Source organism: Limanda limanda, chromosome 6 (assembly GCF_963576545.1).
Source record: "Limanda limanda chromosome 6, fLimLim1.1, whole genome shotgun sequence".
Taxonomy (NCBI): domain Eukaryota; kingdom Metazoa; phylum Chordata; class Actinopteri; order Pleuronectiformes; family Pleuronectidae; genus Limanda; species Limanda limanda.
In genome coordinates this window covers 2,139,871-2,260,000 of record NC_083641.1, presented here as the reverse complement: position 1 = coordinate 2,260,000, position 120,130 = coordinate 2,139,871, and the positions used below count along the sequence as shown (strand labels likewise).

Below are 120,130 nucleotides of genomic sequence, written 5' to 3'. Positions count from 1 at the left end.
ACGAGCTCCATTTTGGTTGAAAACAGGTGAACTCTGCATTTGTATAGTGCTTTAACCTGATTGGTGTGTCTAAAATTAAGCAATCATGTGTTTGCACACCCGATGGCTGTGTTTAACCAATTGGCTCATAGGGGTGATCATTTGACAGTCAGTGCTTAGGAATTGCAAGGAAGTGACATCTTCATATACTTCTGTGTCTAATGTATACAAGTGTGTTTAGTGTTTTGCAAATCACTGTGTGTATTGTTTTGCAAAAAGTGTGAAGCTGAAATTGTGCTTATAGTTGTGCGGATCTGGGCTCATGTTATGCTCCTTGAGTGTAAGGTTTTGATAATTGTCTAATACTTTTGATTTTAGTGTTTAAGCAATCGAAAAAAACTGTAATAGAATAGCTGATTTGTGTAGGAGGTGTAACTAGTAGTTACATGGGTGTTGTTTCATTATGTTTCCATTTGGTAGCCTGTATGTGTCAGGATCTGGCACTTTAGTGCATGTTTAATTGTAAAGGTGTTTTCTGTTTAGTAAGATCTGTTGTGTGTGTGTTCTAGTTGTTTTCATGTTTGCACACCCTGTTTCTGTTTCCTGTTTTATTTTGTAGTCTGTGTTCCTTGTGTGTTGTTTCCGTCTTCACTTCCTGTCTGTGATTGTCAGCTCTGCCCTCATGTGTTTCACCTGTGTTCAATTGCCCCTGCCTTCCCTGTGTATTTAAGCCTCTGTCTTCCCTTTGTCCTCTGTCGGATTGTCTGTTTTTCCTGCGGTGTTGTCTGTCCTGTGTTCCTGCGGTGTTTGTTCGTCTTCCCTCCTGCCTTCCATGGTGCTTTCATGATCTCCTGATCTCCTGTATCCCCGCGTAAGCCTCGTGTTTTGTTTGTTAACTGTTTAGTGTTAATGTTTTGTTTGTTTTGTTAAATACTTATTTAATTAAATTACCTTTTACTTTATAATTTCTGCATTTGGGTCCATCTCTCCATCCCAACCGTGACAGTACAATCCGACCATAATATGGACCCAGCAGAGATTAGTTTTTGGAGTGAAAGAGTTTATTATTTTGATTGTTTGGTGTCTGAGCTGGAGGGGGAAGGTTCAGACACTGCTGAGACCCTGGAGGCGATCTTGGTGTTGGAGGCCTGGCTGAAAGATCGTCCCTTGGTCAGCCATTACGTCCCCTACCTCCTGGAGGTTCAGGAGCGGTTGAGGACACTGCGCAGCCCTCCAGCCCCATCCACTAACCCCTTCGAGGGAACCCGTCTGGCCCGTGGTGGACCCCGCAGCCTGTGGAGGAGCTCTGCGGTTGGTGGTCCCCGCAGTTTCAAGAAGGGTTCTGCTGTGGTTGGTGGACGTTGGAGAGCGGGCATCCATAGCAGAAGCCTCACTCTCCAGCAGCAGGCTCACAGGCGCCAGCCACCTCCAGCCTCAACTGGGTCCCAGCCGTCTCCAGCCTCAACTGGGTCCCAGCCACCTCCAGCCTCAACTGGGTCCCAGCCACCTCCAGCCTCAACTGGGTCCCAGCCACCTCCAGCCTCAACTGGGTCCCAGCCACCTCCAGCCTCAACTGGGTTCCAGCCACCTCCAGCCTCAACTGGGCCCCAGCCGTCTCCAGCCTCAACTGGGCCCCAGCCGCCTCCAGCCTCAACTGGGCCCCAGCCGCCTCCAGCCTCAACTGGGCCCCAGCCGCCTCCAGCCTCAACTGGGCCCCAGCCGCCTCCAGCCTCAACTGGGCCCCAGCCGCCTCCAGCCTCAACTGGGCCCCAGCCGCCTCCAGCCTCAACTGGGCCCCAGCCGCCTCCAGCCTCAACTGGGCCCCAGCCGCCTCCAGCCTCAACTGGGCCCCAGCCATCTTCAGCCTCAACTGGGAGCCAGCCACCTCCAGTCCCTGCTCCTGTCCCGCGCCGGAGGATCCCGGCAGACGCCACTCTGCTTCTGGCGTCGGAGGTCCTAGCGGTGCCTGCTCCTGTCCTCGCTCCTGTCCCAGTCCCGCGCCGGAGGGTCCCGGCAGACGCCACTCTGTTTCCGGTGTCTGAGGTCCTCGCGGTGCCTGCTCCTGTCCTCGCTCCTGTCCCAGTCCCGCGCCGGAGGGTCCCGGCAGACGCCACTCTGTTTCCGGCGTCGGAGGTCCTCGCGGTGCCTGCTCCTGTCCTCGCTCCTGTCCCAGTTCCACGCCGGAGGGTCCCGGCAGACGTCACCCTGGTTCTGGCGTCGGAGGTCCTCGCGGTGCCTGCTCCTGTCCTTGCTCCAGCCCCCGTCCCACGCCGGAGGGTCCCGGCAGACGCCACTCTTGTTCCGGCGTCTGAGGTCCTCGCCGTGCCTGCTCCAGTCCCTGCTCCAGTCCCCGTCCCACGCCGGAGGGTCCCGGCAGACGCCACTCTGGTTCCGGCGTCTGAGGTCCTCGCCGTGCCTGCTCCAGTTCCTGCTCCAGTCCCCGTCCCACGCCGGAGGGTCCCGGCGGACGCCACTCTGGTTCCGGCGTCTGAGGTCCTCGCCGTGCCTGCTCCGGTCCCCGTCTCACGCGGGAGGATCCCGGCAGACGCCACTCTGGTTCCGGCGTCTGAGGTCCTCACAGCGCCGGTGCTAGCCCCTCTTCAGCGCCGGAGGTTCCCCAGAGACGTCACAGCGGTTCCGGCGTCAGAGGTCCGAGCTGCTGCAACTCCGGTTCTATCACCAAGTCCGGGGCTGAGGGCTGCCCCCCGGTGCTCAGTCCATGAGGGGCCTCAGAACTCGGTTCCTGTGCGGCCACGGCGCCGCCCCCCCGAGCCACAGAACTTTGCCCTTGAGCGGCCACGGCGCCGCCCTCCCGAGCCACAGAACTCTGTCTTTGAGCGGCCACGGCGCCGCCCCCCCGAGCCACAGAACTTTGCCCTTGAGCGGCCACGGCACCGCCCCCCCTAGCCACAGAACTTTGCCCTTGAGCGGCCACGGTGCCGCCCTCCTGAGCCCCTGAACTCTGCCCAGGACTCTGTTCGTGTCCCGGATTCCCTCCTCCGGTTCCCCCCTCCTCCCACCCGTCTTGGCTCTTTTTTTTTTTTTTTTTGGCCGTCTGGTATCCGGCCCTTGAGGGGGGGGTACTGTCAGGATCTGGCACTTTAGTGCATGTTTAATTGTAAAGGTGTTTTCTGTTTAGTAAGTCTCTGTTGTGTGTGTGTGTTCTAGTTGTTTTCATGTTTGCACACCCTGTTTCTGTTTCCTGTTTTATTTTGTAGTCTGTGTTCCTTGTGTGTTGTTTCCGTCTTCACTTCCTGTCTGTGATTGTCAGCTCTGCCCTCATGTGTTTCACCTGTGTTCAATTGCCCCTGCCTTCCCTGTGTATTTAAGCCTCTGTCTTCCCTTTGTCCTCTGTCGGATTGTCTGTTTTTCCTGCGGTGTTGTCTGTCCTGTGTTCCTGCGGTGTTTGTTCGTCTTCCCTCCTGCCTTCCATGGTGCTTTCATGATCTCCTGATCTCCTGTATCCCCGCGTAAGCCTCGTGTTTTGTTTGTTAACTGTTTAGTGTTAATGTTTTGTTTGTTTTGTTAAATACTTATTTAATTAAATTACCTTTTACTTTATAATTTCTGCATTTGGGTCCATCTCTCCATCCTAACCGTGACAGTATGTTTTATTATTTATCATATATGAGACATGTTTCCTGTTGAATATATTTTTTTTTAGCATGAGGCCTTAGAGAGGAGAAATCATCCGCTGATAAACTCAGAGACAAGAACAAACTGCATATAAAATAACATGTCCTATCACAATCCAGACTAAGCCTACAGGGAATTCAATCATATGAGAAGAACTCTTAGGATACAGGATATTGTGTGTGTGTGTGGCTGAAATGAGTGAACTAATGAATGCATCCTTCCCTCCGTTGGCTGCCGGGTTGGTGGGTGTCCTGATGTGTGTGTTCACAGAGCAGAGCTCCACGTGGTCAGTGTTCAGGGTAAAAGCAGAGCAGCCAGCTGAGCTCAGTGCGCGACACCATGTCTCTGTACCGCAACTCCGCCTGGTTCCTGAAGGGAATGACCGAGTTCACCAGGTAAGAAGACTTTATCTGAGACTCATCATCACCGCAGAGTCTGTGGACTTTCAACTGGGTCTGTGTGTGTGTGAAAAATAGTTATTGTTACTTCAGTATCCTCTAAGAAACTCTATATGCAGAAGAATGTAAAGTTTGAATGGTCTACGTAATGGTTTAACTTGACTGAAAATAACATTAACCTAATGTCAAACCAAGTCATTTTCTGCCTTTGTGTCTTGTGGCTTTCATAAAAAAAATGTCATTGTGTTTCCGATTCTAACGAGAGAGAACGAATATCAGAACAAACACAGAATTATATAATGTGGCACTTGTATCTTTAAAATGTTTAAAAAGTTTAACAAGACATCTGAAATTTGGACTTGATTTTTAACTTGAACATAGAATAGAAAAATTTAGTTCTTTACTTGTTGGTTTGTTTCATTCTATAGGTACATTTTTACCTCCATTTTATGTTTGAGTCAAATGTCCATACACTAAGATTCTACACTGAGTTATTTGAAGTGAAAAAATGTCATAGAATCAAACTCATTGTCTGTGATAGAGAGAACCAGGGAAACCAGGGAAAAGCTCTTCTGCTCTCAGGCATTTACATTTCAAGACAACAAACAAAAGTTCAACTGGAAGAAATATGTGAAAGGATTAACTGAGCAGAAGCAAGAAATAATAAATAAGGTGGCCAACAGAAAATAAATGAATTTTATAAATTGTAAACAGTTTATTTTCTAGTCAGTCACAGCTCTTTACTGTACAGGTAAGAGTCACCCGTTCACACACACTTTCATTCATTCTCTAACTGTTGGTACAGTTGTCAGTGGCAGTTTAGGGTTCAGTATTGTGCTCAAAGACTTTGGAATGCAGACTGGAGATGCCGGGGATCAAACCACCAACCATTTCATTAGTGGACGACCCGCTGTACCTCCAGAGCAGCAGCCGATATCTGAACGTTGAACGGCCACTGCCAATATCATTGATTTATGAAACATGAAAGAAGATGGTTGTTCAAACACAACGAGGCTCTAGAAGCTCTGTCGGTGAAATCTGATGTGTTGCAGCCCTGAAGCATCTTCCCTCATCAGTTAACACAAGCCAAATTGTCTGAAGAGGTGCTTTTGTGATTGTTTCCCTTCTCCCCTTTGTTCTGTGTTATCTTTTCTCACAGAGAGCCGCCCGGCAACCCGCTCTGACCCTGCACTAATAGTTCTCTGCATGACACCAGTGAACAGAGCGGGCATTTAACCTCAGTATTACCCATCTCCCTGTCCCCTGTACCCCTCCCCTCTGCTGCCCTCAACAATGGCATCAAGGACAATGGGGTGAATTGAGGTCCTTGGTGCCACGTATCACACACACACAAACACACACACACACTCAGATGCTGTTGTAAGTCGTCTCATCCCAACATCCCAAACCCTTCTCATCAGAAATGATGCCACCCTCTCTCCTTCGTTGTATCTGTACAGTGAAATACAGTCAGCAGGCTGACCTCAAACACTAACCTGCACACACACAGACACACACACACAAGCACGCACGCACATACACACGCACACAAACGCAAACGCAAACGCAAACACACACACACACACACACACACCTCAGAGGATTTACATTTATTTTCTGTGTACTTTCTCTCACCTTAACCATAACTGATATTTGTCAAACATAAACCCTTGACCTGACGTCATCCTCTCCTTAGAGCGTCTTTACCTTATAATGTAATGATTTACATTATGGGGAGTCTGAATAGTGTGACTCTCCACACAGATTTAGGTTATACTTGTACCTCACACACAGGGATGCAGAGGTATTGATGGATGTGAGTGGTACAGAAGTGCAGATAATCAGGCAGCTGATAAAGTGAAGGGTAATGCTGTCTTGCAGGAGCGCCTTCTTGTCCACCTCCAAGCAGTTTGTGGAAAAGGACCTGGAGGTGGCCATGGCTGGACGCTCCTTCATGATAACAGGAGCCAACAGTGGCATTGGGAAAGCCACCGCCATGGCCATCGCCAAGAGAGGTACCACGCTTACTCAAACACTCATATATGAACACATTTTCTAAATGGAAAAGAAAGAGAAAATGATATTAATATAAAAAATAAAACAATTATACTACACATGGTACAGCATGTGATGGTATGAAACAGGTCTACAGTACATACTTGTGGCTCTATTACAAATTGCACAAGACTATCAACTATTTTTTTTATTATTCTATATTTCGCTCGCTAATAACCTAAGGAAATTACTCAAAATAATTTATTCATCTATTTATTAATTAATTTAGTTTGTTTATATATTTATATCCATTCATATACCGAATAAGGTTGTTGGGCCTGTTGTGATAATATATGTACCGGTCTGATTTGGTAGGCTCATTTATTGTGAGAAAAAACAAATAAATCCAAGCATTCTTTATATTCTGGTAGTGTAGCTCATACGGTGATCATATCAAATTGGATTCATCACAGGCAAGTGAAGACGTGCTTGGCAGATATGACCTCAGCTGGTACAACACATTATGTGAGAATGATATTTATTCTGTCTCTGTCGCAGGCGGAACCATCCACATGGTCTGCAGGAACAAGGACAAGGCAGAGGAGGCTAGGGCTGACATTGTGAAGGAGACGGGAAATAAAGTACAGTATGAGTCACTTCTCAACAGATTTGTTTTTTGAACAACCTTCAGATCGACTCTGTGTCCCCAGACGAGACATTATTCATAGTTGAAAATGTCTGCTGTCTTTACAGGAGGTCTATGTCCACATCCTGGACCTGTCTGAGACCAAGAAAGTCTGGGAGTTTGCTGAGGCATTTAAGAGGAAGTACAAGACCCTAAATGTACTGGTGAGTGGCATCAGTTATATATTTTCATATATGACAATATTAATGCGTAACCAGATTATTATTTGCATGCGTCCATTTGTATGAGAAAGAAGAACTACTTATTTATGTTGTAGATCAATAATGCAGGTGCAATCATGGGTCAGAGGGATGTGAATGCTGAGGGGCTTGAGAAGAGCTTCGCCACCAACGTCCTTGGTAAGTGGAAGGTCAGTGTATGAGGTGTGAGGAAGTTTGGGATAGATGTGAAAAGTGTTCTTTCTCTCCTCCTCATTTGTCCGTTAGGTGTTTACATCCTCACCAAGAGTCTCATTCCTCTGCTGGAGAAGAGTGCAGAACCCAGAGTGGTGAGTCTGACCTTCACACAGTTTGTCCCCAGGCCCGACAGACCAAGGTAGACTCAAAAATAAATGAGTGCTATGATCGCTCCGATAGCTTTTACCCAATGGTTGTAGTGAAAACAAGAGATGGCCTGGATGAGTGTTCTCTTTTATAATGATCACTGTGGTTGTCACTCGCACACAAAAAGATTATTAGAAGGTCATAACGCAAAGTAATGACCAATGTCAATGAGTTATTTAATACAATTATAAAATACTTGATTATTACTGCTGCATAATATGGAAGCAATAATCTCTATGATAAAAATGAATCATATATTATTAGCTGATCAGAGGTTTTGCATTGAATCTGCAAAGAAATTAGCAGTTTCAAGTGTCAGATTAATGAAGTGGAGGAAAGACCAAAGTGTTTCACTGTGAATTGAAATTAAAGTCGTACTTATTCTATAGCTATGTATTTTATATTTTCTGTTATTTTTTATGATTTTAAACTTTACAAATTTTGTTATACAATCATCCTTTTTTATTTCTTTCATCTCCTTTAATATTTGTATCTTTTATACTACTCTTTTTAATCTTTTATTTTGCTTGAAAAATGATTCAATTAATTCAAATGGACAGAGGTGAAAACGTAATCCTTGCCAAGTTCATGAAAGTAATTAAGTACCTCAAAGTTTTTACTGGCTGTAATATCTGTGAATGAACTATGCAACACTGTAATGTAAGTGAGGATTAAACGACAGGATGTTCAAAAATAATATGGAATGAGATTTGACAACAGGACCTGTTTCCTTCACGTTCAGATCAGCGTGTCCTCAGGGGGAATGCTGGTGCAGAAGCTCCGGACAGGAAACCTGCAGTCTGACATGGGCCGCTACGATGGCACCATGGTCTACGCCCAGCACAAAGTAAGAAGTGAGCCTGAACCCACAGATCAGTGAGTTAATGCACTGCAGAGACGCTCAGTCCTCAGGAAACAGACAGTTTAATTTCATGTAGAGAGAAAAACATAGACGCAGGGTAGATGTTTGCAGTAGTTATTGCAGCTGAGCCCTTTATTGTTCTTAGAGATCATCCATGAATCAGATGAGTTTTTGGTTTCCCCTTGTTATAAATGACTGTAAAACTCAGAAGTAATAATGGTGTGATTTTTATCAAATTCAATTATGCATGAAAACGCTGGAAGAAGCTTAAGGTTTAAATTGACAAATGCACACATGTTGCATTTAGATCATAAATCTGACAAATAGAAGTTTCAGTGCAAAACATCACACAGAGCTTCTTCTTCAAAAGTTAATGTCAGATAAATCCTGTTTTATGTGATGTCACTGTTTGGTTTCAACTAACAGTGGCATGTCAAAGGGATGTGTGTGCCTTCCCTACTTACAGTGTGTGTGTGTGTGTGTGTGTTTGTGTGTGTGTGTGTGTGTGTGTGTTCCAGAGGCAGCAGGTGGTGCTGACAGAGCAGCTGGCAAAGACTCACACAAGCATCCACTTCTCCGTCATGCATCCTGGCTGGGTGGACACCCCAGGTACCGTCCACTCACACATACTTTGAATTAACTGCCACCACCCTTTGGACATATTTGACAGAACAAAATTGACTCTGTCTCTCTGCCCCAGCGGTGGCCAATGCCATGCCAGACTTCCATCGCTCCATGAAGGAGAGTCTGCGAACCCCTGAGCAGGGGGCTGACACCGTGGTGTGGCTGGCTGTCTCTGAGGCCACAGCCACAAACCCTAGTGGGCGCTTCTATCAGGGTATGATGCAAAATGTGAACAAACTTAAACATGCTTTGTGTGTGTGTGTAAGTTTGTTTAATATGGACTTGTTAAAAGAAAGGCTTCACAAAACAGAGAGAGGTCAAATTTAAATCATCCAAGACTTCAAAAAACCTTAAGAATGGGGAGAAAGGTCAGTATTGAGGACTGCTGGCTGAATTATGTGTTTGTCAGCTGTGGGTTGGATGGGGGGGCATGGTGTGTATGTGTGTGTGTGTGTGTGTGTGTGTGTGTGTGTGTGTGTGTGTGTGTGTGTGTGTGTGTGTGTGTGTGTGTGTGTGTGTGTGTGTGTGTGTGTGTGTGTGTGTGTGTGTGTGTGTGTGTGTGTGTGTGTGTGTGTGTGTGTGTGTGTGTGTGTGTGTGTGTGTGTGTGTGTGTGTGTGTGTGTTTGGCCTGTGTCCATTGCAGCTGGAGTGGACTGCTCTTGGTGCCAGATACTGACACACACACACACACACACACACAGACCCCAGTGGACTTGAGGCTGGAGCACAGCAGACAAAAAACACTTCAAGAGAGACATAAACATACTGTATTCATCCTTTAATGTGATTAACTATGAGGCAGTTATGTCTGATGTCCTTGTTTAAAAAAATCGCAGCAAGTTGATCAACCTCCCTGCTTCTATTTATGCGGCAACTATGAAAATGTAAATGTTTGCATCCCCCTGCAAGTTGAAAACCCATGATCCAGTAATGCACATATTCAGATCTAGACATCAAGGCATCAGAGTAATATACACTGAACGTTTTCTATTGAAATACTTCTAGAAATTCTGATGATGTATATGTACAAGATCGGCAGTTCAATTAATTACTTGCTTTAGAAAAGAACAGAATTAAAACATCTTAATTTATTATATCCAAATGTTTTCCAAATGTTCTATTTTCTGTCATTGGCATAAATGATTATTAGTAAAAAGTTTCTTATCTGCTTGTTGGCTGTGACATTAGACATCTCTTAATTAACGGTTTATGCAAATTAACCATTTGTCATTGGTTTATTTTCTGCAGCCAATCCAGGTCGTATTAATCTGATTGATAGTTTCAATAGAAACTATTATTATATACTGTTTACAATTAGGAGAATCTTCACCTCAAAGTTCTGGTGACGTGTCTTTCCCTGGAAATTCAAAAAATGCTTTTAGAACAAGTTGCTGGGAGGCAGAGCTAAGATATACCCACCTTTGAATAGAGGGTGTTTTCAAATTGAATCTCATGCAGAGATGACTTTAATTTTTTTTCATAAATAATTCTTCTCTGGCTTTTAATCATACACCAAGTGGTCTTAAAACAGGTGTTACGTTGTATTTTGTGTGGCATTAAAAAGCCTAGAATTTAAATTGGTGAACCCTTCAGAAACCCTGCTGTGTGTGTTGGGTCTCAGCTTCAAGAGAGATGATTGGCTGAGTTTGTTGCCATTGGTGATGAGGATTGAAAATGAATCCTGTGCTTGCACCTGATTTGATGTCACATGACCTTTATTGCCTTTTAAACACACACCACATCAATGTTGACCCTCTGATACAACACGTCTGCTCCGTGACACCATGTACAAGTTAGTGTCCCTTAACATTAGAAGCATACTAGCGATTAAAACATGTATTTGAGCCAACAAACAGACTTTGATGTTAACATGTGCGTGTTGTTTGTGTTCAGACCGAAAGATGGTGCCCACCCACCTGCCGCTGGCCTGGTCCCACAGCTCCCCCCAGGAGGAGCTGAAGTTAATGTCTCTGCTGGAGGACTTAGCCAAGACATTCCAGCCTCACTGAGACACCGGGACACTGGTCATTACGTCCAGGATCAGTATTAACGCCATCAGTTAACAAAGAAGATCTGCTTCTGTTGTCCAAAAAGCATTTGGAATGTTTGAAACAGATTTGGTCTGTTAAAGAAAGGGACAAATGGAAACCAGACAGACTAAACTCACCTGTAACCAAGCGTTTAACAGGCTTTTTAACTATTTATATGAAAAGTTTGTTTTCTTACTATGAGCTCAACCTTATAAGGATGAAAACCTTTAAACTTTTATGAGTGGTTGATATTGAGGCTGCTTTCAGTGTGTTTTATGAGGTTACACAAACAACCATCCAGTCTGTTGCTGTGGCTTTATGAACGTGGCTCATCTGAAGTCACTCCATTATAAACACTGAAAGATACCTGTCATGTGCTCAGTCTGATGTTAGTGTCTGCATAATTAACATGCATCATGTACACTGAACAGCTATGTAAGTAACTCATGTATTTGCTATAGTGCAGCGTCTGTACTGTGCAGGTTGAGCTCAGGCTGGAGATGAAGTGTTCTCTCTGTGAGCAGTGTGCCTCACACCACACAGCAGCATCACTTCACATGTGCAATTAAACCGATGTATTTATCTGCCCAGCACCTTTAAAAAGGCCTTTTACTCACTGGTGTGAGGTTGTCTTGTAAATGTATGCTTCAATAAAAAAAATCATTACTAATTTTCCTGTGTCATTGTGCCGCTAAAAGAAACACAATCACATAAACATATCAGAATATGTTTAATAACCCTGTAGATCCCTGATCATGTTTTGCATGAATTAGTTTTTACTCCCACTGGGAGCCGGGATGAGATCAGTTTACCAGTACTATCGACCGACTAACAGCCACTTCAGCTAATTAAAGTTGCCACATCAAATTGCAGATGAGTCTTTAGAACATAAGATTTAAACCATCATCTCTTGATAGTTTTATATTAACAATGGCTCAAATAAGTATGTGTAATATTATTTATGTCACCACTGATGATTATCCCACAGAGAGCTATCACACGTTATGATTTAAAGCAACTTTCTCATTTTAACTCGTGACTTTTTGACAATTTTTTCTTAGAAAAGAATTATGATGAATCCACTGTATTCCATGTGTGGAAACCGCAAACAGGCCAAATTTGTGACTAGCCAGTGAAGAGCTATTACAGTTTTTCACGATTGCTTAAGCACGATTTTGAAAACAGGGCCCGGTGTTTCAAAACTCTACACACAATTAGCACAACCACACACACAATCAGCAGAACACCTCAGATCCTTTGCAAAATGAAACACTCTTGCAAAAACGATGCACTTATTTGTCAAAACCATATTTTGATACCATATGAAACACACACGTTTCATATGACTTAATTCTGTTTGAACCAGTTAAACACTGCTGTTGCTAACCTAAAACACTTTTAGCAATTACAGTTCTCAGTGATTAGAGTCCTGTAAGTGAAGTACACAGAAAAAGTGCAAATAGACAATAAATTCACAAAACTCTACACAACACCAATGCTGCAGACTCTTGAAAATATAATTTATTTCTCTCCATATTCCCAAATCAGTCAACATTGAGAATCAAAACAAAACATGTCCCAGTTTTCATGCTACTACAGGAGTGTGCATAACACTGTAAGCTCAGCAAATATCAGACAAGAAAATTCAGTACCCCTTATTGAAACCAGTACAGGTTTCAATGAGGGCCTGGGGTCAGATATCGTTAACCCTCCACCCCCATGCAGAGAAAAACTCTTTGATTGGGTTTAGAAAGGGAGAGTATGGTGGAAGGTATAGTACTGTAAACTGTGGATGGTGTTGAAACCAGTTCTGGACCAGAGCAGAGCGGTGGAATGACACATTGTCCCATATGACAATGTATTGCATCTGGTGCCTGTGGTTTACTGCTGTGACGATGTTGTACAGTCGGTCCAAAAATGTGAGAATGTGAGGTGTGTTGTAAGGGCCCCTACTGGCGTGACGGAGGAGGAGCCCATTCTGTGTAATGGCAGCGCAAAGGGTGATGTTACCCCCACGGTGCCCTGGGACATTGATTATAGCCCCGTGGCCAATGATATTTCTGCCTCTCCTACTTGCTTATGTCAGGTTGAACCCTGCCTCATCCATGGATATGAATTCATGCAGAATTTCCTCAGCATCCATCTGTAAAACTCTCCGAAACACAGTGAAAGACAAGATTGTGTAGTTCAGCATAGGTCTGGTATACAGTACATTTACATTATAAAGGTTACGTGTGCAGTATGCAACATCACAGTGCTAAAGTGAACAATACATCCTTCCATAAACTCATGCTGCAGCCTTCTCCTCCTCCGTGGATTCCCCCTCTCACCCTCACTCTTCTTTTTTGAGCACAAGCTCCATTTTGGTTGAAGACAGGTGAACTCAGCTGCCGCTTTTGTAAAGTGCTTAAACCTGATTGGTGTGTCTTCAATTAAGCAGTCATGTGTTTGTGCACCTGGTGGTTGTGTTTAACCAATTGGCTCATAGGGGTGTCATTTGACAGTCTGTGCTTAGGAATTGCAAGGAAGTGACATCTTCATATCCTTCTGTGTCTAATGCATACAAGTGTGTTTAGTGTTTTGCAAATCACTGTGTGTATTGTTTTGCAAAAAGTGTGAAGCTGACATTGTGCTTATAGTGGTGCAGATCTGGGCTCATGTTATGCTCCTTGAGTGTAAGGTTTTGATAATTGTGTAGTACTTTTGATTTTAGTGTTTAAGCAATTGAAAAAAACTGTAAACTAGATCACCACAATCACAGCTCCAAATGAATGCTAGTTTTTCCTGTTTGCTAGCACATCACAACAAAAACTTAAGGGTAGCTTGAGGTGAATGTTGTGTTTACAAGAAGCTGAAAAAATCAATTCCTATACCTTCAATTATATTTGGCAGCCATTAAGTGAACTGCAGTCACCACCCTGATGCTTGTTCAGGTGCGAGCGAGCGAGCATCCTCAGAATGCTCTAATTTGACCAATAAGACAGGTCTGTGACACTAATAGTTTTTGTTGTACATTGTTTATTGTTCTTATGAAGATTATGTTTTTATCTGGCGGTTTCCTGACAATGAACCACACTCCACTTCTAAACTAAAGTTAGTTAGTGTTACAGAACGGTTTGCTCACGTAGCAGAAAAGAGGTGCTGAGGCAAGGCACTCGGGATCGAGCACATACGTCACATCCTTGGACTTTATCTTGGGCAATTTGCTGTCAAGATGATGATGATCAATCAGTCAATCTCAGGCCATATGAAGAGGTTAAATACAGCAGATCTGACACTGCAGTTCATTGAGTTTTCTTTTGCTTCATTAAGGAGCGTCCAACATTTCTGGTTTGTAACTACAAGGAAATAAAGACTATTGGACTGGTAAAAAGAAAAGTAAAACAACCACTTAGAGTGATAATAGATAAATACTTTACTACAAATATAAATATACACTACATTAACAAAGAACTGGAATGTGACATCAGAAATTGCAACATATTAATGCTCATTTTTCCTCGCTAACAATAAGGCAAGCATCAGTCTGTCATTAGAAGATATTAGCCGCTATTTACAAGGACGCTACATCGAACGAAAAGGTTCTGTTTGATTCAAAGACAAAAGACAACCGAGTTGTGCAATTCAGTGCTGTGGTGAGAGTGTTATGAGAAATCCTTGATAACATATTTGTGTGTGTGGTGGTGGTGGGGGGGAGGTCAGAACAGGTAGAGATGAACTGCCCAGTACCCATATGCCTTTATGGTGGAAGGAAATTCAATTTTACACCAAAGAAACTTTATTAATATTAATATTTTTCAAATTACAGATGAAAAATAGTTCTCATGAGGCATTCGAGGATTGAAACCATGAGTGCTTTGTTTGGTATCTACCTACATAGGTTTTCCAAGAGGGTAATGCTGTGCTATATATATATATCTTTTTTATTACCTCTAAATAAAATTGAAAAAACAAAAGGTGGAATTGTCACAAGTCAAACACCAAATCAAACCTCGAATTGTAATCCCACTGATACACCCCTGGATGGCTGTGACAGGAAGTCTTCATTGCACTGAGTTCTGGTTAATCTCCATCCATTATCCACTATGTTAGAACAAAGAAGTTTCTCGTGTCAGCCCCTTGGTAAAAACTGAGCTAATGTGGAAACACAGCAAGAGATCCTCCACAGGATTCAAACAAACGTGATCTCGACAGCAGATACTTCATATCCTGCCTCTGTCTGCTGCACCAACTCCAACATTTCTGTGCTGTTCTGTGTTGTGAACTCGTCTAGGTGGAGAATCTCCTGCTGCATTGTTCATGTGTCAAAGGAAAACTACGGAGAAAGTCTCGACCCAATAGTGCAAATAAATGTCCTCTGGAGCTCATGTATAGCAACATATTCAAATGTTCTCTCCCTGGCTCACGAGATAATAAGGTGGAGGCTGGATCGGTGCGGACGATTATATCAACTTCCTGCTGCAGCATCTTTTGGTTAATCAGGAGATTTCCGTCGTCTATCGAGAAAGATGTCAGTCTCTTATCACTTGCCTGATGCATCTCACAATCACACAACAGTGACGACTAACATGAAGAGCCCCCCCGCCCAGTGACAACCTACTGATGTAAAACCTCCTGAGAGAGATTTAAGGCCAGCTAGTGAAAGAAACAATAGAGGAAGAAAGAGACAGAAAAAGCTGATCACTTTGATCAGTGAGTCATTTCAAGCAACTATCTACTGTACACAATGTAGAACTATATACAAGTGATTAGGGTTTTTTGTACATGTTAAACGGAGTAAAATGCAGTTAGTGGGCCATTTCATTAAGGAAGAGAAGGTAGTGTATTTTTACAGGAAGGGCTGGCCTGCGATTTTACAGTGCAAGGGTAATAAAAAATGACCTTTGTCAAAAGATATATTGAATGTAAACACTAATATCAATTGTCTCTCCCATTAGAGAAACGATTACAATACAAGCACTCACACACACATACACACCATTGTGCTTAGGGTTCTGTTTCAGATCAGCACAAAAAGTAAAAAGTCAGTCACACACTGACAGTGAAATTAAAGATTTCTTGATGAGAAGCAAAAGGAATGTGGAGGGCTACAGTACACACCTACACACACCACACTCTCACATACACATACATGCACACACACACACACTGGAACATTCACCCAAAGAAGGCCAGGATGTAGCTGAAGATCCCAGGTGCGATGGGGAGATGTGGTTTACAGAGGGGTTTAAATGGAACTGGAAGAGTGGCCGCAGTCAAGGGGAAGCATGTGGTGGGCTGGGTCAATCAGCGTGAAGAGAAGCCTGTTGCTAAGCTACAGCCAACCACCTGCGTCATATCCCAGATCTGTGGAGACAAATAGGCCAATAATTGTGACGGAGGAGGCCTGGTACAAAGCTGTGCATTCATTGAGCTGAATCTTACTGATTTTTGAAAGATTATTTACAATGGAGTAAAACATACAACAAATGTGATTAACAAATGAAAACATGTACAGTATGTGCCAAACAACAGTTACATTTTTTTACATTGATGGTCAGTTAAATGTCAGATAATAGAAAAAGTGTTTGTTATAATTTCCCAAAAACTGAGTTAAGACTTCAAAGAGGTTATTCTGTAAAAAAAAAACTAAAAACCCTGAAATAAAAAACGAGGCAAAATCCTGAGTTTTAAAAATCTGGAACAAAGGATCATTAATGATTATTAACAGATATATATATTCTTCTTTTGAATTATGGACTGCCTGCAGCAGAAGCAGCAGCAGCGTGAAAGCAATGATATTGATTTGATTTGTTTTGTTTAGAGTGTCAACTAAAGGCTTTAGTGTTTGACACATGCACCATTTATCTGGTATCAAAGAGCTGTTGTTGACCTTAACAATGCGGTCGCTTCCACAAGTGACCATCAGGCCTCTGGATGGGTCCATGTCCATGCGAGCGATGTTGTGCTTCCCTTCGTGGAACGAGGCCAATGCTGTTCGACTGCACCATACAAACACAAACAAACACAGACAGACACACACACAGACACCATTAAATCCGAGTTGCCCTCAGTGCTCTGGAAACAGGAGTGCAGTGTGACTAAATTGCATTTTACAGGTTTTTAGAGAAGCCCTGTACTCACTCTTCCTCTTTGATGGTGTCAAAGCAGGCGTCACACACCCGCACAGGGAATTCAAAGCCCATGATTGGAAACGTGGAGCGTTTGCTGCTGCATTTTCCACACACAGCTTTGCCGCACTTCCTGCAGTGGTGCTGTAGACGGGAAACACACCCGCACGTCAGAATGACTCCTGACTGAGGAAATGACCGCTGCTCAGGACACTGATCACACTCTCCTACCTGTCTGAGCCCCATCGTCTTTGTGTCCCACATCTGCTTGATGTTCCAGAAGAAAGGCTGCTCACACTTCTGACACGAGTCGCTGTCCAACCACTGAGGCGCCTGCAGAGACACAGACACTTTTAGGTTACAATGAAATATGTAAAGGACTAAATTAACTCTCTAAGACAGTGGTTCTTAACCTCATTGTAGGTACTGAACCCTGCAAGCTTCTGCAGTGCATTCACCGAACCCTTCGTAATTGGAAAAATAAAATAGGATTTCTTCAAAATATAGGTATATATTTTGTTGTATGATCAGTTGCACACAAAATCACTGTGTTCAAAGAACAAAACTTGAATTTCACACAAAAACATAACTCAATGAATATTTAATGCAAATCAATGTGACTTTTGCTGTTGCCTTCCAGATACAAGTTCAGAAATGTGCGGCTTCACCTTGGCAAGTGCCACTCTCATATAATTTTCGCGACAAAGTCTGTTCCTTTTCTTAATCTGGGTGACAATGTTTGTACTCTCGCAAAAACAGGGCTAATTCCACACGCATGGCAAAAACACAATTCAGAACCTTTCCCCGGGATAACCACCGAACGTTAGAATGGTACAGAAGTACCTTGAACTCAGAGCCCATTTCCTTACACAGCTCTTTGACGATGCAGTGCTTCACAGCACTATTTCGCACGTAGTTCACAGATTCACCTACAATTTTTAATACTTCTGCCAGTTTTTGAGGAAAGGTTTTTGTTGCCAACGCATGCCTGTGCCGAACACAGTGCGTAACAATGATGTGTGGTGCATCGGATTTCACCAGCGCTCCAAAACCAGAGTGTCGTCCCAGCATGGCTGGAAATCAGATCTGCAACTACTTGAGCCAAGATGTCATCGCTCATGTCGTCTATTCTGCTGCTAATAGTGTCATTTGAAAGAGGAATTTGGGATAACTTATCTTCATCAGCTTTTCCCAGCATGATATTCGCCATCTTCAAAGCAACTGGTTTTACGAGTGTTTCACCAATGGTGTGTGATTTGCCCTGCTTTGCGATCAGGTACGCAACTTCGTACGATGCTGTGAGGATCGGTTTGTCGATGGGTACATACCGAGCACAGGCAGAGTAGCCTTTTCATTGAATCTGGCTCTCTTCACGTTGAATTCAGCGAGCGTTGTGTTCTTGTATTTCCAATCTCCATGCAGCTTTAGGAAGTGTTCCTTTAGTTTTGCCTGTGCCTGACTAGAATTGCTCAACTTGGCATTGCAAATCATGCATTGATGACCCATCACGTTCCTTTATACAAGTGAATCCATATTGTACGTATTCGTCCACTTTTTTGCTCGACATAGTTAGTATGAAGGGATTGAAAGATTAAAATAAAATCACAAATGACGTACAATTACGACAGCCACAAGTCGACCACTGAGCGCACCAAGTTCCCTGCAGCACAAATATCAAAGCTAAGCAGTGTGTCGTGATCAGCTGCAGCCAATGATGGCAAAGCGGACGTCACAAATAATGCAAGTGGGCTGAATTTATTTTGTGTAACACATTTTTACTAAGCAACTAAATATTTGTAATCTAACACGGCGAAGAAAAATTGTGTGTTGCGAAATTCTCGGCAGCCAATTTTGAAGGCTGACAAAAACGGCCTGACATTGCTAGTGTGAACCAGGCTATACTGTGTGTGTCTTGAGCCCTGCCAAACCCCTGAGAGTGACTCACCGAACCCCTGGGGTTCGATCGAACCCAGGTTAAGAACCACTGCTCTAAGAGCTTCAAAATTCATATTCACCAGGATTGAGAACACCAAAAAATGAGGAAAGAAAACTTCTAATACTTTGACCATTCTACTGAGTGGTCAGGGAGCGCATCAGGGAACTTGTCAATTAGCAATAGGGACACTTATATCATCACTAAATAACCACTAAAATTATGGTATTGTATTTATTACTTTACTTTATTACTATTATTTGTAGGGATGGGGGAAAAAATCGATTCAGTTACATTTGCGATTCTTGTGAATGACCATTTTAAATCGCCATGCTGCCTCCCAAATCGATTTTTTAAAAATAAAAAAAAACAAACATATTTATTGGTTTATACGGGGGGGTGATATATGTGGGGAGCAACATCACCCCAGAGCATGTTGACCAGCTCTTGTTTTTTCACAAGAATCTAAACATACCCAAGCACTAGCTTTGCATCGGCTACATGCAAATAACAATAGCCTACTTTTTGTTTATTTCAAAGTTTATATTTTAAGTAAACTTGTATTCATTCTATTTAATTTACCTTTTATTTATTGTTTAAAAAGTAGCCTAGGTGGCTTACATTTCTTAATCTGTCAGTTTGTGTGCAGTTGACAGGGGCTATACAATAATAGGGCACATTTTTATTTATTTTCTCTATTGGCTGCCCGGCAGTCATTAAGTTAATGTTAATATTTGAAATAAAACTTGTAAAGCTCTAAGTGAATTTGACTGTGTTGTATTTGAAGGTATGATTCAACATTTTTCCATGGTCCAGTACTTAAAAAAAAAAAAATAACCAAAAGAAATCCCAGGAAATCGTAATATCGAATCGCAATACTTACAGAATCGCAATACCCACAGAATCGCAATACATATCGTATCGCCACCTAAGTATCGTGATAGTATCGTATCGGGAGGTGCCTGCCGATTCCCGTCCCTAATTATTTGTCAACATTCAACCATAAATAATACAATTTGATGAAAGGGTATTGAAGTGTTTATCGCAAAGTAAATCCTGTATCTGATTGTATTGATACAACCTGTGATTGGTTATCACAGGTCACAACAGAATGCTAACCTCTTCTCTCTGTGTGTCCATGTTCCACACCGCCATGCCTCCGTCAGCCGAGCACGACATCAGCTGCCTCGTCAACTGGAGGTAGCGCAGGGCCTGGACTCGTTCGCTGGGAGCACCAATGAAAGGAGAGAAAGAATGAAGAGCGAGATAAGTGGAAATATTCACAACCAAAACAAACACCTGGTTCAAACCCACATTTATCAATATCTTCATTGAGAAAATAGTCACAGATAATCCTCACAGACCTTGGCAGTTCCTGAGCTCTTCCAACTCAATGTTTTAGTTTTACAGGTACATTTTTGTATATGGTTCAATCACAAAGTTATTTCCAGAATAAAAACACACTGCACACTACCTGCCCTTCTCCACTCACTGAGTAACTAGCTGATAAATTAATAAGCGCAATTTAATGTTCAGCATTTGCAATAAGGTTTCAATGTATATCAATATATTGCTTATACATTGTGTAAGCACAGTGAGGAGGTAAAGCATATCATTGATCTACCTCAGATTTATAAAATATTTTGTTGTTTTTCAAGTGTTTTTCATTGCATTTTAATGACTTAACTAGAATAAAAACAAGAAATGAGTGAGAGGGGACAGTAAAAGAAAAGAGATAAAGGACAAGTCAAAAGCAGATTTAGTTTCCGTCCGAACTACAGGAGCGTGACAGCCCTCATTTTGATGGGGGTCTTTGAGATACAAGCTTCCGAAAATCCTGCTAAGGTGCAAACAGGATACAGACGCTTACTCTGACACGCGTCGGTGCACATGGGCTTCATTGATAACTCCAGTAACAGGGGGAGCTGAAATAGGAGTTGGTGAAATATGCTTTTAGACAGGGAAGAGGAGATTAAAACAAAGTCAGCACCTGGGGACAGCTGTTACTGACACCAGCAAGGCCTGCTTCTGACAAGAGAGTGTGGGTGGGGATGAGTGTCAGGGGGAGATAGAGAAGACACTGCTGTGAGGACAAATTAAGAAACTAGACATTTGGATGTGGGAGCCAATTTTCCTAATCAAATCCTTAAGCCTCCTAATCCCAGACAGAAACAAGAGGAGGGAAAAGCGTTATCAACCCGCTCTGCATGTACGAAACACTGAACAACCTACTGGTGGCCCTGCAACAACAGCGTCCGTCCTTTGCGGCCCCCAATGTCCCACATGATGATGCTGTGGTCCGAGGCCCCTGAGAACAGCAGCCTCTGGACAGGGTCCCACCAAAGAGCTCCTACACTTCCTGGAGGGGTCAAAAGACAAGAAGACCAATTTGTTACATGTGCGATGTTGAGCTGCAGGAGTTTGTTGAAAGGCAGTGTCATGTTCTGACCTACTGGCTCCACCCTGTGCCTGCTGGAGGAACTACAGTCAGCTTCAACTGTACACAAACCATAGTTGGAGCTGGAGGACCACCCTCCTCAGAGGGTGCAATATGACCCGTTCAAGTACTGTTTACTGTGTTAATGGCACTCCTTATGGCCACAACACTATTACATTACAGTATATTATTAGTCAAGCAGACATATAAACACTTGGTCTGCAAAGAACAAGACACATTCAGTGCAAATTATCATAGTTACTGAGGGTTCAGAACATATTGTGACCCGCTTTGCAATTAACCTTAATTGAATAACATTAAAATGTTAAAAGTACTTTGTGGAAGCCCTCGGCGGGGTGATTTGTTAAACTGTTTTCATTCTTGGTGGAGTTATTATAAATTTCTTCTATCGTCTCCAGGGTTAGGGTTAGGGTAACTCTGTGTGGGTGTGCAGAGAAGTAATAAACATAGCTGGTGATTCATTATATAGGCTGTCATTAGTTAAAAATGGCTGTTGTCGGTTCCTGTGCTCGCTGCATGCTGATGTCACCACATGTCAAAGATAGTTTGTGACAGAAGTATCGCCTCTTTGTTCCTACTCTGTACTATCCCTAGTTTAACTGACAGAGTGAGACATCACATCACAACACTGTCAGGGGCGCCTTCTCCCCACTGAACTCTGACTCGTCATATCAGTAAAGTACACTCAGAAACTTTATACATTTGAACCATGACCCATGTTTAGATAAAGAAGCTTATAAAAGTCTAGATGTGTTATTTTAAAGTGTCATATACACAGGCTATCTAGAGATACAGTCCATGGTTCACCCGTGTTTAAAAGTAGTATACCCGTTACCTGTGTATATTGATAAACTTGAAGAGGCAATTTGTGCCTCTTATAGACAGAAAGTATTCACTTAAGTACAATTTGATGTATTTGTTCTTTACTTACATATGTCTGCTTGTATAACTTTACACATCGACTACGCCTCACGCTAATATCGTCTTTACTCTCACTATATTTATCTGGAAGCTGTGGATACTTTTGATAAAACGTTTGAAGAGCAGATCACATGACAAGCTCAGTGTAAATATTATTTCGCCATGTATTTTGTGAAGCACTTTGTAACTCTGTAGATAAGTGCTAGACAAATAAAGTTATTATTATAATTAAATATTACCTCACTGGGAGTAAAGGAGACCAAAAAGAAGGATGTTGTCGTTGTGTTCCTGGCCCTTAGCCTTGATTCAGCGGTTGTCTTCAGCTGATCAACCAGACAACACAGACCATCTGTCTATTCTTCTATACCTCAAGCTAAACACTCACAGGCCTCTGACTGTGGCCAAAGACCACACACTGCTCTGCCTTGTAAACCACAAACATGAAAACATTCTTCGTAAAATTTCAGCATCTGCGTGACAGAAAACATCAGTTCTAGAAGTCAGATCTGTCATATGATGAACAACAGCCTGCAGCAGATGGTGGAGGAATCATTACACTGTAGCTGCATGAACCGCAGGGAAAAGCTAACAGTACAAGCTCCACTTATAGCAACATTATCAACTGTTTTAGTTATGTCAAGTTATTAATTTCCACATTTATTTGTTTCCATCAGCTGACATAAAAGATAAGAAATACTTTAAATTGCACATGTATACACAGGAGATAGTTTATCTCCTGTATATTTATGTTTAGTCCCATATTATATTATAACAACCCTGATGTGAAGTCTGTCTTGTCCATTAGGTTTGCCAAATTTGATCAATAATAAATTCTATTTAACATTTGGATGGGAGACCAGCTTGCACCCAGCCCCCACCCTCATTTATATGTATTATCAGTCTAATTATAATTCATTACCATCAGCACCAGGGTACATTTACACATCAAAGAGAGAGGTAGGGCATTTTGCAGAGGACAGTTTACCGTCCAAAAACTGTCAAACATATAACAGGCATTTTGATGAGATGAGTCCTCCCTCCAAACAAATTCTTGTGTGATGAATGCCCAAAGAAGAACATAGGGAAGTGTTTGTTTCACACAGAGCAGTATCCCTGGCAACTCATTTTGGTTGTGGGATTCCGTTTCTTGACACAGCCAGTTCACTGAGCCACTTGAATACAAATCTCACATGCTTTGATGACGCTATGATATGGAAACATGCATAATTTCACCAAGTTTTATATTAAAATCAAATGTTTATCAATAAAAATAATGATATCGCACTGACAGTGAATCAAATGTGTAACAGTAACATTGAAGAAGGACGGTGTTTGTTTACGAAAGACTTTTTGTTAATCAAATATAGGTTTAAATTAAAATAAGTACATTGAATATTCATATAAAAACAACCATTATGAACAAAGTAATGTGCATGCAAAACAATACATCAATATTTTAACAAATCAAATGTCAGATTTGTGGCAACAGTGGATGCTAGCAGTTGCAGGCTATGGCCAGACCACTAGCAGCTCTCCTGCAGCTACAGTATAGCAATTCTCCATGGTAATTAAAGATTGAAATGTTACCACTAACTGTTGGGAATTTTACCTTCTTTCGTTTATAATGAAGTCCTATGGAGGAATCTGGGTGATCTATTATTTATTGCAGCCACACCTGCATATACAACATATAAGGCTGCTGGTGTGTAGAGGTGTGTGAGACAAACCGTGCTGACTACTCACCTTTGCTATGTGCAAACAACTGCTCTGTGCTAATAAATGTGATACCTAATGTGAAGGTGTGTTTGCCGAGTGTCTTTACCTTCATGACCCTTCAGCGTGGTGATTATAGTATACGTCTGCTTCTCCAGTTTCAAAAGCGTGATCTGTCCTGAGTAATCGCCGACAAAGGTGTGCTGGGTCTCGTGATCGTATCTGGGCGAACAGTCAGGGCTTCAACTGGCTCCACGCGTTACAAAAACACTTAACAGAGCAATACTGGTGCACACAAGGATTGAATGAAGGATACTGTAGGCAGGAGGCCCAGGCAGTGAAGTAGTGTCTGCCCAGCATGCTCCCACTCTGGGTGCACATCCAGCTCACACTCTTGTCATGACCAGTGCTCACCACCCACTCACTCTGCAGGGAGAACACCATATCCGACACACGGCTCTGGTGGGCTGCAAAACACACACAAACGTACACATAAACACAGAGAAAGAGAGAGCGTGTTTAACAGACACGAGTCACGCTGCTTTAAACATCAAACACAATCACATCTATTGTGATGGTCTTTATATTCAAGGCGTCATGGATGAGCACCATTTCAGACTTATTTGGGACTTCTCCGTGTGCGGATCCCATCAGATGCACTGCTTAGCCACACAGTAATCCACACTAAGACAGACAAATCCCTTCAAACTATTTGTACTCCCCTCAGTCCTAATGGTCCATTCTAAGGTTTTAAACTGTATGAAGGACAACATTTAAACCAGAAGAACCACCCTACACTTGGCCTCTGTGAACCAGTCATATTGTAGCAAATATCAGGCCTTAAACTCCTGAGTTATGACTAAAGGCATCACTATGAAGTTGACCTTTTGGATACAATAATACCATCACTTATCCAATTAGACATCTGACTGAAATTGATAAGCATTTGCAGCACCATTATAACCCAGACAGCCCCAACTAAACTACTGTACACCTCTAATTGTGCCATATTATGTAAAAATTCAGTCATAAAAAAACATTGTATGCTGGTTGTGATTATTTAATTAATTTTAGGAAATATTTTCTTGAAAACATTAGATTTTTCCTACTTCAAAGATACTTATATGAGATAAGTTCAAATGAACTGAGGGATAAAGTCACAGCTCATAACAATGCAAACAGGACAGGCTTAATAACTGTATAACACTCACTGATCAGTGCTATACTGGCTTAATCAAGTTCTCATAATAACACAAAGCATCACTGATAGGGAATTAAGTGCCCAAAATATTTATAAGATGAAACATTAGAATTGACTATAGTCAAGTATTATCCTACAAAAAGCTATTCTGCTCATTTTCTATGTTGTACCCTAAACTACTTCAAATTCTTTGCATTTTCCTGCCTCGTGACCAAACCACAGCCATGAATCCAGCCTGGGAAGCTGAAACTTTGATCCTCTCTCTCTCTCTTCTCCTCTGCTGCTTCTGCTTCTTTTAAGTTTTTTCGTCTAGTATCTACTGAAGAACAGACTTGAGTAATTATTATTACCAAAATCCTTATTTTGTGCAGTGTGTGCAAAAGACACTTTTCAAACACTGTTTGCTGCTGTATACTAATGCAACACAGATTTTGTTCAGTAATTGAAGTGAACTACAGAGAGAAAAGTTCTTCCAAATTAAATTCCAAAGTAATTTACTCATATAAATTTATAACGTCACAGTTTTTGATTCTTGGAAAATTGCCTTTGTCAGCTACTCTGAGGAAATGACATAGACACATGTGAATGTGATCTGATTGTGAGTCATGTTTTTTGCAGTTTGGTCTCTGCTGCTTGATTCTCTATTACTGTTAGTGGTGGGAAACCAGATGGAACATTCCAGTGGAGACACAGCAACAGGCTGACTATTTCCCCCCCAATGCTTAATTTCCAACTGAGAGGTTCCATGGCTGCAGTTCTGGTCCTAACCAATAGGGATGTAACGCTACATGTATCCTAAGTTTGAACCGAAGATTTCCAGTATGGGCCTTTCAGTTCGGTACGCACGTGTACCGAACTGATGCAGCGAGGACACGTGCTGAACGTATGTGTGCATCTCAATTTCCAAGGGACAACGAAGGTCCTGATGTGCAGTCGGCTCGTGGTCATAGCGACCGCAGACAAACAGGAGTTTGAAGACCCTCCCTCATGAGAAATCATTGTACTGACTGTATATGGGTGCTTGCTTGAGCTGTTGCTTCTTAATTGTCGACCAAAGTATCAAGGGTCACAACATTTGTGGAAGTGAGGCCCTGTTCACACCTGGTACTAACATCCATCCTGAGTGATCTGATCACAAGTGGACAGCTCTAAGTGAATATGTACACAACTTGTTGATGATTGTGGCCAGTGCTACAATATCAGTAGTGTCAGAATTATTTCAACATTTTTTTTCTAGTGTGTAAAATCTTTCTTCATAGTAGATCTACACACAGCATTGATTCATTCAGCCCCTCCTGACTTTGCTTGTTATTTTTCTCTCTCGCTTATGCACACACACAAAAAACATCGACAGACATCTGTAAACTGAAACATTTTGTCTTCACTATCACTGCCTGTGGATAATCATTACTGTAATTCTTTGTTGGGGTTTTCTGTTGTTACATTTACTTGATAGTTGCAAGGAATTTGTCCTGATCACAAATTCTCACCTGGATACGTTTTGACATGGCTCATCTTGTTGAAATCTTCAGAGATAAGAAACTCCTGGAGGGCAAAGCAAACACACACACACACAGTGTCAACTCTAAGAACCATTTGGCCCCCCACAGGCATTTGGAGGAGCCCAAACATTGACAGTGTGGCCCATTTTAAACCGGATATGCAGCTGTCTTTCTAACTCATTTGTTTGAACTACTAAAAGCTTGCAGTGAGAAATGAGGCCATTTGCTGGAGTTAGTGTTACTCACCACAACAGCTCCATTGTCCTGGCCTATGAAGATGCGTCTGCTGTCATGGTGGTATGACATGCAAGAGCATGGAGCTGAGAGAGGAAGACACAAAGATTCTCCATGAGCAGCGACTTCACTCTGAACATGCTGTGATGCAGAGACGCATTGTTTTGTATGACTGGAAATATTTTTGTTCAACACACAGACAAACATCCTTTTCTGGCAGAGACAGTGTGGTCTTACTTACAGGAGACTGTGTGGTAGATACTTGGCCAGTATTGACCGCTGTCTCTCTTCAGCCATACCCGAATCGTTCTGAGGGAACAAGTCAAAACATCCCATTGAAATCTGCTACCGTTTGTCTCACCAAGTCAGATTCTCACATGAGGAGTTTCACAGAAAAAGGAGAAATAACACTTTTTAAATGGAAATATCCATTGAAAAAAGCCTTCACCCAGGACTAGGAATGAATCCTCATCTGGGAAACCAGCCCTAATTCTCTTCACACACAAAGCTTGGTTCTGTTCATAGGGAGGTACTGAGTGGGGGAGGATTACACATTTAGTAGTTTCAGTCAGTTCAGCTGGTGAACATTACTGTTGAAACACATTAAAGAATTAAAAATTCAGCCCTTCAGTACATCTGATCTTTACCAGCGTCTACTACTTTGTTTATACACCATAACAAACTTTTGACTGGTGTTTGACCATCATTAACATCTAACGAGCTTAAAGAGATATTACAAGTTGGTACAAGTTTTAGCAGCCCTGACCGTAAACAGAAACAGGACAGCTTTGCAAAGATCATATGTACAGTCAATGATTTAAGTGCATTTAAAACAGTTTCAAACTTTTTGAGGAAACAACCCTTTTTTAAGGTTTTACTTCCACTCCTGTAAGAGGTCTGCAGAGTCACAGCACAGGCGTTATGCAAAGCAGCGACTGTTTTAAATCAAGGAAGCTGAATGTGAGAGTGCTGCATCTTGACCGACAGACAACTTCCCATTTCAATATCAAGTGGTTTAGATGTGCGTGTGCTGGAAACTGCAGCACATTTCTTCACAGCATCTAATTTCCTTTAACGCTGTATGAGGATGTTGCTTCTTCACACTTGAAACCGAGCATGACAGCCACCATGACACCCTATGACTGGACTGATGTGACTGATACTGCGGCCTCAGTGATGTCTGGTCAGGTTCAAGCTGCCTTAAGGGTCCTGCTGGGAACACGGGGCTGATTTTAATCCACCAATAGAAATCTATTTACTACTGTGACCACGTTATCTAGGTGTACTGTTCAGAGAGACCATATACATACAATAACTTGATTGTTGTGTCCTCCTTAAACAACAACAAAAATTAAAGCAGATTACAAGGAGCACTTGAAGGCAGCACCTGGTTAGTTTGGGTTATGTTTACAACATTAGCAGGAGCTAACCAGCTAGTACGCGTTGGGTTAATAAAACCTGATCTGACACGTTTAAACACGGATACGTGACGCAAACACTGAGCCCTAAATGCAAACATTACAGAATGATAACTACATGTTTATGTCCGGTTTAGTATTGTAAAGGGTTGGTAGTTTGTTCCCGGATATTCTATGGAGAGAACTCCCTCTTGATGGATGTCTACCTCCCTCACCCCCCTGTGCTAAGCCCGGTTTCATATATTACAACAAGAACAAAAAGAGGAAGATGAAAAGGTTTCTTATCTTTAATTTTGTCCCTTTTTTGTAACCCAGTGCACCAGGGATTACAAGCGTAATGACCAGCAAATACACGGATCCCTGCTAGCTACAGGCTACCGCTAGCCTCCTCGGCGAGCTCACCTGTCCTCGCTGACCGTGATCACTCCATCCTCCTTCGGGATCAGAACGGCTGCGTTGACGGCGTCCGAGTGGCCCTCGATCTTGTTGAGGAGAACCGGTCTGGCGGTCTGGGGCCTCGAGTGAATCTCCGCAGCCATGACTTTACCCGTGGCAGCAGTCAGTGTTTTCCTCCGGCTGGTTTCTCTCCTCAGTCAGAGCCAGCGAAGGAGGATCAGCTGACACACACTGTCAGGATTACCGTAACCCCCGCAGCTAACGCGCAACGACTGGATCACACGGGGACACGAGAGGACTGTGCTTCACCAGATACCGTAATACGCGCCCAGCAAGTAGGTCAGACGCCCCCGGGGCCAGAAGGTTTCACAAACAGCATGCATCGAAAACAAGATATCACAAGTTCGTCCATTACATCAGCATATCCGGCCCAGGAATCCTTCTATATGTTCAGGATGAATTATACATTTTGATCACCTCCTGGTACCGAGGGTTAAAGCGCACCAGTGATTCACATGGGTCCCCACGACTGACTGCATTCACAGACAACCTCTGTGTTTGAAGTCTGCAGAAAAATCTACTCTCTCTTTAAATATCAAACCAGAGGGATACAATTAACTATACAGTGCCACACCTTAACAACACATTCAATTTGTTTGGTATGCCTCTGCATGTACAGATCTAGATCGCTAAACCCAACTTTTGTTTCCAGTGTATAGTGAAAATTAACATACTTTTCGAGCTCTTCCAAACTCTTATTTGAAATATCAAAATTTTAAATTGAAGTCAGCAGTTCTAGTAAGTATTAAAAAAAACAACTTTTGTCCAATTCCAAATTTATTAAGAATTTCCAGTAGAGCATTTTTAGATTAAGGCGGTACATTTTTTGATTTTATGGTACAATAAAAATAAAACAAGGTTGGCTTTTGCCAATATCAGAAATTTGATCAACACTTGAAAAAAATTGACTTTTGATGCAATTCTAGAACATTTAGAGTAAACATTTCAAAGTCAGAGTGAAATTAAATTAAGTTTTGCTCATACATCATGTCACTGGGACATTCTAAAAAAAATTTACAAAACTTATTATGTCCATTTCAAAATCTATAACTTTACATTTTCTTTCCATTACTGAAATTCAAATTTAAGATATGGAATTTTACAGTAGGAGGAGTAGGTTGAATTAAGACTCTAAATTAAGAATGTATGGTACATTTTGGAAAAACAAGATTGTATTTTTGTAAATTTCTAAATGTAAATTAAAAATCTACATTGGAAACCATAAAATTCTAGGACAAAAATAAATTTGATCTCTAAATTGCAATTGCAAAAGCTGCAATTCTAGAACAATCCAAAAGTTAACATTTTACTTGAAGTCACTTGGACAACCCTAACCTAGTAAATTAAACTCTGAATTTGGAACTCACAAAAGTTTTAATTCAGATTTTTGATCTTTAATCCATGATCTCTCTAAAAATTTGACACCAGTTTTTATTAGTCTGTGCGAATGTGACAGAAGCATCCCGAACACAGCCCACCTCTCATGTAGCCACACATGAGCCTCAACAATAGAAGTGGTTTACAAAATATACAGATGTGTTTAAATAGTTTCTAAATAAAGAAGAACCACCATATATTTGGATTGTAATTGTCAAAGAAATTATATAATTGAAAACAGTACACAAGTCACATGAATACAAACATTCCCTCTGAGGAATAATATTACTGCACACAAGTGAAGAAAAACCATTGGTGTTTTAAATATCTGTATTTATTTTCTCAAATATGAAGCAGGTATGATAACAGAAGACTTCCTCAGTGAAGGAAAGAATCATATTAAAGTAGCCGAATGTGAAGTGTTCAAGGTAACCAAAAGTGTAACTTATAGTGACCTCGAGTGACTTCAGATGGAAAGCTTCTAAACTGAAAGTGATGAAATGAAAAAAAAGGTAGTTGAGAAAATACACAAGGGACATTCAAAGTCTATTAAAAATGTAATAGTCAAAATAAAAAGTATAAAAAATTAAAACTTTTAGAAAACTTAGTCGGCAAACATGGTATAAAGCATGTTATGCATTATGGAAAATTGGAACATAAAGCAACATTTATAACAAATAACATATGTCCACACTGTACATAAAGTCTACAGCAAAAAGTGTGTGTGTGTGTGTGTGTGTGTGTGTGTGTGTGTGTGTGTGTGTGTGTGTGTGTGTGTGTGTGTGTGTGTGTATGCTTGGCAGTGTAGAAGTATTTTTCTTGTGCTTGCTATGACACTACCAGGGGCTGTCCAGTGATGGCTAGGCTCGAGGCTGGTTGATCTGGCCCATAAAGAGAATGGTACCTGCGGGTAGAGACATGGAGAATTCAACATAGTAAAGCACAAAAACCTTTTAAATCCACAGTGAAGCGTAAACTATATTCAAACACAGCTATCCATGAACAAAACAAATGACATTCAAGTAAAAGTCTTTGGGGCGACCAAAAGTCTCAGCTCAAGAAACCTGCCTCCCAATGTTAGCAGAGGAGTTGCTGATTTGATGCTGATCTGAACAGAATATCTGGCCAAATGACCCTGTGCGTGAGGGGTTTACAGACAAAATCCAATTTCCTCCCACGAAGATTAGAAATAATGGAGACTTGTGCAGTATAAAAAGGGACATCAATTGATCAACAGAATCCGTTTGAGCAGACCAGTGCGCATCACCAACCATTTGTTGTGTACTTTTGTTTAAAACTGAAATTTAGGTGCCTAAATAATAGAAAATCCTCCAGTGAGCAGCAGCTATTGTTCTGGTTTCCTTTGGGTACATAGTTTTACTGAGCCAAGATAGTGTATATTACTCCTATAGCTGCACAAACGTGCATGTGAGTAAACACAAATGTAAACAGTAGATTGTACCTGTTGGGTTGTGTCTGATGAGGAAGAGGAAAGGTCTGTCCACCATCACCCAGGGTGGAGAGGACCGAGCCAGCAAAATGGCCGCTAAACAGAAAAAGAAAAACACATGTCAGAGACTAAGACAGCTCAAAGGCGTGTTCACACATGAAACACCGGACCATGATAAATGTCTTTATTACATTGTTTGCATTTGATCCTGTTAGTTTCTGTTTCACATTGAAATTTAGTGAGTGAGCTAAAGAATTTTGTATCACAGAGACGTCCTTTATCGCCTACATGGTCTGGACAGCTGTGCCCCCCCCCCATCCCCCAACGTATTTTTATTATTTTCAGGACAAAAAGGCTCACAGTGTTAAATATAAAATCAGTTCTCAAGCTATTTGATTCCAGTATCTAGTAATCTGATTGCACCCCCAGAAGTAGTGGAAATGATTCCCATGATCCGTTCTACACCTATGGCAAATGGGAGAGATGGTGGGAGATGCAGTATTTTGTGGAGGGTAATAGGGGCTATGTGGAGCTTACGTAATATTTTATATTGAATCTATGCAAGCGTATTGCAAGTGAAGGTTGGTTGTACCAGATGGACAGCCCCTGCCAATCATGGTGTGAGTAATGTGAATAGAAAAGGGATATTACATAATTTAAGTCCTTCTGCTCATGGATCCATTTTCCTGCCACACTGTAGGTGGGTGTGTCCAGGCTATACAAGTTAAAAAGTATATTATTATTAGCTGCTGAAAGGACATGGGAGCCACACAAATCTGGGGGTATGCTATTTTTCAAAATTAGAGAGATTTTGGCAAGATTAAGCATTAATATGCAAGATTACCCTGCAGTGCAGAGTAATATTTTCCTGGTCTCCTCTGAGGTATGATCATCTTACAAATATAGTCTCTAGTAAAAGCCTTTATAATGCTATTTATTTCCGTGGATTTGTGACATCTGACCCCATTGGTGTCTTGGAGTGCAGATATTGAGTCAGAGGCACTTTTCACATCTGTTATTTTGGGTTTTGCTAAACTGAAAAGTCTGACGGCCCAGACCAAACAAGTTTAGCTATGGTTATGAATGTACTAAATACTGGTAGTAAAACTGTTTTCTAGAACATTCCCATGAAATGACACATGACACCCTTAGCAAACACTCACCAGTGGCAGCGGCTGCTTTGGTTCCGTCTTCATTCACCACAATTTTCGCTTTCTGAAGTGCTTTGGATACGTGCAAACGCTCAGTGCCTGTGAAAACACTTGCTGTTAATTATAGTTCTAGACAATAGAATGTGTTTATGGATATGCAGTAAGACCACTGCCTTTAATTGATAATCTGATTTTAATCATCCAGGGCTGTCAATATTCAAAACATGGAATCATTTTTAGAGAATTAATATACCAACAATCAATCAAGTATTTGTACACAATTAGCCCACAATTAACACTCTTCTCAGGGCTACGTGGGCCTGCACAGACAGACCTGTGCTTTACTGACATCTTCTGCCACTGTGGTGCCTTTGTTGAGGTAAAACAATACTTCACTGTTATAATGAATACACCACAAGATGGCACTACAGCACTTCATTCAGTTTTGAAATTATTCCTACTCATCAGTAAGCAACCATTCATGCCTCTTACTGGCACTTAGCAGTAAACAGACAACAACCATATGTAATAGTTTAAGGCCTTGCTCTTCTTCAAAATGTTGCTGTGGAAGCATTACAGTACGTTTGGATAGGACTATAACTTCCACTCACTTATGTGACTGAAGTCAGCTCTGTCCTGACTGAACATGTCTCTTATTCCCAGTGCTGCAAGTGGAGCTTCCAAATCTACCTCCGCATCAGCAGTAAACCTGCAGACATAAAAACAAACATGCACACACAACGTTTTTAATGTCTGTCGCATTCAGGCAAGTACTTTTTGAGACCAACTTCTGTGTGTGCGTGTCTTACTTGGGGATGGCCAGGTGGACCTTCCTCATGTGCATCAGTTTGCTCCAGCCCTGCACTGTGGCTGTGCTGATGTGTGGGATGATGCGGGACAGAGCTGTGTCCTCATCAGAGGGCAGGGCAATCATCATGCTGATGGTGTTGCCATGGTAGGGGAGCTCGATGATCTTATACTTCAGCCCGTGTGGGGTGGTGGCCAAGCCTTAGCAGAAGAGAGAAGGTAGGTATGTAGATAGGTTAATGAGGAAAATGAGAATTACTTATAAAATTACCATCTATTTACACACACACACACACACACACAGATATATATATATATATATATATATTTATATAAATACACATACATACATACACACACACACATAAAATAATCCTTGATTGATTCTAATGAGGGAATTTGGGTATTACCTAACCCTTATATATATACACAGTCTATGGGCATTACAGCAGCTCAAGTACAGAATAAACACAGGTAAATAGAATGAAAATAAGGCACAACAAATCGGTCAGTCCAACCACTAGTGATGTGCTTGAGTTTGTGGTGCAAACCATCTCAAAGTGGCATTGTGATGATGATCATCAAAGATCAATAAACATACATTTGTTTCTGTATTTGTTGAACCTTTGACTGACATGATCCAAGGTTTATTTTTGATCAATCTGATTAAAAATGTTTACTCTTTAGAAACCTCCTGCCTTGACTTACAAGTAATTTAAAAAAACATGCATTAAGAAGTGTCCTCTCTTCTCCGTTTGGGATAACATAACCCATTTCTCAGTTTGATTGTGATGCAGGACAAATAAAATAAAACCTGGTTGTGTTTCTGTTGTTGATTATGTTTTCTGTTGTCCCTCGGACCACAGCTGTTGTCACTGCTCAGTGCTTTTATTTAGTCTAAACTTAATAGGAGCGGAAAATGCACCATTTCCTGAGGACAAACAGATTCTTCCTCAGAAAAGACCTGGCAGGATGCAAATGCTCGTTAAATCAAATGCAAAACACTGTCTGGAACAACACTGCCTTCTATCAGCTGGTTTGTGGGAGTAGACAAGCAGACAAGGCAGTTAGCTCCAAAATAAAAATAAGATATGTGCAGTTAAACAGCTGTATAAAAAAAAGACATGAAGTCACAGCAGTAACTCTCACACCACAAGAATCAATTGCACTGTGTTTGCAGACGCTCATGACTAGACGTTGTATGGTCATTCAAATAAATCACAGCACATTGAAGCAGAAAACATGTTAATCCCATTATATTCATAAAACACAAGTTTATTAAAACCACACATACGGCCTGTTAAACCAAAGTTGAGGCCAAACTTAATGTTTTCTTCTCTTAATTAAGTAACTACAACATTTTGGGGACAAAAATCAAAGCAACAGTTCACAGACTTTCCACACAACAGTCAACAAACACTTCAGGTTACATCAGAGAAATCTGTGCCTCACAGCTGAGCATGACCTCAGTCTAACTCCAGCCCTGTACTCACAGCACTCACCATGCTAACACACCTCTAAATATAGACATCTGACTGGAATACCGTTTCATTTTACACAGGGATAACTACTATGCTACGGATGTGTCATGTCGAGACCTGTATGTCCTAACAACCTAACACAACTATTCTAATTGGAAATATCTTAGACTCCAATATCAAAACAAACCAACTAAAATCAACCGTTTTTAATCGTAAACATCTACAGTGTCTCAAACTTCGGTCAAGACAGCTCAGACAAACAGGAATTACCCACAGTAACTTTGTGTTGAGTTTCAGGTATCCTGTGGAGTTTTTGACCAACACCAAGCAGGCAATAAGGATGCAGAACAGTTAGCTGCTTCGACTGCCTCTCATTACTTGACAACCTTCCATGGTCAGTTTATTTTAAATCATCTTAAAATGTTAAATCTAGGGTTGGTATTCTTGGAAAAATGGATCACAACCGATACATCCCACCCCCTCCCATCTCCCGTCTCCCCAGCTGAAGACTTCAGTCCTGTGCAGTGACAGCACACACACAGGGTGCATGCAGGCACCAAGATCAGTTGGTAAAAGACATGTAGGCCAGCTAATCATTTAATTTGGTCCGAATGGAGGAGTTTTACACCAAATTTGATCCTAAATTTCACACACTTATACCTTATCATAACACCAAGTTCCATGAATTAGGGAAATCAGTGAAATTGTGAAAAAAAATTTACTGGATCCACACCAAAATCTTCTGACACATCCTTCCAATAAGTTGCATGTAAATCTGTTTCGTAGTATTAGTTTACTAAGAATCAAGCAAACACAAATGGGTGAAAACAACCACAGACAAAGCACCATCAGTGGAAACCTCTCACACATCACCACTTACCTATGTTGAAGACAGACAGCTGCGACATCATTGGGACTGAAAGCACGTTCCCATCGCCCGCCTTGAAGGGCTTCATCTTAGTGTTCATCGGCTGGAAGCGGGACTTCCATAAGCCTTTAAAGTAGATTGAGTTGACAACGACCACACGGGTCAGTGCCGAGTCCAGCATGTCTGGTTTGATCAGGCTGGAGATGTGACCTGAGTGAAGATGAAACACGGAGGCAACATTCCATCAACACAGGCTTGAATTAGTCTAACATCTCTTTAATTTTCTATTCAGTAAAGATCAGAAAATAATAATGCAGAATCAATCATGACACACCTGAACACATTAATACAAAGTGATGGGTTAATACTGCTTTTTGTGAAAAAGAGAGTTCAGTTGTAGTTTGAATGCCAGTTTGTCTTTGCATGTGACGCACCCTATCTCCTTATCGGTCAATAAGACTTACAAAGCCTGGCCGCAGGAACTGTTAAATCTGTGGCCACTCCAACAAATCTGAAATGATTTGACACATACATTTGTGATAATGTCTCCCTAGGTTTTCGTTATGTTCTCACCGAACGCATGTATCGATGGATAACATGCATAACTGATGGGAAACTGACGTTTTTTCTGACAAATCTGCCGCTTTTCAGAATACAAGCCCATATACAGTATGGCACTCATATATGCAATTTTAGGGGCTTTTTGAGAATATTTTGTCGTGTGCATGCAGCTGCTATCAATCCATGTCTCCTACCTTTGGTCTTATTGTTGACCCAGCCATTGATTTCATTGGCTGCCCCCTCGCGGTTGCTGAAGTTCAAGCTCCTGCTCTCACTTTGGAAGTTGCCCTTGTTGGTGGCTACAAAGGAATCCTCCATGGGGAAACCCTCCTGGCTAAAGATGCCATTTGCGATCAGCACAGCATCCTGGTTGGACTTTGCTGTCAGGGTCTTGTGCAGTTTCCTCAACATCTTATAAGGACCTGTGCAGATTTAATAAATTATTTCTCAATCATATATTAATGTAAAGAGATAATAAACCGCCTTTTATTGCAGAAGGATTACTAGGGTTCATCAGCAGTATCTTTATGTTAATCTCTACAGTCAGGAATAGTCCTTACCATTTTTTTTGTAGCGCAGACCACTAATGATCTGCTTGCGGGTCTCTCCGTGGGCTCCAGTCAGCAGCATGCCTAGGATGGAGGCCACTCCATGGGGTGAAAACACTACATTCTCCTGGGGCTTTGAGCGCACCACTTGCTGAAACACCTGTATGCCAAGATCTGAGCCCCGTTCCCCATACGAGGGAGTCGGGGGCAGTGCGGCCTCAAGGCCGAGCAGCAGCACCAGCACACACAGGCAAAACAGGGGGAGGTGCTTCATTTTGACTGATACAGAACCTGGGATTAAACAGACAGAGTGGGCAAAAATCATTTTCAGACAGGAAGTATTTGGTCTGGACTTGCTCCTGTGGTTACCTAGCCCACATGGGGAGCGACAGGAGACAGAGGTCACATAAAGTAGGCGGCATTGTTTAAAAAGCACTTCCAGAACAGCTGCAGACTGTCCCTTCATGTGACTCACCAAGGTTCAGCACAATAATCACAGGCACCTTAGCTCGTCCTTAACGACACAACACAACCTGTTCACCAGAACCGAAGGGTCTGACTAACTCTTACTCATTCTGTCTAAGGATTACATTCTCACCGGAACCAGGCCACTGGAACTTTCCACTTCTTACACATTCATTTCAGACTAAAATAAATCTTCTGGACCGTTTAAGGCAAAATTATTCAGACTGCCTGCCCCCCCACACACTCACTGAAGCAGGATGAATGCAGTTACAGGAGCATTGTGTGTGTGTGTGTGTGTGTGTGTGTGGCAGGTATTACTCGTGTTGGGGGACTCTAAGCCTGTTGACACAGTGGTATTATTGTTCCCAAATAGCAAATCATTACATTTTAACGTGAAGACATATTTTATGGTCAGGGTTACAGTTAGGTTAAGGATAAGGCGAAAAGTAACAAAGGTTAATAAGTAAGTAGGTGTCCAGGAAATCAATGCAACTTAAAGTAATGTCCTCTGAAATCATGGAAACATAAAGAGTCCACTGTGTCAAGACGTGGCGTCACGACTGTGTGCGTGTGCGTGCGTGTGTGTGGGTGTGAATACAAATACACACATTTAATCATATATTAGGTTGTGTAAGGGGCTCCTGCTCAGTCATGTTTGTCTGACTACTGCATGTCTCTGTGAGCGGTCACATAATGCAGCACGCAGGTGAGAGGCGCAGTTTGTCACATTCAACCGCAGAACGTCTACTTCTCCTCTGCTGCAGGTTTACGTTGAATATCTATAGTTGATTTAAAGAGTCAAACAGGAACTACCTGACAGAAAAGAAGCACATTGTCCATATAATCACAGGAATTTGACTTTTGCGCTACAGTGCACACTAATGTGCAGCTAGCTGTTGCTAGGCTACATTACACGTTAGAACCTGGAACATCTTTAGTTGCGGGGACAGTTGATTAAAAAAACAGCGACGGTCCTACCGAGCTGCACGTGACGTTAGTTCCACTTATCCCGCAGGTGAGATGAGAGCTGATCCGTCCGATGTCCACTTCCGTCCCGCACGCACACTCAGGTCTGTCCGCGGTGTAGATGGGAATAAAAAGCGACTCTTTATTCCGGTGAATGGGACTCGAACACTGGTTCCCCCGCTTGTTCTCAGAGGACTTTATTACGCCCAACTCCGCCTTCAAAGCCGGAGCATCTCCGTCACTGTCAGAGGAGGAGAGCTTCCGGTGTACTCTCAAAATAAAAGCTTCATGGACTGAAATACAGCTCCCAACTTTTAAAATGTAACAATTTCACATGATGCTTTATTATTATTAGGTTAATTTTGCATATTTAGAGCTTTATATATTTTTAGAGCTAAAAATATATAAAATAATATATAATCTATAAAGACTATATATATATATGTATTTAGTTTTTTTTAAACTATTTTATTAACTATACTGATTTTGTGTGTGCTTTTAAAGGACACTTAAATAGCTTCTGTTTAATCTTCATTTGGGCACACAGCCATGGAAAAGGAGTGGAGAAATAGAGTGCTGCATAAAGTTGTTCACTCTTACAGCACCGGTGTATTTATTTTTTGTATCATGATGTTAATACTAATTCTCGGTTTCCTTCTCTCAGTGGCTCTGGCTCCATCTAAATCAGAGGGGGACGGGGGTTCTCTGGCTCTGCAGGTCGATGATATTGGCTCATCTTTGTGCCGTTGGGTCTTATTCTCTGTAAAAGTGTTTGTATTGCTCACCCCTGACAGGAAGCCATTCTTAAAGGACCACCTGTTGCTTTTCTATCTGCTGTAGTGGCAACACACAAACACACACCTGAGGAAGAGGCTGGGTTACGTCCCTGTTGCTGCCAAAGAGGGGATTAACCGCTGGAGGGATTGAATTACAAGGGATTTGATGAGAATCTGAGGGCAAATTATGGCTAAATCCACCCTAAATGTCAACAAAGACAGGATTGTGGGCTGTCATAATAACAAATACTCCACATGTGTATTCTATGGGCTGAACCTCATAGGTGAGAGCTCAGTGTCAGCTCCAGTGCTGGCTCTAGGACCTTTCTAAATCAGGGGCTTTAAGGGAGCCACAATTTACAAAGATGGGCCAATCACATGTCCAACATCTATGCACAATTCCCCCTGCAGTAAGGTGCACGTTTAGGTCCTTCCTTGTTTCCTCTTAGCTAATCATCATCATTGAATTTACTTGTGCAGTGTCCGATCTAAAGATGTATTTTTGGAATGTTTTGTGCTCTTGTAGTTCAGGAGCTACTTCAGAATTATTCCTTGTCATTAGTGAGTCCTCCTCAAACGGTTCTACAACATACTGTCAGTTTTGTTATTGTGTGCAGCGCCTCCCCCCACCTCCCCTCTGGATCCGCCCCTGGTCAGGGCACATCTTTGTAGATGTGTAGTCTGTGGCAGGACGGGGATCTTGCATGTCCAGCTGGGATGCAGAGAAGGCTCTGTTGTGAAAATAAACAGGATCATTGTGTGCGTGTGTGTGTCTTAAGGGCTTAAGAAGGTAGTGAATGAACTCACAGCTGCATCCTCTAATCATGCCAGGCCGCATATTTTTCTATTGCAGGTTCTGCTTTTAAAACTATTTCACCTACAGCAAGATAAAAGATGGGAAAATTTTGATCTGATACGCAGTCCAAATTACACAATCTCCAGAAGTTCCCATTGTGCCAAAGATGCCATCTCTGGATTTTGCAGGAGATAACGTCATGCACAGGCTGAGCAGCCAAGAAAGTGTTGGTCACACTTTTATCATCAAACAAGACTTAACTTGTGGTGAAAAGACCAGATTTATATCCCATTATTCTAAACCTGTGAACTAAAGCCACTGCTGGACAAATTATGCGTTGAAATGTTTTGTATTGTTGATGTTTGAGCTTTACTTTCAGTGTGTTATCGAGGTGTAAGGGTCATCTCTACATTTATTCAGGAAAATATAATGTTCTTTATGATCTTTGCTTAAAAGCTGCAGATCTTTCCAAAAGCTTCTTAGGAAGATGCAATATGATGAGAAGTGACAACATTACACTAATCCTTGCTGCCTTTCACTTTATACCTGTGAGTTTTAGTAGATTTTTCTGCTTGTTTTAAAGCCTTGAATGGTCAGACTCCTGCCTATGTTTGAGATCTGTGAACCCCCTATGAGTCTGTTCACTGCCTGAGATCCTACAGCACAATATACCAACTGTTCCTAAATCCTGACTTGTCACTAAAGGTGGTCTTGTGCTTTTGCTATTCGGGCCCTTCCACTGTGGACCTCCCTGCCTGCAGATCTCAGGCAGGAAAATTTGATTGTTTGGTGTATTCTTTACTATTGGTATGGTTAAAACTATTTAAAGTATTTTATTTTGCTGCCATTTATTTTTCGGGGATTATCTTCTTGCATCATCTGCATCTTACTTTTATTATAACTTTGTTTTGAAAGGGGCTATATAAATAAAGTTATAATTATTGTGAACAGGCTTTTAAATGTATCGCCATAGATACAGCCCTGCTAATGCAATCTCACAAAGTGAATGTACTACAGATACACTAAACATTGTGTAATGCTTGTTTGCTAGCCTTTCAAGTGTTTGACTGTTCACATGTAGGGGAGCATGATGTTTGGTTAATGTTCATGCATGTAAGAGCTAATGTAATGTTATTCATTCACTTCCAGCTCTTACTGTGTTCACAGTAGATGGTTTGAAAGAAATGTTGTTCATTATTAGGATGACGGCAGAACATAAATCAATCTACTTTTGAAACATCAGTCAGCTCCACCATTGACTGGCTGGGGTTTGCTACAATTATGTAAATAAACTAAATAACAGAAAACATGCTAATCTGGAGTACAAGGCCAGGATTAAGTTGGTGTATACAAATGTTTAATCTCCATGAAGTCCCTGCCCTGGAAACCAGTGGTTGTAATCTATGCATTACCTCCGTCTTTACCATATCAACTCAGAATGAAACTGAAAACCCAGAGTCATAAAAAAAATGTTTAATCATCTGCTCATTCATTTAAAAATACCTGAACTTTGTACCTGCTGATACTTCTGTAAAGTGCCTTCTTAAGCAATCCTGCAGTCATTAATACTGCACCAAAATACGCAGTGTCATTCCAACGTCAATAACCTGGTAAAAAGAATCATTAGTTTGCTCGTTTGGTCACTGCTTCAGCCACTGCTGGAGGAGTAAGGAGACATGGTCACGGGCCAGATCCAGCTGAGGGAGATCCTCGCTACTGGCAGGGTACATGTTGGCACAGTGGGCTGTTCCTGGATCACAGAGAAAATCATGCATCATAGATATATGACAGGAAAAAGCAGTAAAACTAATAATACTTAAAAGTTATGAGATCAATTATCCACCTAATAAAATTGTGTTGAACAAGTGAGCCATTGTTCTACTTTGAAAGTGTAGCTTGGCAATATTCAATGTGAAACAACCACAATATACATAAAATCTTCAATTAACCTGCAACATATTTCAGACCTGGATAGAGAGAAATTCAGAAAGATGAATGATGTTCAATGGAGACATGTATTTGACATGTTTACTATATAACACTTTATTCGAAGTCTCCCATTTATTTGTTATGTACCATAAAACAATAAGTCCCATTTTATGCATATGAACATGTGAAAAACTGCAAGTGATGACACATAATGTTGATGTTTTCAAATGGTCCAAAATATCACTTTACTGTTAACTATGGAGCATTCAATGAAGTGTACTTTATAAAGGGAGTAGTGAATGTATTAAGGAAGGATAGTATGACACACACTCATGTCATGCACTGTACTCTTAAAGTTATAGCATTAAACACACTGTGTCACACACAATTCTTAACTTAGTGGATTACTTTCTCTCACCTTTGATAAAAACAGCAGGGAGGTTGGCTGTGATGTCCTTTGTGATTCCCAGGGCATGCCATGGGTCAATGGACCCGTTGGGGAAAACGATTCTGCTAGAGCGAATGTCATAGCCGCCATAATACTCGTTGGTCTGGGCCACGGCCTCCGCCAGCTGCTCAGCACTTACATTGTAGTAGGCCGCACACTGTTTCACATGATACCTGGAGCAGTAAACACAGAAGATGCGACATGTCATGTAATTGGAAGCAAAGACTTAAAATGGCTGGTGTTAGATAGGAAAAATCATTCTACTCAGATAGATGTTTAGTGTACTCACGCAAGAGGGAAGCCAGTGAACGGTTGATTGGGCGAATCAGTGCTCTGGTAGAATCCAAATTCAGTGCAGGTCTGGTAGACCCACTGTCTCCCTGACAACACACACACACGTTCATACAAGTTCAGAGGACATTACATTGTTGACCATAACCATAGTTACAAATGGCCTCAGCCAAACAGCCTAACCTGAACCTGACCTAAACTAAAACTAATATGTAATGATTTACATTACTGGGATTGACCTTTGTCCTCATAAGACACCCTTAAGTGACCAATACCCTAAGTGAGTAAGTCACCCTAAGTGAGTAATATTTCGACAGCACACATACGCACATACGCACATACACACGTTTGACTCTCTCACTCATTGACATTCAGCCAATGTTGACATCACAACCAAATTCTTAATTCTAAGTGTTAACCCTGAAAAGAAAAAGCAGCTTCGACCTTTGAGGACCTCAAGTCCCGGTGTGATTTGAGGCTTAGGTCCCCACAGGGCTTTAAAAACAATAACAACCACACACACACACAGTAGTCAAATAAAAATGTATTTTTTCTTCCTAAAAGGTTTTCACCTCAGGTTTCAGCCACAATTATTAGAGGAAGAACCTTAACCAAAAGCCAAAAAATAAGGGTGAGTAGTGAGTTTAGTCTAAGCAGACATGCCCCGATGTTTTTTTGATCCCAGTGATCCCATTCCAGTCCGCCCACTCATGCAACCAAAGCTGGAAAAGGGAACCACAACCCGGCACAAGGCTGCAACAGTTAAAAACCCGTTTTAGTTTAAACATGCAAAGTTTTAACTCAATACCCAAGACCTCAATGAGATAGTAAAAAGTATTGTATCCAGTATTAGTCCATCTATTACTCACTTTCCAGTCTAAAATTTTGCGCAAAACACTGATGGAAACAAGCTTTGGTCTCGAAAGTCTGAATTTTAACTTCCCGCAAGAGAAGAAAACATTATTTTCAGGTGTTCAAGTCATTTCAGGAGTTTTGTTCTGGTCTAAAGTGATGTTAATGTATGGGTTTGTTCTCTTACTCAGCACATAACCTGTCATGTGGCAGTTTTATTTTGGTCTCCTGGGGCTGTGATGTCTGGTGCCTCTACAGCAGATGATTGCTCATGTATTTTTCGTGGCTTGAGAGTGGAACATTTTAATTATAACATTTAACTTCTGTCACAGGAATCAAAATAAAAAAAACATGCTCAATGAAAACAATTTGAACCAAAAAATGTATAATTTCGACAAAACTAGCTTTTATCCTGCAGTCATGGAGTTATGAGGGTTTCAAATAGAACCAACTAAAACTGTAATATACACCAACTTCCACAACATGCTCTCACCCACCTCCCCCTGCAGCCGGCCCCTCCCAGGATGTGTTGGTCATGTCTCTCAGGTTGGTCGTGTAGCTGGCATCCAGGCACTTCATTGAGAAGGTGTCCATCATGAGGCTGGCCACAGCAGCATAGCGGGCGTATGGATCCCCCAATGAGCTGTCAGCCATCACACCACACAGCACCTTGATGGTGATGTTCGTGCCTGTCACCCCCTGTACATTCAAAGAATGGCGGAAGAAAATTAGACAAAATAAAAAAATCACAGCAAATAAATGATCTATACAGCACATCAGACTGAATCAGCTTTAGATGATCTTCCAGTCTCTTTATGTAACATATGTTTATGACTCCATGGTTTTCTCTATGAGAAATAGAGCAGCAAATAATATTCCATATATACATATAAATGGGGAAGTGAAATTATATGAATTGGCCTGATTTATGCTGACAAGATGTGAAAATGTATGTCCCAATTGATTATAGGAGGTCACAGCTCTGCAGTGGTGGAAACTAAAAATGTACATTTACTCAACCACTACTTCAACTGCAAGGACTGGACATTTGAATGGATCATTGGTGAGCAACTGTCTGACCATATGGAGTTCTTACAGTCCCACTCAGTAACTTATTACATCTCCTAAAATTATATTTGTTCCTCAAAATATATATTCAAAATTTTAGCCATGAGAAAATTCCCCTTGTGGCCTTAAAATGTCTTTAATGCAACTCTTCAACTGCCTTCTTCATTTTACCACTGTAGCTGTGTCTCAAATCAGCAGCCGCATCCTCTAACGGCTGCATAGACCACATCAGTCAGACCGAAATGGCACGGTCTGGTCTTCCTATTGCATCACCAGCTTGTCCCGCTCTAACAGCCGTCAGCTACCAACAAAACTTTTCCAGCTGTATAGCCCCAACCACAAGTTGACAGGATTGGTTTCTTAGGTTTGGGAAGTCAAAACCTCTAGCTGTTTTGTCAGACTGTCATTTGTTTACTGCAATGTAAAGGTGGAAATACTTTCTTGTTTCACTTATGTTCTCACTTTAAAAGGCACAAGGGGGACGTGTAAACATGTTTAAAAACTTGATACTGGAGGGGAACAGTTAGAGCTCAAGGAATTGTTGCAAAGCCGTGGGAAATCTAATCCACCTCCTCCACCCCATGTTGCTTCTGAGTAAGTACCTTCACCATGGTGGATATGTTAAAGATTTTTATTTTATTTATCATTTTTAACATTTCCCAACATTTTCATTGATTTCTCACAGAATAATTCAAGGATCTTGATGAAAAAAAAAATCTGAATGTAGTTTCATAAGAGCTCTGGTGGGCCTTGGAGGTGGTATGTGCTTTACTGAGTGTCATTCTAGTCTCCAGCCCTGTGGTTCTACCTTTCCAAATTATTTGCAACACCATACTAATACTGGGTGGGGCCTCCCTTTGCTCTCAAAGTGGCCGAATTCTGACTCTTCAACCTGGCCCTGCTTCACAGCTGTGGAACAATTTTTATAAAGTGGCTTTTAATTTCTCAATTTTGTTTGATGTATTGCTTTATTTAACCCTTTGTCTTGCATTGACATGTTTAAATATGTAATTTCACTGCCATGTTTTTTCTGTTTTAATGTCTGTGAAGCATTTTGTATACATTCACGTTTGTGAAAAGTGCTATACAATTAAAGTTTATTATTTATTATTACATGAATAAGCAGGCATACAGGTGTACCTAATTAAGTGTTCGGTGAGTGTACATTTTACTGCGCTGATTGCAGGAGGAGTAAACATTGGCCGTGGTTACAGATCCTACGTGCGAATGTATATGACCTCTAATCTGCATCTCTCTGCCTCTTCTGTGTAAAAGGAACTGTTAGTGCTTGTTTGTCAGGATGTAGCGTTACATAATGTGCTCCTGTATTTCATAAAGCTCCCCATTGATAACCTCTCAGCTGTGAAGCCACTGCTCTGACTCTTTTGATTGAGTTACACCTAGTTCCTCACCATTAACCAAATTCCTCAGTGGTATATATAAAACCTGGAAGTTTGCTCTGTACCTTCTATCACAGGGGCAGCAGTTGGCTGCGTAAGTGTGCTATGGCTGTGGAATCTGTGGCCCAGCGCTCCTCTCAGTTCTTTTATAAGCGTTTCTTTCGCTTGGGGCAACAGGAAACCAGAAAGATCAAAGAGTCTTTTGTTACTTTTTCCCCATCAGCTTATTGGTAACCTGACTCGCGTCTCCTCAAGGCAGCAGGGGCACAGAGAGGGGATGGAATGAAAAAGAAGGGGAGGAGGGGGGGACAGGGGTAACTAGTGAAAAAAGAGGGCACCATTAAAGAAAAATATGTATGGTAGATACAAAGAAAGGAAGAAGAGAGTAGTTTTGCGTGTACTGCATCTCACCACGATGGGATAAAACTCTAACATTTTCCTCAAATTTTAGAATATAGGGCTAGGCAATATAATTTATGTCTACATATTTCAATTACTGGTTTTTAACAATATGGATAGTAATACTCGATTTTAAAGATCAAGGTCACTTATATGTTTCCTAAAAGAAAAATTAGCTTATATTCAAGTGTTGCACATATAAAAATACAATGAACCTACATTTGAGCAACTGTATGAGCCATCCAACATTTATCCAACTGCCTACCTCCTCACTGTGTTGAACAACAATGTATCGATACATAGGGTCTGCGTTATATTGCTATATATATATAAAAATTAAACTTCAATACTTACTGATATTATTTTATTGCCCAGTCCTATAACAAAGAAATTAATGAATCAGCTTCCTCCCATGTATGTTTTCCAAGGCAAGTAGCTTTGCCACCTGACAACAGAGAGTTTGAATTGCCAAAGCCACAGACCTGATGTTATCAAAGTAGAAAAGTTTATGTGGTTATGCAATTCTATTCCCCTAGGCCAGACAGTCCCCCTACATTTAAATTGACAACATCCAGATTTGTATTTGAACTACACACACTCTTAAATATCAGTCCCCTAAACATTACTGATTCTTTTCATCAAGATCCTTGAATTATTCTCTGAGAAATCAACAACAGTGTTGAAAAACACCCTATTTCACAATGTTAAAGAAAGTGAAAGAATATTCCTGGATCTGGTCCCTGATTCATTCTGCTCCAAAATTGAATGGGTTCTTTCCTGACTCATACCACATCCTTCCACCAAGATTTGTGGTAACCTGTCCTGGAGTTATAGTGTAATCCTGGTAACTAACAGACAAACAAACCATCCCAGAGAAAACCAACTCCTTGGCGGAGCTTATCAGTAATGAAACCAATTATGCTAAATTGATTATCATACAACATCTTCACATTTCACACTTTAATTTCGAATCACAAATTTTGTCATGACCCTGGACTTCAACAGAGAAACTACTCAGAAACTAAAACACAAGAGGAGTCTGACATATCAAATATCAGCAGCGTTGATCAATCTGGATCTAAGTCACAACACGCAGGTACTTCCCACCTTCCAGCAATATCATCTCACACATGGTCACACACCAGCTATAATGCATGTAGGTTAAGGAGCTCCACTTCTAAGCAACCAGGCAGCCCTGGGACCAACCATGGAGACCCCCTTACAGGGCAGCAACTCTGGGCCTCTTACTGTTGAACAATGCAGGGTTTATTACATTTCAGTATACTGCTTGGACTGACCCTCCTACACCTCATAGCTGCCTTCCACTCAACCAAGACAGGATACTAGGTCAAGCCCCCGATCTACAAAGCCTCTCCACAAACTCCCTTTATTCTGTTTGGAGTCAATGCGCAACCAATCATGTCGTATCAAAATACATGGTTCCTGTGTCAGATGTCGGTCACATATATGTGGTTATTCACCTGGATTTGTTCCATGCCGTCTAATCTCACACAGGCTTGGGTGTTAATTTAAAGGTACATTTATGAGCACATTCAGACCTTATACATGTATCATGTACTGTGACCCATTCATCAAAGACCTGTGCAGAGCCATGATGATGATCCTATGATCCATCAACGTCAACCAGTACACTGGCACAGGAAATATGCAGAAGATAAAATTGTCCTTCAAGCAAATAAAATTGTATGTAATGGATTTTCATTAGTATGCAGGGTTCCCACGCTTGCCTTGAAAAAAAATTCCATGCTACATCCTGATTCCAGGTACCATATTAAGTGATGATCTGTAGGCCCCTGAAGCTTTCCGCGCCCCCCTCCCCTCACACACACAACCCCCTTGGACACCTGACTACTAACGCCGGGTTTACACGGGACGCTGAAGGACGCGTAAGCGCAGCGCCAAGCCTCAAATAACAGCTGGCTCCCATCCACTCCCATGTTAATCCTTAGTGCCGGCCCCACCGGACGCTGAAGCGCCGCGCTGCGCCAAGGCTGCCTCGCGGCGTGCAGCGATCGTTTCGGCGTTGCGTCTATTTTTAGCTTGACTCGAGCGTATCGCCTCAGGAAACACAGTGAAAAATGATTTTAAACGATATTGATGACATATTTTATATGAAATAAATGATCAAATATGCATCCCATAGTTTTTATTCCCCTTCTGTTGTCCTGGAGTTTTAATTTTACCAATTTTACCAAGAAGAAGTTCTTGAAGATGGATGACATTAAATTAATAATTGAAGTGGAGAAGTAGTACAGTGAGCTGTATGATCCTCGGCACATGTTGTATAAAGACAACATTAAAAAGGACAAATGCTGGGACGCTGTTGCAGTTAATGACAAATATCAGCTGTATGTGTGATCACGGAGAGGAATCGCAGGATGATCGCCGCGGAGTGAAGAGTGTCCGGTGTGACTAGCCAAGCGCCGGCGTGCTAGGGATTAGCGCTTACGCGTCGCTTCAGCGTCCGGTGTAAACCTGGCGTTAGGCTACTTGATTTTAAAGATGTGCCAGTCAAGTCTACATTGTAAATGCTTAGAGATTATGTCTTATTGATAATATCAATGCATGAAATAATGCAACAAGCTGTAGATTAACAACAATTGAACACTGGGATTGATATATGTTTTCTCTTCCACTCCTCTCCTATTTCATTTTTGTATCACTTTTTTAAGAAAAAAAACGAAAAATCACAAAATAGCTAAAAGTAGATATAAGAATGAATGTTACAAAATTTATCAAGACTAGACTGGTCATGTCAACTAGTATAGAAGTAAAGTCACAGCCTAATGTGAAAATGTATTTCACACTAGCTAGTTAGTTAGCAAGCTGAATGTTGGCTAGCAAGATTGCACTGCATGTGCTTGCTAACCATCATTAATGAATCCAAATTCAAAACAAACTCCCCTTAATGTGGTGAATAACACGGTTTTAGAAAAAGTCAATGAGTGAAATACATATGAGGATCAAACATAGTTCTAGTATTTTAAAAGCAAGGTAAAAATTACCTCAACAATTCTAGTGTAAGCTGCTAGCTAGCAAGTTGCAGCTAGCTAGTTAGCAAGATTGCACTGCTTACTAACTAAGGTTGATAAACCCAGGTTTACCACACAGTTAAAACACAGCTAATTACATTTGAGGATAAACTTGCTTAAGAAGTTTCACTGTAGATGTCAAGGCTCCCGTGTTGGCAGGGAAATGCATGTATTTGACCCTTCTATTGAGATCGCGAGTAACGTTTCTCGGCTATTATTCCCGAAGTCTAACAATCCGAAACTATACTTTTAAAGTCCATATCACCAGGTTGCCTGCATCAAATTCCAACATCCAATATACCAGATAGGATGCTAAGAGCATGCTCTACAACATGGGATCATCCATTTCTATCTACAGTAAAGCTGTTCACATGTAAAGGGTTTCTATAAACTCATCTTAATTATGTGCTCAATAGTTTCATTTATTTTACACATCATCCAATAAAATTTTCCAGGACAACTGTTTCAATTTCCATGTAAGTGTTCACTTTTGCTCAGTTTCCATGACTTTTCCAAACCTGGAAAATGAAAAGATAAATTCCATGTTTTCCATGGTTTCCAGGTACCGTGGGAACCCTGGTATGACTTGCATTTAGAAGGTTTTTCCAGTTTTTCCCATAAATCTATTCTGTTGTAATGAAATAAAACCAAAAGATGTAAAGAGTTTTGGCACCAATGTCCCCTACTGTTAGCCTTAATCCAAAATGATTACTCCCTGCCTCCAAAAATCCAGGTTTTACGACGTTTTACTGATGATGTTTGGCGAGTGTGTCGCTCCCACCTCAAACCCCCTGTTGTCTGCATTGTACTGGACCACATCCATGAAGTTGCCAGCCAGTGTTTCCAGGAAGTAGGCAGAGTCCATCTCTGTCTGGATCTGCAGTCTGGAACACAAGCTGGGAGAGGGTGAGAAGAGAAGGAGAGGAAGGGAGGAGGAAGACAAGAGAAGAGGCAAAGATTAAAATAGGAGCCAAGTTACACTAGAGCATGTTATACATCATATTCATATGTAATTTTCCTCTGACATCGTCAGAATAATATTGTAGTGATGTGATCTAGGTTTATAAACACATATGAACATAAAAATTGTTTCAAGCACTTCAGCATTGGATTATTCTTTAGCATTAAGCATTAAAGGCTAGAGTCCAATGGATTTAACTTCCAGGTTTAAATAATTGTGTCCCAAAGGGCAAATGATATTTTGGAATTAAAATCTCTTTCCTATCATATCACATAAGAAATCATTAGCAAGGAAGTGGTTGAATACTAATGTTAGCTCATTAGCCTCCATTAGACAACAGCTATCAAATATGTTTTTTAACCAATTGAAACATGGCCCCACCAGATTTTAACTCTCAATTGTCTTTTCAGTTGCTGATCAGTTATGAATTAGTGAACTGAAAACAGTTTGTCATATTATCTGTGTTTATAAGATGTATAAACCTGGATCACAACAGTAAATTACAATTCTGTTCATAAAAACATTTAGGCTTTGCACCCTCAGCGTGATGTCAGAGGTAAATGTTGAATATGGTCTATGGCTATTGTAGAGTGCAACTTGGAATATTTTCACTTTTCCTGATCTCTCAGGCCTGTTATTTGGAATTGAAGGGACCACTATGGACGAGAGGTGAGGCAATCTGTGATCCAAAGGAAATCTGCTGAAGCGGTTAACACCATGAAAGTTCCAGTTGAACTTAACTTAACACATGCATGAGTGGAAAGGTCTTTGCAACAAAATGCTGATGATGTCACATTTAGAGACAACTCAATTGTGTTTAAGTGTCAGAGCAATATTTCCCTCATGACGAAATTGTGAACGTGGAATGCATTTCCTGAGGTATTGTGGCTTGGAAGATGGACAAGCCTCTAAACCACTTCTGTGACCTTTGTGTGTTCTTGCCTGCATTAGCACTGCATGTCATGGCTTTTTTATCTGCAAAAATTAAAAATAACAATATGTCCTGTCAGTGTGGTAAGCCCGGTGCAGACGCACTGACACAGGTTTGGTGTGTCTGTCTCTGTGACAGAAGTAGTTCCATGAGACTAACCACTCCATTCTAAAAAGAAATGCAAGCCTGCTTACTCATCATGTGGACTGACCTTCAAGTCACTATAACAACCTAAAATATCAAATAACACTGGGCAGCAAAGAGTGAATTAAAGATTAAAAATAGAATAATGTAACAACAGCAGGAGAAAATGTAAAAATAACCAAACAAGGCCAGCAGTCTTTTTTAAATGGCTGGTTCACTCAAATAAGTTGCTATAGCTATAACAGGTATAAGACATAGTCTGTCATTAACTGATTTAAATCTGTATGAAGTTCAGCTGTTGTTTGAACCAATCACAAACAATAGATCCATGAATCAGTATAATCTACCTGTTCTCAGAATAAATCTCTGTCTGCTCACATTAGATGATGTTGTGTGTTTCAGCCCTGACTGTTTGTTTGTTGGTTGGTTGGTTTGTATGTTTGTTTGTTTATAAGCAAACTTAAGCAAAAATACTGGACGGATTATCGCGATACTTGGTGGAAGAATGAGGTACGGGTCAGGAAAGAGCCAAAACAATTTCCGTATTATAGGAAATATAGCACATTGTGACATTGAGCGTTTTTTGACATTTTCCTGACTTCCAAGGGAAAAATTCATAGATCTTGACGAAAGTCTTGTTTCAAATGCAGCCCTTTTAGCCATCTAAGAACGAAAAGATTTCAGATGAACATTTTTCAATTTTGTGAGATACACTTATTCATTTTTTATTTGAGGATCAGTACTGCTCTCATGTCTCTGCTGTAAAATTAGCTTAACATAAAGGCTTGTTAAACCCCTGTACTGACTCTGTACAAACACCAAAGTGTAGAAACCTTCAAATGTGGTTTCTAATTAACCTATCCAGCATTTGTTAGGTTCAGTGTGGCAGTAGATAACAGGACAGAGAAGTAATGGTCACTGAGTGTAACTGTAATGTACTTGAAGTCTTTAGTGATGTTGTCGTGGGTCTTGGGATCCTTCAGCAGTTCTGCAAGGGTATCCGAAGCCTTTTTCACCAGTCTGGGGCACTCTGTGTTTTCTGAGGCCAGCGAACGCCACACGACCTCCAAGTATTCTGGGAAGACATAAAGACAGAGGGAGAAAAGGACACTTAAACCTGGGCTGCTAGTAAAAGACCACAGTAAAACACAAAACCTTAGTTGAATAATGATGACTATTTTGAGTTGCTGAAAAAGCAACACTTTCATCTTCAACACAATATCTGAACCGAGGTCTATTCAAGTGCTGGAAACAGTATTTGGAAATAGTTTCTGTGAGGCTGGAAGTGAACTGATGAGTGGATTTCACAGTTATGAAACTGTTAAATCAGGCTCTCAGAGGACACATTCAAAATTACAACATACAAGAATATTTATGACTGGAACAGAAGCCACTCTCCTCCTGGTAGCATTGCTATATGACTGCAGTGTTGTGTTGGGAAACAATTACTTCGGAACAAATGGGGAAAGGATAACTGACGTCAGAACACTAGTTACAAAACTCTCTGTGTGTTTTATCTCAGCTTTCTTCATGAAGTCTAAAAGAATGTGTGTGATAGCGTCTTGAAGGTACCACGAGTGTGTGGGTGGAATGGCACAGCTCCATGTACAAAGCTGCTCTGACCCCTGATTCTTGCCTTTAGCCTTTCGGCGGAAAAACAATGAGCTCAGCCAAACACAAGACAGACACAGATAGAGAATACAATTTTCTCATCTATGATCTGTCTTGGGCTCAAGCTAACTGTTGTATAGTTCAGTGGTTTGGTGCTTTATGTAAAGCTGAATTTACAAGTGAAACATAATGTTTAACTATTTCAAGAAATATTTAGTGTGCCATTTTTGGTTTATTTCCAGCTTTAAGATCTTTCTTAAATCAACTTTTTGGTCAGGAATTTGGCACAAAATGCTGATTACAGAAACAAAAGAATAACACAAATCAATAGAGATTGTGTGTGTACATCTGTTGGCGTTTTTATGTTTTGCAATGCCTTTTCACACCTGGGAAATTGACAGTAGCAAGAACGGGTGCACTTGTGGCCACAGAGGCGTGGACGAGGTGTGGGTACTTCAGCCTGAACCAAGCAGCGAGGGAACCTGGGTATGACCCGCCAAATGCCACCAACTTCCTGTTGGTCAGGCCTCGGTCCTCAGCTATCTTGGTGTGGAAGTGAGCCAGGTCAGCTAGAGCCTGACGGCTGCTGAGGAAACGCAGGTTGTCTGTACTGAGGTCACTGGATGGAGAGAGAAGGAGCAGTTTGATCAATCATCCTGTCTAGAGAGGATTTCATTAAAGCCATGACCAGGACTGTCTTTATCTGAAAGCAGCTCTGCCATCTAGTGGTACAAAAGCTTTCCCAGCAGCTGCTACTCTACTCCAGATGCACATTAATCTGATCCCCTGATGCATTTTTGGCCTTTTGTTGCTCCAAGGGCCTTTTTTCAGATTTAACTTTTTATGGAGGAACTATTTTAAAGTTCCACCATAAAGGGTTATTATAAATAACTATAACTCATAAGATAACATAAATGCAACCAAATATAACAGAGGTCAAAATATAGAAAATGTCATATATATTGGCAACCATAAGGGCTGATACTGACAACTAACTAAAATCAGTCAGGCTCCACAAACAATTTACAATTATATAACAAAAGTTAACTATATCAATACAATCCTTATGCATTGGGTAAGTACAGTGAGGAGTTATAACATATAATTGATTTAACTCAGATTTGTAAAATGTTTAGCTGTCTCTCAATTGTTTTTCCTTTTCTGCTCAAAAAGAAGGGTTTCAAACCACAACCTTTACTCAGGAGCAACAATCACTCTATAAACTTAACATCAATATCGACTAATATGAACATATTTATCCAGGTATAATTTTTGGCCATATCATTCAGCCCTATATACTATAGTTAAAGTCTAAAACAGCCCAAATACACACATTATGGCCGCTTTCCCAAAAGCAGCAAAGGAGTCAAAGCTCTAGAGACTGAATCAACTGCTCTAAACATAGATCAAGAACACGAGTGGAGGTGACACATACACTGTCGGGTGACTCTTTCCATAGAAGCGATGCTCCAGCATCAAGCAGAGCGCTCCCACTTTCTCAGCGTAGGTGAGCCAGGTTCCGTGCTGCATCCATGCTGGACTGGCCGGGCCCTCTCCACCAATCATCAGAAACACTGGGCCACCTGGCTTGTAGAAGTTTTCATTGACAAAGTACCTCTGGGGAAAAGAGGGAGAGAGATAGTTACTCAGATGGTGAGATGAAGTTTCGTGATAATCATGTGACAAATGTGGCTCCAGGTGATTTAAAATGAGATGAGATGAGACTTGATTTATCCCCACTATGGTGAAATTAGAAAAATAAATAAATATAAATACCAAAGGGAATAAGTAAAGATTACAATATAAACAAAAAGAACTATGTAAAATAGAAATATGTAAACAAAATAAAAACTGAAACTGTGAGATTGCATTTCAATAAAATGATCAATGCACAGTTAAATGAGTTTAAAACTACTTCAGTGAGATATATAGAAGGTACATGATGTGGTCTAATAGCAGTAGACAGTCAAGCAGTGCAGAGTGTGTTGAAGCGTGTTCGTTTATCCTTTAAGAGAAGACGAGCCGAACTCAGTTTGCTCAATCAAGTATTTATTTAGGAAACAATGAACAGGTTACAGCAAAGCAATGGGCTTCCAGTACACTAGTTGTATCAGAGCGCCACGAACATCCGGCGTCTGTCAATTTTATAACAGTAGTTCTTCGTTCCTCCTCATCGGAAGCGCGCAGGCGTAATTCAACCTCCTGGCATTTGGTCTACGGAAGTGAACAGGGAGACAATCCCAATGTGCTATAGTTGCTCGGCAACCTGTTTACTTCATTTAAGGCCTTGACTCAGCAGATGCCACGACGGGCCAAAACTGTTGTCCAGCGAAGCAAAGAATATTATGTTTCAGCTATATCAAAACAAACCTGACTGTGTAAACATTCGCAACAAACTAAACCCAAACAATGTCACAAAATTAAGACAACAGAGTCACTGTGTTCGACCTCCAGAACTTATCAGACAGCTCCTGGAACTCTGTCTGATGTCGAATGCAGCTAAGGAAATTATGCTTTAATATCAAAAGTTAAGTATGAGAACAAGTAAAAGATTCATTCTTAATTTGTAGATTAAACCCTAGGAAGGAAAATGTTATAATTAAATCATTTGTACCAAGGCCTTATATCTAGCTAAAACTACTTATATCTTAATTTGTTTAGAATTCTGTCAGCAAGGACTATAGTTAAAATTTTGATATCCTAACAAGTGCACCCCCACAGCAGCAGGAGGTAGGATCGACCTGCGATACGCCCCCTTCTGACACTTGGGGTGAATATGTCTGATTTCATAATGAGTGAAGAAGGTTCTGGTCTTATATGACAGGAAGGAAACTCTTCCAATGGCTACATTCCTTATTCATTTAACACCACGTCCAGCACCAGCTTGCTCTGATCCTCTGAGAAACAAGCCCCCCAGTCCCCACACATAACACAGTGGGGAACTCACCTGCTTCCACTCCCTGCTGTCTGCACCGTTGAAGTGATCCAGTTTCTGAAGGAACCACTGCTCCTCAGACGCAGCTCCCCGCTGGGCGCGCTGCACATGACTGAACCTCCGGAAGCCTTTGACTTGTCCTTGTACAACAGCACAGACAGAAAACACGAAGAGCAGTGTCACTCCACTCAGCAGCAACACACGACCAGCACAGGCCATCTTGACAGAAACAGGGAACTAGTTAGAATCATGTGACTTCCGTGGTCATGTGACAAGTAGGTCCGTTACTTTAAAGAGCGTGGGAAATAAGAGCTTCCTACCGCAAAAAAAACGTATCATGTATTACTTTTAAGTTAGAGTGTGTATTTGTGTGTCTACTCAAAATGCGTTGACTGATCGTGCTTAAAATCTACTTGTGACACAACATATGTTGAATATTCGGTCGTGACACTACAGTGTGTTGGAAAATATGGCCATAAATGTGTGAGGACAAAAGGTTGATGCACGTTAAATGTGTTGACAATTAGACAAATAGCACAGCACACTGAGAGAGCCATTCCTCTGTTTTAAAATGATTTGACATGTCCTGAACTTGAACTGCACACCCAATAACATGACAATCCAAGCCAGTGTGGGGGCGCTAGAGAGGACATACTCGCACGCATTCTACCGAAGAAGAAGAAGCTGTCTGTTAGCTGCTCAGTTCCGCTCGCTGGTCGATAGATCGTAGAGCCGCAACCATGGAGGAGGAAAAACAGAAAGAGAGCAAGCATCCCGAAAAGACGGATGAGAAGACCAAGGACAAGGAGAAGGGCCAGCAGCCCAAAGAGAAGGGGAAGGAGAAGAAAGAGGAGCAGGAGCTGGTGAGCGGGGACATTGTTCTCATTCAATTGTGCTGCTGAGCAGCGTCACGGAGGATATATTTTGCCTTAGTCACTGCCGCTTTGACAACATGGTGTAGCGGGCCGAAGCCCGAGTCTTCACCACAGAGGACACTCCTGCACCCCCAGTGACTTTGTGCTCGTGTCTCTTGTGAAATGCTGTCTCTCTGAGTTCTCGGTGTGTTTTCTGTCTTTTAAAAAAATGCTGCATCCGTAACTCACAGCGTTAGCTCGCGTTAGCCTAGCATAGCCTCAGCCGGTGAGCTAGCATTAGCCCGCTAGTTGTTATCGCCGCTGTCCTCAGTGTCTTTAATGTTAGCTCTGCTCGCCTAAGTGATAGCACATACAGCTAGCGAGGGATAGCATTGGGTTATACACTGAATGACACAGCAGCCAGGTTAAAGCAAAGTACTTCACAACACAACAATTAAATGTAACAGCAGACTGATTTCACAGGTTAAGGTTTAGGATGTTGCTGTTTTTAACTTAACTGAGTGTGTTGCTTTTACCTGGGCGGCTGCCTATCTTGACTTTCCTGACTAGAACATAAAAAAATATAGTTAGCCTCGAGCCGACTTGATTGGTCAGATTGTTTTTTTTTTTGTTAAGTCAGTGATAGTAAAGTAGAACATAGGGACATATAATTGAATATTTCTTTCACATTGAATTTAACATTAAATTTCATATGATAGGATGCCTGTAAATGCCCGGTCAGGCTTTCACTGTTTAGTTGGACAGCTGCATCAGAAACACAGTTTTACCATTAAAATCCATCACTTTCATAAGTTGGGCTAAATGACAACCATGCTTGACATCATGTGTTTACAAGGTCATTAAGTAACCACGTTCATTTTTATCAAACTTATTTCAAACAAGAGAATATAATACACGGCAGCAGCATTAGTCTGATAGCTAGTGTAAATCACTGATGCATTTGTATACAAGGCACCATAGGTAAATACACTTTGTCACTACCATCATGTCATTCTCAACTGAAAACTGTGGTCACCCCTCATCTTTTTTACTCAAAGCATCAGTGACAGATTAATTGCTGCTTAAGTTTTTACGCCTTTAATTTTTTTTAAAAATGTTACTCTCTTCTTTGATCACCTCAGTCAGAAGAAGACAAGCAGCTACAAGAAGACCTAGAGATGATGGTGGAGAGACTGAGTGTGAGTATTAGATTTATTTATTTCCCCCCCATTTGTTAGGGTCTAGCTTCCTTTCACAAGTGAAATAAATGCACAATTTTCTACACATTGACAGGAAGAGAACATAGAACTTCATCGTCCTGCATTGGAAGAGCTGCGCAGACTAATCCGATCCTCAACCACCTCCATGACCTCAGTACCCAAACCCCTGAAATTCCTGCGCCCACACTATGGCAAGCTCAAAGAGATCTACGAGCGCATGGCTTCTGGAGAAAACAAGGTAACATTGTGCTGCTGCTACAAAATTGAAAACTCAAGTATGAGCAAACATTTTTGACTTTTCAGTAGAACTGCTCTGAAAAAATGTGATGGCATCTACACAAGTGTATGGAATTAAAGCAACAGAGTTTTTGAACAAATGAGATGAAGGGGTTTTACCCAGTATGAAAATATTATTATTCATACATGTTTTTCTGGTATTTATTGTAAACCATTTCTACATTAGGATGAGTTTAAAACATTTGTTTGACATAAAATGTCTAATGCATAAATAGTGTTATAACTTTATTTTATTTGCCAACGGTACCAGAATAAGGCTACATGCACACTGCTATGTTTGAAAACGCATTGACCCAGCTATGGATATGCCTGGCGTTCACATTACTCCGGAGGTTTAGAGCATCTAAAACTGAGTTTGGAAAACGCTGCTGACCACATTTTAGTTTGTATGAAAACTCCAGGGCTGCGTTTGAGTCTAGACCGGCAGGAACAGAGATGTTTGGAAACAACGTTGTAGACGTTGTCTTTGCCAACAGCTCTTGTGCGGGTAAATCTTGCATTTTACAATGATACAACTGCTTACATACATCTGAGATATTATTAAAGCAATTTACGACAATTCTGCAACTAACCACCAAATGTGTCCTGTGGGCACTGGCACATCTATGCCCAGTATACATGAGCGGGGGCACATGATATGCATTATCAGGTGGGTTAGTATGGTCAGGGATTAAGACTGATACAGAGCCAAAATCCTTGTGTTGACAGATCATTTTAGTTTGAAAATGTAGTAGTATGGATGTACCCCCAATAATCAGCACAATTCTAAGGACTGAAAACCAAGTGACATGTGAATTTAAGTTCACACTGTAAATTTTTTCTTTATTTGCAGCATTTCTGTGGTGATGTGGTCTCAGTGCTGGCCATGACAATGAGCGGTGAGAGGGAGTGCCTGAAGTACCGTCTGTTGGGCTCACAGGAAGAGCTGGCCTCCTGGGGACATGAATATGTAAGGTAAGTCAACAAACTACAACCAACATCTGCAAGTCTTGTGGTTATTGTTGGAGCAGTAACATAACTTATTACGTAAGAAAACCATGAGGGGTGTTGGGGTGAAATATGGTGTAATTTAGTGTTTTCTTCATTTCTTGATGACATTTATTTTCTGCCCATCATCTTCCAGGCACCTTTCAGGTGAGGTGGCTAAGGAGTGGCAGGAGGTGGAGGAGAATGACAAGACACAGCAGGAGACGCTGTTGAAACTAGTGAAGGAGATTGTGCCCTACAACATGGCCCACAATGCAGAGCATGAGGCGTGCGACTTGTTGATGGAGATCGAGAGGCTTGAAATGCTGGAAGACTACATAGATGAAAATGCTTATGGCAAAGTCTGCCTTTACCTCACCAGGTATGTCCAGGTTATACACTGCTCACAAACCCAAACACATCATTGGTCATTAATACATTTTGTTTATTTATATTTATACAACTTCAATTTTTAATTTCCTAACTTCTTTCCTGTTTCTTCTAGTTGTGTGAGCTATGTTCCTGAGCCTGAAAATTCGGCACTGCTGAGATGTTCCCTGAACATCTTCCGAAAGTTTAACCGTTATCCAGAGGCCTTGCGACTCGCCCTGATGCTCAATGATGTGGAGCTGGTAGAAAACATCTTCACATCCTGCAAAGACATGTAAGGAAGAATGAACCATTATTCCTAGAGGGTATAAGATGGTTATTGTAATGATATAAGTTATTAACCCATCAAGGTGGATGAACTCATTAACATTCTATATCTCTTGTCTGATTGTTTTTTTTGGGTCAGTGTCATCCAGAAGCAGATGGCCTTCATGCTGGGTCGCCACGGAATGTTCCTGGAGCTTAACGAGGACGTAGAGGACTACGAAGACCTGACAGAGATTATGTCTAATGTGCAGCTCAACAGCAACTTCTTGGCCCTGGCCAGAGAGGTAACTGATAAAAAGCAAACTAAGCTTTTAATTGTGGACTGTTTGCTTGATTTGAAAAAATGTTTGTTTTTAAATAATACATTATAACGTTCCTTATTATGAAAAGAATAGAGTTTCGCCGATATTTCAATGAAGTAAAATCTAGATGAGTGTTATCTGGATGATAAGAAGTAGAATGATTGATGCTTGGGACAAGGGATATTTTCGAGGGGTCACACTGAAAGATTGATATGAAGTAGCAGGTTTAAGTTAAACTTTGAATAGCCTTTTATTTTCTCAGTTGGACCCAATGCATATTTCCCTTATTAACACACTCATCTTCTCCTCCTCAGTTGGACATCATGGAACCTAAAGTCCCAGATGACATCTACAAAACACACCTGGAAAACAACAGTAAGTCCAGATGGTTTGATGGATGCTGTGTTTTGTGATTTACTGGCCACTGTGGCAAGTGAGCTGAAAGTTATTTGTTTGTTTGGTGATGGTGAAAAACATTTGATTTGGCCATGTAGCGTGACCTCTACTCTGTATCTGATAGGATTTGGAGGGAGCGGCTCCCAGGTAGACTCTGCTCGTATGAATCTGGCCTCCTCCTTTGTGAACGGCTTTGTCAACGCAGCCTTTGGACAGGACAAGCTGCTAACAGACGATGGCAACAAGTGGCTGTATAAGAACAAGGATCATGGTAAATATGCACAAAAATACTGTAGTTTGTTTGGTCTTCAAAAAACCCTTGTTGCGTGTTCTTCGCTGAACTTTCCCTGTCTGACATAGCTGATTAACTGACATGCATGTGTATATAGTATGATTACGTTAGGGGTCTTTGTATATCAGTGCTACTTTATTTGATTGTCCAGTTACTGATGATTTTCTGAATTTGTTTAGGCATGTTGAGTGCTGCAGCTTCGCTGGGTATGATCCTGCTGTGGGATGTGGATGGTGGTCTGACCCAGATAGACAAATACCTCTACTCCTCTGAGGACTACATTAAGGTAAACATTGGTCTGGGAAGAAAGGATGAACATTTCCATTTTTTTTTTTGTTGTTAACAGATTATAAACCATTTACTGACAAGAATAAAACAGCTAGTGTTTGACATATTAATGTATGTACATACGTCAATTGTTACTTTAAACGTACAAGCAGTGACATTAACAGCAAAAAAAGAAGGATTCACACACCTGCAGCACTGCTGTGCTCGCTCTCTCTCACACACACACAAACACAGTTAGGAGAAATCCAATCGCTTGAGGTGCCCATTTGACCATCAAACATCCATAGTTCCATGTTCTTTGCATCTTAGGCAGACACATGGCTGCAGTCACTCCAATGCAAGTGAGACCAAACTGCATACATGTTTAGTGGGCGATCACAATAAATTCTCAGGCCAGAGCTACTCTTTTACTGATCTTTATGTTTAAATAGCAACTTATCCACATGCTGACAGGTCAGTCTGTTCACTGTGAGAAACACTGTAGAGAATACCTGCTCAGTTGTCCAAGGGCTTTTAGCTTTTATGAGGAATTAAAAATCAAGTTCTAAGTTCTTTAAATTGTCTTATGTGTCTCTGTGTAGTCTGGCGCCCTCCTGGCCTGTGGCATTGTAAACTCGGGTGTGAGGAATGAATGTGACCCAGCCCTCGCCCTGCTGTCTGACTATGTTCTCCACAACAGCAATGTCATGAGGATAGGAGCCATCTTTGGGTGAGCAGAATATTATCAAACAGACATCTGTTGTTAAGAAAATGTTTATTTAGGTCTTTTCTGCTTAAATAGTTATTACGTTTTTTGTCGTTAAGTTTGTTCCCTCCACTAAGGATCAATACAGTTTTATGTGATGACGGAACTTTGTGGCTGTGTCTTGATCCATGTCATCTTGATTTCAGACTGGGCCTGGCCTACGCTGGCTCTAACAGAGAAGATGTCCTTTCTCTGCTTCTCCCCGTAATGGCAGACTCCAAATCCAGCATGGAGGTAAGGATGCACGTTCTGTGTTAAGGGCTCTTCTCATAGTACCCAGTATATGATCAGTTAAGCAAAGTTCAAGTATGTATGTTTCATCCCCAGGTGGTTGGAGTGACAGCAATTGCATGTGGTATGATCGCAGTAGGGTCATGTAACGGCGACGTGACTTCCACCATCGTCCAGACCATCATGGAGAAGAACGAACAGGAGCTGAAGGACACGTATGCCCGCTGGCTGCCTCTAGGCCTAGGACTCAACCACCTGGGTAAGGAAAATATTTAGTGTATGTTCAGATCTGAACTGAGGATGTAGTGACAGATGTTATTACCAGGTCTAATTAGAGTCATAGTGGCATTGGACCAAAGGAAAATGATATACACTAACAGGTGATGTGTGACTGCTCTTTCTGATTCTTGTGTTGTTTTAGATAAGTTTCAGAGGTCAGTTCCACTTCTTCTGAAATTTTTCTTTATCATGTTGCGCTAACTATTGATTTTGTCTCATTCACTTTCCCTAGGTAAAGGAGAGGCAATTGAGACAACCCTGGCAGCTCTACAGGTTGTGCCTGAACCCTTCCGCAGCTTTGCCAACACACTAGTAGATATCTGCGCGTATGCAGGTCAGTCTCACAGTACACCCCCCCCCCTAGCAATTACCAAGCATATAGTTATTGGCACACCTGCAGATATCCATCAGACCTTTGTCTTGAGATTTGAGCACTAATTTTCCAGGATTGCCATAACTCACACAAATATTTATTTTCCCCATCTAAGGTTCTGGCAATGTGCTGAAAGTGCAGCAGCTTCTCCATATCTGCAGTGAGCACTACGAAGCCAAGGAGAAAGAAAAGGAGGAGGAGAAGGATAAGAAGGATAAGAAAGACAAAGACAAGAAGGACAGTGCTGCAGATATGGGCTCCCACCAGGTAACGTATTATCATGACTCGCCAACATTTCTCTCCATTATTAGTGCCTATAATCTGTATTATAGTTGTGTGTGAAGCTGTTTGCTTGAAAATATTAGTAAACTTATCCTTTTTCATGTCAGGGTGTAGCTGTTCTTGGTATTGCCCTGATTGCCATGGGGGAGGAGATTGGCTCTGAAATGGCACTGCGAACATTTGGACATCTGGTCAGTAGCTCCTCTTACTGTCACTCCTCTGTAGAAAAATGTTTGTTAACTTTTATGCTATTCACCCATTTCAAAATGTTGTTTTACCTCAAGCTTAGAAAAGAGTGGCCTCTGTACGTGGTTATCTTGACTTAATAGTTCCTTCATATTTTCAGACCCAACCATTGTCACTTTTTGATCCGCATCGTATCTCCCTTTGATACAACTCACTACAGTTTTCTCTGTGTTCTGTCACTTATTGCGCCCTAATTTAACGATATATCGAAAAAAAGAACAATGCATAACCTGCTCCTGTCATATATAAACTACTACTACTACGGTGTGACAAACTAAAGCCGCATATTTGTTTTTTTCTTGATCTGTGCATGTTGGCAATGCATTTACACTCTGTAAAGCAACATTTTCTCTGTATTTATCCCATCAGCTTCGTTATGGTGAGCCCACTCTCAGGCGAGCAGTGCCCCTCGCTCTGGCTCTCATTTCTGTGTCTAACCCTCGTCTCAACATCTTGGACACCCTCAGCAAGTTTTCCCATGATGCAGACCCCGAAGTCTCACACAACTCCATCTTTGCCATGGGCATGGTGGGCAGTGGTAAGTAGGATTCTGGACATTAAGTGGCATACGGTTAACTGTTATTATAATGGCTACCATGATTTCAAACCCTGTTTAAGTGTATGTTTCAATATTTTAATCTTAGAGCCTTTCATGTGCAGTAGCATATTTTTTTTAATATAAATAAATATTTTTTTTTTTTTGTAATCTTAAGACATGGTAACAGTGATAGTATTACTCCGGGTTTACACAGGACGCGGAAGCGCCCCGCCAAGATAAGCCAGGCGTCTTCTTTCCGCCCCCTTGTAAAACAATTGTGCTGTTCACATGGGCTGCGTTGTGCCGCGTAGCGCCACGGGCGCCTCGCGCCCTGCACCGATGGTTTCGGCGTCGAGTCTATTTTTTCCACCTGCTACGAGCGTATCGCGCCAGGGAACACACTGAAGAATGATTTTAAATGATATAAATTATCAAATATACATCCCATACCTTATATTCCCCTTCTGTTGTCAATCACATAATTTAATGTCCTCCTCTTCCCATCCACTACAAGCACACAAGCAGATAGACAGAAAGAGAGGGGTGGGGGGGGGTGTCTATGAAGACCTTCATCATTTACCCCCGAACCCCTACATTGAACGGGTTACATACAACAAGAGGCGGAGAAAGCAGAATCGTGGGCTGACCGGCGCGTTTGCTGGGTGCTTGAAAATGGCGCGCGCTTCCGCTTCCAGTGTAAACCTGGCGTTAGACTTGCATGTTTAAGTAGAATATTTTGAGTATAATTACCATTATCCTATAATCTTGTGCTGATAACACATATGGTTCACAAATCATAATTATTGTTACTTATTTTTTAAACTCAATGTATTGAAAACCTTTGAAAATCCTTCCATCCTAATGGTAATGTAAATTCTTATTTCCTTCATTAAAAACAGCACCGAAGTTTTTGACGACAAATAGCTCTGATTACTTGGAAGGTCCACGTTACATGTTTGCCATTTTTCAGTGACGCACTATGCCGCGTCCTGTGAAAAAGCCGCTAGTGTCAACTTCCTTAACACATTTAACAGACTCCACATTTTTCCCGTTTCCACAGGCACAAATAACGCACGTTTGGCCGCCATGCTTCGGCAGCTGGCACAGTATCACGCCAAAGACCCCAACAATCTCTTCATGGTCCGACTGGCCCAGGTGGGTGGCAGCACAAAAGGCACTCTATATCAGACAGTATGTTTGAGTAAGTATTGACTCTCTGCTGTTTGTGCCTCCACAGGGTCTGACTCACTTGGGCAAGGGCACACTGACACTCTGTCCCTACCATAGCGACAGGCAGCTGATGAGCCAGGTCGCTGTCGCCGGACTACTCACCGTGCTCGTTTCCTTCCTTGATGTCAAGAACAGTGAGTTAATTTTCCTCCCGATGCCCTTGCCTCTGCTCTCTGCTTCCACTAAACATTGTACATTACGGTTATGCAAGTTCATCATTAGTGGTTTCCTTGTGTTCACATTCCCCCTGCTGTTGATTGTGTGCATTTCAGTAATCCTGGGGAAATCTCACTACATTCTGTACGGCCTGGTCGCAGCCATGCAGCCACGTATGCTGGTCACATTCGACGAGGAGCTCCGGCCACTGCCTGTGTCAGTCAGAGTTGGACAGGTAAACCTCATGATTACTTTGAGAAATGTACAGACGGAAATGTTTATGGAAATAAACCATTAGTTTGTAGGAAAAATTGCTTCAAAAAATCTTAAATTTCAAGAAAATTATTTAAATTTTTAATAGTTGAAAGAAAACTGTCTCTATATCTCATGAGTGTGTTTGATCTGTGTCCAGGCTGTGGATGTCGTGGGCCAGGCAGGGAAGCCAAAGGCCATCACAGGTTTCCAGACTCACACAACACCAGTGTTACTGGCTCATGGAGAGAGGGCTGAGCTGGCCACAGAGGAGTACCTCCCTGTCACCGCCATCCTGGAGGGCTTTGTTATCCTCCGCAAGAACCCCAACTACGAAACCTAGACTGCAGCCAAAAAGCCCACTTTTGTCGGTCTCTCCCTGTGTTTGTAAGGGTAGACCTCCATGGCTCTTGGAAATTGTTATATTGAATTGTTTACTGCATGGCTGAAAAGAGCGAGGCGGGCCTATCCTACTGCTTTGTCTTCTCACTGTCATCTGTGGCCCAACACCAGCAACCATTAAAAAGGGATAACTGGGGTCGGGTTAATTGGACTGGTATGACACAGAGAGGGTTAAACTTGGACCTTGTTCGCTCCACATAGATGGTTCTCTCCATTGCTTTAAGTTTGATCCATCTCTCACACGTGACCTAAATCAGCAGCTATACTGACTGGGGGTCCTCCTCTAAAGTGGGAATGTCTTTCAGTCATCAGTAAATTAATAAAAACTTTGCTCAGACCACATCGATACTTCACATTTTGTTTTGTTTTTTCCTTATACTTTTTTCCTCAATCATTTTTGTAATAAGACCATTTACAAATACGTAATCTTCACATTTGTTGTTTATTTTTTTTGGGGGGGGGGTGTTGTTTGTTAGAGTACTGTACAAGGTTGAAACAAATAAAAACTCAGATCCATCAAATGTTGTGACTGTTCATTGATTAAGGTGCAAATAAAGGCATGTAACTTTATTAAGCATGCGGCAGGTTCTCCACAAGGAGGTGCCACTTAGTGGAAGGAAGGTCCCATAATACTAAGTACACATGCAATCTTAGTGTGTGCACAGCCACAGATATGTGTATAAATACTTATCTCGGGAGTAATGGCAGCAGTAGTCCAGAATTAAATTAATTTAAGTATGTGAAGTAGGCTATAATGAACAATAGCTCAGGTGTCTTGACCTAAAGAGAATAAATATTGATGCAACATTTTTTGTGGTGATCGGTGGTGACTTACGTGTCACAGATAAATGATTTAATATATAGATTATTTTATAAATGATTATATATGAGGTTATTTGTGTAGAGTAAACAAATAGATTATTTAAGATAAAGAGTTGATCAAATATTCAGATCTACATTATTCAGATGGCGGCTGGACACAAAAGTCATTCGAATCAGTTTGCAGACTAAGGTTTCACAAACCCTTGATATGTGACTAAATCTGTGGATTGTCTTTGGAGATAATCACCTGAAAGAAAATCGTGACTGTTGGACATTTTGCTCTGATGTACTGGATTGTTAAGTAGTTTCCTTTACTTATAGGAGACCTCCAAAATCCGCACCGTGGAACTACTTACATTTGTCTGATTTATCGATACAGACCTATTTATTTGAAATAACGAAAATGTACTTGCATTATTATTCTATTGTTATTCTTATTAATATTATTATTCTGAATGGATACTATCGATATTGTTTTTTTTGTTGTGGAGTAAAGTGTTTTCCCTGAGTCATATTCGAATAACAAAACGTCTCTAAACATGTTCACATGTTCACATTATAAAGATAAGGGATGAGAATATTTCCAGGCGACAGTGCTGGGCCAGTTTCACGTGATGGGATTTTGCCGGAATTACCCTGCTACCGGCTTCCGGGAAGATTTTCCGTCCGTCCGGCTCTGCGGACTCAAGGAGAGAAGGTAAAGCCTCGGTCCTGCGCCTTCTTCTTTATTCAAACGCTGCTTTTTACAGGTTCATGTGAGGTCGCTGTCACCCGGAGGCTCTGTGACGACATGCATCTGTACGTCTAAGCTTTAATGTGGAGACAAATCTTTCTGCCGTGACTTTGTTCACTGTGGGCTCCTGCTGTGTTTTCGGGGATTAGCTAGCCAGCCCGCCGCTAGCATCCCATGCTAAGACGACGTGGGTGTTCTTTCTTCGGTTAAGCTAGTTCAGTTAGCAAGTTAACATTGCGATATGCAGCCACGGTGAGCTCTTAATACTACGGTTTTAAGCGTTATACAATAAGTGTTTTATTTTATATATGACAAGCGAGATGTTGACTGTCGCCTCACAATGTTGTGTTCGCCGGTAGGCGCAATTTATGCTACTAGCAACACTAGTGCTTGCTAGCTAGCGACGCAGAAGGCTATATAGGTAGCAGTAGGTCAAATCACTGGTTGGGTCGAAGCCGGGTCCTACCCTGATGTCAACAGCCTGGCAGTTAGTGGCGGAGCTTGTGTTCTCATATTCGTCTGTGTCTTCGTGAGAGAGGTACGTGTGTTTAACATGCTGCTCTATGTTAACTTTATACCTGAACGCATGTGATGGCGATGTAAAGTTGATGCCAGTGATCTGTAACCTTCTGCGCTAGGCGGTAAGTATGGAGATCCTGATAACTCAAGTTACCAAGACAGCTAAAGATATGTGCTGTCATATTCAGTTGTTGGTGGTGGTAACCTACACAAATTAATTATGAGACACTGGTGGATAAAAATAAGTTACGGGTTTGATGTGTTTAACCTTTACGGCTGTTGTGTCTTAATAAACTGCCGCGTTTAGTGCCAGGTCGATGTGCTCCAGGTTTAGCGCTGCTCAGAAAACATGGACCTTCTCATCCGCATCGCTTGTAAAGCAGCATGTACACGAAAGCTGTCGCAGTGGTGGTGTTGAACTGGGAGGGAAGTCTGGAGGTGGCTGACTCAGTGTGGCTGTGTTCAGGACTCATCTCCATCACGACACCTGTGACGGTGCTGCTGTGTTTATACCTGGTTAGCTTTCAACCGTAGTTGGTGTGTAGCACGTCGAGCTAGTGAGTACGAGCGTGCGAGCTAACGACCGGTAGCCACCGCCTCCTTAGCTTGACAGTTATCTAGGTTAGTGTTTCCATTCATTGACGCGGCCGCCTTCAAGTCATTCCACATCGTTGACTCCCCGAAATGCCGCTTGTTTGGTATGAGTTGTGTTTTACATGAAATGGGATGTTGTCATGGCTGAGGTGTGGCTGGCATGAAGCCGGCAACTGTGATGTGCGTCGCGCCAATAGCAGGCGAAACCACGTGGTAAATCCAGATTGGGCCTAGGGAAGTTAGCAACACGGCTAATAGCACAACATCCAGCAGCACGTCTCCGCACCCTTTTCCCTACGTGTGGGATTTGCTTCTTTATTAAAATCCCATGAAAATAACTGTCCTGGTCGTTCGTCGTGTGCGTGAGTAGACAGAGAGACACGCCCATGTGTCACAGCAGAAGTGGCACACAGTTTTAGTGGACGATCCACCGGTGTTATACCAATGGATGATCATCCTGGTAGTCGCCCTCAGACACGTATTAGTGTAAAATTGTTTGTTTGATGGCGGCTGTTCTGGTTTGTGCATGTTTCATCCCTGGTGAGGATCACTTCACCCTGCTCGCTGCAGAAGGCATGTGGCAGGTGTTGAGGACTGCAGACATGTGACCTTATTCCTGAGAATGCTGCCTCTAAAATGGATGCTATCAAATATGCATGGTTAATGGACAACATAGCTAAAATGGACAGCTGTCCATCCAAAGTCTCAGTTTACCACTCAAGCTTAGCCAGAAGAAGAAATGAATGAAGCACCATAAGATAAAAATGCATGATCCGCTAGAAGCAGGCTCTCAGTTTGTCTGACATGAGGACACGACTCTGCTTCCTGTCGTGAAAAGTGGAGTCTGGAGTCTGGGTATGCGTGGGTTTTGGCAGAGTGTTCGTAAAACAGAGGAACATGGGTGGGCAGAACAAGGCTGCACTGGTGTGATGCTGTGTTACTGGTCCAGAACTTTCACAGTCCGTGCATCCCTCTCGTCTTGAAATGACTGAAGCCACATTTGCTTTCATGTGCTTGTCCCTAACACTTTTCCGTTGGAAATGTGATCATTGAAAATCCAGTTTTGTTTTGAGCAGTGCAAGTGGCAGACAGCACTTCTGTTAAGCTTGAGCTTGTTCAGTGTTTAGTCTGTAAGTTGCTATAATTCTGCGAAAAGGAGCATTCCTCTAACTTTACACAGGAAGATTCCTGTCACCTTTGGAAAACAATGGTTCAAATAACCCTGATGATGTCATCAGGTTTTTCTCAAATTGGCCTTGACACTAACACGTAACAGAAATCTGTCAAACTGTCACTACGTTTACATGATGGCAGAAACCCGATTTCGGCCGAAATCGGGTTTCTCTATCCATGGGGGGTTAACTGCTCTATCTCAGGGTACATGGCACTGAGAAATCTGACTCTTGTCCGAAAGCATTTCATACCCCGCTACGATAGGTGGCGCGGTTTTCATTACAGCTAGTGGTGATACTGCCATTTCCGCTTGACCTCGTCACCACTAACAACAACAGCCTTCAACTCAGCATGCGAGAAAGATGACGAACGGAGAGCAAGGTGAAGCTACGTCCCTCTACATGATGTTGTGCATGTTTACTCTAGGAGTATTGCGAATGCGAACGGCGCATTTGTTTAGAATGGTAATGGCGAGTGCCGGCCGGCACCGGGCAGCGACATTTTATCTACGTGTCGACTTCCGGGTCACGGCCAGGGAGGGAGGGGGGGCAGGATCTCAAGCATGCGCAAAGACGTCTTCTCCAGTTGTTGTCTAGCTTCCAGAGTTACATGCGCGCGTTTTCCGATATACAGAGAAATCCGATCTACTTATCTGGGGGTGGTTATCCGACTTCAGTCGGACACAAGAAATCTAGATTTGTGGAGTTAAATGAAATGGATCTTCGATTGAAACCGGACAACGCCAGAAATCGGGTTTCAATCGGACACATGTAACCGCAGTGTGTGAGTGTGGATTCTAAAATGCGTAGACATGTATCAGACAGACTTACTTCATGTAGGGGTTTGATTTGTCGCATATTTTGGAAATGTGGTATCTTAGTTCCAACTACTTAGATGTCAGTGTCTTTGGAGATTAATCAGCACAGTGGAGTAAAATTCCAGATATCTTAGTTCCAACTACTTAGATTTTGACAATTCTCCTGCAGGTCAGTGGAATACTGCAGAAACCTTTTAGCAAGAGTACATAGCTTTGACCCCCTTCTCTTAAGGCTGGTGCATTTTATATACAGGCTTAAATTGTTCTAAACTTGTTGACCAGCTTGCTAGTGATGGCTTAAGCAAAAATGCTTTCCTGATGTACATAACAGGCTGTATTCTAAATTTGAGCTATAGTTTACAGTTAAAGTGATCCAAATGAATTAAGTGAATCTTGCTGCCACTGGGGCTTTTTGTGTCTGTGTTACTATCACAGCCAACAGTGTGGCTCTGTGGCAGTTACAGATTGACATTTCAGTCTGCAGGTCAGGGAGCTATACACAACATAGGAGTTACTGAATGTGTAAGTAAAAAGCCTTTTATTAAAATCCAAGGAATCATTGTGGTCTTTGTATATATCAGCATTTCTTTAAGTATGTGAAATTTGCTGCAGACCCAGAACTCACTATTACAATTTTTTTCACTTGTCACCAGGCTGTAAAGTTTGCTTCTTTTTCAGCATTAGTCGTATTGGGAAAAACAGTGAGCATCTCTGAATTTAGTAGTAGTTCATTAACACCCTCTTTACTGTAGGTGACATGATATCCAACGTCTTTTACAAAATGTTCTCCTCCTGTTCCTTAGCCGGTCATGGGAGTGCATGAAGAAGGTTATGCAACAGTTGAATGAGCATGTTTTACCAGTTGTGGTGCTGGTGGCTGGATCTGTGTGGTTCTCCATGTCCAACCAGCTCAAGTGACTGGACTGTGTGGGATTAGCCGTGGGGTGAGGGGTGCCTTGCATTTGCTCAAATAACTCCCCCTAAAACACAGATTCCTGCAGAAATCAAGTGTTCTGGTGTGCCCCTCTTTGCTAGTTCTGCAGGCTGCACCCAGAATATGTACTCATTACTCACTTTCTCAAATTCTGCTGACTAATTCTGTGTGGTGTGTGTGTTAGTGGCACAATGATTGTTTACATATCAAGTGTCATTCCTTCAGGTTAAAGCATTACCCCAAACAACTTAAGCTTTGTAAAATTGTGTGTTTGCCAGTAAGAGTAGTAAAGCCTCGGAGGTAGTGTCGGTTGTTGGTCTTAGACCCTATTTTAGCCCTGAGTCTGTTTAGTCAGCATTTCATCTCCTGGCCAGCCCCGCTCAGTCTGACAACCTATCTGTCTGCGGATCAGCTATGAAGCTCCTGTAGAGATTTTATTTTATTTTAAAAAGTCTTGCATCAGATTTAAATGATAAAGTTACAATGACATGGCAGATAATTTGCATTTCATTCTCTTACATTGCTGCCATTATCTAAGCTCCAAGGCTCCAGTGGGGATGAGCCGACCATCAGTGTAACTCAGTGTTTTTGTAAGCCAGAGATCTCATCTAGCTTTATGGAAACCCTCACTCAGTTAAAACTCATTGTCTTTCTGTCTCCTTTTGTTTGTGTGTTGATATAGTCATGGTAGCCATGGCGATTGAAGCCATTTCTGCAGCGTGATTTCCTCTTCTTTGAAAAAGAAAAAACACACTGATTCATCATGACTCAGGCTTTTTACACTGCTGCTTATGTGTGTGTGTGCCAGGGAAAAGGGCGTGAGTCAGTGGCAGAGTTATTGTAGGTTTTGGCTATAAATACAAAATGTGTCACTATTACAAGGAACATATAACCTGAGGAAGATGATAACACTGAAATCAGGAAATGGAGACAAAAATGGTGGAAATAGTTTAAAGCATTCTGCATAATAATGGGTTAATTTCATACACGTATGTATTGAAAAGGTGGTGGTCAGAGGGAGGAACGTTTGCCAGTGGATTCAAAATGATACCAATTTATTCTAAGAGATGTGACTCGTTGAAATTAGATCAGCTTTTGTCAGACAAATTCATCATAAACACTGGATTGGTATTGACACAAGTGAACTAAGTAAAAAAAAATCATGTATTGGCCTGACATGACCCACACTAATCATAGTTTCTTAGCCAGTCAAATCATAAATTGTATTGGTACAAGTCTCTGAACCTGCTAAAGGATAATTTAATAATATAATTGAAATTCACTGAAGCCTTAAATATTAGCTTACTGACTGAGTATCTTCACTTTTTGTAACTAATGTGCTGTTTCAGCCTCAGGTTACTTTACATAACTAGATTGTCACCTGGTAGAGGGCATACCTAGGCCTGTTCAGTTTCCCTTATGAAACCACATTTAAATGAACAAGATTGGATTTTTTTGCACCAAATGGCACACACTCTTAAATATCAGTCCCCTAAACATAGCACACAAGAAAGTTCCACTAAACACTTTTAGAGTTTCAGGGGTGAACGGCGTTGCCACCAAATCCAATACAATTGAACTAAATGATGACCATTTCTTCAAACGTAAAATGCAACAGAAACCCCCCCCCTGAATTTCTCCATACTGCTCCTGTGGGGTCATCCATGTGTCCGTAAGCCCCGGCATTCAAATTGGATTTGAAACAAGGTCATTGATTGTGACTGTGTATGTAACAGGAAAGCTTTTGTAATTGTCTTGCAGTTGATGGTGGACATAGATTTAATTGTAAATGTGATTTGGTTTTAATAAGGAAACTTTGACCCTCCCTGCTTTCACCTGAATTTATCTGAACTGTAATGATAAAATTACGTATTCTGTGGATAAGTGGACATGCAAAAAACCCAGATTATTGGTTACTTGCTGTGAAGATGTGTATTCGTAATTCAACTAGAGCTAATTTCGCAGCACCTTTTAAAGGACTATAAATCCATAATCTATATATTTCATTCTGGGAGGGTTGTGAGGGGGAGCAGGAGCCAATCCCAGCCGCCATTGGTCGTAAAGTGGCGTATATTCTGGTATCCAGTGTATTGCATGGCCACCATATTGAAACAAACAACCATTCACAATCACACCTAAGGACAGTCTAGAGTCCTCAATCAACCCAAATTTCAGAGGAAGAGAAAATCCGCACAGAAAACAGAGACCCCGGCCAAGCAGGGATTTGCACTAGGAACATTCTTGCTGTGAGGCAGCTATGTTCAAACTACAGTATTATGTTAAAAATACTGAATAGAACTAATTTCAGTTTACCACGGAAACCCTTGAAGCTAAATTTACAATTTTAACTTGAACTACAGGTTTACATTATTCACCTGATGAAATATTATCCAGAGCAGGAACTTAACTGAACAAGTTCATTTGTTGTTGTGGTGCGGTTTAATACTTCTCTGGTTTTACCCTGTGCATTAATTATTAAACAGGTTAGACAGACTACATTACAGAAGACTAGAACCTGACTGGAAAAAAATTGAAATCCGATATGACAAAGAATTTATTTTGATGCTTCATATATTACAGTTTAATCATAAACTTGAGGAAAATCCTAAGAAAACATAAATGCCTCCAACATTTTACTGTAGATCCTGTATTTAGAAAATAAACACTTTTAAAAGTAAACATCTTCTGCAAATATTGGCTCGTATTAGCAAACATAAACAGATACCGATTTGAAAGGCTCATATAAGCCAATATTATAGTTCAACCAATATCTTAGTCAGGCACTAGAAAAGACAGCCCTCAAAGAACCACCTCAATGCAACAAGTGAGGGAATGGTCACCACAGCAATTTAAATAATTTGCAATAAAATAGATTGCACATGTAATTTCCACTTGAGAACAAGGAATTGAACAAGGGTTTAAAAGAATGCAAAAAATAACACAGCAGATTACTCAAGTTTTTCCTGTCTTGTGTCTAAGCAGTGTTTTGAAGCTATAGGAAGAGTTATAATGCCAATCTCTTCCAAAAACACACATTTGAGATAATGTTGCCATGAAAAACCAATGGGTACGTGCTGTGAAACCTGATGCCTGTTGAAACAACATTGTAGGAAGTCAACCTCTTCATGTGTTGGTCCAAGAAGAAAGCCACTGCTCACAAAACTGCATGATTTTATACAACTTTAGAGTTGTGTTGATATAGGGCTTTAGAATGTGCAGGAGACAGGCAGTTAAAGATCACACTATAAATCTTCCAAAACACAGAAAAACACACCCAACTCCTTAACCTGGCCAACTATGTCTCCTGACTTTAAATAATAGAATATCTTTAGTAGGGCTGAACGATTAATTGCATTTGCGATTTAATCGCGATATGATAAAACGCGATTTCCTAATCGCAACGTGCGCGATTATCATGTGCGAACGAGAGTAGCGCACCGGGCTGCCTTCCGCAGCCAGAATGCCGCGGGACAACACAACTCCGCTGATCCAGAAGATAGCGAAGCAGGCCTGCGTCACCTACATGGTGCAAACACAGAGCGAGCTTATCTCGCTGGTGATCGCAGTGCGGGCGGAGGACCTGAAAAGGCCTCCCCGGAAAAGCAAGCCGAGCTCCGGGGCCGCGGGGCTCCGGAGCCGCCCGGTCACCTACACGCACATCTGCGGGACGGAGGTGTTCAGCATGGGAGTGTTCCTGCTGAGGCCCGGCGCCTCCGTACCGCTGCACGACCACCCACACATGAACGGGATGCTCAAGGCTTTACAGCGCCTCATGTCTGCTGTGTTGTGGCTCCACACACACTCTGTCTGTTACGTGACTTGAGTTCGAAAGGGTTAAAAATCACAGTCTGAGGAGTGGGACAATTTCATTAACTTCAGGAAACTGTTCATACATGCAGTTGTACTGTTTGATATATGGCCTGTGCATTTATCTGTTTTTTATTTATAACTTTTTTATTTACTTTGATTTTACAAAATATTTTCAAAGTATAGTAGAGGCAAATTCTATGTTTCAGTTGTGTGAAATGTTTCTGACTTGGGAGCAGTAAGGCACCTATAATTTTAAATATTATTTAACACTAAATGTATCTGATATTGTGTTGGTCATATTTAAATCATTCATTACGTTCTGTTGGGGGAAAAAAATTGGATCAAATAAAATAATCGCATATTAAATCGCAATATTGGGGAAAAAAATCGCAATTAGATTATTTCCCCAAATCGTTCAGCCCTAATCTTTAGAGAAGGTAGATTAACAAGGAAGAGTTGCAGAACATTTTGCCACAGAATACAGGTATGATGCATAGGCCTGTCGCGATATGCAATAAATCAATTAATTGCGCGATAAATTAAAATGAGCGATAATTTTTTGCCGGCTGCAATAAATTCCATCCGCACGCTTCAAAGTAACTGGATATCAAAAGTTTTTAATCCGGTGTATCTGCCCTCTCGGCGGATTGGTGTTTTTTTGCCCCAACTGAATTCTTCAAGGCAGCGCGCAGGGTTAGGCATTCAGTTGGTGATGGTTATTATTTCCTGCAGCGCAGCCTTAAAGGCCGAGCTGAGGGCACAATAAGTTAACCCCTCACGTGTCAGTCACTTGTAGCATTGGTCTCTATGTGGGAGGCGGAGCCCTGGCGTTGCACAGTGCAGAGTGCAGCATGAAAGTCCCGAGAGGAGAAGAGCAAGAGAAAAAACATTTGGAAGAATAAAAAGATGGAGTTGGTGTCTAAGCCGAACGCGACAGCTGCCGTGTGGGAGCACTTCGGCTTCAAACCCAACGGCCGGGGCAAACCAAATAACCTATGCGAGCCGACATGTCGCATTTGTTTGAAAACAATATTGACAAAACGCGGCAATACAACAAACCTGCATCTTCACCTAAAACACAATCACCCGATGCAGTTTTCCCAGCTTGGGAAAAAACAAACAGATGGGAAGACTCCGTCTTCCAAACAGTCCACAATCACTGGGGCGTTTAGTCGGCAAACAAAGTAAGCACCAGCTAAGAGAGAATGTTTAGCACAGCTGGCCACATTGTTACTCCTGAGAGATCCTGCCTTAAGCCACACAAAGTCATTATTTTTTTTATTTATTTATTGTTTTTGGTTGTGTTTGGTTTTTATTCAAGAGCATTTTTGGTTAAAATAATTTTATTTATTGTTTTTGGATGTTTTGTTAATTAATTCTGGATATTTTAAATGTCTTCCAGATGTCCAGTTCCAGTGTTCTTTAAAAATAAAAGTTTATTGATGTTCGAAAGAGTGTACTTGCATTATTATGCCATTATCATTATATAAGTTGAAAATGGTGTCAAAACGGCAATATTATCGCTTATCGCAATAATTTCTGGGGCAATTAATCGCACAGAAAAATGTGTTATAGTGACAGGCCTAATGATGCATTTCCAGGGCTGCAGGAGGATCAATCTGTCATGAAAGATAAAGACCAATATACAAAATGAAAGAATGAAATCTCGGCAATTAATGGTCTACAGACTTATGTCTGGTTGGTTCTTAACTATAAACCCTTTCATTATGTTAAAGTATTTCTTTTTTTTCAAACTTAAGGTTTCCTCTTTGGTTTTGGCGACTTCGATCATTAGTAACGGTTATTTATACAATATTCCATCTGTGTCTGTTTGATATGCTGAACAGTAACCCCTCAAGTAAAAACAATAGGTATAGAAGATGCTGTGAAGTTAAACTGAAATGTGCCATTATATTCTCTCTGGTAACAAGATTTCCCCTTCTGTCTTCCCCGTAGGACAAACTGTTCCTCAGTGTAACCAGACTTGGGACCTTAAAGGATTATTAACTGTAAGTACAGTGTATAAGCCGTGACTACTAACAGGAAATATCAGCTTAGGATTTACACCTCTGTTTCAGGGGGAGGAAGTAAACCTTTGCCTTTTCTCTTAAAAGAAAATGTCCCATATTCTAGTCAAACCTTCCTGCTATACTTTGTACTATGTTGTTGCTCATGTCGCAGGGGTGCTGAATGTGATACCCACTTCTGAAGTTGTCATTTTCATAACCTTAGACCCATTCTCTCTTTCTGCAGATTTGTACACAGGTCCACATCCGCCTCCCCATGCAGAACTCCAAGAAATGAATAAAGCACCACAACCTATAACGGGACCCCCCTCTATCCCCCACCCGGCCCCCTCCCCTGGCCTGTCACAGGTTATGATCCATGCTACTTCACTTTCTGCACTGGCTCTTGAAGGGCGTGTTGCTTTGTCCCACTTTGTTTCTCACAGGCGGAAAAAGGGCTCTCGTAACACATAATGGAAAACAGATCACACAACAATGCACTCTCTGGTAGGGAAGGGTTACAGCAGCCACCAGAGGATTTTCCACTATGTCTCAGACAGTGCCTTAACGCAGTCTTTGTACTTCACAGTAATTGTCAGAAGTAACGGCGTGAGCTGCCAGTGTAACTTGTGTTACAAGGAGGTGAATGGTTGACACCTGGGTCTGTTTGGTTCTTTAAAGTAAAGGCCGGCGCATGCTTCTGCGTCGTCAGGGGCCCGCAGGCACGCAGCTGTACCGCAGGACTCGTTCTCATTCATGGTTCTCCAACCGTTGCGCGTGTTGCCATGCAATTCCCCGCCAGAAAACTAGGCGCAGTAATGTTTTTTGTCGAAGTCGGCTCTTCTTCGTGTGTTGCACGAAGAAGAGTGATTTATTTACATCGCCACGGCGGCTCCGCAGAGCCTTTTTCTGGCGGAAAAATCCGCCGGTTAGTGACGGGTTATACTAGTGGACATAGTGTCGGATCTCTTCTGCCAAGTGCTCTTCTATCTGGTCCATATTCGTTCTTCTAAATCTTCCGTGGTTTCCGGGCATGAACCGGAAATGCGACTCCGGAAATGATGTAGTCAGCAGACCAATCACAGCCCTCGCGGCCGGGTGACGCTTGCAGGGCTTTGCCGTCTAGTTAGAAAAATTGGCCGACGCACGTAAGGACGTAGGAAGGGCCGTGAGGGGCCCGGAAGGGCTCCTGCGTCTCCGTTCCCGTGAAAACGCAGAAGCATGCGCCGGCCTTGTGTTACCTCCCCAATTAGCATATGCGGGAAGTTGCCAATATTTTGGGGCTTCTGGTGTAGACCCCATCGTAAGGCTCAGTCAAATCTTTTACCGACATAATGAGCAATACATTTAGAGGTATTTTAGGTCCAGTGGATATTTTGGCTATTTTCTATTAACGGCTGTCTGCACATGAATGCCGATCAATTTAAAAGTTGATAGTTGATACCTATAGTCGATGTGTTCCATCTCTTTTTCTCTCCACACAGACTGTTTACTTGAGGGCAACCAAAGCCTGCTCAAACATAATTGCTCAAACTGGAAACCAGCTCCAAAATGTTGCTCCTCACCTGCAGATTCTGTAGATCCACATGCAGAATGTATTTATAGATATTAGCTCACCCTAAAATAGAAAAGATGCTGGTATCATGAGGAAAATAAACAATAACCTGAGCACAAATATTGGCCGCACTACCTGTACAATTGTTGACCACTTTTCATCCCACTTGCTCCCTGTCCCTCCTAAATCCCATTCTTCTGCTGTTAATATCACTTCCTGTCTCTTGCAGCCCTCATTCCCCCCCGGGCAGCCCCCTTCTGTTGTGTTTGCCTCCCCACCGCCTCCACAAATGAACCCAACACCACAGACCCGACAGGTAGGCCTGCCCACTGCTCACCCAACCCTGCAGCACAAAGTGGTGGATTAAGGTCCATTCATGAAAAATAATTACTAATTCCAGGGTTTCCCCCAGAAAACTTGTTAAGCCTGGTGGTAGGGCTGCTAGAGAAGCCTTCTCGCGGTCACCTCAGCTACGGGGGGGGGGGGGGGGGGGTCATGGTTTTGACGTATACTCAGTGAAACACTGTGTTGAAGGAGCGTTCTGATGTCTGAGTGTCAGTGAAGGGGTCGGGGTGGGACATGCGACTGTGTGGACCATTAGGATGGGCTTGTCCGGGGATCGGGGCTCAATGAGTAAGTAAAGTGTTGACGGAAGAAGCTATGTTATTCAGCGACCCTCGGAAGAGGCACAATTTCTTACGGTGTTTCTAAGTTGTTTAAAGTTTTATTAAGGTGTACGGTGACAAGGACGGTTCAATAAACGACCTGAACATCAGTTAAGTCTCACCAATCTTTCGGGGGATCTGCTACACCGTCTTTGGTATCATGTTTCTGGTGCATAACATTATTTTATTTTTTTTTTAAATAAATAAACAAGCGACGCTTAGCCTGGCGGGGGGGGGGGGAGGGGGGAAGGCCTATAAAGCACTGGAGGAAACCCTGTAATTCTATTACATATCTACAACGGAGTATAAGGGCCATATTTAAAAAAAAAATGCAGAATTTTGGACCACTACCAAAAATGCCCTCCTCAAAGCAGGAATGTTTTTTGTGGTCCTTTCTTCAGCATAGAAACAGTTTCTTTCACAATCTTTTCAAAGTCTGGATACTTTAGATAATGTGGTGCTGATGAGCCAAAAATATTTCAATAATTTGTGAAACCTACACCACAGTATAACTAAAAAAGATTCTCAAAACTCCTAATTTTAAAACTCTATAAAGTGACACGTAGCCTAAAGTAACTACTTTATTCTCAATTTAACTTAAGACTTATTTCGTAATACTACGACTTTATCTTTGTAAATCTACGTTTTTCTCATAATCTCCCATTTCCCCCCTTTAATTGGCCCTAATACTCCGCCCTACATATCAGAGACAGAAGTTATTAAAACAGTCCGTCAAACTGCACCTTTTGCGGTAACTTTCACACAAGTGACTGAGTTACTGCAGGGCTCCAGAGTTTGACAATTTTGGTCACACATGGGATACTAACCAAATACAATACGAACCTGAAATCTAATCTAAAGCCTACCATCACATCCTGTTTACTGAACATGTATTCTGTGTCAAATGTTTCATATTTATTCAAGAGATATTTTTGTTGCCGGAGCCCGAGAGTCCATTAAATGTCTGATTATGGTTGTGTGTGGTTTATCGTTTTATTTATTTAGGATATTTTAATCTTTTTCATTTTAATTAAAATGTCGGACTGAATATTCTTTACAATTTAAGTGCATTGCTTTTTGAAAGGATGCACTTGCATGATTATGCCATAATATTATCATTATACCGGCGGTTTTAAAGGGTTTCACAATAACGATGGCGTTATATCACTTTCGCAATAATTTGTGGTACAAAATAGCGTCCAACTAAATGTGTTATTGTGACAGGCTTACCTTAATATTTTTGATGATGCATTAAGTGAGAGGTTTCCTTGTTCAGATTACAGCTTTAGTTCTCTGAGGATTTATTTCATATCCAGGCAAACTTTGTACAAAGACATATCTTTAACTGATTCGATATTGAATCAGACTGAAATCAAATCAAGACCTTGTGAATCAGACTTGATTTGGGGGAACAGTGGCAATACCCAGCCCTAGTTCGACATTACCAATATATATAAATATGGGAACTGTCAAGTAAGGTTGGTGAATTATTGCAGTGCCAAGTGGTTAACATTTGTTGGTGCCCCTAAATTACACTATGTGCTAGTGCGCTTAAATTAAATAGTTAGGCGCACCTGTTCAACCACCGCTCTGTATAAGTTGCCTTCACGTTGTATATCTAAGTTTAGTTTTCTGTAATTCCTGGCCCTCACTTCTGTCAGAGAAATCACAGACAAACGACTCCAGTTATAAATCCTGAAAGTATTAATGTCTTTTGTGTGCAAGTTTAGCACAACTTCTGCTCCCTGTCGCCATCTGAAATCCTCTCAGTAGAAAACACAGTGTAGAGTCTTTTGCACAAGTGTGTAAATTCCTCAGAACATTTGCATGTTTGTTTGCTTCTCACCGGTCCTGCACCATTTTAGATGTCAGTATCAGCCTGCCCTTTATACGCCTCACAAATTCTAACATCGTAGTCAATACATGCTCGCAACAGCCTTCTCTACATGGTTTAAACTCCTTTCTCACTCTTACTCCTTGATGCTGGACGAAATGCAAGTGGCTCCAACTGTAATTTGTTTTTATTGTTTTTCAAGTCAGTCCTGCTGTATTGATCGTGTTTAATGTATTTTTGACCAATTTTTTTTTAAATGAGATGGTTATATTATAAATGAATTGTAAATAGCAAATACTAGGTGACCACTACAAATACAAGAACAAAAAAAAATCTACAGAAAGTGGGCTCACCCCTCTGCTGTAATGGTCTGGAAAATGTCATTGATCTTGTGCTTTTTCTAACCTCTGCTCTGTCTGCCTCTCCTCCTCCTCTAGTTTGCCCCAGGTCCCCGACCTTTACACCAACAGGTACTAACAGCACAAGTGACTAACATGACAGGGTTTGGATAGATGGGGTTTATTTTCTTTTGTATGAAAGACTTTCATCTATCACCTGGATTTAATCATCGGTAGACACCAAATACTAATCCCATACCATTTAAACAAATATCAACTTTTTTATTGTATTTTAACAGCTGCAAGTTACTGACACATTTCATAATTGATGGTTTTATGTATTTATTTGTCAAAGGGTTTAATCTGAGCCAGGTCATATAAGAATGATAGCAGACAATAAAGGCCAGAAAATTTATTTTATTATCTAGTCATAACTGAAGAAAATCACAAATATATAAATCTACTGTTAATGCTGTCATGAAGTTTTCCAGGTAACCTTTTTTTTTAGGAAATATTTTTAAATATCGTTACAGTAATGTTTACTTCCTAACCACGCAAGAATCTGAATTCAGATCAATAAAAAATAAATTATTTATTACATTAAATGATGTACCAAACATTTTGATAGACCTGAAGAATATACAATGACTTGATAGAAAATAATTTTAGTTGCCATTATTATTGAAGATTTCCCCTTTTGTACATGTGGGAATTTAAGCATTAGATTTAGAACACGACCAAGTTGTGAGTCAGCTGTATATATTGGCCTATTATCAATATTTGTCCATATGTTGTCGAACAGGTAAAAACCTTTTTCCAGAATATAAAGGGGTATAATATGCTTGTGGTAATTTGGAATTCGAAAAGCAGAGCGCAGTCAGACTTATGGATTACAATAGTCAGCCCTGTCTGCAGTAATGTTCTCATCGTTTTCCCATTACAGTCTCAGATGTTTGGACAACCGTCATCCACAGTCGTGTGATAATGAACAAACTATTTTGAACGTGTGATACAGATAGATACAAAGTTGTAGTGATGTCAGACAGAAGAGAAGTAATTAATGTGTGATGAGGTTAACCTATCTGAAAAGTTAATTTAGAATCATGGACAATATTGAACAGTGCGCAGATAAAAAATAGTTTACACTGTCACGTATTATGTTGGAAATCAAAGGATCTTCAGTTAACTAAAATATATATTTAATAGTTGGGATGTCGTAACTGTATTTGACGTATTAAGCTCTTTCTTGATTTGTTAGAATCTCTGTTTTAAAACAGTTGACACATACTAAATATTAAACAGTGAGACCATTCCAGTCTTCAAGATATATGCATTATCATGTCAAAATTAAAAAAAATCCTGTAAAGGCCATTTGACATTGATTTGTTTTTATTTGATATCTTGAACTTAACCTGCTCCAGGTCAGGTAGGCGGTTCAGGATTAGTCACCATGGTGATTGACCTTGATAGGAAGTGAACCATCCTCATTGGAAAGGAAACATTTAAGCTATACACGCTGCAAATCCTGCCTCGTACTACAGGCCCCCCTCATTTTCCCTCTGCTAGGTCAACCGTCATGTTGGTCATCCCATGTGTTTGCCAAATTAGCTAGTTAGTTAATTGTTTTTTGCAATGTATTTTAGCTGATGTAGTTTCAAGACAATAAGTTCTAGTTTATGATGAGTCAGTGTTCTGCCTATTGTCTGCATGCTGCTTGTTAATTCACTGCTTGGCTCAGAATGGATGGTTCCTGGCCTTTCTCTAACTGATGGTGGTTTTCTCTTTCTCTCACTCCTTCTCTTCCCACAATCCTGTTGCCTCCATATGATGTGTGTCTGTGTGTGATCTGTGTTTGTGCTGCTGAAGGGAAGCTTCAGGTCGCTACAGGTAACTCATCCTTTTTCTTCCAGTTATTCCTTCAGTCTTTCTGCCCTCATCCTCATGAGGAATGCATATGTGTGTGACTAATATTTGGCAGCTTTGTTCTTTGTTGGCTTGGTGTAATTTCGCTGGCTACGGCAGTTTGCTCCCAGGCGAGCAGCAGAATTTCAATGAGGAGGCTCTGAATGAACCTGCATTAGCGGCTTTATCTCTCCAGGCAGGCAAGGCCAATATGTTTCCAGTTGGAGTGTTGCCACAGATTCATTGGCAAACTTTGAGCCTTGCTGTTAGACTGGACAAGCCACCCCCACTTGGTCCAATAGATTAAATCAGATCAGGGTACTGGGGGTATCTTTATGTCAGAGGTTTCAGAAAGATAACCAAATAATTCCCTTGTTACTTTGTCTCTTTACTACCCTAATTCATCCCATTAATCTTCCAACATTTTCCTTTAAACCTGTTCACCTCTCACTTGTCTTTCCCACTATCATCTACATTTGTTCTATGTCCTCACGATATCAATCTCCATCCTCACCTTTTATTCTCACCTCCCTGCTGTTTAGCCCTACTACACCAACAGGGCCAGCTTGCCTCCTGGTAGTGGGCCGCGAGGTGTCCCTCCCAACAATGCCCCTCGACCCGTGACGCCCACCCATGTCTACCAGCCAGGCCCTGGCTCCCAAATGATGATGATCCCTGGGCAACAGTTGCCCTTCGCCAACTCGCCTCAGGGACCCGCCTACTTCATACCGGGACAGGTAGGGGGCACAAACTGGGATGTTATCAGCTAGTGACACTGCCAGATTGTCCTTGTGCACAAACCAGATGGTGTAAATAATTGAGCAGACATGGCACACCACATTTACACACATACATTTCTAAGTTGATGAAAATAGAAAAAAAACATTTTCCCTTTTATGCCTGTGTAAATGTTAAGCTTTTGTTATCCACCCTTTGTTGTAATAAATGTTCTATACATTACAGACACAAGGTATTAAGTCCTGCACAGGTCCATTTTTTTTTTTACATTGTGGCACTTTTGGAGCCGTTACCCGCAATTATCTCTTAAGTCCAATACAGCTCCGCTGGGACATGTTAATATAAAACACGCGACCTGACCTGTAACCCGTAATGAAAACGCATGCAACATACACACCAACTAAATACGCACTCACATTAACTAGGTTATGTCCTCCTTGTTCTCCTTTTCTGGTGACTAAGTTGTATTCTGGTTACAGTATCTGCATTGTCACAGTAACTGTGCTGCCTCCGTAACAACATGCTAAGCTTATACATTGTGGCACTTTTTACAAGTAGTAAAGCCACTGAGCAAGCACTACACAGTTACGTACCTTGAGATTTATAGGGAAGAGAGGGGGTCTTATCTTGTTGTGTGCAAGTCTGAGTCACACTTTTATACCTTTCTATCACTGTTGTATGATTTTGTCTTGTTCCTTTCTTTCTGTCTTATCTCCCATGTTCCCTTCTGTTTGTTTCCTTAGTACCGGTCAGCTACCTACGTGGCCACACCCCAGCAATACCCAGTCCCAGCAGGCACCCCAGGCTTCTACCCAGGCACCAGCCAAGCTGAATATGGTACTTATGGTAAGAGGCTCTACCTGGGGCCTCACCTGAGCCACTCACACACACAGAGAGACACTTAACAGGGGTTCTTAAATTGACACAGGCCCCTTTTTATACACTTTTTTTATTTAAACTGAACCAATCAAAGGCACCATACTTCTGCCCCAGTATCTCAACTGCCCCCAATGCTGTGTCGGAATCAGAGGCAACCGAACACTGTCTGCCTCTGTCTCATCACACCTGTTACTACCAGCAACCACAAGTCCAACATCTTCCAAAGTTGATCAGTTAAGGAAGCAAAAAAATGTAGGCTGACGTGTACCATGTCCGCAACATTATGTTTCTAACACTCCTTAATGTAATGGTAGAAATTATTTTACAGAAGGCAGGCAGCATGGCACGCTTACCAAGATAACCACATGAAAAATCCTCCCCTGTGGTAACTGATGACTCACATATTGCTGTTACCGAGGTAGTTGTTTTCAAAAGGTTTTCCACTTATCATTTCATGTTTAATCTTTCGTCCTTGTGATTTTTTGTTTCTTTGTGATGTTCTTAGATGCTTTGGCAATCCGGGCTTTTTCCATTTGCTGCCCTGGTCATCGAAGCTTTTGAGTCTTTTCATATCAATGTTTACAAAAAGAAGTGGTCTGCCTTTAATCATCACTTCTAATGATGTTGCTATTAATTATTGTTGTCCTAATCTCAAAGGCCAAATGACTCATCTGTGTTCCTTACATCTTCTTGCTTCGTAGAAACTCAATGTATCTACTAAGAATCTGTAGCAGAAGGTTTAATGTCTGGGGGTGTGTACCTCAGAACCAAAGAGCAACGACATCTGTCAGTTGTACACTGACATTCACAATCACACACAGAAATCCTCAGAGATGACTGTCAGTTTAAATGGACCATATGACCATGATGAAATGCGGTTATGAGACGAGCTTTTGTCTTAGTGACGTGTTGAAAGTAAAACATGTAAAAAGCTGCGTCTGTCATAGTCAGAGCAACTTGAGTGAAGCGGGTACACCAGAAAAATATATTAAAGCATGAATGTCAGTGTACATAACATCTGTATTTAGCATTTCAGATTCTTGTGTCTATAATGCACATACAAAGTGGCTGTCAATAGTAATTAATACATATTAATGTATCTCTGCTTTTTAAACTCTTTATGTATTAACAGCACATTCTGTTTTCATAAACATTCATAACTTAACATCTACAGAATGCAGTAGCACTGCAGACATGTTTCCTTCTGATCCCATGGGTTGTCGCACCCTCTAGAGGCGGCTGAGTGTCAGTACATCACATTAACTGACAATGCTCGAGCAAACTTGCTGACCCCCCCACTCACCAGCAGGCATCTAAACTATGTGTTGTCTTTGTTTAAACTGTAGCTCATCAGCAATCGAACGTGCAGGCCTGAATAAAGGACTGTTAAAACACAATTCTTCCTATTAGGCTTTTCATGCCCATGCTCTTTGCACCTCACCATGCAGTACACACAGCCTGTGATGTGCATGGTGCTCGAACAATACCTCTGCACACTCTGCAATCGCGTATGCAAAGCTGCTAAGGGAAATGTGATTTTCACACAGAGGTATAAACCGAGGTATAACAAGCTTGTATGAAGCAGAAAACGTGCCAGTGAAAATCTGTGTTTAAAGCCGCTAAATTAAGCCAAGATCTATAAGGCTTTAAAGTACGCTATTCTCTTGAAGGGGTTTGTTATGTGTTGGTAACAATCACAATGTAACTATTATATTTCATTCAGGCTGCATTGAGAAGCATACAGTCTAACCAATTATTTGGTCTGAGCTCATATGAGATGTTACCTTAATTTAACTTAAGAAGTTTCTCAAAGTTGGTGTAAAAATTTGACCTTATTTTTGCATCCATTTGATGTGTTGCATGAAATCACCATTTTCAGTTTCCTCCTGCACTTCAGTGTTAATTTTGGCAGCTATTTTTGATTTAGTTTTAGTCTTTTGACGAAAATGCATATTAGTTTTAGTCACATTTAGTCATTTTTATCCTTCTTAGTTTTAGTCGACGAAAACAAATTACATTTTAGTCTAGTTTTAGTCGACAAAACGAATTACATTTTAGTCTAGTTTTAGTCGACGAAAACAAATAACATTTTACGCCGGCCACACACCGGACGCGTTAGCGTCACGTATGCGCACCGCCAAGCCTTAAATAACAGCTGGCTCCCATCCACTCCCATGTTAATCCCTTGTGCCGGCCACACCGGACGCAAGGAAGTGCAGCGCTGCACCAAAACTGCCTCGCGTCGTGCAGCGATCGTTTCGGCGTCGAGTCTATTTTTTGCGCTTGACGCGAGCGTAACGCTCCGGGAAACACAGTGAAAAATGATTTTAAACGATATTGGGGACATATTTTATATGATATAAATGATAAAATATGCATCACATAGTTTGTATTCCCCTTCTGTTGTCAATTTTACCAATTTTACCAATCACATTATTAAATGTCCCCCTCTGCCCCTCCATACAGACACACAAGCAGTCATAAAGATAGAAAGTGTGTGTGTGTGTGTGTGTGTGTGTGTGTGTGTGTGTGTGTGTGTGTGTGTGTGTGTGTGTGTGTGTGTGTGTGTGTGTGTGTGTGTGTGTGTGTGTGTGTGTGTGTGTGTGTGTGTGTGTGTGTGTGTGTGTGTGTGTGTGTGTGTGTGTGTGTGTGTGTGTGTGTGTGTGTGTACTCTCCACATAGGCTTGAGTGGAGAATACGTAATTTACACCCGACATTGAACGGAGCAAACAGCGGAGAAGTTCTTGAAGATGGATGACATTAAATTAATAATTGAAGTGGAGAAGTAGTACAGTGACCTGTACGATCCTCGGCCGTGTTGTTTAAAGACAACATTAAAAAGGACAAATGCTGGGACACCGTTTCAGTTAATGACAAATATCAGCTGTATGTGTGATCACGGAGAGGAATCGCAGGATGACCGCCGCGGAGTTCAGCCTGTCCGGTGTGCAGCCTGGCCCCGGCGTGCTAGGGATCTACGCGACGCTTACGCGTCCGGTGTGACAGCCTAGCGTTTACGCGACGCTAACGTGTCCGGTGTGAAGCGGGCGTTAGTCTAGTTTTAGTCACATTTAATAGCCACATTAAACTCCTTATCTTCCCTTCTCAGGTCCAGGGACCCCCTGTGTTGTGTCTACAACTGCATACTAGTCTAGCTTTCAGTACTTAGGTTGTCCATTAGATATCCCTCCTATAGGTCTATAGCAGGGGTCGGCAATCTTTACTATCAAAAGAGCCATTTTGCCCCCTCTTCCCCCAAATAAAATTTGTCTGGAGCCGCAAAACATATTTGATAACAAAGCTGATAAAATGTAATATAAAGTTATACTATACTAATCTGTAGATTATTGCATTTATGAAATTATAGAACAACAATAAAGAAAACTGTTGACATTTTATTTATTTTTACCTGTTACAACAAAGGGAAACACCAAATGCTTATGAAGAGGAGAAGAAAATACACAGGCAAGTGTAGGCCTACTTTGAAATAAATTAAACGCAGAACTATGTAGGGTTATTTGAGTCATCCCCATATTTGTGGGAAATGTATGAAATAAGAAGTACCCTATTTTGAAATAAATAAAAACATATAGCTGCAGCCTATATATTTTAGTTGGCGAAATGTGAAATCAAAAAGTTAAAGCAGATCAGACCGGAAGAGGAAGCTGAAGCTCGGTAGAAACCAGCTGCAGCCTCTGCTCTGATCCAGAAGCTGCGGCGCTGATCTCAGAGCAGCTGAGACCAGAGAAACTCTGTGTTTTCACTGTTTCCATAGTTAAGAAGCAGCCGGTGAGTTAGTAAGCGGCCTGCTTCAAGTGAACGAGCTCTGATCTCACTGTGTCTCTCTGAGCGAGTGCGCTGCGGCAGGGGGCGGAGCCTCGGGACCAGAGCGCTCTCTGGGAGCACACACACACACACACAGACACACTCGCCGCTCCGGGTACTTCATGACGGCCTGATACGATTATGTTTTTAAAAATTGTTGTGACTTAGTCAACCGCCAACATTTTCGTTTCGTCTCGTCAACGAAAATTAAAATAGATTTCGTCATAGTTTTTATTTTCAAAGATCCATTTCGTTACGTCTTCGTCTCGTCTTAGTCATGGGAAAAGGGGCGTTAACGAATATTTTTCGTTATCGTCAACGAAATTAACACTGCTGCACTTAGTGAATAGATATGTCAACAACTAGGCTCTATTTGCGATATATATTTTCTTTGATCCTGTATTCTGAATATTATATTGATGTTAATGAGCCCCATGTTAAATGATGTATTAAACTGTGAGCATGTTAAGGAATGCTAGTTTTAAAAGACTGAATGCATTTTAAAATATAATCAGATAATAGACATCGAACACTGAAGCCTGTAGCAGTCAAAACTTTCTATTGTTGATATTCTCAAGGTAGCTGTTCAGTGATTATTAGATATTAATGTTTGTCTACTTAAATAAGAACTCCAATAAGACGAGCATTTCAAAGGTTATCATCTTTTGTCGAAGATCTGAAATGGCTTCTTGGCTGTCTATGGTGTTTATTTGTATGACTGTCTCATATGTTTGTGTTGGACAGTGTGTCACATTGCTAGTTCCGGAAGTCACATGTCACTACATCAGGTTGGCATATGACCCTAAATACGTGGTCATCTGACAGTGAGACATTGCTCTCAAACTCTAGTCTCTGATCTACTGTTTGCTTTGTAAGCATACACTGGATATAGTGTAGGGCCAAGACAGTGGTACAGATATGTTGTGTTTCTGAGCAGGAATACTTTTTTTTCTTTCAGCACCACCATAAAGCTTTGGTAAGGGGATAGTAACAGTCCCAGAATATCATTCTTTGATCCCCACGCCCAGCACTTTTAATTGGGGCCATCTCTTTGACCACTGATTCCTTTAATAGCCATCAGGTAAAGACACACACTCAAACATAGTGCTGCTTAGGGAATATCTATTTATAAGACTCCCTCCTCAAAAGTTGAGTGATCTCCTGAAGTAATCATGCACACATACACATGACCCAACCCTTTAAGTAGTAAACAATCCAGTGTATACCAGCATGGATTACATCAGTTGTCTGTTGTGATAAGATAGGGGCAGCCCTCAGTCGAATTAGAGCCACTCTGATTCACACAACTGTACAGTTTTGTTTGCCTGCCATTGCACTGTGGAGGGGGAAAGGAAGGGAGGGAGGGAGGGAGGAAGGTAAAAAAAAAGTGAAAGGCAGGGAGGAATCAGGAAGGTCAGAGGGAGGAGCAAAATGGAGACACGCTGGAAGAGGGAGGGCTGAGCATTAAAATAAGTCATTCTGAGAGGGCACCTGTAGAGAGGACAGGAAAAAGCCAGAGAGGGGGGTTTGAAGAGAAACCCCCTCTCCATTTTGTGGTTAAACGCAGATCTGCTTTCAGCAGGCATTCAACATGGGGAATCGTGGGTCTCAAGAGCAGCAGGATTCTGAGGGTAGGTGTCGTCTAGATAGTGTGTCTCTTTGCAGTCTGCCCGTCTCTCATTGCTCTCTCGTCCTCCTGCACTTCTTTAGTCATATCTCAAGCCTCTTATTTACAGTATCGGGACACTGTCCAAGAAAAGTCTCATTCTGGCTTTCTGCTTCCCAGCATGTTCCCCTTGAGCCCCTCGCTGTCCTCTCTCCGTCTGTCTTCCCTCCCTTTCCCTCTTGCACGCTTGCTCTCTTCCCCCAGCCGGTGTGGGTTTTTGACTATATTTAGGCCGAGCTGCTCCTGGTCAACAATGCAGACTCAGTAATGTGAGTTAGACTGAAATGCATGCAGAGGGAGAGAGGGACTGAGCAGGAGCTAGCCACTGCCAGGCTGAAAGAGAGGCCTTCTCAATCAGAGGATTTCATTATCCCAGTCCTTTGAAAGTGGGCAACAACTGAGCTGGACTGTAGCTGGGGTCAGGTACAAGGCCAGGTAATATCACTGAGCTCTTGGATGTCTTGTTGACGTTATTGACATGGTGGGCAAATCCAAATTCTTTGAACTGTTGATTTTTGTTACTCTTTTCAGGAGCTCTTTTCAAGCTGTCTTAATTTAGTTAATGAATTTGATATTATGATATCTATATCCTTAAGAAATAAGAGAAACCAATTCACAGAGGGAGAGATTGATTGGTCATGGCCTGAAGGCCTATACCTGTGGTGATCTCCAGATGCCATGTCGACGGTGCTGTCAGATTCAACATGAAGGGGAATTCTGAGCTTACGCAAGAGCAAACAGAGTCGACAGAAAGACACAATTTAAAATAATGTGTTTATTTGTTTTAAGTGACTTGTTCCTTCAACTGCTGGTAAAAATTGGCTGAAATTATTAATCAATTAATACATTCAGGAATCAACATTTCATGTAAATATGCCAAGAACTTGGTGTTCCCAAGATCTGAATTGACATGATTGTTAATTATTGTCAGTAATATCATTACAAATATTCAGAAAAATTGAATATTTTTAGGCAGGATAAATATGCCGCATTAAGCTCAGAGATATGCTCAAGTAACGCATGGAAAAAAAATCGACATGAATTTGAATGCAGTGGAAAAGATAATCAGCAGGTACCATCTGAGTGCAAGGCTTTGCTTTACTGAAACAGTTCGGATATATGAGCGTATAAAAGTAAAGAACACACTGGTTTACATAAACATTTGACCTGGTATTAAATCACATCATTTATCCTGATGATACGGTCAAGATGTCCTTGTATGGTGTCAATGATAATGATTTATTCTTTTACAGTCTCTAAACTCATTTGTTTTTTTACTTGTTTGTTCACTCATGAATCATAACTAAATCCCTTAAGATATATTTGAAAAAGTTAAATGTCGCTGTGATAACAAGTTTAAAGGTTTGACTCTACCAAACTTATGTTTAAACATTTATTTTTATAATAGAGGAATGGAAGTTTAATAACTGTCATTACACAGATTGTAAACGGTTCATTATTACCTCATCAGATGCCCTAAATGTTAATATAAGCTTAACACATCCTCAGCTGGTGCTGAAAAGCCTTTAGTACCTACTAAAAAAATTACCTCAGTGTAATGGCATCATAACTTTGTACTGGACATAAAACAGCAGCTGTTATGCTGTAAAATCACATTTCACATTTTAGATGCAGCAGAACTTGACTTTCAGAACATTATTGATGTTGGCTGTCATTGTGTAAATGCAGCTCATGTGTAGGATTAAATCACAATGTGTTGGTTGACGTTGTTCTCTCTGTCTGATCCGCAGCAGGGGCCTACTACCCCGCCCAGCCACAGTTCACCCCCTCGGTGCAGGCGGCACCGGTTATTATGAACCCTGCCCCTCAACAGCAGCAGCAACCACCACCTCAGCCTCCACAACACATCCCCACGAAACGGGAACGCAAACCGGTACAGTTTTTATTCCATAACACAAAATATGTTACATAACTTACTTGTCGTCTTGATGAACCCATTTGCTGTTTAGGGTTTCCATATTCTCATTTTGTCTCATAGTCTCCTCATGATTCCAAGCAACATCCTTTTATTAGAAAAATGAACCATTAACCTGGAACAGGCCTCTTACAATGTTCCAACATGGTGGAAATGTGAATGTGGCACAGACCTTAAAGAACAGTTTGTTTAAAATGGAAAATGTTATCAGCTCTATTTGAACAGCAGCTGTGTATCAGAGGTGAGGTACTTAAACTCTCACTAGTCTTTTTGAATATTTTCACGTGAAGACATGTGTTTTCAACCCATGAGAAATCCCATCCCCAAACAGATACTTTGAGATACACTCAAGTTCTTAGGATACATTTTGACTTATCTGTATATCTAAATATTCAGTTGTGTCAAAAGTACTTCCTCCCGATTTCCTTTATTTTTGATTCTTTGGAGCATTAAAATGTTTCAGATCAACTTATTTTAACATTATTTTGACATCATGATTAAACACTACTTCAGCTTTTAAAGACATAATATGTAACACTTATACTATGATTAAAGATGATTAGACATATGTAGATTGTTTTTTTACTTGCACTATCCAAAATGTTTCTAACAATTTTCAAACCCAGAGAAACCCCCATCTCCAAGTTAACATGGCGTTTCATTTTGGTCGCCTTTTAATTACATCATATCCTCTTTACCGATAGCTTTGCCCACCTCTGCTGTAACCTCTTAGGCATATGACGAAAGAAAACCCCCACAGTTGGCCAGTTAGACAGCCGGCTGTTTACTCTGTCCACTGTTTGCACTGGACACTCATAATGGATCACGATTAGTCATTACTGTTTGCTGCGTAATGTAAATAACACTCAGCGACATGACTTGCTCGTGTCAGGTTGATTTTCATTGGCAATGGTGGTAAAACAACTCCCATTATCCCACGCTGCCTCACTATGTCATCAAACTAGATCCTTTGTTAATGTTTAGTAAAGAGAACTCTAGAGGCCAAAGTTTAAATTGTATGTTTAAATTATCATTACATTTATTGAAGGTAAAGAGTGAAAAAGTAATTACCCCCAAAACCTAATAAATGGTTGTGTCGCCGTCGGCAATTAGATGTTTGCGATAACTTGCGACAAGTCTTCAATATCACTATAGGAATTTTTGGTCATGTTTCTTTGTAGAATTGTTTTAATTCAACCACATCAGAGGGTTTTCAAGCATTAGATCCTAGTTGAAGGTCTTGGCCACCGCATCTCCACTGGATTTAACTCACAACTTTGAGTATGCCACTCCAAAATAATTAATTTAATATCTTTTGAGCCATTCAGACTGCTTGTATGCTCTGGATCATTGTCCTGCTGCAAAACTCAACAGCACTTGAGGTTTAGGCCACAAACTGAGAAGTGGAGACTCTCCTTCAAGATTTTCTGGTAAAAGAGCAGAAGGCATGGTTCCTTCAATGATGACCTGGATTGTCCAGTAACTGAAGTAGCAAAGCATCCCCAGACATTCACACCACTACCACCTACCAGGGTGTTTAACTGTTGGTACGATACTCTTACTGTGGAATGCTGTGTTAGCTTTTCGCTAGCTTTCCGTAGCTGGACCCATGTCCTTTAAAAAATGGCGACTTTTTTTGGTCAGCTGGCCACTCCAGGGAAGATTCACCCCAAACTCTTTTCTTAATTTGACTCTTCTGTTGTGGAATGGCTGTATGCTTGGCCTGTGTCAATGCTCTCGAGCTACTTCAGATTATTCCCTGTCATTACTGAGTCCTCCTCAAACACTTCTACAATACACTGTCACTTTTTGTTGGTGCATGCTTAATGAACCTTTTTCATCCTACAGTGAAGATTTTATAGTCAAGGTTTTTCATATCACAAGCTGAATTTGGTTTATTGCTGTTCACGTGCATGGCTTCTATATAAGTTTGAATGATTTACTTGGCCGCTGTTATTTTTTCCTACATTTCATGTCAGCCATTTTAGAGGTCAGTTTAACAGTTGACACAATCTTCAAGTATCTTTTTGGCATGGAAATCGTTGCTAATTTTGAAAAAGTTCCAGTAAGAGCATATGTGATATTACAAAAAAATTCTATATGAATATTTTCTGTATTGAAGCAGTGTTGAGTTGCATCCTATTCTGTACTCTGTTGACAAGCGAAATTGTATCATCCTTTTAAATACCAAAAATAATAGTAAATGTACCTGTTCAGGTGAAGGTCGATTTTCTTTTAATTTAAAAAAAAATAAACCTATTGAAATGTTCCCAATGTTGTGGTCAATAAATTGGTGGTCATTAGGGTTGCAAAATTCCGAGAATATTAAAAGTTGGAAACTTTTCATTGGAATTAACGGGAATATATGGGAATAAACTGGAAATGTTGTGGGTAATTTATACTCACTGTATTTAGCTTGTCATATACAGACATAAATATAAACATTTTGTTTTGTCATAGGCTGATTTGAGCCCTGAGGAAACTTTGGCCACTTGACTATATGCTTCTGCATCTTTGTCATTCTTGACATAGGTCTTTGCACAGTATTTGCAAATGTACACAGCCTTTCCTTCTACATTGGATGGGGTGACATCTCTGCACACATGAGATAGTGCACGTGGCATTGTTCTGTAGAATAAGATGAGAAAAAAGTTTGTAAAAAAACACTAATGCAATGCCATAGATATAAATAGTTAGCCAAACAATTGGAATCGTCTAAAAATATTTTACAATTGATGGATTAATGAATGGAAATAGGCTAGATGAACAGATGAACAATCCTTATTAAGCATGCTAATATATTTTCCCCAGCAATATTATCGAAACTAACCTAACTAGTCACTTCACTACAGCAGGCCTCAATAGCCCTGCTGTAGTGTGCAGGATGCTGGGAATTATCTGTGCTTGTGATGGAAGAATGCACAGTTGAGGGTTGAAACTCAACGTGCAGCTTGTGCTGCCTTCCATACATCTTTAAAATAGAGTTTTGAATGATGTTTTTATATTTTTATGTTATCAGCGTTTAATTTGCGTAGTTTTTTTTTTTTTTTCCAAAATTCCCAAGTTTAACTTCTCATGGAAAGTTTCCGGAAATTTACCGGAAACTTTCCGCCCCTTTGCAACCCTAGTGGTCATTGAAATTTCTTTTATACAAAAATGTTTTCAACGAATTTGCCCAATGTCTTTGTATTTGTCAAAAGATTCGACACTTTAATTTCCAAAAATGTGAATTTTCTTGTTTGATGTGCCAGGATTCACAAGGCTAGAATAAGATCGAGGTGAGCTTGACCTTAGCTTGGTGTTCTGTTAGACTGAGCTGCTGTGAACATATTCCCCAGTTCTACAGTATGTCTAGTGTTTCCTCTGCTCTCAGATGGCCCTCGCCTGGTATGTGGTAGCTCTCTGTGAACTGAAGCCCCAGTTTGTGCCTCATGTAATCTTCGTCTTTACAGTTTGTGCTGATGGTTGCATTTGAGTCACAAAAATACGCCACTGGTTTTCCAAAACACCTTTCCTGATACGCCAGAGACTCCTCTATCCAGTTAAAATAAGTATTTTATTTTCTGCAAATCTGTTTTTCAACCTGTTTCCATTGCAGTAAAAGTGACTCATCTCCTTGATCAAAGTTTTTTCAATAATTTTTTATTAGAGTCTGTTAAATCATGACGGGCACAAACATGCACTATGTGAACAGGTTTGGCTGTGTATAGATTGTCTCTGGTAGTGCTGCAAGACTTGTGTCACTGTGTCTTGAAACTGGTTTTGTCTAGTTTGGAGCTTTTCTGTGGATAGTTTTTGGCCTGACTAGCAGAATTTGTTTTACTTCATGGAAGCTGGGACTTGAACCATTGTTTGTCCTTATCTGACTAGACATAAGTCATTATCTGCCAATACATGCTATGTCATCTTTTTCTCCATGTAGAATCTTCCATATATTAAGGCTTGGTTTAGTAAGAAGCCTGGAAAGGGGGTCTCATCGATCAGTGGAGGGACTCTGCTCTTTTGCCGCGATACTCCCACGATGTCTGGGTGTTTCTCGTCGAGGTTTATGACTGCTTATCATTGATTGTTGTCACCTGGGGTGGACTTTGTCCCATTTCCCATGGGCCAAGGCCGTGCTTCGATGTTGGCTTCAAGGTCCTGATGCACCGTCTCTGTAACACACATCCACACAAAATGTCACTCGAAGATCTTTGGCATAAAACTGCTTGAGCGAGTGAGATTCATACTTGCTGTGTTACCTTCGACTCACAGGGCTGTGTGTAGACGTGCACAGTGCACAACTTTTATGGAGTTGCATAATGCTAACATCATGCATTGGCTGAAGCTGTGCAAACTACCTTTTTTTTTACCTAACTTTTCTACTCCCTCTCTCCCCCTCTGGCTGTGTGTCAAAGAAAAAATGTGGAGGGGAGGGGGGTGAAGGACATATAAGCACATAGCTCAGCTCCACGTGGCCATCGGTCTCCTCCCTTTTCTGAGCCGGAAGGGCTAACCATCCAGCCTTCCTCTGCTGCTGTGGCAGCTCCCAACCCCTCCTCATCCTCCCCCTTCTCCTCCTCTCAGAGGGAGGGAGCCTGAAACATAAATTGAGGAGAAATTTGAGTGTACAGGATGACAGAGCAGAGAGCGAGAGACGGAGTATGAGGAAAAAGGGGGAGTTTCTTGTCCCAACTGCTGCTCATTTGATGATAAAAACTTTTTTTCGCATTATGAAACCCTCCCATTTCCCTTACCCAGCCCCTCCTTAACTCTCCGGCCCCTTCAACTCTGTGTTCGTCTCTGTGGGCGGGGGGTGCGCATTCCAATGCCATAGCTTTACAAGGCCAGTCGCATTATCCTTTTTTCACCCCCCTCCCTGTACTGTTCAGCAGTGAAAGAGGGAGGGAGTGAGTCAAGTTGCTAGCTAGCTTACTGACAGTCAGGCCCAGCTCGGTCCTGCTCTGCTGGCGTGTAGCTCACCCTGGATGTGTGTGAGTTTAGCTGAGGTAAACCGAGTGCTACATCCACCCACCGCCCTGCTCTGCTTGGTTTAAAGTCCAACCCCGAGGCCCACTGGAACTGCTACTCCAGTCCCAGGATGAGAGAGGCCTGCTAGGGTTTGTAATGCTCCGGGAGGGGAGTTGCTGACAGGCTGAACCAGGTTAAGGTCAGTAGCAACAAGCCAATATTGTTGTTTTTAAAGTTAAAAGTTGGAGAGAGATTGTAAGTGACAAACCAGCGCTCTGTTATTTTGTACAGTTAAACTCTTGTCTGGTGACTGGGTGCGTCCCTTTATTTCGTAGCCTTCTGGCTAATATCACTTTCATGACAGCTCTGACTTCCAAAAGTAAGTATGTGTGGAGTGAGTGCGAGAAAAAGAGTGCTGACTAGAAACACGTTTGCAGTGTAAGGGCCCTGCTTATGAGTGAGTGATAAGATTTTCACTTCCCCCCCCCCCCCCCCGTCTCTGTTGTCCGTCCTGATTGTGTTTTGCATTAGTGAGAGTCAAACATTTTCACATCAGCTTAAATCGGCAAAGGAATTTTTCTGACTATTTTGCCTAAAGTCGGTTAACTCAGTTCCTGCTAAGTCAGACAGCTTTAACGGTGACTAAGAGGCGGGGGAACAGCGGAGGAATTTGCATGGCGGTTAGTGTTTGATTTGGTGTACCTCAGCATTCACAGAGTGAGAATTGTAGCTTACATTGAATGAGAGGCACACAGGGAGTCATAGCAGAAGGGAGGACACGGAAAGGGCTGATGATTATAGGCGTTGCATCATGGGAAGGCTACCTTTATTTTACAAGTTGCTCCACACTGTTAAAAATTTTTTTTGTTTTTTATTCTTTATTTGTACAAAGAACATGCAGATAGACTAATGAAGGTTTATCTGATCTAAGATTTATGTCATTATTTTAGTGCTTTTTCTACTTTGCAGATATAGTACCTGCCCTCTTAACTTTCTATTTCTCTGGTTTTACCTAACACCCCCACCCTGACAGCTGATCCTCTCCCTTTCTCCCACAGATAAGAATAAGAGACCCAAACCAAGGAGGTCGAGACATTACAGAGGAGATTATGTCAGGAGGCCGGAGTGGCTCTACCCCAACCCCACCACAGGTGAGCTATAATGCAGTGATCCCAACTAAGCAGAGTAACACAGCGAACATTTAAATCAACTCAAATAATTTTTTGACCAGACAAATTAATTGTCTAAAATTTTGGAAAAAGGTAAGTTAAGTGACAAGACTAACTAAACACAACTGCTTAACTCTTAAAACAAGAATTTGCTCACAGGAAATGCTACAATGCTAAGAAATAAAAAAGGGAAACAGTTGGAGTGCAGAAACGTGAAGGGAGGAGGGAGGGAGGGAAATAAGAATTAAAGCATTTTTTTTTTTTTTACAATTCACATTATTTTACAGAGCTCCTGTTATAGCAAACACTGAGGAGTTCGTGCTTCTGCTCCTTTGTTTCTTTTCTGCTAGTCGAGTGGAAAAGTAGTGTTGTCCTCACCACAAAGCTCACACGTCATTATTCAATGTGTGTACGTCTCCCAACAGACAGCCATATCTGGATTAGAAAACACAGCAGCGTCACAGGCCAACGGTGAGAGCGTCCCAGCTGACGATACACCAGCACTGGTCAGACCAGGTGAGTGCCACATGGACGGAAGCATGGACAGTCACACTTATTCACACTCCAATCTCATTTTGATATTGTTCATATTTTATTCCACAGCATATGATAGTGCTTCTAACTCTTATATTTTTTGGATTTGTTTTTACACTTCTCATATGTTAAATGCATATATAGTTTTTGCTATTTTTCTTGTGGGTGGTTCAAAGTTGTTGCTGCTAATTAAAGATAACATCTGAATGAAATGTGTCCTTACTTGCCCTTTTCCATTTAACTGTTTAGATCACGTCAAATGTAACTTAATCAGTAGTCTCCTCAAAACATTTTATCTTCCTGCCTGAACTCTTAACTGTTCCCAGCTGATTATTTCGTCTTTAGATCGTTTTTCTGTTAAGGGCAGTCTTATCTGCAGGGGTAGACCATATTACCACATAGGACCTCGTCTTTTATTAATGATCCTACATAATAATTGATTGATAAATCAAACTTAAAATAAGTTTTTTGTGAGTTTATTTGCTACTATAGTTAAAGAGTTTGGATATAAGGGCATTATGAATCGCAGCCTGCAGGGACAGACACTGGAACAAAGTGATACCACACAGCAGCATCTGGAAAAGAGGGAATCATGAGTTTGACCAGGACAATATAAAGTATATAATGGCTTCTATCAATGGATGTGGATGCATGTTTGGTTAACGGGCCATTCATTTCGGTGTTGTTTATCTGTAGGAGCAACGACACCAGTTGATCAAGTGACACCCATGAAGCAGCTTTTTTTCTTAGCTCTTGTCTTGGGGAGAATCTACAAAAAGTGAATAATCTCACAATGTGGCATCTATGGGAGAATATAATATTCTTTCCCACATATACACGACTGGATAACATTCGCGTCAGAAACTCGGATCTTACCTACTGTTAATATTATGTTTGGTATGTTTGGTAAATTAACTCATTTGTACATGTCATATCTTGTCGTCATTCTCAATAAGATTTTTTTGTCTGACTTTCAAACATTCAGATGACAGTGGTAAACCTACACCTCCTCCCCAATCAAAGACCCCTGACCTCTCAAAGGGCGACTCTTTTCCATCCGAGGCTGCATCCTTTAACACAAACACTAAGACACCTCCAACCCCTCTAATATCAGAAGCAGTGGACATCCCTGACAACACTATATCCACCCTTGAACCCAGTGCTCCTGTTGCAGATGTGATGGACACTCCATCACCTCCACGGGAGCCCACTCCAACACCTCAATCAGCACCTGAAGTGCCAGCCTACCCGGCACCGCTTCCTGACCCCGTCCCTGGCTGTACCGCACAGGACAAAACAGGCAAGGAAGCTTCAGAGGAGAAGGAAGAGGTAAAGACCGAGACAGAAGAGGCAGCTGCCTACTTGGACACACCTCTTAACCCTCTCTGCAACACTAACGGTGTTTCAATGGCTGAGCCAGAACAGTCTTCTGTCTCCAGTGACCTGGAAGCTCCTCTGGAGTCTCCAATTGCACAGCCCGAGGAGCTCCGCCTTCCAAATGGCCTGCCACTGCCAGCCCCTCAAGACCCAGAGGCCCCTGCCATCGGTGCAGCCGAGCATGACGACAGCCCCATCGCAGAGCCTGTAATGGAGATCTCTACAGCCATCATTCAGGCAGCGTCTACACCTATTGTCCAAGCTGCACCTTCACCTGCTGACCAGCCTGCACCCGCGTCTGTACCTGCTCCTGCCCCTGTACTCGCCCCTGCAGCCGCCCCTGCAGCCGCCCCTGCACCCGCACCTGCAGTCGCACCTTCAACATCCCCTGTAGCTGCCCTTTTACCCGACCCTGTAACCGCACCTGTACCCGACCCTTCACCCAAACCTGCACCTGAACCCGGACTCTCACCTGCTGTCCAGGAGATTCCCGCTGAGCCAGTCGTCAAGGCAGCGCCTGCGCCAGCTGAGGTAGAGGACTTGGTTCCTCAAGTCGTCCTGGATGTGAAGGAAGATCCCTCAGTGCCCCTGTCCACCGCCAAGGAAGAGATGCCATCTCCTGCAGAGACAGTTTCTATAGCTGAAAGCACACAAGAAACTGTGCCCACTCCTCCTACTCACACAGCAGAGGAGAGGGAGGACACCCCTCCTCCCGAGACAGTCACCCCTGCCCTTTTAGAAACTACTGTACAAGGTCAGTCACTTACCCATGTTTGTGTATGGGATTTCTTTTCCTTCTGTGTTGTTACAAATCATTTTGTCAAATACGGTATATATCTTAAACTTCCATCAGCTACGAAAAAATTCCACTTAAGCAAGACTGTCATGTTTGCACTGTCGTGTTTGTCTTCCTTCATCTAGCTGCTGTGTCTGTGCCAAAAAAAAAGAGAAAGATGAAGGATCTGAACAAAAAGGATGCCGTGGGCGACTTGCTGGATGCCTTTAAAGAGGTGTGTGTACATAAGTGTGCGTGTGTGCCTGCAGTACTGCATGCATTCATTAATTTGGATGCTTTTACTGCCTGTTAGGATGAGTCTGTAGTTTCCCCATACCTTCTTATGCTGCTAAAGATGAAGCTTTATCCCAGTGTATAATTCAAATCAACCCCTGTACCTCACTGTTGCTAAATTTGAAATGTAGCCTCCCAGGGTTGATCTATTTTACCTAAAAAATGTTACCATTCTAAATCCCAGTCTGATTGTCCTAATACCCCTTCCTCCTGTAACCCAGGAGCAGGTAGTGACCCCACCAGAGCCCGAGCCCACCCCAGCACCAGAGCCTCAGCCCCCTGCTCCGTCCCCTCCTGCCCCAGAGGAGCCGGACCTGAACTGGGAGGACAAGGAGGACAAGGAGGAAAAGGCGGACAAGCTGGATGATGAGAACATTCAGCCAGACGATCCCACTGACAAGAAGTACCAGTTCAAAATGGGTGTGTCTCTGAACCTTGATGCCATTCAGCTTTCTTACACTGGCATTTCAGTGTGAATATTGGTCTTATCTCACTTTCCAATGTTTTTGCTTGCTTCATTGCAAATCTAGGAGTGGCGTTGTGCTTCTGTTAATATGCATGTATAATTATAGTTATGTTAAGACAATTAATACAATTTAAAAATTAGAAGCTGTGATTTTCAAACCTTTAAATTTGTATTTGCAACTTAACTTGAACACAAAACAACAAATGTCACATCTCCATTCACAGTCAATGCATAAGAGAATTGGTTCAAACACTTAACTGCATCCATGTTTGGATGGTTGGATGTACTAAAAATGGACAGCTGTACTACTGTCCTGTTTCTGTTTATTCATTTATTATTTCATTCATTCTTCAGTCTATCTGCCACCTTGTTGACATCATAGGTATAAAGGTATCTACATTTATGCTCGCACTCGATCATCTTCTCAACTCTGCAGAGCTGCTCGGCTGTGTTGGGAGAATACTGTCTTTGACTCAATTTCCCTGTTTCATTATGGGTTGATGCTCAGCAGCTTTAAATTGTCCCCCAAATATCTTCAACAAAAGAGCATTGTAACTATTTTCTGTTCCATGTCCCTGTTTCAGAACAATGGATGCCACTTAACGCTGAAGAGAAGAAGAAATATGACAGGGAGTTCCTTTTGGGCTTCCAGTTCATCTCAGCCAGCATGAACAAGCCTGAGGGTCTCCCAGCCATCAGTGATGTTGTCCTGGACCAGGTGCGACCTCGCACACTTCAATTCGTTATCTTAATTTGCCTTGCTCTTGACAATTGAGCTCTTTTAGAGTTGATGTAAACAAAAGGGCATTTTAGTTTTACTAGGATTTTGGTGTTATACAAACATTTGTAGGATGTGATTAAGAAGCATGTGGCCAACATAGGAAAACATGATGGTAACATTACATCTCGGGGTATTTTTTTTCTGCTCAGGCAAATAAGGCCCCTATGCGTCAACATGACCCCAGTCGTCTGGCAGGAATGAGCTCTGGTCCTGACTTTACACCCTCCTACGCCAATCTTGGCAGGCCTGGCATGGGAGGAGGAAACAGAGGACCAGTAAGTTCTAATTTCTTAATGTGATCCAAGAGCTGCGTACTGAGCAGAGACCATGAATAATGTGGCATCTTTATCTCTCCCCAGCCTCCGGGAATGGGAGGGGGAGGAGGAGGTGATCGAGGAGGTGATCGAGGAGGTGATCGAGGAGGTGATCGAGGAGGTGATCGAGGAGGAGATCGAGGAGGAGGAGGAATGGGAATGGGAGCTGGTGGTCCACGCCGCTCTCAGCAAATGCAGAGGAAAGAGCCAAGGAAGATCATCACCAGCTTTTCACTACATGACGATGTGCAGCTGAACAAGGCAGAGAAGGCCTGGAAACCCTCAGGGAAGAAGGTTGTTCAAAGTCGCGAAGTAGAGGAGCCTGAGGAGAACGACTCAGAGCAGGGCAAGACCCAGGAGCTGTTCAAACGGGTCCGCAGCATCCTCAACAAGCTGACTCCTCAAAAGTTTCAACAACTAATGAAACAGGTTACTGATCTGACCATTGACACAGAGGAGCGGTTAAAAGGAGTCATAGATCTCACCTTCGAAAAGGCCATCTCCGAGCCAGACTTTTCGGTGGCCTATGCCAACATGTGCCGCTGCCTTATGGGGGTAAGTGTTGCTACACACAAGATGTAAATGCATGTTGAATTAGCTTCTTTGTTTACTTGAGAACTTTTCTGGTTTAGATGTTTGCCTCAGCAGTTGTGCACAGAGATAAAGCTGTGTGATAAATGATAAAAATTAAGTATATTTGATCACCTGCATGAAAGCATGATGCTGTTTTAGGCCGCAGACTTTGTTTTAGAGACTATGCATATTTCTGGAGACAAAATAAAATGCTGTCAGCCAAAAGTCAAGTTAGGCATTTTTTAAATTTAGCTTTTTCCTTCCTTTCAAAAATAATATATAATAATGTATTTTTGTTGAATTTTCAGAACAGGGATAAAATATGAGTATTAGTCATGGCTGTCGATTACAAAACAAATTTAAAAGAGATTAGTTGCATTAGTTACATTTCCTCAGAATAAAGACTGAACTGATCAGCCTGCTATCTATGTTATCGTTGTGAGACTGAGGATTAATCAGCAGTGGAATGCTGCATCTCATCACCCCTGGGACCCTTTATCACAGGCTAAAAAAGGCAGTGTGTTTGATAAGGAAATTGGTTGATATCACGCCTGCATTTAGACCTATCGCACATGCTGCCAACACTGCAGCTAAAGTGAATGTAAGCAACAGGCTGCTGAAAGAAGACATGCAAATTTTTCCAATTAAGTCTGAGAATGTTTTTAATGAAGGTATTTAAGCTTAGATTTTAATTAAAAGGCCTACTCTTACACAATAACTTGACAGGCAAATATGTAGGAATGATATAAGTCCAATGTCTGGTGGGTAGCAAACAGATCTTTGCTGTTTACCATGGCTGCCACCGCTGCCAGTGATGATGACCTGAAATTAGTGCCACATGTCTGGGCCACTGATCCAAGTGATGTGATTGAGGAACTAAGGGGCCACTTGCACTACATTGTTACCCTTCACCCTGTTCTCCGGGTCTTTGATAATTTCCCTTTTCTCTGCTCTTTGCAGCTCAAAGTCCAAACCCCAGATAAGCCGGGAATGAATTTCCGCAAGCTGCTGCTAAATCGCTGCCAAAAGGAGTTTGAAAAGGACAAAGATGACGATGAAATCTTTGAGAAGAAACAGAAGGACCTGGAAGCTGCTACAGGGGTATAGTGATGCCTTATGAAAAATGGGTTGGGTTCTTAATTTATGCACAAATGTTGAATGTGTGATTCAATGGATCCACATACTGTGAAAAAGCCATAATGCAGAGAATGTATAACAATTTGTTTATATTCTGATAAATTTTAGAGATTATAAAGCGACCCCTCCCTCCTCTACAGTGATTGCTTTTATATTGATTAACGTGACATCTTTCCTTTGCAGGAGGAGGAGAAGCTACGCCTCATTGAGGAGCTAAAAAATGCTAAAATTCAGGCCAGGAGGCGCTCGATGGGTAACATCAAGTTCATCGGTGAGCTGTTCAAGCTTAAAATGCTCACAGAGGTCATCATGCACGACTGCATCGTAAAGCTGCTCAAAAACCATGATGAGGAGTCCCTGGAGTGCCTGTGTAGACTGTTGTCCACCATTGGCAAGGACCTAGACTTTGAGAAGGCCAAGGTACAACGCACACAGTTAAATAAGGAGATAGTGTGTTATAAAGAAGAAACAGCATTCATTTGCATATTCCTTCTGATAAATGTGTAGAAAGATTTAATTTATCGATGCAGTTACAGCATATGACACAGACTGACCACCGTGTTTCTGCTCGTCTTTAGCCTCGTATGGTCCAGTATTTCAATCAGATGGAGAAAATAATAAAGGATAAGAAGACCTCCTCTAGGATCCGCTTCATGTTGCAGGATGTGCTGGACCTTCGACGGGTAAGTCACAGACCCACACAAACCACAGCTTCCCACAAGGATATGAATAAGTCAGCAAGGAGGGGCTTGGTGCATCGGAGAATTAGGAATATAAGCCATATTACTGCCAGTATTTCTGTTACATCATAATTTATTTTTAAAACATAATTTGGGACATTGGATATTAGTTTACATAATTGGTTAAAAAACTGCCAAAGTGCTCTCTGACATTTTAAACATTAAATGTGAGGCTGAGGCACAGCTACGATTTCCTGGAATGGGACAGGACTGTTGCTGTGACAACACTCTTTTAATGTGTTAAGTTTGTGCAGTTTGTCTTAGAGTTGGTTTACAGTAAAAAGCAAGATTTAAATATGGTGTTTGTTTATTTGGAAATATTTTTAATCCTCACTATACAATCATCAAGTTGCTGCCAGCTGTGCTTTCTGAAGCAGCCTGTCTGGGCAGTCAATACAATTCTTGTTATCGTCATTATTTTGCTAATAATTGTCAAACTCTCAAGATGACTCGATACAACCTCTCAGCTGAGCACATAGACCATGTTGTGGCAGACTGATACAGACACTATGTCATCTTGTTCTCTGTTTTCAAAGGATAGTGGTCATAAAATGTACACTCAGCAAGTCACAACATGTTTATCTAAACTACTTTATTAGAATCAAAAGTGATGCATTGAGAATAGATAAATCAACATTCACTCCCTGGTTAAATGACACCGGCTCTGATCGTCAGTGTTTGAAACATGGCACCCCCATCGAAAACAACACCATCACTTCTCGTAGCATAGGCATTAAGTTCGGGCTGAATTAACATGTTTTTATGATTGTTCATTAAAGAAAATCTGGTACAACCTTGTATGTACATTTTGTACTTCCTTCATCTTAATTCCAGTGCCTTCATATAAAGCCAGCTGAGTGTAGTTGCATCAACACATATTTCTCTGTAGGAATGCAGCAGTCCTGTAGTTACGCTCCCAGTCCCACCCACAGTGTCCCAGAACCTGCTGTCTTCAGTGTTTTTACAAGCCAGAATCAGGTGCTCCATGTCAGCACATTGGCCCAATTTAACTGTGAAGCGCACACACTGTATCCTCTGTTATTTCCTTTCCAGGCAAAAGCTGAAGAGAGTTAAGAATCATTGAGATGCCTTTCCAATTCTTGTTTCTAATAGACATGTAGGCAGCGTCATAATTCAAAAGAGAAACATAATCCAAGAAGCCTTGTCTTAGTCTGAACTCTTGAGTTGATGCGGTTAATTTTCAGTAGTTGTTAGTAGTTAGTTTTTAATTAGAATTTTTTATTTACATTTTTCCAAACCTGTTTGCTTATTTAAGTTAGTATGTAACTAAAAGTGTATATATAGTGCCATACATTCTCTGTGAAGACAAAGCATTTCAAAAGTTTAGGGGTCAGTTAATCATTTTGTCATCATTCTCTTCTGCCCATCCCAGAACAATTGGGTTTCCCGGCGAGGCGACCAGGGCCCAAAGACCATTGACCAGATTCACAAAGAGGCAGAACAGGAGGAGCAAAGGGAGCAGATGAAGGTGCAGCAAGCTTACATCTCCAACAAGGACTTTGGTCGTGGTGGTGGCGGTCAAGGAGGAAGGATGGGCGGAGGAGGCAGGGAAGGTGGGGGAGGCCGCGGGGGGCATCACACCCCAGGCCGCGGTAATCCCCCCCAGGACGAAGGCTGGAACACTGTGCCCATCTCCAAGAACCGACCCATTGACAACTCGCGCCTTAGCAAAATCACAAAGGTAGGAGGAGAGGGCCACTTTTTCAGATGTGCACTAAACTCTGCGATCCTCTGTATTCCATCCGGAGGAGTATCGTGTGTAGACTTTCTGTGTTTGCATGTTGTTAAGAAAAACACAAGATCTTCGCTGTGGAGTTAATACGTTGCATCCTGTCTCTGTCTGCTGCACCCGACTGCTCCACCGCTCTCATTGGTGCATACATTTTTTTACCACTTAGATTTCGTTTAACCATTGTCCCTTCTTTCAGACTCCTGTTCTTGACTTCAACAGTCAGTTGCTTGCCCCAGGAGGTAAAGGCACATGGGGGAGCTGGGGTAAAGGCAGCAGCGGTGGCTCCACTGCCAAAACTGCAGATTCTGGTAGGTTCCCCGGACTGACGTGGTTATACATCAAATGCACATTTAGTTGGAAAATTCAAAGCTGATACTCAACGTAAGCCTCATGTGTAGTTTCAGCCCCAGGCTCAGAGCCAGGAAATCGTCCAGCCACCAGCACTGTGAACCGATTCTCAGCCCTGCAGCCGGCTCAGTCCTCCTCTGGATCTTCACAGGACTCCGACAGACGAGTTCCTCAGAGGTGAGGATAAGGACGTACAACAGGCAGACTTGACGAACAGATACAATTTATAATGTTTCTTGTGTATTTATAATTTATAAAATAAAAGAATCACTCTTGTTTGAGACTCGTTTTCCATCCCTGACACTACTGTCTTACTACCCTTCTACAGAAACAGCTCGAGTAGAGACCGTGGTGACCGCTTTGAACGCTCGGATCGCGGCGGCGACCGGCGGGATGACCGTGATCGCAACCGGCTACAGGTCACCAAACGAAGCTTCAGTCGGGACAAAGAAGAGCGGAGCCGTGAGAGAGAACATCGCGGGTCGGCCGATCCCGTCCGGAGAGTAGCGAGTATGACAGATGACAGAGACCGAGGCAGCAGAGAGAGAGCCACGAGCAAAGAGACTGGTATGTGGCAGTACGCAGCTGCAGTGTCCATTTAGGTTATTTTATACTTCAAAGAGACAATTTGGGGATTGTTGGCACAAAAAAAAGTCCTAAAAATAATTTTAAGGCCCTAAAAGTCATACTGTGCTTAACAAAAATGCCATTTATTGGGGAAATGACAATCATACTATTTTCGGCAAAATTTTAAATCAATCTACAGAATAAAACCTTTTTTGTCTTGTGTGTTACAGTGAAGCGGGAGACCACTGCCACCCCTCCCCCTCCCCAGACCCCCACACCGCCTGCCTTGACTGAGGAAGAGCTGGAAAAGAAGTCGACAGCTATCATCGAGGAATATCTGCACATCAACGACATGACGGTATACACTGATCAGCAATTGTTAGAAAATGACATGTAATTGTTTGAACCAGTTCCTTACCCTTTGAGAAAAAAAAGCTTCCATCAATAACACTTATGACGGTTACACTGAAGTGCGTCTAAGCATTATCACTTATCACTGTCTGTGTGATGTCCCTCTCTGTCCCAACAGGAGGCACTGCAGTGCGTGAGGGAGATGAACAGCACTCAGCTGCTTTTCGTGTTTGTACGAAACGGGCTGGAGTCGACGATGGAGCGCAGCACCATCGCCAGGGAGCGCATGGGCCTGCTGCTGCACCAGCTTATGAAGACCGGAATCCTCTCAACACAGCTTTACTTTAAAGGGTCAGCGTGGAGCCTGTTAAATACATTACATCAGAGTTATTTGAGTATTAGCTGATATCAGGGATTCCACAGGGTCTTAAAAACTCTAAACAAATTTGAAATGTAATAATCAGTGATCATTCCCATAAGTTTCATGTAGAAAAAGTCTTAAATACAATAAAATATTACGTACTAGGTCTTAAATGTGTTTAGTTATGTCTTAATTACATTAATGAATATTTAATGCTGCTTCTATTGCTTCTAAAATTATTAGTATTTTTAAGAGAATTACAGAGTTGGTAATGTTTCATTGAGTTATAGTTCTTTCTCAATTATACAGATATTAGCATGTTGTAATCAGACTACATACAAGATCAACAGGGAACTGATAACAGATTATCACCCCAGTCAGAATTTATCCCAGTACTGTGGGTTTGGCTTTAGGAAAGACTATGGATACCCAATGCCTGAAACTGAGAAATTTTTGAAAAACTTAAAAATGTGTGCACCCCGTTTCTTCAGGCTTCAGGAAATCCTGGAGGTGGCTGACGACATGGCAATAGACATCCCCCACATCTGGCTGTACCTGGCAGAGCTGCTCGCTCCCATGCTCCTTGAGGGAGGTATCCCCATGGGAGAATTTTTCAGGTTAGTGGATGTGACCACTTCTCCCCTCAGTGAGTTTGGGAGAGAAATAAGTCAGAGAAGGCAGTTTATGGTTCGCTTTTAACTTGTTCATGCATTTTGTCTCCAGGGAGATTTCAAAGCCTCTGATCCCTCTGGGAAAAGCTGGAGTCCTACTGGTCCAGATCCTCACTATACTCTGCAAAGGAATGGTGAGATCGGTCTTCAGTTAGAATCTATAATATATCACATCTAAAGGCCGGAGCATGGGGTTATACTAGTGGTCATAGTTTCGGATCTCTTCTGCAAAGTGCTCTTCTATTTGGTCCATATTCGTTCTTCTAAATCTTCCGTGGTTTCCGGGCATGAACCGGAAATGCGACTCCGGAAATGATGTAGTTAGCAGACCAATCACAGCCCTTGCGGGCGGGTGACGCTTGCGGGGCTTTGCCGTCTAGTTAGAAAAATTGGCCGACGCACGTAAGGACGTAAGAAGGGCTACGTTAGCACGTAGGGGGCCCGGCAAGGCTCTTGCGCTTCCGGGCCCGTGAAAACGCAGAAGCATGTTCCGGCCTTTAGTGCACGTTTTTCTGGCTGCTTAAGGCTCGTAAACCCTTATGAAAACTGAAGTTAAAAATTTTAGATTAAATAATAACTTAAACTTTGTGTAAATTTCTGCCTTTAAATTCAACTATTGTCATATCTGGGTTTCTTTGGGCTCTTAAAACGCGTAAAAAGGCTAAATGGTAATAATTTTGTATAGCTTAAATATCTTTAGGTAGGTCTTAATTATGTTAACATCATTTAATATTACGTCTATTAGTCTTTTGGTGGCCTACATAGTTTGTAATGTGTGTTATAGTACTTTTTCTATGATACAGATATTAACTGTATCATTGTATAGTCTTCACCTTATCTTTAATTATGGGGAGGTGTAAGTAATTCTGGGACTGTGATGTTCTTTCATATCTGTTCGCTTGACACTGAATTTCATTAATTATGCTCTAACAAAGTCTTACATTTAACTTGATGGACCCCTCTTATATATGTTTGTGAGAATAGAAATCTGAATGAATCAGTCAATGTGGCCGTGATGAATGCCAGCCTGAATGTAAAGTGGATGTGTATGTCCATCAGTCAGTAACCATGTGCGTCCCCTCATCAGAGCCATAAAAAGGCAGGAGCAATGTGGAGCGCAGCAGGCCTCCGCTGGAATGACTTCCTGCCTGAGGATGTGGACGTCAACAAGTTTGTGACAGACGAGGTGAGTTGTCACTTACTAATGTCACCATCAATTTAAAGTTGGCCTGAAATTTTGTATCTAGTTTGAAGATATTGAGAATAAAGTTGAAGTGGAATGTGAGTTTTGGCACTGTTCAGACCTAGTATTAACATTCGTCCTGAGCGATCCGATCACAAGTTAAATGATTACTTGTAAATGGTTGATGTAAATACAGACCATTTACAGGTGGACAGCGCTAACTTCAGATGTGTCTCCACTGACCACCTGTGATCAGATCTCACATCCAGTGATTGGATCTCAGGACACATTGACACATATGGATGCGTTGTGACCCGAACTTAGTGCGGACCACCTATGACCGGAACGCTCCAGAGGGATGTTAATACAAGGTCTGAACGGGGTCTTAGTTTCATGTAGGGAATGGGAACTAGTTACTGGAGGTACAATATATAAAGATGATCGCTGTGCCTCTGTCTGTAGAGTGTGGAGTTCACACTGGGTGACGAGTCAGAGAAGGGCAAAAAGGTGGAGCTGAGCAATGCAGACCTGGCCAGACAGCTGGACAGACTCTTCAAGGACAGGGCCGACAACCAGAGGATCTATGACTGGATTGAGGTTTGTTCCTGCTGCAATTTTGATCAACCTCATCAGCTTATTCAAATTGAATCTTCCAATTCTATGCTGTTGTTGTCAAGGATGCATTTCTCTGATGTATGTGAGGACTGAAGCTGGTCATATTGCCTCTGGTTTTCTACAAGCGTGTTAATGAACATGTCTCTCTGTAGGCCAACCTAGATGAGCAGCAGGCCTCCTCCAACATGTTCGTCAGAGCTCTGATGACCTTCGTCTGCCAGGCAGCTGTCATCAGTGAGTCAACTTACACTCTTCATATTCCTTATTCAGGGCTGAAAATACTGGTTAATAATTGGTTCAGTTCAATTCCAGTTGAACAGTCCAGACATGTCAGGTCTGTCTTAACAGAGAGGTGTAAAGTGAGTCTTTCCTAACTTTGACCCCTGCAGGTGAGAACCCCTACAAGATGGACAATGAGCAGATCAAACAGAGAGCCAAAATGCTGCAGAAATTCCTGAAGGACGAGGAGAAGGAGCTGCAGGCTCTCTACGCTCTGCAGGCCTTCATGGTCGAGTTGGAACAACCTGCCAGTGAGTGGCTCATTCGTCATTTTTCTAGTTCACTTTCAGATGTTCTAAAACTGCTTCTATGCACAATTTCTCTTTTCTCTTTATCTCTTTACTTTACTTCAAATACTATATAGATAAAATAATTGTTCACATGTAAAGCCTTATAATTGGCTCTTGTTAAGGTTTTCTTTTTGTGTGAAAATGGTGTTCTGATCTCACTTCCCTCCATCAGATCTGCTGCGGGTGTTCTTTGACACTCTTTACGATGAGGATGTGATCAAAGAGGAAACCTTCTACAAGTGGGAGTCATGCAAAGACCCCGCCGAACAGCAGGGCAAAGGCGTGGCCCTCAAGTCCGTCACTGCCTTCTTTACTTGGCTCCGCGAGGCCGAGTCTGAGTCCGACAACAGTTAGGCCCCCGGCCACTAGAAGATCTGCCGGGAACTCGGCTCCATGGAGAGAGTGAATGTTCTGTGGAGGATTCAGAAGAATCTGAATCAGCAAAATCCTTCTGCATAAACAGAAAAAAGCCAGAAAAAAATTCTTCACCTGGGAGAGATTGTATTATGGATCGAACTTTCGATCATCTTATTTTTTTGTTATTATTTTGTTTTGGGTTTTTTTTGTTTGCGCTACAGAATGTCTTCTTTTTTTTTATATATATATAAATGCGATCGCAGGCTTAAATCGAGAGAGTAGACATGAGAGAGAGAATGCTGACAAGTTACGGTTAGTCTGTTTTCAAATGGCTTCTCCTCACCACGGCGACACTATTCAAGACATTTTGCTTTATGACAGATATAAAGAAGAAAACTTTAAGAGGCTGTTCACATCTATATTTTTGATGACTTCATTCTTTATCTTGGAGAGACATGACTCAGCAACTTTGTCATGTCACATGTTTGATCTACATGATGCGTTTATGTAGATGGTTAGCTTATTGTTTCCTTCTTTCCAGTGTTGGATGATTGGAGTGTGTTTTATAAGAAAATAGAAAACTACAAAGAAGTGGCGAGGACTGTCTAATGGATATTTCAGACTGGAGCGGTTGTGGACTGTACGGACTTCAGACTTTATAAGGGTGGTGTCACTGAGGAGAAGGCCAATGAACATTGACCATTTTGCTGCTGGGGGGGCGATGATGCTTCCCTCATGCCCCTCAACCCCACCCCAAAGACCCCTACTGACCCTCCCCTCCGTGTGTCTGATTTACTTGTTTCCTGCACATTTCGTAGGAACAAACTGTGGACTGGGAAGTGGAGAGCGAGGGCTCACGGCTGCACCCTCCTACAAAGCCTGTTGATGGATTTTAAAAATATAAAACATCGCTATTAAAACTTGAAAAAAGTATACAGACAAAAAAAATCCACTTTAATGAAAAAGGACTTTAAAAAAAGTAGAGTTAAACAGTACGATCCTAAGGCCTTTTCTGCTTCCAAGAGTGAAAAATGCATTTCAGGAGAGTTCTGTAAATATATGACGGATTGTTATTTTTCTTTTGTTGTTGTTGGTTTTGTTTAGTTTTTTCTCAAAGAAAATATGCTAATGTAATTCCCCCCCGCCTCTGAAACAAAGTGACAGTTTTCCCCTGTATTTATATTTTTCTCTCGTCAGCTGGCAGAAGGTGCTTGTAATTATCCACCCCAAATCCAGGATTACAATTAATGAAAATTTGTAAATACTTTTTTGCTTTTCTTTATTAAAAAGATATTTAATTAAAGAAAATGAATGCCTCTTTTCACATTCAGAACTGGAAGAGATCATAAAGATTGTTGCAAATAAAATGGAAAAAAAGACACTCCTATACTTGTGCTTTTGTGACGGCAGCAGCGTGTCCATGCAGCCTCTGTGACATCACAGGGCTCCTTCCCTCTGTTCTGCCTTATCCAGCCATTGTTACCTCCACCAGTTTTCACCTCTCTGTTTTAGTTTGGTTGTCTGAGAAAGATTTTAAAACTACAGAATGGATTTCCAGGAAAAATCTGTTGAAGAATGCGTTTTGGGTAAGGGAGAAGAGATGTCATTTTTGTGTGGATCTCGACCAGGGGGCAGATCCAGGAATTATTTCCCACGTTGTCTAATAGGACGTTTCCAAACATTTTTGTTGATTTGTCAGAGATATTCATGGATGAAAAAAAACTGACATTTTCAACTATTTAGTACCCAGAGCTCATAATAACTGTAAAACAATTTAAAGTGAAATTATCCAGAATGGTAAAATGTTGAATCATTCTGGACCTTTTGTGTTAAGGTTTAAAGACTCACAGAGTGAAGGTGTCACTTCGGCCATTGTGTTTTGTGTCAATGCACCCCCTTCCCTGGACCTCTGAATGTTTAGACTTTGAGTACCCCACGAAAGTAGAGCTAGTGTTGGTGATGTTGACTATTGACTAAAATCTCACTTTGAGCAAAGCCACACATCATTGAATATATTTTGAAAATGATTCAGAGTACAAGCATAATAAAAACTTAGACAATAGAAATACAAAAAAGGTCATATTTATTGATAGTATTGTTAATAAGTGAATAGTTTATTAAAAAAAGACTACTGACAGGACAGGAGCATTTCAGGGGCCAATCAGATTGCAGCAAGGGGCCAGAGCTACCCTGGCCCCACCCCTGAATCCATCCCTGCAAATATGAGAAACCATGGATTCAAAATAAAGTTAATGTCAAAAATCCTAATGACTAGTTAAATCGATCAATAGATCGATTAAGACAACTCAATATCATTTGTGCAGATGTATTACAGGATGTATTGACAAGAAAGGAGGATAACGTCTAAATCTGAAGGACATAGGTTCTGTACCAGTGTTGTGCTAACCAGACCGGCCATGCACTAACACTTCTGTCTGAATTAGAGCTGGAAAGGAAAGGTAGTAAATATCGTTTGTTCCCTCTGGATGCTCCAGTTTCCTCTACGTGCACGATGCAGGTCAGGCCCTGTGGAGCCTCTGTAAACAAAACTACACTCTGAAGCAGCAACACAGGAAACAAAAGGCTGCCCTGTGTCTCCAGGGTGCTCTGGGAGTCAGCTCCTGCTGTATATATACCTGTGCTAAAGAGGCAGAAGGTTGCAAGTTCAAGTCTCCAGTCTGTAGCATCCGTGCTGGGGCAGTAGGTGACTGCAGTGGGCTGTACTCTCTGGCTCTCAGCCGCCCACACCAGCCAGGAATAGAAAGTGCGGATGTGAAGGGCTCCAAAATGCCTCCTGGTCCAAAAGAGTGTGTTCTCAGCAGAATGTTGCCACACAAAAGAAAAGCACCTACCTCTTCATCTTTCCAACAGTTTCACATTTTAGGCAGCCACTTATTTTTGATCACCTCAGAGCTCTGTTGTGCAGCCCACATCTTCCACTCAACATATTCTCTTTTTAGCCAAAACCCAGAAATCGGGCGCTCTCTGTTACGAAGCACTTTGTCGGCTGTAATTCAACCTCTGTATAACTTTATAGTCAGAGTCCGGCCTTTTCATTCTAAACTGCCTCGGCCCCGCTGACATGCCCAGGGAGGGAATCACCTTATCTTTACCTCGCTTTCACTCGGTCGCAGTATCACTATCAGCTGGAGCCAATGTTCAGCTGACATTTTCACACTGTTGCGTCACTGGTGCACCTATCATTTCTTTTTCCATGTAATCCTTCCAAAGCATATTTGCAAACGATCACCAAAGCAACGATCCGATGAATTTGCAGGTATGAGTCTGCTACAAGCTGGAAATGTATTGTACAGTTGGGCACAGATCTAATGCAGATGAAAGTGACTCAGCTCAGATGGTGTGAGAGGACATTCAGATTTCTAGTTTGGTTTGACATTTGCACATCTGCGTGATGGTTGATGTAAATATTGCAGAACCCCATTTAAACCCTTCTGCAAATTCTTTTAAAACCCATTTCCTCAGTTCTGTTTATCTGCACCTGCTGCGTGATTTTGGATTTGAAGTGATTTACACAACAACCCTCTCTGCACATCTTTCGAGGATTTGAAGAGTTCGCAGGATTTCCTCTTTATTTGTGCTGTGATGAAAAAATAAATATATATATTACACATGTCACTATAAAATAGTACAATTACTGTAACTACTACATTATTATCGTTATTACATATAATTATATAAAATATATCAATGACATCTTTTTTTATATTTAATAATATTGTACGACCACTGTAGTTATTCATACAATACTGACTTTTATATTTACTTAATATAACTAAAATGTCCCTTATTCAGATAGAGTGATACTAAAATACTAAAACCAGCATATGAATTCAAATCAATAGAAAATATTCCTTTGTAGAACTTTAACACCTTCACTGCTGCTAAAACCTCCTGAAATGTATCTACAATCTTGTACAGTTCAGTTTGGGATGAGCACTCACTTCAGATCACACACTCACCAGGGTTGAGCCTCAGGATTCACTGTCCAACACTAGAGGGCGCCATTGCACGGTATATTTATGACCATTAGTCAGTTTAGTAGTTAAATGTTAACAGCAGCTTGCACACATCCTCAGACAGACATTTGTTTTAAGCGATACAGTAATCATAAGTAATGAATATTATTATTGTTTTCGTTCCAATGGCTTTCTGCTTGAAAACACATCTGTGCTTGATGGAGACGTCTGTATAACCAATTTCTGGAATTAAAAATACTTAAGTTACAAAGATTTAAGTGGCACTTACTTATAGCACTTTGTGGTTTGGCTTTCTTGAAGAAATTGTACTTTCTTGATTCTTGATGTTCTGGGTTGGTACCCTAATGGTTGAATGCACTTACCGTAAGTCGCTATGGATAGAAGTGTCAGCTAAATAAAATTTAAATTTAATGTAAGTAATAACAATGATCACAAGAAAATGCGTCTGGTAGTGTTAAGTGCACAGCGATCCAACGACTTTAAAAGACATTCTCAGTGTCTTGTCAACTCTTCTTAAAACATAAAACAGAAAGCCTAAGTTGGAATTGGACATCTATTTTGTAAAATTGAACATGTAACTTAATTCCTTAATCAGCACTACCCTGTCAATTAAAGTCCTATATAAATAGATACATACATATTGTGAGGCTTGCCTTCCTCAAGATCATCCAAATGCTATCACAACCACCTGCTACGGCCATGAAACCACGTTTGGTGCTAGAGAAAACTCACATATAGCACTTTAGGTATTAGCCATCAAAGTATCTGCAGAGAGTGGACTGAGCCTGAAGGCGTCTGCAGATGCCAGATCAATCCACCGGCTGTGGAGTGTTGTCTTGATTGGTTTGACCTCTCCACACCATCACACACCCTTAACCTCATTACATACGGGGGGATTTAGGCCGAAATGTATTAAAACAACAACACCTTGCTGCACTGACCTCAGGATCCACAGCAAAGCAGAACTAAATCTCTTGGCACGTGACACTACACCCCCCCCCCCCCCCCCCACACACACACACACACACACACACACACACACAGTTGCACACATAGGCTCAGACAAAATGTGCAAATCAGTAAGTCTGCTGTTTTTCCTTCTTTCCAGTCTTAATGCTAAGCAAGCTACTTGCTGGTGTTAGCGTCATATTTAGCATACAGACATGAGGGTGTGATCAGTGCTCTCAGCTAATCCTCAGGTTATCAACTGAAATGTCAAACAATCATTAGTTTTAACATAATTCTCATTTTTCATATATACTTACCATTCTTTTCTCCTTTCTATCGTCTCTTAAAAATGTTTGACCCTTTCCCTTTTCCCCTAATTGCTGCCATGACCCATTTATTGCCACAGGAAATTGCACACAAACACACTGCCATGTGTGTAATGACCACACGCAGTATCATCACGAATCATATCTCCGTGGCAGATGGCAGCGGGTGTGTGCCACAGTCTGCCGTCCTGCTGGCCGCACAGATCCACACCAGTGAGGATGCAGAGTGTGGCCCCTTCACCAGCATCTTTGACAACATGCCAGCCAGTTCCACTCACCACACAGTGGAGTACCACACCAACCCATTCAGCTGTCACACCAAGAGCTCTGCTGCTTTCACAGAGCTCTCCAGCAGTCTGACCTTTGTGTGTGAGGGAGACAGAGATTGTTCAAGGTCACATTTATTTGTAAATCCCACGTTTTATTAAAGGTAACACTAAGTTCTTTATAAGGGGTAAATTAATAAAACACAAACATGTCCACTACAATAGCCTTGATAAAAGCCTTTTGGGTTAAATATCGCTATTACTCCTAAGCCAATAGATACACATGTCATGTAACCACTAATCTGCTGTTTCAATGGCTTAGTTCAGAAATGGAAGTTGTGTTTTTGTGTGGTTTGTGGTTCTTTTAGGGGGCGGTGACTATCAGTCCAAAATGTATTTCTATGAGGCATTTTGGTTAATCTCAATTTGTAAAAAAATGTTTAATGTGCAGAGATAAGATAATATTTAATAAGAGCTTTTTGGGGGATCTATAGGCATTATCCAGTAAAACTGAGTTTTTTTCTCAATTGAATGCAACTGTTCCTACTTATTATACAGTGTGCAGAATCTACAGCTCACTGTAGAGTGGTATTAATAATACATGTAATATAACATGATTTAATTTATTTAGACATATTGTAGTTAATGTAACTAGAGGATTTCTAGGCTGTGTCCTCCTCAGTCTGACACACCACCATGCTTTTATTTTACTGCCCCCCCCAAATCGTTTTTATTACAATAACCGTTTTGTTGAATCACTGGGGACTGCTCGTTCATTAGAATCCTGAAGACACGAGCACTGCGTAGAAAATCAGCTTGATGCCCCAAAATTCCTAAAAACAACAAAGATGTCCTCTCAGCGGAGCAGAAGACGATTGTCCTCTTGACACGTTTAGTCTTCAAAGCTTGTAATGCGCAGTCGCACAACATTAAATGTAAAGAGTAAAAATTCGCTATTTCTAAAAACAACGGAAACATTTCACCTCCTTGTTTTGTTCGATCTTCCACGTATCAAGCTATAACTCCTCTATCGATAAGAAATCGAGTTTTCTAGAGGAGTTAAACAATCTGTAAAGTTTCATGAAGTAGAGGCGGGGCCGCCGAAGCTATTTTCCCATCATGCATAGCGTTTGCAAAACAAAAGTTGTATTCAATTAAATGTATATTTTTACTCAAAATGCGGAGGTCCGCTCGCCACACATTATAAACACCGTATGTTTCAGTTTATTTACGCGATGTTTCAGATGTGTCCTTCAAACTTTGACCATAACAGAGAAGGTCTAGACGGAGAATCAGATTCGTGATTCAACCCGAAGATAAGTACTGCTCTTGGTTCTCTTCAGATCGCATAAATCTTTCGCCTTTTACTAAAGATTTCCGTGGAGAGGACCAATAAGAGTCTATCTCAATTTTTTGATGACCTTTGTAATGCGGGGCTTCCTGTGATTGTTCAATTTAAATCCATATGATTAAAATATGGGTCTCATCGGCAATACATTTTGTTGATAAACATCTGATCTCTATTTGACATTTTTTATAAGATATAATGATTGATCGTGTAACTGTGAAATTACATTACATTAGATTACATTTAGCTGACGCTCTTGTCCAAAGTGACTTCCAATAAGTGCATTCAACCATGAGGGTACAAACCCAGAACAACAAGAATCAAGAAAGTACAATATCTTTAAAAAAAAGCAAAACTACAAAGTGCTATAAGTAAGTGCCATTTAAGTGCTACTAAGTTGTTAGTTTCAAAATTTGATTCAACGTTTTTTCGAAAGAGGTGTGTTTTTAGTTTGTGGCGGAAGATGTGTAAACTTTCTGATGTCCGGATGTCGATGGGGAGGTGATTCCACCATTTAGGAGCCAGGACAGCAAACAGTAGGGATTTTGATGTGTGAAATCTATTTCATCTTTGAGCCTCAAACTGTTCTTCACAGGAAACCTTGGACAAAATATTATTGAT

General features: G+C 41.5%; 6 protein-coding genes and 2 non-coding genes across 11 annotated transcripts; 5 read left to right on the top strand and 3 right to left on the bottom strand.

Annotated features, from left to right (window-relative positions):
• Nucleotides 1-3,893: 3,893 nt before the first annotated feature.
• Nucleotides 3,894-10,751, top strand: dhrs12la (dehydrogenase/reductase 12-like a). The gene is made up of 10 exons (XM_061073577.1): nucleotides 3,894-4,010; nucleotides 5,895-6,028; nucleotides 6,567-6,649; nucleotides 6,762-6,857; nucleotides 6,971-7,052; nucleotides 7,140-7,201; nucleotides 7,999-8,103; nucleotides 8,637-8,727; nucleotides 8,819-8,956; nucleotides 10,636-10,751. The coding sequence occupies exons 1-10, from the start codon at nucleotides 3,955-3,957 to the stop codon at nucleotides 10,749-10,751; spliced, it is 963 nt and encodes a 320-aa protein (XP_060929560.1). The 5' UTR covers nucleotides 3,894-3,954.
• Nucleotides 10,752-14,532: 3,781 nt separating this feature from the next.
• Nucleotides 14,533-28,851, bottom strand: wdfy1 (WD repeat and FYVE domain containing 1). Its single transcript, XM_061072782.1, has 12 exons — nucleotides 28,665-28,851; nucleotides 27,086-27,153; nucleotides 26,857-26,930; nucleotides 26,599-26,653; nucleotides 24,224-24,374; nucleotides 24,017-24,129; nucleotides 21,048-21,174; nucleotides 19,935-20,040; nucleotides 17,114-17,215; nucleotides 16,896-17,026; nucleotides 16,645-16,753; nucleotides 14,533-16,118 (listed from the first exon to the last, which is right to left on the bottom strand). Exons 1-12 carry the CDS (start codon nucleotides 28,799-28,801, stop codon nucleotides 16,059-16,061), a joined length of 1,233 nt encoding a protein of 410 aa, XP_060928765.1. The 5' UTR covers nucleotides 28,802-28,851; the 3' UTR covers nucleotides 14,533-16,058.
• Nucleotides 28,852-30,871: 2,020 nt separating this feature from the next.
• Nucleotides 30,872-38,623, bottom strand: serpine2 (serpin peptidase inhibitor, clade E (nexin, plasminogen activator inhibitor type 1), member 2). Its single transcript, XM_061073157.1, has 9 exons — nucleotides 38,405-38,623; nucleotides 36,974-37,252; nucleotides 36,608-36,835; nucleotides 35,865-36,062; nucleotides 33,506-33,704; nucleotides 33,308-33,405; nucleotides 32,709-32,795; nucleotides 31,558-31,641; nucleotides 30,872-30,999 (listed from the first exon to the last, which is right to left on the bottom strand). Exons 2-9 carry the CDS (start codon nucleotides 37,233-37,235, stop codon nucleotides 30,956-30,958), a joined length of 1,200 nt encoding a protein of 399 aa, XP_060929140.1. The 5' UTR covers nucleotides 37,236-37,252; nucleotides 38,405-38,623; the 3' UTR covers nucleotides 30,872-30,955.
• Nucleotides 38,624-41,422: 2,799 nt separating this feature from the next.
• prss16 (serine protease 16) lies at nucleotides 41,423-56,214 on the bottom strand. Its single transcript, XM_061073409.1, has 9 exons — nucleotides 55,999-56,214; nucleotides 54,487-54,668; nucleotides 53,438-53,670; nucleotides 52,380-52,515; nucleotides 50,186-50,300; nucleotides 43,982-44,183; nucleotides 42,631-42,721; nucleotides 42,312-42,514; nucleotides 41,423-41,714 (listed from the first exon to the last, which is right to left on the bottom strand). The coding sequence occupies exons 1-9, from the start codon at nucleotides 56,203-56,205 to the stop codon at nucleotides 41,605-41,607; spliced, it is 1,479 nt and encodes a 492-aa protein (XP_060929392.1). The 5' UTR covers nucleotides 56,206-56,214; the 3' UTR covers nucleotides 41,423-41,604.
• Nucleotides 56,215-56,672: 458 nt separating this feature from the next.
• psmd2 (proteasome 26S subunit ubiquitin receptor, non-ATPase 2) lies at nucleotides 56,673-66,513 on the top strand. The gene is made up of 21 exons (XM_061072991.1): nucleotides 56,673-56,849; nucleotides 57,983-58,039; nucleotides 58,134-58,298; nucleotides 59,190-59,311; nucleotides 59,481-59,705; nucleotides 59,829-59,987; nucleotides 60,120-60,264; nucleotides 60,597-60,657; nucleotides 60,803-60,949; nucleotides 61,150-61,256; nucleotides 61,840-61,967; nucleotides 62,150-62,237; nucleotides 62,331-62,493; nucleotides 62,746-62,847; nucleotides 63,002-63,153; nucleotides 63,276-63,359; nucleotides 63,784-63,952; nucleotides 65,013-65,107; nucleotides 65,190-65,316; nucleotides 65,455-65,573; nucleotides 65,751-66,513. The coding sequence occupies exons 1-21, from the start codon at nucleotides 56,727-56,729 to the stop codon at nucleotides 65,931-65,933; spliced, it is 2,721 nt and encodes a 906-aa protein (XP_060928974.1). The 5' UTR covers nucleotides 56,673-56,726; the 3' UTR covers nucleotides 65,934-66,513.
• A 972-nt stretch (nucleotides 66,514-67,485) lies between these two features.
• On the top strand, nucleotides 67,486-114,004 carry LOC133003767 (eukaryotic translation initiation factor 4 gamma 1-like). 4 transcript variants are annotated; one of them, XM_061073567.1, is made up of 32 exons: nucleotides 67,486-67,511; nucleotides 77,351-77,403; nucleotides 77,648-77,769; nucleotides 79,185-79,271; nucleotides 81,892-81,924; nucleotides 84,237-84,431; nucleotides 85,176-85,278; nucleotides 92,554-92,696; nucleotides 98,747-98,839; nucleotides 99,283-99,373; nucleotides 100,377-101,522; nucleotides 101,690-101,778; nucleotides 102,059-102,257; nucleotides 102,888-103,021; nucleotides 103,234-103,359; nucleotides 103,444-103,953; nucleotides 104,932-105,072; nucleotides 105,292-105,528; nucleotides 105,687-105,791; nucleotides 107,242-107,550; nucleotides 107,798-107,909; nucleotides 108,000-108,126; nucleotides 108,278-108,516; nucleotides 108,747-108,874; nucleotides 109,046-109,218; nucleotides 109,720-109,845; nucleotides 109,952-110,033; nucleotides 110,987-111,085; nucleotides 111,545-111,679; nucleotides 111,850-111,931; nucleotides 112,087-112,227; nucleotides 112,439-114,004. In XM_061073567.1, the coding sequence occupies exons 3-32, from the start codon at nucleotides 77,695-77,697 to the stop codon at nucleotides 112,618-112,620; spliced, it is 5,442 nt and encodes a 1,813-aa protein (XP_060929550.1). In that variant the 5' UTR covers nucleotides 67,486-67,511; nucleotides 77,351-77,403; nucleotides 77,648-77,694; the 3' UTR covers nucleotides 112,621-114,004. The 4 variants fall into 4 exon arrangements, with proteins under 4 accessions (XP_060929550.1, XP_060929553.1, XP_060929552.1 ...); XM_061073570.1 differs by lacking the exons at nucleotides 67,486-67,511; nucleotides 77,351-77,403; nucleotides 77,648-77,769; ... (2 more) ...; nucleotides 84,237-84,431; nucleotides 85,176-85,278 and adding exons at nucleotides 90,604-90,767; nucleotides 90,923-91,237; XM_061073569.1 differs by lacking the exons at nucleotides 67,486-67,511; nucleotides 77,351-77,403; nucleotides 77,648-77,769; ... (2 more) ...; nucleotides 84,237-84,431; nucleotides 85,176-85,278 and adding an exon at nucleotides 90,604-90,767 and having other exon boundaries at nucleotides 92,557-92,696.
• On the top strand, nucleotides 104,778-104,855 carry LOC133004052 (small nucleolar RNA SNORD66). The gene has a single exon (XR_009678333.1). It is a non-coding gene; the product is annotated as a small nucleolar RNA SNORD66 (small nucleolar RNA).
• Nucleotides 114,005-119,485: 5,481 nt separating the features above from the next.
• LOC133004042 (U5 spliceosomal RNA) lies at nucleotides 119,486-119,599 on the top strand. The gene has a single exon (XR_009678323.1). It is a non-coding gene; the product is annotated as a U5 spliceosomal RNA (small nuclear RNA).
• The last annotated feature ends 531 nt before the right edge of the window (nucleotides 119,600-120,130 follow it).

Bases quoted from the DNA above. Each gene is read 5' to 3' on its own strand.
- dhrs12la (XM_061073577.1), top strand. From the start codon at position 3,955: ATGTCTCTGTACCGCAACTCCGCCTGGTTCCTGAAGGGAATGACCGAG. The intron at 4,011-5,894 runs GTAAGAAGACTT...GCTGTCTTGCAG, and splicing joins GGAATGACCGAGTTCACCAG to GAGCGCCTTCTTGTCCACCT. The intron at 8,728-8,818 runs GTACCGTCCACT...TCTCTGCCCCAG, and splicing joins TGGCTGGGTGGACACCCCAG to CGGTGGCCAATGCCATGCCA.
- wdfy1 (XM_061072782.1), bottom strand. From the start codon at position 28,801: ATGGCTGCGGAGATTCACTCGAGGCCCCAGACCGCCAGACCGGTTCTC. The intron at 26,931-27,085 runs GTAAGTAAGACC...TTCCTCTCTCAG, and splicing joins TATCTACCACACAGTCTCCT to CTCCATGCTCTTGCATGTCA. The intron at 16,119-16,644 runs GTCAACAACAGC...TTGTCTCCACAG, and splicing joins GAAGCGACCGCATTGTTAAG to ATCTGGGATATGACGCAGGT.
- serpine2 (XM_061073157.1), bottom strand. From the start codon at position 37,235: ATGAAGCACCTCCCCCTGTTTTGCCTGTGTGTGCTGGTGCTGCTGCTC. The intron at 33,406-33,505 runs GTAAGACACGCA...TTATGTCTGCAG, and splicing joins GTCCACCTGGCCATCCCCAA to GTTTACTGCTGATGCGGAGG. The intron at 31,642-32,708 runs GTGAGTGTTTGC...TTTTCTGTTTAG, and splicing joins CAAAGCAGCCGCTGCCACTG to CGGCCATTTTGCTGGCTCGG.
- prss16 (XM_061073409.1), bottom strand. From the start codon at position 56,205: ATGGCCTGTGCTGGTCGTGTGTTGCTGCTGAGTGGAGTGACACTGCTC. The intron at 54,669-55,998 runs GTGAGTTCCCCA...TCTTTTCCCCAG, and splicing joins ACAGCAGGGAGTGGAAGCAG to AGGTACTTTGTCAATGAAAA. The intron at 41,715-42,311 runs GTGAGAGAAAGT...TCTGTGATCCAG, and splicing joins CCCTGCTGTTTTTATCAAAG to GAACAGCCCACTGTGCCAAC.
- psmd2 (XM_061072991.1), top strand. From the start codon at position 56,727: ATGGAGGAGGAAAAACAGAAAGAGAGCAAGCATCCCGAAAAGACGGAT. The intron at 59,706-59,828 runs GTATGTCCAGGT...TGTTTCTTCTAG, and splicing joins GTCTGCCTTTACCTCACCAG to TTGTGTGAGCTATGTTCCTG. The intron at 59,988-60,119 runs GTAAGGAAGAAT...TTTTTGGGTCAG, and splicing joins TTCACATCCTGCAAAGACAT to TGTCATCCAGAAGCAGATGG.
- LOC133003767 (XM_061073567.1), top strand. From the start codon at position 77,695: ATGAATAAAGCACCACAACCTATAACGGGACCCCCCTCTATCCCCCAC. The intron at 77,770-79,184 runs GTTATGATCCAT...TGTCTCTTGCAG, and splicing joins CCTCCCCTGGCCTGTCACAG to CCCTCATTCCCCCCCGGGCA. The intron at 103,360-103,443 runs GTAAGTTCTAAT...ATCTCTCCCCAG, and splicing joins GAGGAGGAAACAGAGGACCA to CCTCCGGGAATGGGAGGGGG.